The 144,179-nt window shown below is 36.2% G+C and overlaps 1 protein-coding gene across 1 annotated transcript; it reads right to left on the bottom strand.

The window, feature by feature from the left end:
• Nucleotides 1-49,867: 49,867 nt before the first annotated feature.
• Nucleotides 49,868-143,730, bottom strand: TINAG (tubulointerstitial nephritis antigen). The gene is made up of 11 exons (XM_060021349.1): nt 143,376-143,730; nt 135,135-135,198; nt 134,418-134,507; nt 128,539-128,653; nt 110,276-110,399; nt 106,532-106,682; nt 104,060-104,240; nt 102,514-102,559; nt 86,900-87,023; nt 65,192-65,237; nt 49,868-50,002 (listed from the first exon to the last, which is right to left on the bottom strand). Exons 1-11 carry the CDS (start codon nt 143,728-143,730, stop codon nt 49,868-49,870), a joined length of 1,431 nt encoding a protein of 476 aa, XP_059877332.1.
• Between the last annotated feature and the right edge of the window lie 449 nt (nt 143,731-144,179).

Below are 144,179 nucleotides of genomic sequence, written 5' to 3'. Positions count from 1 at the left end.
CAGTCCCTATTATTTTTTAGTAACAGTCGCCAAGAGAACTTTATAGCTTTTTCTCATTAATGCTCAGAAAACCCCAGTGGAAAAGGAGAATTCTTAAAATCAAAATGGAGAGAGTTTAGTGATTCCAAAATGTAATTTAGATAGAAAATACATCTTTCTTTGTTTTGATAAGTCATTGATATTTTAGCTTAATTTACTAAATGTTTTAAGAGAACTTCAAGGGTATTCTCACTTAAATATGCACATTAAAACAACTCATTATGTTCTTCTTCTGGCATCTAAGTAATTGTTGACCCCCTTTCACATTTCTCACAAGGCTCTCTTTCCTAAGATTTCTTGAAGAATAATTTGTTTGCATATGCTGCCAAAGCAATTGATTAATTTCGTATCTGGTCAAAAATATTATTAATGAGTTCACTTTTTAAATTGCAAAGCAGACATACATGTTGAAGTGACACAGAGAAACTGTTCTGTTGATTGTCATTTTCTCCTTTTTCACTGAATTTTGTGGTATTTCTTAAACCTTATCTCAGCTTTTTTAAATCATTTTATTTTTTATTACTTTATATCTACTAACAGTATGAGTTTTATTTCTTGACTGCATAATTTCTGTAATCATTTTCTTGATTTAATTATTTCTGCATGTAGGGAAATATTTTAAAAGAAAGAGTTAGTTTATGTATACATGTACACCCTTATATATACATAGCCACATAATATTTTGTTTATATTTGGGAAGGAGATTTATGTGTGTGTGTAACCACCCATGTGGTATGTTTTCAAGTCTTTTGAGACCACCTAATCCCATATTTACAACATCCAATCCATTCTCTTATGTGTAAAATTGCATATTCAGAGTCTCAGTTTTTTAGCTTAAAGTACTGATTTCATTGAAAAGCAAGTCCAGGTGTAAATTCCAATATGGTAATTGTTTGACAGGCAATTACTCTGCTAATGTCTCCCTCAATACTTAGGAAGTTACACACACACAACCTGAAAGCAGATCCCTTCTTTAAATGGGGCTGACCATCCACTCAATCACAGAATCATGGTGACATTTCCATTAGATTTAAAGTCCATGGAACTGGACTGAAAGCCCAATAAGTAGAAGAACCTGTGATATGCCAGTAAATTTATTGCTTTAAAATATTTTAAAAGATCCTGTCTACTTCCCTCTTCTTTGAACTCTTGTTTAGATAAAAAAACAAACAAAAGAAAAAGAAAGCAGCCATCTTTTCACCTCATGGCTATACATTTAAGGAACCAGTGGACTCTTCCCTTTTTTATAATCTCACCAATCTTCTCTTCTATACCATTGAGAGACATAAATGCTTAGGAAAAAAAGAAAAAACAAGACAAAACAACAACAAAACAAGGAGACTGAACTAGATGGGGAGTCACCTGGAATTGGCAGATTGCTTCATGAGAATCACAGTTCTTGTCTGTCATGCAAGGTAGACTTGTCAGAAAGAGGAAAAGTGCCTAAATACAGGGCATTCTGAGAATTAAAGTTATTATATACTTCTTTCATTTACCCTAATGTATCATGGTTCAGAAAATGAGTCTAAGTGAAGACCCCATTTAGTCCAACACAGATGCCAGAGAAGAAAGCCTTTTGGACACAGAGAATTGGCTGAGTTGGCATTTCCCCAAGTACATATATTCTAAAAAAAGACCACGTATATTGGATATTGCATAAAAGTACAGATAAAGGATCCTGTGCTCAAGTTACTGAAAAAAATATGTTAATTTTAACAAGTGGGGTTTTTTTTAACATTTATTTTATTGAAGTATGGTTGATTTACAATGTTGTGTTGATTTCTGCTGTATAGCAAAGTGACTCAGTTATGCATATATGTGTTCTTTTTAAAATATATTCTTTTCCATTATGGTTTATTACAGGATATTGAATGTAGTTCCTTGTGCTATATAGTAGGACCTTGCCGTTTATCCATTCTATATATAATAGTTTGCATCTGCTAATCCCAAATTCCCAATCCATCCCTCCCCCACCCTCCCTCACTCTTGGCAGCCATAAGTTTGTTTTCTGTGTCTGTACATCTGTTTCTATTTTGTAAATAAGTTCAGTTGTGTCATATTTTAGATTCCATATATAAATGGTATCATATGGTGTTTGTCTTTCTCTTTCTGCCTTACTTCACTTAGTATGATAATTTCTAGTCCATTCATGCTGTAAAAAGGGGTTTTCTTAACTTGAGTTCTCAGGATTTTTTATGCCAATATTCATTGTAAAGAGGATCATGGGGGCAGCCAGCTGCATGGTTTGCAGCATTTATAAAAAGTATACCATAAACTGCACCCCTTCCCACCCAGAACATCTTGTGGGATGAGGATTCTTAAAAGAAGATATAATTATTAAAACTACATATGTCAGCCTACACTTTAATCTGCAAATCTGAGAACCTGTACAAGTCAGACCCTTAAAAATAAGGATTTGTTGCAAGAATGAATGAAATGGGATAGGCAGGCCAGTGGTAAATGAGGCAGACTGGCAACAAACCACTTCTTTTCATGGCCTGTATGGTAACCCTCTCTTCTCTCACTTCTAACTGGTCAACCTTTTCCCACAGCCTTATCTGTCCCCCCTAGTTCCTGGTCTAAATTCAGGAGGAGACAGTGAGCATGGCTGGATTAATTAGTATACCCCCACATTAATTAGTATACCCCCACATTGGGCTGTGCTCTCAGCACCTTGCCAGTGCTCTATTCTCTGATGTCTGCGTGTGGTCACCTTTGTTCAAAGGACCTGCCCAATGTCCAGTTACAGTCTACCTTGGCCTGTCCTGTTTTCCTGACCTAGGGCCTATTGGAAAATAAAATTGAGCAAGACTGAAACCCTATGCACAATTCTATATTTATGAAATAAAATCACAGAATTAAGGTGGAAAAACAAGCATCATTCTAAAAATACAGAGGAGAAGCAAATCCCTGAAAATGACCTTCTGAAAGAAGCACATGTGTAGAAAAACACTGGGCAATCTCAAGATCCAGAAGATCTTATTTGTCTTGGTAAAAGCAGAAATCCCTAAGAAGTAAAAAAGTCTAAGTTGGGGAAGAAGCAGGATGAGATAAGGAGAGGCAGGGTGTCAAAGAGAAAAGACAATGGCATAATTCAAATATACAGAACAAGGAGTAAAAAGCAGAATCAATGCTATAGAAATTTAAATATTTGATGTGAAAGTCAAAAGTACAAAGTGATGAAGACAGGAAAAGATGGTATTTATGTAAGAAGACATTGGCTCAAACCGAAGCCCTCTCAAATCTTCCCACTATGCCCTCTGGGATTCATGGTCAGTTACCAGCATCTTCTCTATAATCATTCCTTACTGAATTTTTCCTGAGGGTGACACCTAACTTAACAACTCTCTCAGGTCAAGGCTGTATTTCATTTCATTCACCATGTATCCCAGTGCATAGAGATAAGCCAAGTGTCTCTTTGTTCTCCATTTCTGTTTCCAAACCATCTTCAGTTCTTTTTCTTTCACAAATCTCAACCTCTTTGAAAGACATGTTTTGGAACTCTGCCATTTGCTATCCTCTTTTATGTTTCATCTACATTTTTTTGTGCAAAACAGTGTCTTTCCCTCCACCAGTATTTCTGCAATTATTCTTGATGCTCTCAACACTCATTTGGATAATTCCTTTTGGCCTTCAAGTTCTTTGACCTTCCAAGCTCCAGTGATATTTTTTTTGTATCCCACCTTGGCTAAGCACATGGTCATTGCCTTGATTTGTTTATAGCAACTGCCCCGCCTTCAAAATCACAATAAGTATCCCTTTTTCTGATGACTGCCTCTAATTTTTCCGATTCACCCAACCTGGAATCTCCATGCCAAGAACACTGAGAGCGCCAATCCGCTAACCCAGCTACATTTTCAATATTAGTAATGCTTCTCATCTCATCTACCACTCCATTCCATACTCTGCCCAGATTCCAGAACCCCTGACTCTTCATCCACCCAAACTTTCCCCTCCTCTAGTCTCCACTATCCATCCCTTTGTACAAATAAACAACCATGCAGCAATTTTTAAAATTTCTTTTTCTCAAACCCCATAGTCAACGCATCAGCAAGTCTTGTCAACCCTACCTCCAAACTGTATCCCAAATCTATGCACTGCTCTCTGTTGCCTACCATCTCCCTGGTTCAAACAATCATTACTTCTCACCTGAACTGCAGTACCTTATGAGATACCCTAATTGCATCTCCTGCTTCTTTCTTATCTCTTTATAATCATTTGTGATATACTAACAAGGGTAAATGTTTAGAGAAAGTAGACTGAATCATATATTTCTACTTTGTAAAACCTTTCAATGGCTTTCCATTTCAAACTCTTTCTGCAGGTCCAATTAGATTCTTTGTGAGTTGGACCCATCCTATCTCTCAGACCTCAGCTCCTAGAAAATGATGTCACATTCACTGTGCCTGAGACCTTCTGGCTTTCTTAACACCTGGTGTTACATAACACCTGAGTTAAATGTTTAACATATATCAATTTACTGAGAATTTGTTATGTTCTGATAAAAGAAATTTTCACATATTGAGATGTAGGGGAGTTATTCTGACTTATACATGAGTTAACTCGAATTTTATGCTAACTAAAATAGTCTGTTTGTGGCCTATTATACATACATTGTAAATCTGCTTTAATTATTAAAAAAAAAGCAAAGAAAGCCCATGTTAAAAATAAAGATTAAATGCCCTCTTCCTGGGACGCCAATGCTGGTCCTCCTTGGATGATAAGACTCCCTTCCCAGGTTCCAAGGCCATGCTGGATATGCTGTATGTGCACATGCTGGTCTGTTTTTTTTTTAACTTTGAAGAAATGTTTCCCTGACTTGTTTAATGTTCTTTGTTCTGACAAGATATAAAACTGTGCTGAAAACCCTGCTGGAGCAGCTTCTCAGAGTAATCTGGGAAGTGGGCTTCTGGGCTAGTTCTTAGTTTGGTTCATATAAAACTCTTTCTAGTCTTATTATAGATTGTTTATTGATGATTTTCATTAACAGTTCAATATGCTGTGTTCAGTGAGATGAAGAATGAATGACAAGAAAAAGCTACTGCTTTTTGGAGACTCACAACCTAGTGCATTCACAGAACACCTAATTTTTAATGCAATTGTTCTCAAAATGTGGTCCTCAGACCAGTAGCATCAGAATCTCCAGTTACTTGTGAAAATCGTAATTCCTTAGGCTTCACTCTATACCTACTAAATCAGAAATTTGGGGGTTGGCCTACCTGTGGGTGTATTAACAGCCCTCCAGGTGATTCTGATGCATGCTAAAGTTTGGGAACCACCACCTTCTTCCCTGGTCAGCTGAATCTGCTAATTAGATCCAATTTTCTTAGCTAACTGGAAATTACTGACTGTTTAAATATGTTCCCTTTCTCCCTCCTTATCTAAGACTTCTCAGAAAGTCATAGATACTGCACAGTGGCTCAAATAGTCTAAAAAGTCTCAGTCTCTTCTCTGAAGAGCACAGATGTTCACAAATAACTCTGCAAAGTGACTGATTACCATGCAAGAGAGGCTGTGCAGGAGAGGCGAGTCATCTCACTTAGCCTCAGCACACTGGCTGCTAGAAGGAAAAAAGGAAGAATTTTTTTTTTAAGCCCAGAGCCCAGAGGAGAGCTAGATGCTTTCTGTTTCTAAGAAAAAGCATGGCTCTTTATACAATGTAGGTAAATTGATCTCATGAAAAATAGCTCATTCTTGTAGTTTGTTCACTCTTAGTGAATAGCTGTGGAAAGGAAAAAAGTAAGAGAAAATATAATTTTTATGGCCACAAGGAACTCTACTGGAAAATTTGCTAGAATGTTGACCCAGCAAACTCTAATAATCAATATTTATCATATTGAATATATATTGCACTTCCTCTAAAGAGACTTCCATGTGCTTTATGCTGTTATGACAGGAATAGGTGTCATGATGCAACTTCCTGTCTCTTTATAACACTTACATGTCAGTAATGCTACCATCAATTTTCCAGATCATAAAGTTAGGGTGGTGTTGGGCCCGCAAACCTGATAGTTGCCCAGCCTCCAGACTGAAGAAAGAGCCCAGAGACAACAACAGAGATATGGATGGTTTATTGGACAAGGGATCTTACAAAGGGTCCTGGAGCGATACCCCACCATGGGCTCATCAGTTCCCAGGGACTAATTAAGCCCTATAATTAAGAGGATTGGGTAGTAATGTGGGTTGAAGCAGGGACTGGCTGAGCACGGGATGTACAAGAGAATAGCCGTCTTGAATGGCCTGACTACACAGGTGGTATGCCACTCTCCTCAGTCTTATGATTTTAAGAGAAGAAAGAGGGGAAGAGGAGGGAAGAAAAGGGAGAAACTGAGGTCAAACTCTCAGCTACAGAGCCCAATAAAACTTACCTTCAAACAAAATAAAATTTAAATTAAAAATACTTCTCAATGAAGAAAATAGAACCAATCTAAGGATTTTCTTGTTCTATGTTTTTAGAGCCAGAACACATTTAAACTAAAAAGGCTACAAACAATACAACGCTAGGAAATTCAGATATAAGCGGTTTTGCTGAATTTGCAAACCAACCATTTTAAAGAATGTCTTTAAACTGTATTTATAAATTAAACTTAGCATTGAGCTAGTTTCTTATTCTATTACTTTCAATATCCATGTAATTCTGAGAAATGTGTTTCATTCCAGTTTTGAATATTTACCTGCTGTGTGTCCAAATGGTCCAGAAGAAGACACTTAGCCAGAATTACCAAACTCTGTCCCACATATGGGCTGTCACGGACATGTTATTGCTCTTGGTGAGTTCTGTTCTTTCATGTCTAAAACATGTTTGTGATGAAGCCAAACTAATTACACAATTTCAATCCCAAATTGTTCCAAGTTTCTGGTAAATTAGAGTGTTGAGAATGTACAAGTTTTATTCATTCACTCATGGATGTTGAATGTACTGTTAATACTACATAAAATCCAGTTTAACAAGATGCATAATTATTCAACCAAAAAATAATATAATGAAAGTCCTTTGATCTACATGTAATATATAAGATATTTCAATCCTTTGGGGTAACATTTTTAAAAGTATGCATTACTATACATAGCAATTTGTGGCAAATTAACAATTATTTATAATTTCATATTTTACATCTCATTGAAATACCTTGATTCTTTGATAAAGTTACCTAAAAATGAAACATAGTACAGAAAACCCAAAATTCTAAAAGATGGAATTTCTGTAGTAAATACAATAATCTATAAAAAATAATAATCCTCAGTGAAGTCTATAAGGATTACAAAAAGAAGGAAATATAATCAAATGTTGAATGAGGAGATAATGATTTAAATAGGTATCTTGTAAAGAAAGCAAATAGAAAACCACTGTCTTAAAACAAAGAAAGAAGGATATGGGAAGGCCACTATAAAATTGTTAGGTAGTTAGACATTAGCAGCAAGGAGATGACAGCAGCGAAAAGACAAGAGGGAGTAGTCGAGTCACACCCCAACCATCTGGGAACCCTACCCTGACCCACACCCCCAGAATGGGCGAAACTATGGTCGCGTGGGGGGCGAACTTATCCTGATAAAGAGGGGGGACAGTAACACAAGGGAACTTCCCCAGGCTGTGCATGCCTAGACCAGATAGGCATATAACCTGTAGTAAACCCAAACTCATTATACCATCATTATAATAAAATCTACATGTGGTTTTGCTCCCCCCCGCCCCGTGGGCGTTTCTTAGTGAATCAAGAGTGAGAGCATGTGCAATAGTGAACTTGTCACATAGCTTGGGACTGGCAATCAAATAATGACCTCTGTCACTCACCCCGCCGCCCTGCAAAATGCTCCTTAAAATTAACTTTAAGCCTGTACAGGAATGCTGCTTTCACTTCGCGGAAACAGCCAGCTCTGTCTCTCTCTAAGAGTGTACCTGTGCTTAAATAAACGTTGCTTTGTGCTTGCGCCTGAAGTGGTAGTCTGCAATTCTTTGCTTGCTACCTCAAGGACCAAGATTGCTGGTCCGGGTCTCCTTGGTTGAAGCTATTGTGACACAACGCACACCAACCCGGTTACAAAATCAGAAACACTGTGAATTTATTCTTTGAAAAAGAAATCTCTTCTGCAGCTCTCTCACTAAAGAACCCTGATCCAAGGTCATATTGGCTACCAACAGTATGACAGAGACAACTTTATGTGCACCCCTAACACCACTAAAAGGAAAAACAGGAGAGAAGCTGAGTTTATGTCTCACTGTAGGGAAAAGTCAAGGTAGGTCAGGACTAGCTTGAGAAGAAGCAAGGATCTTTTCACAGGTTTCAAAGGTATTGCTGAAATGGAAAAGGAGCCATATCAAACTTTCAGATGTTCGATTTCAATGAAAGAAAAAAAAAACTATAATTAAGTGTAACAAATTGAATCTGTGAAAAGGCATAAACCCCAAAGGATACTCAAAATGGAAAAATAAATGCAATGTGTTTAAGTAATTATTTATCATGCAAAAGGAATGGTACGTATAAAAATGTATAATTATATTGATTTTTAATAAGTCTGGGAGTATTTGAGTCTGTTTCTACTGTTAAGCATATTTTCACTCAAAGTAAAAACCCTTCTCTATCAATCGTTTAAAGGAATAAGAACAGGGAACTCTAAGCTGTCAACTCCTGGGAATGAACAGAGAGGACTGGTCAATATAGTAAACGCACGTACTAACCCATGGCCAGTCTGCACTAGAGGTGATACAATGACAGATGAAAAGTGGAGCTAGTGATGTGTTCCAAAATGATGGCCTACACAAATGTTCTCAAGAGGAGAGGTCATTTTGCCCCTCAGCCCTTTGTCTCCTGGAAGTAAAACCCCTAAATTATTGGTAATGAAATGTTCACTAGTCAAGCACAAGTTTTCAATTACACTAACAGTCCAGGTCAATAGGAAGGAGAAGACAGTGGGTATGTAATACAGGCTAAGTAAAATTCCTTAACACAATCATGGAAAGGGAACAGGATCTGCAAGCCTAAAGCTCAGTGGAAATGTCTAGGTTCAGAGTCCCACTGATGTAGCAGTGAAGCTGAGCTATAAGAAAGTGCCCAGTTTGAAGCACTCCTGGTGAGGTTTGGAAAATACAATTAGCTCTATATGCCAAACAAAAATCAATCAATCTTCCAGAACCTGCAACCTCAGCTTCCATGAGACAAGAATCTTTTACTTTTTCCTGGCTTGGAAGATGGTTGTATCCTAAGGAAAATGCAAAAGGTATCCGATGAAATTGCTGTAACCCAAGCAGGCATACGAAGCAGTTAGAAGATGTGTGTTCACCGAAAATGAGAAAAGAATAAAAAAGACAATTAGAAACAGATCTATATGTACTGTATTGATAATTTTGTACTAGATTAAGTGTAAGTTCATAGCTTTAAAAAAATTAAATTTAAAAAGTCTTTTGTCTGCTTATTTAAGTGACTAAAGCAATTAGATCTCATAGTATACTTAACAATTTTAATTACATGTTTGGGAAATCTGATTAAATAAATGTCATAATGGTTAAATAACTGGAAAATTTTCCTTTTTTCAACTTATAATACATTAGTTTTTTAAGTATTCAGAATAATATTATTTAATTGATATACAATATTAAAACATTGAGCATTAAATAAATCACAAATAGTTTTAAACGTGTCTCTGCATGTACAAGAGCTTATTGGGTATTAAAGTTAATAAGAACAAAACCTACTGAGTACTTGTATGTGCTGGTACTGTTTCCAATGCCGTACCACATTTTCTCTCGCAGTGTATCCTGACCTCTGCACTATGAGTTTTATTCTGTTGTGTTCTATAGATGAGGACCCTCCAGCACAAAGAGATGAGTAACTTGTTCTGGGTTACAAATTATGCAACCCCAGACATGGTAATTTCACCTGTTCCCAATCTTAACTGCTATGATGGGGCACCCCCAGTCACACCCACACGTACTGAGCAGCCCTGAGTATGATTTCTTCTCAGTAGTGCTGAATGTGTACATGCGAACCTTGGTCAGTCTACATCAAGACAGAGCATTTACACAAGTGGCAAATGGGCCTCATAGTAAGATGCTCTTAGTATCTCCTGCCTCTGCTCTGCTGACTGCAGCGAAGCAAGACTTCACTTGAAATTCAAATCTTTGGGAGGAAGGCTCTGAAGAAAATGTTTGCCTAGCCCCATAATTCATATTTTGAATGACAGTAATAATGTATGAAATAAACATTTTTGAGTTCAAAATCATTTCAACACATTGAAAAATGTTTCTACCTTCATTCAAAATACCAAGAAATACAGAGACATAGGTATTTCTAAATCGTTTAATGTTCTTTCCAGAGTTCCGCTCCCTTCATTTAATTGTACTTTTCTACTTGCAAACAAGGTGAAAAGGGATATGCAATGAGTCAAGACTACAATTCTGGAAAGGACCAGTTTTGCCCTGCTTTTCGGCATCATCCAAGAGCGCAAGTTTCCATATTATTGTTACAGTCCCTTTGTGTTTAATAATCAGCTGTGTCCAAACTCCCTTATGACAGCAATAACGATGTGTCTTCCCAGGCAAGAAATCATTCTTTCTGTTGGGCTCTGCTCTCATCAGAGGGCACTAGAGCTCCCCCTTCCCGTCTCCTGACTATTTTAAATGAGGTTTCTCTTCGTTAACTTTTACGCTTATCATCAACTCAAACCCAATTTAATTCTCTCATTTCTTTCAACTTTCCTTTTACCAGTAATCCTAACTCTTTCTATATCAGTCAACAGTCTTGCTTTCATCCTGCCTGTGACATACAGCACTTAAACTCTTTGAGCCTGATCTTATTGAATTGGAAAATCCTGCCACGTACAAGCTTCTTAGAAACTTGGGATAGTCAGCTCTTCTTGGATAAACTATTTGCCACTCCTCTCTTCATAACCTCCCATGGTTTATAAGTTTATACGAGAGAACATCCATGTTTCTGCATCTGCTACTCAAAGTAGGCTAACCACAACCTAAATTGACAGTGGGAAGACTGTGCAGGGTTCGGACTTGGGCTCTGAAGAATGACTACCTCATCTTAGATCTCAGCTAGTGTTGTGAACTTGAGAACATTGCTTCACTCCTCTCTGACAACACTTCATGCCTTTAAATAATCATATTCTAATCATTCTTCAAAATTTCCTCCCCCTTGAAGCCTTGTCTACATTACAGAGGATGAATTCTTCCTCCTCTGAAATCATTTAAGAGGTAAATGTATTTTCTGTGTCACTCAGGTGGATTTTAACAGATTATCCATTCTGTTGGTAATAGTTAAGAAAAGGCAGTCTGTCTCTCTAGACGGAATCGAAGCTTCTTGAGGACAGGAAGCAGTCTTTTCTGTGTTTTATACATAACTATTGGTTAGTTTATTGAAGTTCAGCAACAAGCTATAAATACAGAAAGGATGTTTACTTGTAAACAGGGGATGTATTTCTGACATCAGTTGTGTCAACTTCATCCTTTATATTTTTTTCCACATTTGTTAAATTTATTAAGCTATGCAGGGGTGAATAACAGCTACTTTTCTTTGTGAGATTATGTTTCTAAATTTTTTTTTTCATAAAATTAGCCACAGCTACAAGCATAACTATGACCTTTGCCTACATATAGTCTAGAAAGTATGCAGCTAACTCACTTCCTGATTTAAAGTCAACATTAGTGTCAATACCAGTAAAAATATGTGTGCTTGCATGCACACACACAATCAGAACTAGCTTGTAAACAGCAATTAGTTTTGAACAACCTTCTGTTTTATTCCAAGGGTATTCCTTTTGGCACTTCCTGCATCTGATCACTAATTGGCTTCAATTGAAAAAGTATCTTTTAAATGTGGAAAAAGGGCTTCCCTGGTGGCGCAATGGTTGAGAGTCCGCCTGCCCATGCAGGGGACACGGGTTCATGTCCCGGTCCGGGAAGATCCCACATGCTGTGGAGCGGCTAGGTCTGTGAGCCATGGCCACCGAGCCTGCGCGTCTGGAGCCTGTGCTCTGCAACGGGAGAGGCTACAACAGTGAGAGGCCTGCGTACCGCAAAAGAAAAAAAAGTGGGGAAAAATGTAACTATTGACCATATTATCATTTTTTGTCTCTCACAATATTATGCTCTCAAGTAAGAGTTAAATATTTATTATGCACTTCTTTTAGTGCCCTGCAGGTTTATCTTACCAGGTTATAAAAATGAAAATATTATTTGAAGCAGTGAGGAATGTGCTGACAATTGGATACACTTGAATGTCAAATATTAATATTCTGAATAATTATCTTAGGTTATTTTAGTATATTTTGCCAGGTTGCACTTCTTTGGAGATAGTTCTATGGGAATTAATTTCAAAGCTATACAGGCAGCTAGATCTATGAAGTCCTTAAATCTAGTAAATCACAAAAGGTAAATTATATTTCATGGAACTTAATGACTTTCAATCAGCTTTTGTTATTTCCTGAGAGTGTCTAAAGAATGTTGCAAAATAAGTTGTGTATTAATAATAGTAGTCAATACTTAGGTAGGGTCTGCTCTGCAGTAGGCATTGTTCTAAGAGTAGGCATCGTTCTAAATCTATGTATTAACATAGTTAATAGTCAATATTATGTTTCCTGTGTTACAAATAAACAAATTAAATAACATGGCCAAGATGATAGTGCTATTTGTAGTGCCCCAATTTTATTATTTCATATATTTAATGAATATTTAGGAACACTGACCATGTATGTGTCACTTGACATATTTTTACATATTTTTCCTTTTGACTTGATTCTCTTGATTATTTTTTTTTCTTTTCTGTTTACATTGTATTTATACTGTATATATTGTGGAAGCTGTAAAAATTTTGGAATGCAACACATGTATATGTAAACACACACATGCATATGCATTCACTAAACAAAACACTCCTAAGGCTGATTTTGAAATGCAGACAATTTATGTGGCTTACTACCCACTTTTCCCCCATGGCCAAAATGCTACAGCATTATCATCTCCTCAGCATCCCTGCCATCACACACTTATGTATTTGTTCATTGTGTGTCTGCAATGTCCTTCCTTCTCTATTTATTTGAATCCTATCCTTAAAGTCCCATCTTCTCCATGAAGTCTACTCAAATATTTCAACCCCTTTATTCTCTCTCCTCTGAAATCCTACACTTACCATTATTACATGGCCACTGCAGGGGTCATGATATGTACTTCTAAATTCCATAAAACACTTAACACTAAAAGACCTCACAATGAATACCACTTAAATGTTTGCTTGATCAATAAGCACAGTTATTCTTCTATTTTCTCATATTTCCTTTTCATGTAAATTATTATTAATTATTAATAAGTATTATAAATTATTATTATATAAGTTATTAGTAGTGAAGAGTAATCAGAGAGAAAAGACCATGTCCCAGGTCTATGGTCAATAAGATTAGCATACTCTTATTTTCTTCTTCCAAGGACACCAAATTAACATAATTATTTGTTAAAAGATATTCAGCCAAAATATATACTGAGTTGGTAAAATATTTTACTAATGTTATATATATTATTTCCTCTACATATACACAACAGGTTTTTTAAATATGGATTTTACTTTTTAAGAAAATGTTTTCCCAAATTGCACCTTTACAGAGGTGTAATTGCTTTTGTCCTAGGTGAGTCATCTTTATATAATGATTCATAATCTATTGTTACAGAGTCCCTTAAAATCAGAATCTCTTTTATAAGAACAATTTTGAGGGGTGAAAACACTTTTGTGCATTTCACATCAATTTTAAGTAACTTCAAAGTGGTTATTGAGATATGTAGGTTTGGCCTCATCCTTAGAGATGGAAAGATCAAAGGAAAACAAAACAAACTTTTGTGCTAATGGTCCTGCCAAGTATTTAACTGTTGCAACACCATAGGATCTTAACATAAATGGGTTCTGAAGATGTCCCTTTACAGGAAAATACTCTAGAACCTACCAGAAAGGGAAGAATCTTCCTAACATGAAGAATCCAGCAATAACCAAACATTTTCCTATGTAAAATAGTGTCCAGAGCTACTGCTCCTCTGTTTGAACTAGTGATAGAACCATGTCATTTATGTTTCCATTCCAATCTTGAGCTGCATGGTATATAAAGCAGGGGTTGGCAAACTTAGGTTTATGGGCCAAATTCCTTCCTCCCCCCACCTGTTTTTGTAAACACAGTTTCATTTTATTAGAACACAGACACATCCATTCATTTTCATATTGTCTACGCCTACTATCAGGATATAGCAGCAGAGCTGAATAGTTGCAACAAACACCATACGGACCACAACATCTAAATTTTTTTCTATCTGGTCCTTTATAGAAAAGGTTTGCACAACTTTAAAGGATATTATGTAAAATTCTAATCTTAGTTTGACCTGAAGAATATGTGCCATCTTTATCCTTATCAATAAATTTGAAGAATCAGTGAAAAGGATGATGTACTGAAAATACACATTTGTAATGTGTTAACCAGAAAGTCTTATCAAGTACATGTAGCCGCTGTTGTAATTTCCACTATTATTACTATTGGTGAACGTTATTGAACATTTATGATATGCCAAGCACCTTGTATGTAGTATCTTATTTACACCACACAAAGAACCTTGCGAAGTAGGTACTATTATAATCTCAATTTTTGAAATGATAAAATTGAAGAGTAATTTGCTCAAAGTTACATACTTAGGAATAGGTAGGGCAAGAGTTGGAAACATCTCTTCAACTCTACAACTCATATTTTAAACAACTGTGTTCACTGAACACCACCAGGGACTAGTGAGAAAAATAAAGGAAAATAGTAGACCCAGCCTCTGCCCACCCCTGCAGCAAGCTTCTAAGCATGTTACAGCAAAATATACACATCATAAACATCTATAAAGCGTTTGTGGTGGGTGCTGTCCTCAGCACTTTAAACGTATTATCTCATTTAATCTCCAAAACAGTCTTTTGATCTGAGTTCTGTTATACACCACTTTCTACAGATGAGGCAGGAAGTTTAGGTCATCAGTTAAGACCACACAGTTAGAGTAACTGCAGGGTGGTTGCTTAATCACACTACATAGGTCCACCCAACATTCAACAAGCAAAATGCACACAATTGAAGCTTTCAGACAATGCTTAAGTTCCTTACTCTTAAATCTGACCAGATATCCAGGAAATAGACATTTAAGGAAATATTGTAACAAGAAAATATAAAGGAAAAAATCAAAGAGACTGAAGAAAGCTTTAAAAATACCTACAAATGGGGACTTCCCTGGTGATCCAGTGGAAGAATCCACCTTCCAATGCAGGGGACACAGGTTCGATCCCTGGTTGTGGAACTAAGATCCCACATGCCAAGGGACAACCGAGCCCCCACGCCACAACTAGAGAGAAGCCCTTGTGCCACAAAGAAAGATCCCACGTGCTACAACTAAGACCCGACACAGCCAAAACTAAATAAATAAATATTTTTTTAAAAACCCTACAAATGCCATATTTGGGAAAATAAGAAAAGATGTTTTATCTATGAAACACAAATAAGATGCTAGTGTTTAGAAGGAGGGACAGTAAAAGCACAAGAGATAGGTTTTAGAAAATAAAAATATGAGAGCACAACATATACAATAGAAGGAGAGAAAATAAACAGCAATAACAAAAATGAAGTCATGACAATGATAGAAAATGGTAATAGTAAGAGACGATTTTAAAACTCAACATGGATTAGACATGCCAGAAATTATCAAGTAAATAATTTAAGACAATTTTTTAGAACTTAAGGATATGAGTTTCCAAAGTGAACAGGGCCCACTGGTGGCCAGCACATTGAATACAAAAATATAAATAAACATTATTACAATTAACAAAATCAGGCACACAGAGAACTCAAACACTTTCAGAGAGAGGAAAAAATGAGTTTATACTTAAGATACTTTATACCAGAACAGCTTATGACTCCAGAAGCTTGAAGAAAATGGAGCAAAGTGTTCTTTATTTTATGCAGGAATTGTAAATTCTGTGGGTGTGCTACAGCTTTCTGCTAGGATTTTCATATTGTCAGTTTCTCTTTGTGTATCTACCGATTCTGCCTTGGCTATTTTGATCCTATTTTCTTTGCTATATAACATCTTATCTGTAGTTTCTTAGTGGTTTATTGTACCCTTTTTCCAATATGTACTCTTTTGTCCCGTTTTAATCTTGTACATTGAATTCTTCTTTGATATTAGTAAGGTAACCTCTATTCTGCATATTTGTACATTTACCGTTTAGAGCTTTTGCCGTGTCATGATTTTCAACAGTCTGGTTATTTCATTTTAGAAATGTGTTTTATAAATACTGAAGATACTTAAATGTATTTGACCATATATTTTTCTATCAGTATCAATAATTAAAGTGCCCACAATCTTTCACACACTCTCTCCAAGTTTTTCGATGAAAATGATGAGAACTTTAATTTCATAATAAAGAGTTCCCGTTACCTTCTATTAAAGAAAATAAGCAACGTTTGAAAATTTTTCATCACGTGAGAAAAATATCCCATAATTGGTTTCAAATAATAATTCTGGAATTTATGAGGATACATTGTACGTTTGGGAACTGTGTGTTGGTGGTAATTCTTGCTAAGGAGCTATTATAATTGTTTAAGGGAGAGATGATAATTGCTCAGTCTAAGGCAGTTAAAGGTTGAGAGATGACTAATTAGATTCAATAGGCCCAAGGAAGTAGAGATGAGAGGTTGTCCAGGATCTTGGGGTCTTGATTTTGAGTAACTGGGGGGATGATAATGACACTAATTATCACAAGAAGTGAAAGAGAAAAAGAAAGAGAAGGTTTTTCTGTATATCGATTTGAAGTGTCTCAGGAACCAGAACTCTACCGTAGAGTTGCAAATAGAGGCTAGTAATGAGTTAGTCAATGATATGTCAATTACATTTCAATTTAAAAAGATGTAAGAATATGCCTATAGAACAATGTTATTATTTGTGTATCAGTAAATGTCATTATTTCTGATCTTTTATTTTGTTGGACTTCCCTTTTACACATTTTTGAAATGAGGGACACTAAAGCTTTTATGATACTCCATTGATACCAAAAATAAAATGTTTTTTTTTCCTGAACTGCCACTGATGTAATTATTTTCTACCCTCCCAAAATTCTTGTGTTCAAATTCTAGCTCTGATCTGATTTTAATTTAGCATGGCTGAAAAAAATAACCAAAAATTTCTGTGTGTGAAAACTATATCTCTAAATATTGTATATCTCAAAAATCTTGATGGCAACAAGGAAGAATTTTCTTCGCATTCAACTAAAAATTAGCATCAGAAATATTGGTGACTTGTGGTCTGACAGGGAAAGAAAAAAGGATCAGTAGGTAAAGAAGATATATTTTCTAAACCCTTCAGCCATCCTCTGACTAGTGTACCTGGGAGGGCACCTCTGTCTTTGGTGTGGGATCCTCTCTTCAACAATCAGTTTTTCAGGAATCTGTCTGGGACTTTTCCTGCTCAGCTCCCAGGATGGACTCTCTCGGGCTGGACTTGCCCTTGGCTTTCTGCTGCCCACAGTGGCCATGGCTATTGGTTCATAGTTGGGCACACAAACTAGTCAGGACAGCCCAAGCAGACCTCAGGGATTACAGGAAGCTGGGGGAAAGGATGCTCTTTTTCCATGAGACATGGAAGTGTGAGTTTATGACTAGACTTGCTGCAATAAGGCAGAGCCCCTTTGAGAAAAGAACCAATCCAGAAAGAGAAGAACTGAGAACTCAAAGACAGGAACCAGACCTTGGAGGCATTACTTGAATCTTTGCCTTAAGTTCCACCTAAAGCCAGTCTTCCTCAATTTCTCACTTTATCTAGGCCACACAAATCATCTTATTTAAGTTAGATTGAGTTGTGTTTTCTGTCACTTAAAACTAAAATTCAGTAATGGGTATATATTGATTTGACATAATCTTGAAATGTATTTAAAAATATCTTATGTATTTCAAAAATATATGACACAAGATATTACAATGCTGTTCTCCTAAATAGTAGGCAATACGTCTTCTCATCTAGTGAATGGAAAACTATGTATTAATAAATGTAAAATAAAATTAGCAAGTTCTATCCAAGCACACAGAGAAGTAGGAGCTTAGCAACCTGGACTAGGGTGGAGAACGGGCACCTGAGTGGGACACAGGGGGAAGGGGTTGGCATGGGCTTCAGGGCACAGAACCAAGGGGAAACCTGGACCAATTAGACAGTCCAACAGAAGCATCAAGTCACAGAGGCAAGTTATTAAGTCAGAAGAGAAGCAAGAGGCCAAAGACCATGAGGTCTCCCAGACCACTGAAGAAGGTTTAAAACTTGTGTTCAAAAGGCCAGACTTAAAGGGGGCGTCTGATGACTTGGGGATGAGCTGCATGCTTTTAATAGGTCACTTCTGGAGTCAACACAGGAGGAGAGGGTATTATGAAGGCACTGAAGAACAGGAATACACTTGACAAAATAAAATATTCAGTTATGTATCCAGAACAAGAACAAAACCCAGAATTCAGTAGACCTTCAAATCCCCAAGGCAACATTACTTTGAAAGTAGGAATATCTTCATGTAGGAAAACACTCCCTATTGATGAAGTGGTAATTCTCTGTGACCTGCCACTGAATCCCTGAAAGTAATCAAAGTACAAGAGGAAAATTGCATTTCTCTGCTTCTCTCCCACTCAACTCCTCCCACCTAACAGAGAGTGTGTTATGAATTGACCACTTCACAATAAAACATAAAGATGACCTCAACTTCCTGTAAACATACGTGAGATTAAGGAAAGAGGTGAATATGTTAAAAGTATCTCTAATCATTAGAGAAATACAAATCCAAACTGTAATGAGGTATCACCTCACAATGGTCAGAATGGTATGATCAAAAAGTCTACAAATAATAACTGCTGGAGAGGGTGTGGAGAAAAGGGAACCCTACACTTCTGGTGGGAATGTAAATTGGTGAAGCCAATATGGAGAACAGTATGGAGGTTCCTTAAAAAACTAAAAATAGAGCTACCATATGATCCCACTCATGGGCATATATCTGGAAAAGACAAAAACTCTAATTTGAAAAGATACATGTACCCCAATGTTCATAGCAGCACTAGTTACAATAGCCAAGACATGGAAGCAATCTAAATGTCCATTGACAGATGAATGGGTAAAGAAAATGTGGTACATATATACAATGGAATATTATCCAGCCATAAAAAAGAATGAAATAATGCCATTTGCAGCAACATGGATGGACCTAACAATTATCATACTAAGTGAAATAAGTCAGACAGAGAAAGACAAATACCATATGATATCACTTCTATGTGGAATTTAAAAAAATGATACAAATGAACTTATTTACAAAACAGAAACAGACACAGAGACAGAAAACTAATTTGTGGTTACCAAAGGGGAAAGTGGTGGGAGGGATAAATTAGGAAGTTGGGATTAACAAATACATGCTACTGTATATACAATAGATAAACAACAAGGTCCTACTGTATAGCACAGGGAACTATATTCCATATCGTGTGATAAGTCATAATGGAAAAGAATCCGAAAAAGAATATTTATATATATATATATGTATAACTGAATCACTTTGCTGTATACCTGAAAGTAACACAACATTGTAAATCAACTATACTTCAAAAAAAAAAATAGGCCAATAATTTTTTTAAAGTATTGGTTACATAGAGAGAACTTGGAGAGTCCACTTGTTCCACAGCTACACGTCAAAAGCTAGACTCAGACAGAATTATGAGATGTTGTTCTCAAAGGGCATCCTGGATAGCATCACCTTAGGAACTTGTTAGGTGGAACTACTGAATCCAAAACTCCAGGGATGGGGCTCAGCATGCTGTGGTTTAGCAAGCCCCCCAGGGGATTCAGATTTACAAGCAAGTTTATGACCTGCTGCCTTAGCCCAGCCACATCTCAGCTGGAGTCACTGAGCCTTTCCTCTGACGGCTCAACCATAACCATTTTCTGAACACATATCTCATAAGAGAAGACAGAGGAAAGCGTCTCGCTGTGATGGCAAATGTCCTCAAGCATTTACAAATGAAAAAAAAGAAACATTAACAAATTTAAAAAAAAAAAGAAGAAAAAGAAAAAGATGGATGGGGATCTTACTAAGGAAAGAAAAAGTTAAGTTTTTTCCCCCTGGAGAATATTTTTTCTTCATGGAAAACAAATGTTTCTGACAGCCAGCCACAAAAACATTTGGCAATGTGGTTGCTACATAAATGCCTATATTGGGTAAAGATTCAAACGTGCATTTGTTAACATTTTTGTTTTTAATTTTAGGCAGAAATATATTTGAAGCATGTATTGGTGATTTACACTAGAACATGAATACTAACTACACAATACTAATCATAGAATCTTCTTATTGGGAAGGATATTAATGATCATGGATTCTAATTTCTTAGCCACTACAGGAACCCCTTTTCCACAATCCAGAGTAAGCAATCCTCAAGGCTCTGGTTGAATATTTATAGTGAGAAGAGACACTGTTGAGTCAGAGTAACCATCAGGTCTTTTGAGTATAACTAATAATCAGAAATTTTTTAATGTTTGCTGATAAAACTACCTTGATTTATCATTTTGTCAGCAATAACTCTTTTTGAGGCACCTCTCAGAGCCTGGTCACAAGTGGAATTTCTTCAAGATGGTATTAAAACAAGGGTCCTGTTTGTATATCTCCCATTGCTATGATTCACTTTACTTTCACATAATTTAGCCACAAATGGTCACAACTTTTGGATGCATATGTGGCTGCTTGAGGGTTGCTGGTATTTTGGAAGCTCTAATAAGCGTCCTGACACTAGCATTCTTTCCTGAAACCTTATTTTAGTGTAGTTGTCATCATTAAATGCATCATATTAGTCATATGTGAAATTTCCAGAAAAATAAAGAAATTTCCCCATTAGTAACAACATTAAAAAGAAGTATAATGCAGACTAACACCCTGAAATGAGCAGGCCTCTTATAAAAAGACTTTAGTATACAGAGCTGATCTTGGGGCAAGAGGTGGACCAATTTGCTTAAGCATTTTGTAAGTAAAAGGTCCAAGACCTTGAGTCGGCTCCCTAAGATTCAATATCAGTGAGAGCTAAGTGAGTGAATTCATTCATTCATTCATTTATTCATTCATCCATCTATCAAGGACCAAGCACAGACCTAGATGCTAGGGGCACAGCAGTAAACAAGGTTCCTGCCCTTGGCTCCTGGCCAAGCCTACCGGCAGAGAAGGACTCCAAGAATATACTTGAATGGCAGCAAGTCTGATGCTTTAAGGACCAAAGTACACAAGAGACAAGATGATTTTAGTACACCAGCTTCCTTGGCATAGTGACAGTTTTGTGGAGCAATAATGAAGCATGGGAGTATGAATAAGAGTTTTAATTTTGGTACTCACTGTGGAACAGCACTCTGGTGCTTGCAGGGGCCGGGACCAGCAGGAATATCCCTGCTGCAATGGAGAAACATAACCTCACACAGAATGCCATTGACCAGCTTCCATGCTGTTTGAGAGGAAGGAATTGATGGCAACAATGGATCAATTATTTTACTGTTTGCTTAGTGTCTGGAATACTAGTAACCTCCTTTTGAACAGAATAAGCTTCTGGATTTTTTGTACAATGGGTGTATGTGGACAGATGTCTTAAGAGAGAGAATTAATGGATATACTGCTACTAAATAAGCCAAGGACTAATTGAAAATAATTTAAGTGGTTATATATTTATAAAAGTAGGTGAATTGGTAAGGTTGATCATGGAGGTTACTGCTACAACATCAATGCCTGCCCTGTACATTGCTGTGCTATGAGCTATGTATACGTTATATCTGACCCTCCCAGTAATTCTGCATGATAGATCACACTTCTCTTTATTTAATAACTGTACAACATCACACAGTTATCTAATAGAAACTTATTATAAACCACTGTTGGTATAGCTTAACAGTTCTGGGCTTCCTCTTATTAAACCAAGGGGTTTACATTGCACATAGTGCAGCCATAATAAATAGAAGCTACCCAAAAGAAATCAAGGACTTTTTTCAATGACTTGGGTCTTCATTGTGAAAACTATTAATATTATAGCAGCATAGAATTATCTTATGGAGTTCACATATTCATAGAGAGTTGAAATTGTTTATTTGATGGGCAGATTTAGCCCTGTCCTCTCAAAAATAATTTTTTCTCTTTCTGTGTTGGAACCAAGAATCCACAGGAAGCTGAATGGACCAGTTGACCCACCATTTGCATAATGACCTTCTTTGGTTATACCACATTCTGCATTTCTTCTTGTCAATGTTCACTGCTCTCTGGAGAAGGAATCCAGTTTTTCCTTAGTATATTTGATGCATAGATCCTGGACTTTTGGAGCACACATATGAAATTATGAAGTAGGGAAAGCTTGGAATGTTAGAAGTAAGTCTGCTCATGCCTTGGAATATGATTGTTTATAGTAATGGCAAATAACACAGAAAGGGGATCGTATATAAAATTATGTGAGAAAGATCATTTCCTTGAATTAATCTTGAAACAGAGTAGAATCTTTTCTTATGGAATAACTCTACATCATTAATATATTAAGGCCCAAAACTCTAGAATTTAGAGGCATCTCTGCATTCACTTCCTACACCAGGGGCCTAAATGGTCATGACTCTAGAGAGGATCCTGGTATAAGTTAAAAAACAAAACACAAACAAAAAACCCTCCAACTTTTGTGTTAGACTATTTTTGAATACGTGTAACTCAATTTTGCTTTGAGATCTCTCTTTTATCAATATCATAAGACATTTCTGCATCTGTCTGTGTGCTCTTCTTGCCTAAGTGTCTTGTCTCAATCCACCCTCACTTCCGCCAGATACACCAACAACTCTATTAAATGTAGGACTCTAATTCAAGACATTCTAGACAAAATTCTCAAGTAGCTCCATCTTTTCTCTGCAAAATAAACTTTATGGGCTTGGGCTGTATGACAGCTTTTTTTTTTTCCATCTACTTCTAAGAACACAAAATGACAGTGGCTGAGACTTTTCTGAATTCCGACCATCGTTTAGATGACAGGTTACCATACGGTGGACTATAACACTTCCCATCAAGACTATTCCAGTAAAAACACTGTAAAAACAAGATTAGTAGACTAGACCATGCAGAGATCAAACATGTATGTCCTTATATGCAAGCCATATTTCTATAAATTCTGAGAAGACTGAGACCAGTTGAAATCATTGAAATATATTACCTTAGGATATTAGGAGGCTTCAATCTGAATTTTACAAAAAAATTATTTAAGAAGTATAATTTAAATAATATATTTATATGCAATGACACTAATTCTTCTATAATGTATTGATGGAATATTTTTTTTTCCTTGTATATTTATGGAAAACCTAGTGTGTTTTAGGCATTGTTTGTGGTTCTGAGGAAATAGAACAAATAAGAAAGACCATGTTCTTTATCTCAAGAAATTTATATTCTTGTAGGAAGAAAATCTAATTAAAATAAATGAACTTAAAACTTTAGATGGTGATAAGGTCTACAAAGGAAATGAAAATGGGTAACCATATAGAGAGGGGCCAGACTGGGAGGAAGATCTTAGTATGAAATAGAGTTGTCAGGGTGGCTTCTCTGAGGAACTATAGCTCAGACCTGATTCCATTTTAAACTCTAAACATTTAACTAGAACTTGATGTGAACTTAAAAACATTTTGATAAAAGAAAGGCTTAGAAAAAACAAAGTAAACAAAAGACAGCTGCAAAACTTGAAGGGAATAAAGGGAATTTAAAAGACACATTTATGTTAAGTAACAGTGAAAGTTTGGGATGTGTTTTTTAAAGCAGACTTCATTGTATTGATAAACGTCCCCTGGACGTGATTGGGAGCTCTAGTGAGTACGTTATTACAGGAAGATACACTCTGTGCACTTACAATGATGGAAGGAAGAGAAACACCAGAAGTCATTAAAAATCACCTATCTATATTTTTGGCCAGGATGACCCATATTTTCTGTTCAAAACGCCTGCACATAGGAAAATAGGATTTTTCATGCTGGATTAGAGCACTGCTCTATTACATGTGAAAGGCTGATTCCAGCAAGAGTCAAGTAGTTCTTGCATCAGACGCAAGCAAAAATTTCCAAAACAGGTTGTCAGACTTGCTGTGCTTTCAACAGCAGCTGAAAGTCCATCTGGAGCTACACTTCACTGACTCCCATTTTAGATGGAAGATATTTTATTCGAGAACTTTAAAAGTTGCTAAGAAAGTGGATCTTAAAAGCTCTCATCACAAAAAAAGAATTTTGTAACTATGTATGGTGACAGACGTTAACTAGACTTATTGTGGTGATCATTTCACAATGTATACAATTATTGAATCATTATGCTGTACACATGAAGCTAATATAATGTTATATGTCAATTATACCTCAATAAAAATACATTTAAGCACCTTATTTTATGAGGATCTGTGTACAGGATGAGAGAGCGCGTGGACCTAAATGAGCCATGGGTCAAAGATGATAAAACAAAGGAAATTAAAAATGATTTCAAACCAAATGAAAATTAAAACTCCACAGAACGCAAGCGATAGGATGTATTGATAGGTGTTTAGAAAGAAATATATATAGCACTAAATGCTTTTATACGAAAACAACAGAGTTCTAAAATCACAGATTATGCTTCTACATTAAGAAGATAGAAAAGTGTAAAATTAAATCCAAAATATGTAGAAGGAAGGAAATAAAGATAAGAGTGAAAGTAAATTACATAGAAAATGACAACAACATAGAAAAATCAATAAAATATAAATGTTTTTTAAACATTTAAAATTTATAAACCTGCATAGATTTATCATAAAAAATATAGGCATAATATCAAGAATGAATGAAGCCACATGGCTATGGGAGCTGAAAAAATGAATAATGAGGAAATATTACAAGGATAATAAGGAAATATTATGAGCTACTTTATACCAATAAAATTGACAACTTAAAAGAAATGAACAAATCCTTAGAAAGACACAAATTTCTGAAACTGATCCCAAAAGAAACAGAACATCTGAATACCCCTATATAACTACCTAATACCAAAACCAGATGAAGACATTAGAAGACAAAATAATCACAAACCAGTATGCCTTATTAAACCTCTTTACTGTTATTATGCCCATTTTACTAAGGAAACTATGGCTTAGAGACCACAGAGCTAGTAAGTGGCAGAGTGGTGGCTAGAACCCAAGCATCCATACTTTTCATTACTAAACACATGCCTACAAGGAATTGCCCACATTTTCTACCAGAAGCTGTGATTTCTAGTCCCTGTCAGATTCCAGACCTGACCACCTGTAAAATTACTACTTGAACAAATATTGGCACCTTGATACACTTTGTAGGATAATTGTTTTGATTGGATATAAGCATGCTTACGGTTCCCTGAAAAACCCAGAAGTCTTACCATAAATACATATTTAATTGCAGTTACAGATTCTAGCATCCCTTATTTTGATTACCAGTTTTTAAAGGCATTGGAAGATTAAAAGCTTCACATTCAAAAAATGCAAGTATTTTAACAATCCTTGGCAAGAATAATAGAAACCAGACTTGGAGAAAAATTTAGAGAGCAACTAGCTTATCCACTCTATTTAATAATCCCCTGAGGCAATTCTGCTCTAACATTTAAAGCAGGTAGCTTTGTTTCATCACTGTCGATTCTGAAATTTTAATGAGTCACAGTTTTAATCAAAAAGTGAAGGTTATCTGAACTGTTAGCTTTATCCCATGTCTTGAATATACCGACATGTTTCTTACCACCTGGTCTGTACACATGAACAGTGAAGAAATGAAGATCACCTTAAAACTGTCAAGGAAATATAATTCATAACATTTTCCATGCCTGTTACATGATCTGATACTCAGCTCTGTGAATTTACCAGATTGGTTACAGTTTGCTCCATTTTACAGAAGAATAAACAGAGACCCAGAGATATTAAATGACTTGTTTGTCCAGGATCACATAACCAAGAAGAAGCAAAAAATATGGCAGAACTCAGTCTTTTTAACGTTAAAATTCTTATTCAGCAATGTATACTTTTTGTCTCAACTTGATGTAAAAATGTCTCATGTTTCTTTTCCAATAAATAAATTATTCTGGGTATGGTTGCAGAAGGCTCATAATTTACATCTCAAACACTGAACATGAAATAAGGCATCAACTGAGGAAGGTTATCATGTTAACTGACACTTCCTCAGAATCCATGACAGAGTCAGCATTAACTCTTATATCTAAGCAGTCAGTGAAAGCGTAAATTTCTGGTCACTGTTCTTATGTTTAGAAAATGTCTGGTGTAAGATAATGCTTGTTACATTGCTGCACTTCTGACTTTTAAGGTTAAGTATTATGAACCAACTTTTGAATTTGAGTTATGAGTAACAGGTTACATACTTTCTAACTGCCATGAACACTAAAGGTACAGATGTATAATTTTATTGTTTGTAAAGACATCAACATACACTAAGAGTATACATATAGGCAAAGAAGTAACCCTTTTTCTACAAAAGAAGAACTATGAAGTGGAAATATCTCTGCAATATCTAGATGCATGGAGAAAATAGTATTAGTATTTTCTACCTAAAATTAACAGCTTTTACAAAAGTCCTAAACAAAAATTAGGCTAAGTGAAATAAGCCAGACACAAAAGGACAAATATTGCATAATTACACTGACATGAAATATCTAGGTAGATTCATACAGACAGAAGTAGATTAGAGGTTGCCAAGGGTTGAGGGTGTGGGTAGGGAATGGGGAGTTATTGTTTATGGTCAACAGAGTTTCTGTTTGGGGTGATGAAGACATTTAAAAAATAGATAATGGTGAGAGTTTACAACATTGTGAATGTACTTAATGCCAATAAATTATGTACTGAAAAGTGAAAAAAAAAGATGTCCTGAGTAAATTACAAAACAATCGTCTAAAAGATAACATAACACAAGTTGGCTAGATGTACTCCATTTTTTGATACCCCACTCAGCATTTTTTTTGTTTTTTTAATATTCCTGGAAGCAAGCTGGGAGAACCTATCTGGTTGCAGCTGAATCTCAGAAATAACCAATCAGGCAAAAGGAGCCTTTCTATGCAAATCCAACCTATTCCAGACACATGAAACATTGATCACTGCTGTAGCGTTTAAATGAGTAGTTTAAAAACTATAAAAGTGTATTTATTAACTTGATTTAACAATTCATTATTTAATTATTAAAACAATAATAACCCATTCATTCAAGTAGTAAATATTTTTGAGGGTTATTATATGGAAGGCACCATAAGAGAATCAAAGAAGTATAGGACATTTATCTTAGCCTCAAAAGAGTTTACAAAAGGAGAAGAGATTTGTCAATTTACATCAGTTACCATAACATAAGATAGGATATGATTAGAGGTGATGTACAGCAGAGGGAGGGGCCCCTTGATCAATGGTGAGCAGGGCAGGCTTGCTGAGCGACTTTGACATTGCATCTTTTAGGATAAGCAGATTTCATTAGACAAAAATAGAAGGGAATCCAGAAAATGACATTTTTAAAAAAGGTTTTCCTGAAAAAGGTGGAATAGCAAAAAGGCATTTTTGAAGAATAGACAGCATAATAATTTCCTGGACCATTATTCATAATGTAATAAATATACTATATAATATATAATAATAAAATCATGCAATGATTTGTTAAATGTATGATTTACCTTAAAACATAATGATTTTTTGGCAGATTTTACTAATTTAAACTCATGTCGTGACCCAACTTTTTTACAAGCAGGGCATTAAATCTGTACCTGAAAAATGTAATTATAATTTTAATTACAAAGTCTTACTCAAATAGTATGTGGTTCACTACTGATGCTGTGTATATAAGCAGTCAGATGTGTCAAATCACTGTCTTTCTACTACTGCTGCATCCCTGACAGACCTACAAAGTGTCTTCAAACTGTGAAAGCTTCCAATTTCCTCATAAATGTGCTCAAATTAGAAGTATTTCAAAGAAAGCAGCAATTTTATCAAGGATAAATGAATATGAATCAAGATACATTCTGTCTTCAAATTCCACAAAACAAATATTTATTTTGATTAAAAAGAATCAAACTCTGCAGTCATTTTTCATGGTGAAGATAAATACTCATATTACATTTTGATATTAAAGGAAAATACAAAATTACTGGGGACCATTACTAGGCATATAAGTGAAGATAAGCTAGTTTAGGTCTGAAACCTCTGTGCAATCCCTTGGTACCTCCTGACTTTGATGGGCATTTTTCCCCACCAGTGGCAGAATGCAGCACTGGGTCCCATCCACGCCTGCCCTGGCCCCTCCTTTATCATGACATTTATGAATCTGAGCTTCTGACCTAAGACTCAACATTCTTTTTTTTTTTTAGATTTATGTATATGTATGGCTGAATCACTTTGCTGTACACCTGAAACTAACATAGCATTGTTAATCAACTATAATCCAATATAAAATAAAAAGTTAAAAAAAAAAGACTCAACGTTCCCTCATTCTACCCTCTCTCCCTTTCTCTACTAGGAGAAAATTATAATGAGGATTATTATATAGCCTTCTCTCTCCTGAGTTACTCATTCCAATTAAAAATGCCTTAGACCTCAAGTTCAACCTTTTGTGTCATAGACCCCTTTAGCATTCTGATGGAGTCCATGAACCCATTCCCAGAATAATATTTTTAAATGCAGAGTGTTACAAGGAAGCTAGTTATATTGAAATCCTATTATTAAAATAAAAATGTGATATAATAATACATGTTTCTTTATTAACCTATTAAATAGCAATATCTGGTGAAATGTCTAATAATGCCATATTTTTAAGGAAATGATGAGTGTAAATGACATTTTTGAAGTACTGCAATAACTTTAATATGCCAGAAAAATACTACACTGTTTCTGATGATAAAGTCACTGATATTGCTAATTCTACTGTGGTTTGCTGCCTATATTCAAAATTAATGAAACTGCTAACTTTGAGTGAGATGTTAGTGAAAGTGAAGATGTAGTTTTGTTCTTCCACCCCAGTTCCTGGATTCCTCTAATCCTCTCTCTGCATCCTACGTCAACCCTTGATTTAAAGATGTAAAATGAGGCACTTGTGCACTATGACAGTTGAGAAGCAGCAAAGTGTCTTCTGAAGACATGAGTTTTATAATCAGTGAGACTCAAATTTCAACCCAGGATATGCCATTTACCAATCAGTGAGACTCAAAGTTCAACCCAGGATATGCCATTTACCAAGTCCAATTACCCAGTGAGTAAAGAACTTGTCACCCTGTGGTTGTGCCCTGTCCCCTCCAGTTGAAGCCAACTCCTGGACATGGACAAGAGGTCTACCAGGATTCCTCCAATCTCGTGTAACCTGGCATAGACCACAGCTTCTAGAACTATCTCAGCTGAGTCTAAAGAACATGACCTTCTTTTGTGCTCCCGTCATGTGGTACCTTATTTATCTCTCTCCTTTGGCACTTCTCTCTGTGACTTGTGTATGTATTTAGAGGACAACTTGTCCTTTAAAATGTAAAAGCTGGTTTGTTTGTCACCCCACATTCAGTCTAATAACTGAATGTGTAAGAGCTCTGCGTAGTTACCCAGGGCATGTTCTCTCACAGTTTCTTCTGCCCAGTGTCTCTTGCTGGTGACCTCCTAGCCCCTTGTGTATCTCATCCTCTCTCCCTCTTTTCAGTGGAGAGACTGAAAGTGGAGAACTGGTCACTTTTTCACAATCCTCCTCTTTCACCCACCCTCCTAAAAGAGAATATCAACAATGCCCACAGGGCATTATGTGAGCTGACTCCACGATGCTTTAGGGAAATGGAGGGCTGACGTCAGCACTTTGCTCTCCCCTCCCACTTTCAGTCCTCTCCTGGCAGCTCTGCTTTCTCAGACCTTAGCAACCATGGGCTCTGCTACAAAACTCTTTCCCTTTCCTGGTATTGGGCTGAGTAATTTAGCTCTTTACCACCTAATGTGTGCAGAGTTTATGTTTGTAGATCCAAAGACTTTCATGTCTCCTCTAGCAAAGGGACCATCCGTCTCTTCCTTTAACAGCAAAGAAGAATCGGCAGAGACATTTCTGTTCCCCTTCCTTCACCAGCCTCTGGGTGGGAAAAAGAGCCCTAGGGAGATTTCTTCTTTCACTGATGCAAATTTTGCCACTCATCTTGGAACAAACGTAGTGAGAGGTAAAGTTTCGATTTTAAATAACGGATTGCTCCGTGGCGCTGGCGTGACCGCTATTCGGTGTAGCATTTATCTCTCTCACTGTAGTACCAGCTCCTGGAGGAGAGAGTTAGGGACTTTACAATACACAAGCTCCTCACTGCATAGCAAGATGCTTTGCACATAGGATTTCTTGTGAGGGGGTGGGAGAGGGATGAACGAATGGATGAATGGATGGTTGACGAGAGAGGATATTGCAGTATTGCAGATTCTCTGTATGCACTTAAATGTTTCGTTAGTGGTATATGTGAGCAATAGTTTGGATGAGCAGAGTCCAAGTGATTTATAAGCCAGTAATGTGGTCTGTACGAGCTCCTAAGTGAATCACCTCTTAATATTTATATTTAAGCGGTACGTATATATGGAGTGCTATTAGGAAAAATAATCAAGATGTAAAATCATACTGAACCCTTGTAGTACAAAGGATCTAAATAGAGCTCCCTGCCTTCTGATGAAGTATAACAAAGTGATCAATTTCATGGGATTTAGAGTAAAGCAAACCCAGGTACAAATCCTGACCTGTCACATACGAGGCATACAACTTTGCCAAATTACTTAGCCCCATTTTTTTCACCAGTAAAATAAGTATCGTTAAAGAAGAGGATTTGGGGAGAATTAAAAGAGAGATAGTGTATATAAAGCCCCTAGGTCATTTAACATAATGTTTGCTCTATTAATCAGGAAAACATAATAAGCTACTTATAATAATTGCCATGACTATTACTATTAAAAAGAAACAATAATAACTAGACCACATGATGCTGAGGAATGTCCTGGGTACCAATCTAAGATTTTCTTTAGCTTCAGCTCACAAAATTTGTTAATCCTTCTGGCATTCTTTGAAGTCAAATGGAATGTTTTAATTGTCCCTTGTTAAAATTATCTTCAGCTGTGTTCAGGAGGCACAAACCAAGCCAGAGGAGATCTCTGTAGTTCAATGAGATCAAAAGAAAAAAAAAATTCCATTATGTTATTAGCGAACAGAGTTGTCGGATCAGCCCTAATGTAATCCAATCCATGACACACTTACACATGCTTTATTCTAAATTGTGAAGGGGAGCTGATTGCACAGTTCATTAGAGCTTTTTGGCCTACCATTGGGAACATGTTTAGACAAATTATTTCAGTGATTCCTCTGTCTCAAAATGATATCAGAAAAATGTGGGAACTTTCTCATACTATTCTATGAAAAATGATTTAATTTGGTGAGTGGGCTGCGCTTTGATAATAGGCTGTTCAAATCATCACTGGCTTTCAACACTGCTGTGTGATTTTCACTGGGAATCAGCCATCTTTTCTCTTCCAGTGTTTGTGATTGTTAGAGCTGTGGTGATTAGTATTTATGGGCCTGATTGAGGTTTCCCTGGGCTTCAGGGTGCTAACTACCTTCACTTCATCCCTTTGTGCAAAGGTCTTACCAACAACTATGCGGACCCTTTTAGCTCCATATAAATCCTGAGTCCTGTGAGAAACAGAACTTCATCAAAGTGCAAATTGGACCCCATGCTGTTTTGTCTCCTCACATTTATGGGTAATCAATGTCCATGTAGTCGTGTTCTCTAATGCATGGTGTCTGCCCCATTACATAAAATGGAGAATATTTTGTATGAATGTTAATAGCATTTATTAAACTATTTCTGGTTTTACAAAGCTAGAAAGGCAATTTTTTAACACAGAAAAAGAAAAACTTATCATCGCCAATACATACAATTTCTTTCCTACCGGGAACATAAAAAGACTATATGCCTAAATAAATATAGTCTTAAGTGTATCCATCCCCAGGAAATCTCTGTATCAAACTGTAGAAGAGATGGAATAAAGGAAAGAAGCTGTATTTGGAAGGTAGATGAAAACTTCTGTAAGCGGCCAGCTGCTTCCTGTTCAGTTTTTCTACGAGACTTTCTGCTGTTTTTCTTTTCCTTTAGGAGCAACATTGAATTTGATTCTTTTCTAGCCCTAAATGTCCTTACATTTTATGAGGCCAGTATCAGCCTGATACTAAAGCCAGACAAAGCATACAGACCAATATCTTTGATGATCATACATGAAAAAATTCTCAACATCCAATAAGCACTTGGTGAAAGAAGTTCGAGAGTAGAGAGATCAGAACTGGATTTGAGGGATGGACCACAGAGAATGTGGGAAGAAATCTGCCCAATGGCTAAAAAAAGAAGAAAAGGGTCTTCCATCTTGGCACATGGACAGATGAGAAATAAGATGAGGCAGTGAGAAGCAGTGTGAGTTTATACATCCCTTTACATGCTTTTCCATTAAGTGTTCATGTTTCCATGGGAACAAACAAGAGATGGCAAATGGAAATAGGTGAAGCTATATGGCCTATGCATTAACATAGGTTATCTCAGTAAACAACAGAATTATATTTGATACTATACAACATATAATGCTGAAATGCATCACAGTATCATGGTTCGTCAATAGGTGTAAACTTTTTTAATAAGAACGGCCCAAATCAATTTCACCCAGACCATCAATATTTGCGAAAGTTAAATATCCATTGGTTGCTGATAGAGTTCCTAGCTACCCCCTTTCCCATACTGCCTCTCTAAAGAGGATGTATTTAAATATTCAGATGAAGTCCTTAAGGTTAGGGAATAAGGAGAATGAATACATTTGGGGGATAGATTCAGATTTGTTTGAAACAGACTCAATTTCAGATATTTAATCCTGTAGTCACACCATGAATTACAATTTGAGTTGGCAAAATATAATCAGCCAGATGAGTCAAAGACACAGAAGTGAGTGGAGGCGGGAGGGGGTGGAGGCAAGAATAGTCAAATAGTTAAGCTACTGGGGTTCTTGGGGGGGCTGAGCAGCAGACAATGTGAGACTACACATCTCCCTGTCCACTCACCATGTTTCTTTTCCTTCCTCACTTACTCCCTTTCCTTCACTTTGGGTCCTTTCTTTTCTTACTCTTTTCGAGTATCTTTTTATTTCTTCCTTATCTCCTGTCACTTCTTTTTATCTCTTTTTTCTACTTTTCATTAGAGTTTCCATTCTTTGTAAGACTTAAGAAACCCGAATTTTAAATTTAGAATTAATAAAATTTAACTTTCAATTTTTTTTATTTGTATAGTAGAATTTTCTCTTTGATCTTAAGTATTTTAAGAAACATAGAGGAATGAATGCTTTATAGTTCCTCTCCTTTTCTCTATTCCCATTTTCTCTGATCCACTCTTTACTCCCAAGACTGACTCACAATAAATTCTAACTAAAGTTATTTCAATTTCTTTTTAAGTGAAACCAAGTTTTTGGTATGTAGGCCCACAATTAATCTGGGGGATTCTCATTCTTTTAGATTAATTTTATCCCTAAACAGAAGTTACCTGGAATCAAGTATAATCCTGAGAACAATTTTATCTTCATGGCAGAATAATAAAGCAACAAATGGAAGATTGTTGATTGGCAGTTTTTATCTTTTAGCTCAAGACCTCAAAATTGAAATCAAATAGGAGTATTTGAAGAACTCCCAAAGGTTTTCTTCTCATAGGCTAATTAATTTTGCTCTAATCAGTTCTTACATTTAAATACATTTCAAAATAATTCCTTTTCTTCTGTTTGAAATAGATAATGTTCCCTTGCCTTCATAAAAATATTTACATTTCAAAACACAATATGGGGTATTTACCTGCAGTTTCCTATAGTAGCAATCCATTTTCTCTTTTTTTTTTTCCTTTGAGAAGTAGACTTTTGTTTTATGGAGGATGCATTGCTCAAACGAAAGGAAATTTACATTATTTTTTGATACTTTGAAAGCTACTTCTCATCACAATGTCCCAAAATAATAAGGAAAAATGAGTTATTGTCTTCATTTTATAGAAGAACACACTAAATTCCAAGGAGGTTAAGTGACTTGTTTGAAGGTAGATATCAGGGAGTACAGTATAGAGATTTATAATTCTTAAACAAGTATTTTATAAAATCTTATTTTCTCTTAACTCTTAAAAGCAATGTTAAACTTATAGTGCTAAAGTTCTGGGTTTTTTTTTTCCTTCTGGCATGGTTCTTTTTGATCCATACCTATAATAAACATATAAAGGATATCATATCACACTAGTCCAACAGAAGAGGCAAAAGAGATAAACATCTCGTTGGTAGAGGGGACTTAAATTTCCTGTAGTAGGATACACTGGAAAACATATGAATCACCTTGGCATCTCTTTTGATAGTCAGCTTATAAAATCAATACCATAATTAATTGGAACATTTACAGAGTATTGGAAAAACTGAAAATAAATAATCAGATTAAGATGCAGTTAAACATGCCATCGTTTTCCAGAATGCCTTGTTTCTTCATATTTTTCTGAATTCTTAGTTTCTGCCAAAAAAATCCATCTTAGCTAGTTTAAGCAAGAGAGAATTTATGGATCCACATTAGAAGCTCCAAGAATTATTAGGCTCTGAACTCCAATGTCAGAACATCTCCGACTCCAGAACTGGCCTGAGAAGTTGGCTTTAGACACTAATGATGTCAGAACAATAGCTCTGCCACAGTAGAGATTCTTAATTTGAGATGCTGTCACATTACCCACTGCCAGTCCCAGAAACACCATGCTGAGATGCTGTCATATTACCCACTGCCAGTCCCAGAAACACCATGCTGAACTGGCTTGGTTAGGAGGCTGTCCCTATTGTCAACCAGAAACAAGAGCCAACAAAGTACATTTTCCATGTTGAGCCGGTTTCTTCACTTGGCTCAACTCCAAACCAGAATTTTGGGAGGTTTTGTTTCACTGGAGGAAGGTAGATCATCTGTCTGACCCTAGTGGGAGGGAAGCTGGGGAAGACAACTGGATGCATTCTATCTTGGGGAGGCAGCATTCAATAGGGCTATGGAAATGTAGACACATGTTTAAAAGATTTTAGACATCTCTGATGACAGATGGTCACCACACCTCTGCAAAAATATCACTCTTATTTGTAGACATATCTAGAACAAAAAGAAAAAAAATTAAACACTAACCATCCACTAAGTTTTTTTTCATACAGATCACCCATAGTTCTTTGGTTCTCAGGTATTTCCTTGGGAAGAAGTTCTGAAGCAAGTTTAATTAAAAAAATGTAAAGTTAACGGTGTTCACATGTTTTAGTTGTAGTTGTTTGGAAATGAAATCAAAGTAAACTTCTAAAATTATGTTCTTCAAAGAGTCAAAGTATCTCTGGGATTAGTTGAAAAAAATCTGTTTGACAGTGATATGGTTAATGAAGCATGCTGCTTTCTACACTTTTAGAGCTGAACTTTCCATAGACTCAAGGCACAATGTTAAACTTTATTTGCTTTCCTTTAATATAGGCTTCCGAGGTTTCATATTTTATTTGTAAAACTTTATCAAATGCCATTATTTCCAGGTAGCTTGTTTTAGAAGCCATCCTTCAACAATAAAGAGATACTATTTTGTTTTGGCTAATTAATCTAATATGTATCTCATATTTTCTTTCTTTCCTACAGATGGGTTTGAGCTACAAAAAGGTAAATAACCAGAAAAAGGGGAAAATGTTATCATCCAGATATTGTGACCATGAGATTATATCAGCAAAATTTTATTTTGCTAGTATATCTGCAACATCTGACAAGCAGAGTATTTTTCCTTACTTGCCCATTTATACACTGTAGTCTAGTTTTGACTCCATCATTTGATGAATAACATTGAACAAATCATTTAAATTTTATGTTGTATTTTTCCAAAGTGGCAACAGGTAAAACTGATAATACATGACTCATTCTTCCCAAGAATATGGATAAGATGGAATTGATAGCATATGTTCTTGTTCTGTAGGATTTTTCTAGGAAATGTATGAGATAGATATTAAACTGTGGTCATCTTTGAATTGGAGAAGAAGATCCAGTCTTATATTTTAAAACCATCTTCCATATCTTGCTTTCTAAATTTTTTTATTGAAATATAGTTGATTTACAATGTTCTGGTGTCCAGCAAAGTGATTCAGATATAGATATATATATATATTCTTTTTCATTATAGGTTATTACAAGATACCAATCTTCTGTGTTTCCTTCACCTTTGCATCCTTTCCCTCTTTATTAGGTAACAGCACTCTCCTGTTTGGGGAGATATTCTCTTCCTCTGCTTCTCCTGTGTGATTATGGAAGGGCTTTCATACACAGAATCTCATTTCCCTGGCCAAGGGTGCAAACATATACTTCAGTCAAGCTCACTACAGTTTTCTACATCATTGACTCTAGTCATGCATCTAAGAGTTTGAGATATAATTGATACTAAGTCAATGAGTCCCTCCCTGAGACTCATGTACACTGAAAGAGACAGTCTTTCTTTTCTTCAGGGCAATGCTTCTCTCAAAATTTAGCATACTTCAATATTAACTGGACAGTATGTTAAGGCACAGATTGAGGATGGAAAGCCCAGGTCCAGAGTTTCTGAGTCAGTAGGTCTGGGATGTGACCATGGCATTTGCATTTCTAACAAGTTCCTAGGTGTTGCTGATGCTGCTGGTTCAGCATCAGCAACTATGAGAACCACTTCTCTGGAGTCACTTAGTTAGGATGATATCAGCCTAAAACCACCAGTGACTGCTTCCCTTGCTATGCAGATAAAGTTTGCTCATTTTTAAAATGGTATGTGATAAGGTCAAAGCCCAAGAGGTAGAGAAGAAGAAAACAATGAAGATATGAGATAAAGAATGGTGAGCTCACCATTTAGGCTCTGGATCCAGTTGACCCGTTGACTGGTTCCATCTCTATTTTTCCCCAGTTATATGAATCAATAAATGTTCTATCCATCTGATTCTAATTTGAGATGGCCTTCTATTTTTTGAAAACAAAAATTTCATGTGGTCTGTTTCCAACAATAAAGGAAAATTTATTTTGATGGCATTATTTAATGATCTAAGTTTCATTTAAGAACAGCCCACCCCCCCCACCCACAAATGTACAGTACTGTGGCCATGTTTAATTCTGCAGGAGGAAGATGTAAATAATTTGTACCAAAGTTTTTAAAACAGTTTTCCCATTTTCATGTGTCATACATTAGAATATATTAGTACAGAGGATCAGCGCATTGGTGATTGCTTCCTTAAGAAATAGCTACACATAATTATTTGAATTACCATTAAAAATGATATTTAATTTCTCTGCTCATCATTCTCAGTTGGGTTTTAAAATAGTTCATCAACAGAGTTCAAATTATAATAATATGGGGGCAGCATAATATTTCATATATTTGGAAAATACCCACAATTATTTTGTATGTTTGCACTATCTGCTTTACTAATTCCTGAGTGGCTCAAACCACAGACCCTATTCAGAGGTTTAAATACATTTTCAAAAATAAAAGTGGAAGAACAGAAGAGAGTGGTGCTGGGAATATCCTGGAGAAGAATTTTGATGATCCTGCTAGGTAATTAACACAATAAGTAATGCCTTCCTTGCATGATCTCTCAATTCCCCCACAGAGACAAAGTCAAAGTCTTTTCATCTTTTATTTCATCCCCATTTCTAAGGATCTTTTCTTTATACATCACTGAAAAGTCCTTCATTTCTCATTAATGCTTTAAGTACAAAACTAGTTCTGGTGATGATATAATTTTTCCCAAGTCTAAATTAGGTTTCATAAAGAGCATTACAAAGTCAAAAGGCAGAACTCACACTGTTCTACTATTTTACTTGTTTTTATATGAATGAAGAAACATTGAGTTTCAGAAGCTTGTTTTCTTTGTATTCTTTTCCTTTTCAAATCAAATTTTTATAGTTGACTTAGCATTTATTGGACCAAAAATAGCAGAAGAGGTCAGTTTTACACTTTTTATTCTTGCCCAGATTTCAAAAAGATACATAGAGTTTCATTCAATAGAGAACATTTGTATATGTAGCCAAGGAAAGAACCATCTAAATTTTAGTAAAAATTTTCTGTGTATTTGCATCATATGAAACTCAACTTATTAAAACCCAATTTTTATTGGTTTCTTGTTTTCTTGGGATTTTGATTAATCAGAATTATCTCATTCTATGGACATTGCAGATACTAAACGTGGCCACTGGGATATTCAACAAAATTTTGCATGTTCTTTTTTTAATTGTCTGCACTCTAAAATGTTGTCTATTCATCAGCAAGCATATACCAAACATCTGTTTGGAACAGCAATTACATTAAGCACAACTGAGGATACAAAACTTTCTCTCTCAAAAAAGTTCTAATTAACTATGAAGAGAGTATACATTATACACACCGACACACACACATTCTGTATGTATACACACACATATACATACACATGCATATATACATATGGAACTTTTTTAGTATTTTTGTAATATTGCTTAATTTCTATTTTAATTGCCCATCCAATATTATGGGCAAATAATGTCATATTAGTCAATTCTTGGTATACATAGTCATTTCTATTTCAAAATTAGTTAACTGAGGATTTATCTCTTCCCTGATTGCTTTCTGGGAGGTAGCTAATTCCCAGGACCTATTTAGCCTTCCTTGGAGCATTGTGTGGTGAGAGGAGGGAAGAAGGGTATTTGGACCTCATCATCGGTGTCTGTCTATACTGGCACGTGCTGATGTGATGCTCATTCTCCTGTCTGGTCTTGGGCAGGACCATCCCTCCAACCACTGAGATGTCTATCTCACTGTCAATCTCCAGTCCATTTCATTTTGTCCAATTCATCCAAACTTAGAGGCCACTCTTGCTATTTCTTTGTCCCTGTCTGGTACCTAGGAGACTTTTGCTCTCTCTACGTCACTTTAGGACTGTGGGAGACTTGGAGTCATATCAATTTACTATGTCCAAGCGTGAACTCTTGGTTTTATCTCAAAACTGCTTTTTCTGATTCTTCCACATCTCAGTGAATGACATGACCATCAACCCAGCTTCTCAGGGAAAGATCTAAAAGTCTTCCCTAAATGTAAGTTGGTGCAACCACTGTGGAAAACAGCATGGAAGTTCCTCAGAAAACTAAAAATAAAATTACCATATGATCCAGCAATCCCACTCCTGGGCATATATCCAGACAAAACTATAATACTAAAAGATACATGCACCCCTATGTTCATAGCAGCACTATTCACAATAGCCAAGACATGGAAACAACCTAAAGGTCCATTGACAGATGAATGGATAACGAAGACGTGGTACATATATACAATGGAATATATTGTATATATGTACAATACATATATATAATTCTCAGCCATAAAAAAGAATGAAATAATGCCATTTACAGCAACATGGAAGCAACTAGAGATTATCATACTAAGTAGGTCAGAAAGAGAAAGACAAATATCATATGATATCACTTATATTTGGAATCTAAAATACAACACAAATGAACATATCTATGAAACAGAATCAGAATCATGGACATAGAGAACAGACTGGTGGTTGCCAAGGGAGAGGAGGTTGGGGGAGGGATGGAGTGGGAGGTTGGGGTTTGCAGATGTAAGCTTTTATACATAGAACAGATAAACAATAAGGTCCTACTGTATAGCACAGAGAACTATATTCAACATCCTATGATAAACCATCATGGAAAAGAATATAAAAAAGAGAATATATGTGTGAGTGTGCGTGTGTGTGCACGTGTGTGTGTATAACTGAATCACTTTGCTGTACAGCAGTAATTAACACAACATTGTAAAACAACTATACTTCAATTTAAAAGAACGATAAAAGTCTTCTTTAATCACATGCGCAAGTCTTTTTCTTCCTACTTCTCGTTATCTCCCAGTCCTCAGTTACTGCCCTGATCTGAGCATCCACTACCTCTCATCTGTTCCACTGCAATAGCTTGCTTACTGGTTCTCTTTCTTCATCTTGATTTTTCTTCAACCCATTTTCCATACAGCAGTTAAAGTGAAAATGGTTGCTCAATGCCTTCCCACTGCACTGAGATTAAAAAACCTAAGTTCTGTACCATGGCCATCTTAGTCCACATGGATTTGTCCTCTGCTGCTTCTCCAAAATTACCTTGGTCTACCCCTCATCACATCACACCCCACCCCACTATACTCTGGCCAGTTTATTTTTCTTTCAGCTATTTTCTCACATCAAGAATACTCATGACTCCCTTTTGCACAGATTATTTTCTTATCCTAAAATTCTCTTCCCTCCTTTATTCACCTGGCTGATTTTTTAATATGCTTCCCATAACTTCCCATAAAAGGCTTTCATGCTCCGGCTATTCAGATGGATCCCCTTTCCCTTACCTCCTTTACTCTCCCTCATTCTAGCCTGTTTGAACTACAAAACTATGTCCATTTTTTATCCCTATATTTCTGTAACTGTTCTCAGTACTCAGCAATAGAGGAGGCACTCAAAAGGATCTGTTGAATTAGGTACCAAATGGGCTGGGACAGAAAAAAGTTACATCCAGCATGTTAATTTTCTCTTTCAAAGCAGTATTTCAAGGACAACTTAAAGGTATCTTGAAAATTCACCCTGAAAATCCCTGAGCTTTAACTTTGTTTAATAACCCAAACCTTTGGAGTACTTCTTGAATCCCCTCTCTCTAGCTCATCACCATGGGTCTTAAATCAAGTCCTGATAATTTTATAATCCAAACATTTTGCACAACTGGGCATTACCCTTCTCCACTTCCTGGTCTAAATCACCACCATCTCTGGTCCCAAGCTTCATAATCAACAGCTAAGCAGTAGCCTTGTCTCTGGTCTTGCCTTCCTCAAATCCAATCTCCAGCCAGCAGCCAGAGTGACTTTTCTAATCTTTTAATAGCCTCCCCCTCCCATTGTTTGGAGATAAAGGCAAAGATCCCTAACAACATTCCTACAGTCCTTTACAATCTGCTTGTCACCCACCTTCCTAACATCCTCCTTGCCAATCCCTCTCACTCATTTGCAAAAGAACCTCTCCTTGACTTCTCTGAGATTGCTCCTGCCTCTGGACCTCCCTAGAACATTATCATCTGCCATCCAGGCCAGACTTTCTCTAGTCTACTCCTACTTTTCCTTCAGTAACCAACCTAAACATTCCTCCTGAAAAGCCCTTCTGCTGCCAATACTCTGAACTAGACCAATTCCTCCTGTTACAGTTTCTAGTCACATGGAATTTTCTGTCAAAATATCCCTCATAATTTATTGTAATTATACATTGGATGTCTATTTTTTCACTTCAGACTAAAAATACACGTTTCTGAAAGGAGAGCCTAAGTCTGACTTCTTGTCCCAAATATCAGCAGTACCTGGCACAGTCTAATATAGAGCAGACCCTTGACAAATTTCTATTTAAATAACAAGCTTTGACATGAAAGTGACTCCTATCTCCAAAGTTCCAAAAAGACCACATGTGTCTGTGTCTGCATGTGTGCACACGTTTGCATGTGTCTGTGTTCTCACCATAGACAACATCAGATTATTAAAACCATAGGTAACAAATGAATGTTGAAACTCTCCCACTGCAAGAAGCCCAGAGAATCCTGGAAGATGCAGATTTCCATTTCCATCTCCTAAAATGAGACAATGTGTGTTTACCTCCAGATTCTATCTGGAAATTGGGAACCCCCTCCTTTCTCCCGCTGCCCCAGGCAGTCCTTGGAGGATAATTTGAAAACTAGAGGAGAGTCTATTCTGTCTTTCTAGAAGGCTTTATACACACACAGCATCCTTGGGTCATAGATTTTCCAGAGCAGTCATGATGTCAAATAGAAAATCTCATTATCTCCCTAAGCACACTTGTAAATATCTGACGTGGCATGCTAATGGTTGGGTCAGAAAATACGGACACTGGCCCTACACAGAACTACTCTGAGGGCAAGATGTCCACCCTTAGCAACCTGCAGCATTGGGTGTCAGGAGTGGGAAAAAAGCTTCAAAGAATTGTTTGGACCATCTGTATTCCCTCCACTCTGCCATCACTGCACCTGACACCACCTTAAGATGAGGAGAAAGATATTCTGTCATTAAAAGTCCCTGTGCCCTTTTTAAATTATATCTTCTGGAACTGCATGTACCGCCCACTAAATTAAGTGGAGCCTATATACAGCACTTGTCATTATCACTCAATACATAGCAAAGGCTCAATGAATGATGGTTTGATTAATGTGTTAACTTAGTTGAACGTGATCCCCAAAGAGTAATAGATATTTAGTAACTTCTCAGAGGTCTTAAAGCTGCTTTACCTGATAATTTAATATTCATAAGGAAGATTGAGTCTTAGTTTTACTGTACAGTTACCCCTTGAACAACATGGGTTTGAACTGCATGGGTCCACTTATACAGGGATTTTCTTCAATAATTACTACATGATCCATGGTTGGTTGCATCCGTGGATGTGGATGTGGAAAGCTGACTGTAAAGCTATACATGGATTTTTTACTTTGCAGAAGTTCAGAGCCCCGAACCACTACATTGTTCAAGAATCAACTGTAATTCACAGGTGTCTTTCAAAACTGTATTAAAATAGAAAAAAAATGTTATTTTTATTACTTCAACTATATCATCATCTTAATTATTCTATAATCCTTTTAAGCACTGTTCATATGCATATCATATGCATATGTAAAATATTCTGACAAATGATCAAAAGGAGGCTTTTTCTACAATGGAGTTACTTCCGTTTTAAATTAATATTTATTTCCAAGGAAAGATATCTCATGCCGTATTAATTCATGAATCAAAAGCATAAATTAGACAGAGTTGGTTAAATGCTAAAGAGATTGCAAATGGCAATTATCAATAGTAACTGCAACAGTAAGAATAAAACTTTCTTCCTTTGCACAAATATCTCTTTACTGGGAACACACCTGTGAATTTAACATGCCAAACACTAAATACTGTAAAGAGAAATACAACATACTACAAAATCAGAAACAGATTTTTAAATACCAAAGTCATTTACAGCTTGCTTGACTTTTCTGCTACTTTATTTTCTTTGTCTCTGTAGGAAACTGTTGGGCTAAGAAAGGAGAGATCTATGGCTAGCACTTTTTAAAAAGAGAATGTTATCACTTGAAATGAAAAAACTAACACTTAATGGCCTGGCCACAGAGAGTGGCTCTTCCTGGAAACATGGCTTTCATAAGTAAATACATCTGTGAACTAGCCTGTTGTGAATTTTCCAGTGTCAAACGTATATTAGAGACCTAAACACTAAAACATGTTTCTTACAATGCAAAGTACATCAGTGCAACGAGTTACCAAATCACATAGTTGATATATTATGCTATTAAATTATTTATACATTGTATTTATAAATATACTGAATAGAGATTATCTAAGAGAGTACATGAGAAGTAAAATATAACTGCTCATACAATTTATGCAACTTTTCTTCAGGTTTAACTAATTAGAAAGTGTGTGGGTTTTTTTTTTTTTTTTTTTTTTTTTAGCATTTAAGTAATTACAATTATAAAGAGCTAAAGGGAATTGTGATTATACTGAGAGGCATCATTTAGAGAGCACAGTACAGAAATACTTAAATTAGAACACCAGAAAAGCTCAAAATTAATGAGTTAAGGGTTTACTTTAAGAAGTTAGAAAAGAATTCCAGAATAAATACAAAGAAATTAAAAAAAAGATAACAAAGATGAGATCATTAACTCTACAGAAAATAAAGTCACAGAAGAGAGTATCAAAAAACCCAAATCTGTTTCTTTGAAAAGGAAAAGGAAATAGACAAATCTCTGATAATTTTTTTCAAGAAAGAAAAAGAGAGAATGCATATATTAAAGGATAAATAATAATAGGAAGGAAAAGTGAGAAATAAATGCAGATCCAGAAAAATTAAAAGAATGTTAGTAAAAATATGAATAATATAAACCAATATCTTCTAATAATATGAAAACATATGAAATGGGCAAATATATATATGTTTTTATTGCTTACGTACGCTGCATATATTTTCTCCTCATGTACCTCACCTGTTCATTTTCCTTATTGTGTCAATTGTGTCTTTTGGTGAGCAATGTTCTAAATTTCATGTAGCAAAATTTACCAAACCTATTTATTTCATGGTTAATGCTTCCTCTGTCTTACTATTTATTTCTTCTTGAGTCACTTTGTGTTTTATATATATATATATCTCATATAATTTATATAATTATATAATATTTAATATATGTATATATAAAAAACACAAAATGACTATACTTACTATTTCATAAAACAGTCATTTGTGAGATAATACATATAGTTGAATCTGCAGATGTGAAACCCGTGGGTAAGGAGTGCCAACTCTCATCATTGAACTATGCTATTTTATACATAAAAGGGACCTGAGTATCTGCAGATTTGGTTATCTGTGGGGGCCCCTGGAACCAATTCCCCATGGGATTGAGAGATGACTGTAATAAATATTGAATGGATAATGTGTTATTTAATGAGGATTTTTAGGAGAAAAGCGTCTGTGGACACACATGGAACCACTGTATACAACATGTACAGTTGTATACAATGTTGTGTATGTTGTATAAAATGAACCATTATATACAACTGTACATTGTATACAGCTGTACATTGTGTACAACTGTACATGCTTATCCCCACAATGAGTACGTGGCCAGGTGAGTGAGGACTGAGCCAGCCTGGGCTTTGCCAGGTGTTACTACTACTCTAGGACTTCCCAGTGGCCTAACTGTGACCTGGGAGTCTTTAAAATAGTGGATGTAACACAAGATATATCTTAAATTCTGTATAACTGACACTTTTTCTCCTTATAATCTCAGAAGAAACACAGAGTTAGCTCGTTTTATAGGGGGTGGATGTTACAGACAGGGGACCAGGGAACAGATGATGGAGGGAAAAGTTATTTCCAGCTGCTCTACTTCTAACTAATGAGGCTCTTTCTGCCAGTTCTCAGGAGAAATCCCACTTTATTGGGTTTACACATCAATGACTTTTTAAACATTTCCTTTGGATATCTTACAAAATAATGTACAATAGTGTTCACAGCTGAAGGTGGAGAAGGTTTTCCTCCCTTCATTCAACCACCCCATTCCTGACAGCGCTGGACTGATTCTCCCTCCTTCATTGGCCACTCTGGGGAGGGAATGTCTGTGTGTCCTTTAGGACTTTCCTTTCTGATACAATGGCACCTGATGGAGTGATGCTTCTCTATCTTGAAACAGTTCATAAAATTTAGTTTATGAGATGATACGCACTCTCTTTTTCCTTTTTTTCCTTTTGAATATGGAATCAACCTCCACCAAAAGAAAAATAAATGTCCTAGATCATAATCCTTTTGATACGCAATCATGGTGAAACAACATACAAAGTCCCTATAAATTACTGTGAAGAAGTGGGAAAAAAATCTTTCCCTACATAGATTATAATACATTCCCTATAAGTCAAAAGAGTTTAACCAATAAAAAGGACATATAATAGCAAGCATTATAGTACATAAGACATAATTAAACAAGGTATTGAGAGCATGAGCTAATTGATCATTGAGAAATTATTACTTTATTCAATCTTAATTTCCAATATCTATATGGAATGAACCAAAAATGTATTTTCTGTTCATCCTATTATTTATTCCTGGCCCTCATTCTATTCTCCTCTGTATCTGGTAAAGGGTGGAAGCTGACCTTGACAGCCTAATTTCATCATCTCCTGTATCAGTTATCTTTCTGCAGGATCAGCCAATGAGGGGCACTGATGAGAGTTCGGAAAGCTTGAGCAAGGGAGAAGCCTCAGTGTTTCTTTCCCTTCCTCTCTGCTTCAGGTGGCAAATTTGGCCACAACATGTCTTTTCATAACTCCAGCTTCCACCAGACAGTCCAGTCATGCTCCCAGCTACCACCAGGAAAATGGCAGTCCCCAGATCCCAGTGACCCACTTCTTCACTCTGTCCTGTCAGTCTAGGGCTTATGGCAGCTTCCTACTTTTGCTCATCCCTGGACTGACTCAGCATCCTTTATTGCTTTCTCTGCTCCTCCATCACCTATGTAACCAAGTCTTTTCACTATACTCCTCCTGTTGCAAATACTTAGAGACATTCCCATTTTTTCTGGTTGAATATCAACTAACAAACAATTCCATTTTATGAGTTTAAAGAGAATTTTTGAACATGCATTTTAAAAACCTGGAGAAGGCTTTTTATTGTTTACGATACAATGAGATGGGACTCAAACATGATGAAGCAAGAGAGGGCCTGAGCCCTGTCTTCAAGATCTTTCCTACTTCTTTCTTATGTATGTTTCCTAATGACACCTGAAGAAAGAAGCATTGTTCAATGTGCTACATTGGGACTATTTCCCCAGTTTTCCAGGAAAAACTAGACATAGTAATCAGTTTCAATTAGAATCCATGAAGAGCACATAAATGGCAAATACTTTGGATTGAACAGGAAGAAAACCAGGTCTGTGTGCTCACAGTATCACTCAATCTGAGACATATTGTCTTGGCTGAATTACGTGATCACAAAGACAGTGCTTCCCTCCTGTGCTCTAAACACAAAATAATAAGACTTCATATATGCAAGCAAAGACTGGAATGCTAAAGACATATGGACCAAATGTGTCATCCTTCCCATTGCTCAGTTCAGGCCGAGGTGAGTAGAGCACACCTGTAGGCCAAGAGAAGCCACAGTGTAGGCGGATACTGTCTAGTCATCTGTCAAATCCATTCTACAAATAGCCACTCAGTCCCCAGTGTGGGCAAAGGAAGACGCCAATCACTATTTTTTGAAGGTCAACTCAGGGCCTTTAGATAAGAAATAGAACCAAACATGCTCTTTAAAGTTGTAAAAATGAGAAAAATCTGATTATTATATCTTATTAGAAGATAATGAATACATATGCTCTATAGTAGGTCCTGTACTATACAGTAGTCCTTGTTGTTTATCTATTTTATATATGGTAGTGTGTATCAGTTAAGCCCAAACTCCCAATTTATCCCTCCTCTCCTTTGCCCTTTGATAACCATAAGTTTGTTTTCTATGTCTGTGAGTCTGTTTCTGTTTTTTAAATAAGTTTATTTGTATCATTTTTTAGATTCCACATATAAGTGATAACATATGATATTTGTCTTTCTCTGTCTGATTTACTTCACTTAGTATGATAATCTCTAGGTCTATCCGTGTTGCTGAAAATGGCATTATTTCTTTTATTCGGGCTGAGTAATATTCCAGTGTGTGTGTGTGTGTGTGTGTGTACACACACTGGATCTTCTTTATCCATTCATCTGTCAGTGGACATTTAGGTTGCTTCCATGTCTTGGCTAATGTGAATACTGCCGCTATGAATATTGGGATGCATTTATCTTTTCAAATTAAGAGTTTTCTCCAGATCTATGCCTAGGATATGATTGCTGGATCATATGATAGCTCTATTTTTAGTTTTTAAGTAACCTCCATACTGTTTTCCATAGTGGCTGCAAAAGTAGGAAATTTTAAAACAGCAGAATCTGGGCCTACAATCTAGACCCACAAGCCACAGTGTGAAAATTCATTCCAACAATTTTCGTCCATTTACATACTGAATCAACTTAATCCCATTAAGTATTTTTAAAAACAATGTTAGCCTTCTGGCATATTTATGCATTAGCATTTATTACTTCTTCAGTCTTCAGCATCTGAAGAATGTTTTAAAAGTGTAGGGCTTCCCTGGTGGCAGAGTGGTTGAGAGTCTGCCTGCCGATGCAGGGGACGCGGGTTCGTGCCCCGGTCCGGGAATATCCCACATGCCACGGAGCGGCTTGGCCCATAATCCATGGCTGCTGGGCCTGCGCGTCTGGAGCCTGTGCTCCGCAACAGGGGAGGCCACAGCGGTGAGAGGCCAGCATATCACAAAAAAAAAAAGAAAAGAAAAAAGTGTCTTAATACCTGTAGCAAAGACACTGCTGGTGCTCTCCCCACATCGCCTCACCTGTGCCATTTCAGTGGCCATCAAACTCACATCCAGCTACTGGAACCTGCTTTTCTTTGTCTATGGATTTTTTCTTGACACTGGAACCTGTTTCTTACACCCTTGTGCCAGGTAAGAACAGCCAGGAAATTCATGGCCCCAGGAGCAGCCCTCAACCAATAAGCTTCCTTCTTTGGTGGCATTTATCTGAGGGATGATATGGAGAGTCCCTAGTACATAAGAACTAGTTACCTAATGCTTTGCTTGGTAATGTGCCTTTCATTGTCTGCCTTTGCTGCCCTGAATCACTGCCCTACTCCTTTCTCAGGGTTCCCTTCACCGCCAAAACCAACTAGTATTTACACTCAAAACCTTGTCTCAGGGAATCCAAACAGACAAACCCAAATTATGTCTCAATCCTCTGGGGGCACATCAGCCAACCACAGCAAAGTGAATTAGACTCATGTATAGTTTCTAGGGGAGAAGTAAGTGAATAGATGCTTCTTCTGATAAAGCTGCAGTGATTACTGGAGAAAACAATCATTAAGGAAACACTTTACCTTTCTGTGCTCTATTTTCTCACAATTTCAGCACATCTGGCTTATCTAATCAGGGTACCTTTGGGCACAACCCCATTAAAAAAAGCCCTACTCTGGAAATCCAGATAATAGAGGGCCCAGAAACAAAGGCTATGGATATCTCACCATTGTCATTATAATCCACCATGCTCACTAACAGATCAGCTTTGCTTCTTCATTTATTAGTTTGCCATTTAAGATGCCAGTGAATTATTAAAAGATTGTATCCTTTCCCAACCAGGATGATGATAGTATTTTTGCTTCTCTGACTATAGAGAACTAAAATTAAAATTAGTTGCAAATTAGTGCCAATTTAGCTTACTTTTCAGCATCTCAAGCAGTGAACTGTGAAATGGTTGTGATAGAAGTGCATTTATTCTTTCTGAGTCATGGCATCAGGTTGCTGTTTGGGGGAGGTAAATGTGTGATCTTTCCGGATACAGTTTTGCAGCTCATTTTAATAGACTTTACACAAAGGGCACTGGCTTCCAAAAACAGGAGTATGTGTGTACATCAGGACGTACTTGCATCGTCAGCATCAGCCCCTAAGTCTTTTCATTACTTATCATCTTTCCCACCTCACAAGCCATTACACAGTAGGGTAAAGAGTAGCTCTTTCCTGTGAGAGTGAGTCACCTTTTGAGTTCAGATTGCGAGTTCAGCTTAGACAAACGAAAAGAACCAAAATGTGAGCTTATTGAGGGAAACAATCTATTTCCATCTCTTTCTGGCAAAACATAAGCAAGGTCTGAATTAAGAAGGCATTATTGGGTTGAAAAAAATCGTAACAATGGTAAATTGGTGTTTTCGGTGCTTTTTGTCAGTTCTCATTGGTCAAAGAGAGAGAAACCAGATCACATCTACAAACAAATGCTGTGAATGTTTAGAACAAGTGCCATCACACTGTTAAATGATAAAAGTCAAAAAGAACATTGTCAGGAGAGGGAAATAAAGACTGCCAGGGAACTCGAAAGGTATTTGAAGCCACTCTCCATGCTCTGTTAGTGTTTTTACATACTCAGTAATATAAAGGAAGCAGGAGCTTAGAGCCCAGGGTGAAACAAGAAAACAAGCACGTTATACTAACAAGACGAAGAGGCAGAGATTCCACTGTCACAGAGAACGTCACGTTGCTTAATTTCAACTTAAAGGGTGACTTGAATGCCTGGCCTTATGGAAATTTAGTGCTTTGTTATGGTTCATCTGAACTTGTCAGTTGGCCCCAAGCTGCGATAATCAACTTTTCAATGTCAGACTCATTTACTCCTCGAAGAATCCTGAAATAGCCATTCTCTCCCCAGGACTTTCCCCAGGAATTGGCAGCAATCTGCAGAAAAAAAAAAAAAAAAAAAAAACCTGAATAATACTTGGATATTTTTTAATCCAACCTGTAAAGTTACAGGGGACTCTTATGTAGCTTTATATGCTTTTGACTTATAGATTGTGAATATTAAGAACCTACACATTTTGAAAAGAAGAACAAAACAATTTATTATTCATTAATTACATTAATATGCATATATACTCATGTTCATGATAACCAGAATTGATGAATTCTCCCAGAGTACAATAATAACATATGAGACTTTCAAATGCCACATCAGAAAATGACACACGCTGCAGTTACAGAGTGTCTATTATGTGACTGGTCCTGTGCTAAACATGGGAGGAACCATGATAAAAAATATCCTGTGTTCAGGGAGCTTATGGTCTAATGAAGGATGGTCAATGTAAGGCAAGTACTAAGGTAAATATATGCACATGGAGAAGCATCTCACTCATCTAAATGGTTCAGGGAAGTTGTCATGATGTACCACATGTGATGCATATTAAAGCCTAGGAGTAAATTAACCAGATTAAAAACATGGAGGAAGGGAGATTCAGGTAAACAGTAAAAACATAAATATCAAAGCATGAAGCAGCATGAAGCAGAGAAATGAAGCAACAAAATTGTTATCATTAGATCATAAAACAGAAGAAGGTTGGTAGTTTATGAGGCTAGAAGGGGAGGAGAGGAAATCCATACTGAGAAAACAATGGTGAAAATGATGACAAGTTGTTGAGTTACTTCCAGCAGGAGTGCAGGTGGACAAATTTATATTTTGATTACATTATTCTGTATGAACTGAAATGGATGAATTTAAAAGGGTAGGAAAAAAAACCCACAGGGATGTAAACAGCTCTTTGCAGGAAACCGTCCTCAGCAGGAAACCCCTTTTCTTGTCACTTTAGCAAAGCTATATTTTAACTAAACTTAAACCGTCCACCCCCACGCTCTGCTCATCTCTGACCCAAGCACAGTTTTCAAATCTTTTGATCACACAGTACCTTGCCTAATCTGTTGGTTCTTCCCATAGATCAAAGAAGTAGAAATGAAGAATAAATAACTAATAGATGACCAGATCTCTTCCCTAGCTTCCCCTTCAGTGATCTCCAGAACAAACTGTGTGAACAAGATAGAAACTAAAGAAAGATCACAAAAGTGGACAAGCCTGCAGGCAGTAGGGGATGGCAAGGACTCTGACCCCCTATCCCAATGATTAACTGAGATTACTTCCCCTTTTCCCTTTAAAACTTTCATGGCCAAGAAGAATCTTTGGAGTTGGTCTTTGGGGGACACAAGTCTGCTTTCTCCCCAGATTTCTGACTTTCTGATTAAAAGCAATTTTCCCTTCCACCTTTCTGGACTCTCAGTTCTGTTGCATTAATCTATTTGTCTGTTTTTATGCCAGTATCATACTGTTTTGATCACTATAAATTTATAGTATAACTTGAAATCAGGAAATGTGATACTCCTTGCTTTGTTTTTCTTTCAAAGGACTGCTTTGGCTACTTGGGGTCTTTTTTGTTTCCATATAAATTTTAGGATTTTTTTTTTCAATTTCTGTAAAAAATGCCATTGGAATCTTGATAGGGATTGCATTGAAGATATAGATGTTTTCAGTAGTATTGAAATTTTAACAATATCAATTCTTCCCCTTCATGAACACAGGATACCTTTTCATTTATTTGTGACATTTTTGATATCTTTCATCAATGTCTTATAGTTTTCAGAGTAGAGACCTTTCACCTCCTTGGTTAAGTTTATTCCGAAGTTTTTTCTTTTTTTTTTTTGATGCTATTGTACATGGGATTGTTTGTTTTCTTTATATCTTTTTCAGATAATCTGTTGCTAGTGTCTAAAAAGGCTACTGATTTTTGTATGTTAGTTTTGTTATCCTGTAATTTTACTGAATTAATTGATTTGATCTAACAACTTTTGGGTGAAGTCTTTAGGATTTGCCAAACAGGTATACCTTGGAGATTTTGCAGGTTCAGTTCCAGAACACTGCAATAAAATGAATAGCACAATAAAGTGAGTCATATAAATTTTTTGGTTTCCTAGTGCATATAAAAGTTATGTTTACACTATACTGTAGTCTTTTAAGTGTACAATAGCATTACATCTAAAAACAAATGTGCATACTTTAATTAAGGATATTTTATTGTTAAAAAATGCTAACCATCATCTGATTATTTAGCAAGTTGAAATATTTTTGCTGGTAGAAGTTTTAAAATACTGCAAGAATTACCAAAATGTGACACAGAGACACAAAGTGAGCAAATGCTTTTGGAAAAATGGTGCCAATAGACTATTCAATATGGCCTATTGCCACAGATCTTCAATTTCTACAACAAAACAAAACAAAAAAAAACAATATTTGTAAAGTGCAATAAAGTGAAGTGCAATGAAACATGGTATGCCTATATAAACTGCAAATAGAGACAGTTTTACTTCTTCCTTTCCAATTCTGATGGTTTTTATTTCTTTTTCTTGCCAGATGGCTCTGGAAAGGACTTCCAATACTATGTTGAATAGGAGTGGTGAGAATGGGCACCATTGTCTTGTATCTCATCTTAGAGGAAAAGCTTTCAACTTTTCACCATTAAGTATAATGTTATCTGTGAGGTACATTCCTTCTATACTTGTTAAGAGTTTTTATCATTAACAAATGTAGAATTTTGTCAGATGTTTTTTTCTGAATCTATTAAAATTGCTATATAATTTTTTCTTTCATTCTATTAATGTGATGTTTCACATTGATTGGTTCATGTGCGTTGAACCATCCTTGCATACCAGGTATAAATCACATGTGATCATGGTGAATGATTCTTTTAATGTGCTGCTAAATCAAATTTGCTGGCAATAAAATGCTGTCTTTTTTTTTTTTTTTTTTTTTTGGTACACAGGCCTCTCACTGTTGGGGCCTCTCCCGTTGTGGAGCACAGGCTCTGGATGGGCAGGCTCAGTGGCCATGGCTCATGGGCCCAGCTGCTCCGTGGCATGTGGGATCTTCCCAGACCGGGGCACGAACCCACGTCCGCTGCATCGGCAGGCAGACTCTCAACCACTGCGCCACCAGGGAAGCCCTAAAATGCTGTCTTAATTGCTGTAGATTTATATAGTCTTGAAACCTGATAGTGTACATCCTCCAACTTTTTTCTTCTTTACTGTGACTATCTCGGGTACTCTAGGTCTTATGCATTTCCATTTAAAGTTTAGAATCATCTTTTCAGTATAATCCTCTCTCCCCCTCCAAAAAAAAAAAAATCTCTGCTGGGACATAGATTAGGATGTTACTAAATTAATAGATCAATTTGGGAAAGTTAATCTAGAGACTTCCAGGTCATCAATATGGTATAATTCTCCTTTTAGCTAGGTCTTCTTTAATTTCTCATAACACTAAAAATCTAGCACATTTTTCATTGACATATTCCCTAGGTTTTTTTTTATTTATTTTTGGCTGCATTGGGTCTTCATTGCTGCGCACAGGCTTTTCTCTAGTTGCATCATGTGGGGGGCTACTCTTCATTGTGGTGCACGGGCTTCTCATTGTGGTGGCTTCTCTTGTTGCGGAGCATGGGCTCTAGGCACACGGGCTTCAGTAGTTGTGGCATGCAGGCTCAGTAGTTGTGGCTCGTCAGCTCTAGAGTGCAGGCTCAGTAGTTGTGATGCATGGGCTTAGTTGCTCCACGGCATGTGGAATCTTCCCAGACCAGGGCTCGAACCCATGTCCCCTGCATTGGTAGGTGGATTCTCAAGCACCACCAGGGAAATATTTCCCTAGGTTTTTAACTAGTTACATCATTTTTTTTTTTTGTATTAGGACTTTAATTGGGCAAAAAGGTTATTTTCTTCACAATGGTTACATTAATAAAAGGCTTTAAGCTGAAATTAGTCATTAAACCTAAGTCACTTTTATTTTCAAAAAACCAAGAAACAAATATAGACCAAAAATAATTACTTTCTCTTCAAAATATTTATAAAACTGGAAAGACTATCATACATAGAAAATTCTAATACTTCAAAGTAAAGCTGTGTTTTCCCTGGAAACTTGCTAAATTTTTCCTCAAAGATGTAGCAGGAGTGCAGTATAGCAGAAGCTGGACAGAGGACAATCGCAGTTTATGCCCCTAACTAGATATTTCCTATACTTTGTCTAAGCCATCCAATTTTTGGTACTGTGCTACGGCAGCCCTAGCAAACTGATACACTTCTGTATTCCCTAGGGTTCATTTTTTATGTCGCCTACTAAATATCCCAGTAATATTCCTTAAAAAGAATAACTCAGTATAACTCTTTAAAAAGCCAGACCATGACCTAGAGACCCTGTTCAGCTTATCTCCTCCCAGCTTATCTCCTCCTCTCTATTAAATTAAACCTTCATTTAATAGAGACAGCACTTCACTTTCCTTTCAGAAATAGTTCTGTAATTTGTTCTCAGTTTTTCAAAAATAAAAAATATATTGTTGAGGGATTTCCCTGGCAGTCCAGTGGTTAAGACTCTGCACTTCCACTGCAGGGGGCACGGGTTCGATCCCTGGTCAGGCAACTAAGATCCTATGTGCTACACAGTGCAGCCAAAAAAAAAAAAAAATCTGGGAACTAAAAGAGCTAAGCAAAGTCCCAGAAGGCAAGAGGGAGAGGTAATATGAAAGAGAGGTTGAGAGACATAGAGGATAATACGAGAAGGACAATCACCTATTTAATAGAAAGGTCCAAAAGTAAAGGAAGGAAAGATGGTATATTCAGCTATCATAACTGAGACCTTTATAGTAGTCATCAATACCATGAATCCTCAGAATTGGAACACAAAAAGCCGCAATTCTTACACAAAATTTAACACTACAGATACTACAGCAATATAATCAGAATTATTTTGGTAATGTCAGGTCTACTCTCAGATCAGAAATTTCCTGGAGAGTAATCTCTCTCTCTCCTGGAATTTTAATTTCTGTAAGTAAAGACAGCAAGGTGTTTCTCTCACTGCTATAGATATAAGTAGAAATAATTATGAACTAGATGCAATACATGTAAGAAAAGGCAATAAGTTCATTATGAATTACAGTAATTATGACCCTTAGTAAAATGACATATCCCATTCAAAGAATTTCACACAAATATAAGAGTCTAAAATATATCCTACTTTTCAGGGACTGGCAATCAAATCTGCTATTTTATGATTCAATATGAAGTATAAAATACTTTCACCAGTAAGGGTTGGATTAAACAAATTTTCTTTTTAACACTTCACTCAGATTCTCCCTTGTCGCTTCTAAAACTATGATTTTTTTTGTTTATTTATTTATATATTTATTTATTATTAGTCATCCATTTTATACACATCAGTGTATACATGTCAGTCCCAATCTCCCAATCCATCACACCCCCACCCCACCCCACACCGCTTTCCCCCCTTGGTGTCCACACGTTTGTTCTCTACATCTGTGTCTCAATTTCTGCTCTGTAAACCACTTCATCTGTACCATTTTCTACGTTCCACATATATGTGTTAATATAAGATATTTATTTTTCTCTTTCTGACTTACTTCACTCTGTATGACAGTCTCTAGATGCATCCACATCTCTACAAATGACCCAATTTTGTTCCTTTTTAAGGCAGAGTAATATTCCATTGTATATATTTACCACACCTTCTTTATCCAATCATCTGTCGATGAGCATTTAGGTTGCTTCCATGACCTGGCTATTGTAAACAGTGCTACAATGAATATTGGGGTGCATGTCTCTTTCTGAACTATGGTTTTCTCTGGGTTCTGGGTCATATGGTAATTCTATTTTTAGTTTTTTAAGGAATCTCCATACTGTTCTCCATAGTGGCTGTATCAATTTACATTCCCACCAACAGTGCAAGAGGGTTCCCTTTTCTCCACACCCTCTCCAGAAACTGTTGTTTGTAGATTTTCTGATGATGCCCATTCTAACTGGTGTGAGGTGATACCTCATTGTAATTTTGATTTGCATTTCTCTAATAATTAGTGATGTTGAGAAGCTTTTCATGTGCTTCTTGGCCATCTGAATGTCTTCTTTGGAGAAATGTCTATTTAGCTCTTCTGCCCATTTTTGGATTGGTCTGTTTGTTTTTTTAATATTGAGCTGCATGTGCTGTTTATATATTTTGGGTATTAATCTGTTGTCCATTGATTCATTAGCAAATATTATCTCCCATTCTGAGGGTTGTCTTTTGGTCTTGTTTATGGTTTCCTTTACTGTGCAAAATCTTTGAAGTTTCATTAGGTCCCATTTGTTTATTTTTGGTTTTATTTCCATTATCCTAGGAGGTGGATCAAAAAATATCTTGCTGTGATTTATATCAAAGAGTATTCTTCTTATGTTTTCTGCTAAGAGTTTTACAGTGCCCGGTCTTACATCTAGGTCTCTAATCCATTTTCAGTTTATTTTTGTGTATTGTGTTAGGGAGTGTTCTAATTTCATTCTTTCACATGTAGCTGTCCAGTTTTCCCAGCACCACTTAGTGAAGAGACTGTCTTTTCTCCGTTGTATGTCCTTGCCTCCTTGGTAATAGATTAGTTGACCATAGGTGCGTGGATTTATCTCTGGATTTTCTATCCTGTTCCACTGATCTATATTTCTGTTTTTGTGCCAGTACCATATTGTCTTGATTACAGTTGCTTTGTAGTATAGTCTGAAGTTAGGGAGTCTGATTCCTCCAATTCCATTTTTATCCCTCAAGACTGCTTTGGCTATTTGGGGTCTTTTTTGTCTCCATACAAATTTTAAGATTTTTTGTTCTAGTTCTGTAAAAAATGCCACTGGTAATTTGATGGGGATTGCATTGAATCTGTAGATTGCTTTGGGTAGTATAGTCATTTTCACGATATTGATTCTTCCAATGCAAGAGCATGGTATATCTCTCCATCTGTTTGTATCACCTTTAATTTCTTTCATCAGTGTCTTATACTTTTCTGCATACAGGTCTTTTGTCTCCTTAGGTAGGTTTATTCCTAGGTATTTTATTCTTTCTGTTGCAATAGTAAATGGGAGTGTTTCCTTAATTTCTCTTTCAGAGTTTTCATCATTAGTGTATAGGATTGCAAGAGATTTCTGTGCATTAATTTTGTATCCTGCAACTTTACCAAATACATTGGTTAGCCCTAGTAGTTTTCTGGTGGTATCTTTAGGATCCTCTATGTATAGTATCATGTCATCTGCAAATAGTGACAGTTTTACTTCTTCTTTTCCAATTTGTATTCTTATTATTTCTTTTTCTTCTCTGATTGCCATGGCTAGGACTTCCAAAACTATATTGAATAACAATGGTGAGACTGGACATTCTTGCCTTGTTCCTGATCTTAGAGAAAATGCTTTCAGTTTTTCACCATTGAGAATGATGTTTGCTGTGGGTTTGTCATATATGGCCTTTATTATGTTGAAGTAGTTTCCCTCTATGCCCACTTTCTGGAGAGTTTTTAATCATAAATCGGTGTTGAATTTTGTCAAAAGCGTTTTCTGCATCTATTGAGATGATCATATGGTTTTTATTCTTCAATTTGTTCATATGGTGTATCACATTGATTGATTTGCATGTATTGAAGAATCCTTGCATCTCTGGGATAAATCTCACTTGATCATGATGTATGATCCTTTTAATGTGTTTTTGGAGTCTGTTTGCTAGTATTTTGTTGAGGATTTTTGCATCTATATTCATCATTGAATCATTGGTCTGTAATTTTGCATCATTGGTCTGTAATTATCTGTTTTTATAGTATCTTTGTCTGCTTTTGGTATCAGGGTGATGGTGGCCTCATAGGATGAGCTTGGGAGTGTTTCTTCCTCTGCAATTTTTTGGAAGAGTTTGAGAAGGATGGGTGTTAGCTCTTGTATGAATGTTTAATAGAATTCACCTGTGAAGCCATCTGGTCCTAGACTTTTATTTGTTGGAAGATTTTTAATCACAGTTTCAGTTTCATTACTCGTGGTGGGTCTGTTCATATTTTCTATTTCTTCCTGGTTCAGTCTTGGAAAGTTATACCTTTCTAAGAATTTGTCAGTTTCTTCCAGGTTGTCCATTTTATTGGCATAGAGTTGCTTGTAGTAGTCTCTTAGGATGCTTTGTATTTCTGCGGTGTCTGTTGTAACTTCTCTTTTTCGTTTCTAATTTTATTGATTTTGGTCCTCTCCCTCTTTTTCTTGATGAGTCTGCCTAATAATGGTTTATCAATTTTGTTTATCTTCTCAAAGAACCAGCTTTTAGTTTTATTGATCTTTGTTATTGTTTTCTTTGTTTCTATTTCATTTTTTTATGCTCTGATCTTTATGCTTTCTTTCCTTCTGCTAACTTTGGATTCTGTTTGTTCTTCTTTCTCTAGTTCATTTAGGTGTAACGTTAGATTGTTCATTTGAGATTTTTCTTGTTTCTTGAGACAGGCTTGTATAGCTATAAGCTTCCCTCTTAGAACTGTTTTGCTGCATCCCATAGGTTTTGGATTGCTGTGTTTTCATTGTCATTAGCCTCTAGGTATTTTTTGATTTCCTCTTTGATTTCTTCAGTGATCTCTTGGCTATTTAGTAATGTATTGTTTAGCCTCCATGTGTTTGAGTTTTTATGTTTTTTTCCCTGTAATTGATTCCTAATCTCATAGCATTGTTGTCAGAAAAGATGCTTGATATGATTTCAATATTCTTCAATTTATTGAGGCTTGACTTGTGATGCAAGATGTGATCTATCCTGGAAAATGTTCTGGGTGCACTTGAGAAGAAAGTGTAACCTGCTGTTTTTGGATGGAATGTCCTATAAATATCAATTAAATCCGTCTGGTCTACTGTGTCATTTAAAGCTTGTGTTTCCTTATTAATTGTCTGGATGATCTGTCCATTGGTGTAAGTTAGGTGTTAAAGTCCCCCACTATTATTGTGTTTTGTCGATTTCCTCTTTTAGAGCTGTTAGCAGTTGCCTTATGTATTGAGGTGCTCCTATGTTGGGTGCATATATATTTATAATTTTTATATCTTCTTCTTGGATTGATATCTAGATCATTACATAGTGTCCTTTCTTGTCTCTTGTACCATTCTTTATTTTATAGTCTATTTTATCTGATATGAGTATTGCTACTCCAGCTTTCTTTTGATTTCCATTTGCATGGAATATCTTTTTCCCTCCCCACACCTTCAGTCTGTATGTGTCCTTAGGTCTGAAGTGGGCCTCTTGTAGACAGCATATATATGGGTTTTGTTTTTGTATCCATTCAGCCAATCTGTGTCTTTTGGTTGGATAATTTAATCCATTTACATTTAAGGTAATTTTCCATATATATGTTCCTATTCCCATTTTCTTAATTGTTTTGGGTTTGTTTTTGCCGGTCCTTTTCTTCTCTTGTGTTTCCCACTTAGAGAAGTTCCTTTAGCATTTGTTATGTAGCTGGTTTGGTGGTGCTGAATTCTCTTAGCTTTTGCTTGTCTGTAAAGCTTTTGATTTCTCCATCGAATCTGAATGAGATCCTTGCCAGCTAGAGTAATCTTGGTTGTAGGTTCTTCCCTTTCATCACTTTAAATATGTCATGTCACTCCCTTCTGGCTTGTAGAGTTTCTGCTGAGAAATCAGCTGTTAACCTTATGGGAGTTCCCTTGTATGTTATTTGTCATTTTTCCCTTGCTGCTTTCAATAATTTTTCTTTGCCTTTAATTTTTGTCAATTTGATTACTATATGTCTCAGCATGTTTCTCCTTGGGTTTATCCTGTTTGGGACTCGCTGTGCTTCCTGGACTTGGGTGGCTATTTCCTTTCCCATGTTAGGGAAGTTTTCAACTATAATCTCTTCAAATATTTTCTCAGGTCCTTTCTCTCTCTCTTCTCCTTCTGGGACCCCTGTAATGCGAATGTTGTTATGTTTAATGTTGTCCCAGAGGTCCTTAGGCTGTCTTCATTTCTTTTCATTCTTTTTCTTTATTCTGTTCCACAGCAGTGAATCCCACCATTCTATCTTCCAGGTCACTTACCCGTTCTTCTGCCTCAGTTATTCTGCTATTGATTCCTTCTAGTGTATTTTTATTTCAGTTATTGTATTGTTCATCTCTCTTTGTTTGTTCTTTAATTCTTCTAGGTCCTTGTTAAACATTTCTTGCATCTTCTTGTACTTTGCCTCTATTCTTTTTCCGAGGTCCTGGATCATCTTCACTATCCTTATTCTGAATTCCTTTTCTGAAACATTTCCTATCTCCATTTCATTTAGTTGTTTTTATGGGGTTTTATCTTGTTCCTTCATCTGGCACATAGCCCTCTGCCTTTACATCTTTTCTATCTTTATGTGAATGTGGTTTTTGTTCCATAGGCTGCAGGATTGTAGTTCTTCTTGCTTCTGCTGTCTGCCCTCTGGTGGATGAGGCTATCTAAGAGGCTTGTGGAAGTTTCCTGATGGGAGGGACTGGTCTAGTTACATCACTTAAGGTCATGTTTATTTTTAATTTCCCATTGTTTCTTGTTACTATATAGAACTATAATTTGTTTCTTATATTTTTCTAATATCAAGAAAACTTGTTAAATATGCTTACTGTTTCTAATAGTTTATTTCTATATATATTTTTTGATTTTCCATATTCATAATCATGTCATCTACAAATAACATCAGTTATATTTCTTTCCACACCCCCCTTTATTTTTTGTTTGTTTGTTTGTTTTACTGCACTAGGTGGAACCTTCAGTAAAATTTTGATTAAAATGTTGAGAATGAATGTTTTATTTTTCAGTGATAAGGGAAAAGCATTCAGTATTTTACCATTAATTATGATGTTAGCTATAGGGTTCTTGTGGATAAAGTTTATAAGGTGAAGGAAGGTAGGTTCTACTCCTAATTTTCTGAGGTTTTAGATCATAAATGACTTCTTTGGTCAGCAGGATTCTAAAATGACCCCCAAATTCCTCCTCCCTTGTGTAGTTTCCCCATATAATCCTTTCCATTTGAGTGTGGGAAGGACCTGAGAATATAATGGGATATCACTTCTGTGATTAGGTTATGTTATCTCACAAAGTTGAACAGATTTTGAAGATGTGATTCAAATTCCCAATCAACTGACTGTGAGTTAATTAAAAGGGAGATTATTCTGCCTATGTGAGCCCTGTAGAAGAGAGTCTAGAAATCAGAAATTGCTTTTTCCTAATAATCTTGAAGTTACCGTGTTTGGAAAGGATTTATGAGAGTACATATGAGGGGGCAGGTGGCAAAAAAACTGTTATTATTGCATCTTCTGTACAAATTAAGATAATCATGTTTATTTTTCCATCTTTTGTCTGGCATGTGAGGAACTATATTCATTGCTTTTACATGTAAAACCAACTTTGCACTCCTGCAATAAACCTCACTTGATCATAGTATATTGTCCTTTTAATATATTTTACAGATGTGATATTTTGTGTAGAATTTTGTGTTCATAAAAGATATTGCCCAGTAGTTTTCCTTTCTTGTGTTGTCCCTGTCAAGTTTTGGTATTGGTGTTATGCTTGTTCATGAAGTGTGTTGGGAACAGTTTTTTCTCTATTTCCTAAAAGATATTGACATAAAATTGATTTCATTTGTTCTTTAAATGTTTGGAAGAATTTACCAGTGAAGCATTTAGAGACTGGTGTTTCCTGTAAGAGTTTCTTTTTAATACAGAATCAACTTTTCAAATAGTATTATAACTGACTTTTCTCTTTTCACCTTGTGTGAGTTTTGATGCTTTGCTTTCCAAGGAGTTTATTCATTTCATCTATATTTTCAAATATATTGACATAATGCTTGCATAGCATCTTATATTACTTACTTAATATCTATTGAAACTGAAGAAAGTCCTCGTTTTACATTTCTATGTTAATTTTTTTTCTCTCTTGGTTTCTTTGTGATCCTTCCTAGGAACTTAATCTTTTCAAAGAATCATATCTTTGCCCTCTTGATATTCTCTATTGTATGTCCACTTTTCTTCATTGATTTCTGCCCTTCTCCTTTTCATTCCCTTCATTCTATTTTTTGGAGGTCTGAGTTCTTTATCTAGCTTACTGGATTACTATTTTCAACTTTTCCTTTTTTAATATATGCATTGGTTTTAACCTTTCTTTTTTTCAAATACATGCATCTTCTATTACATTAAGTACTGCTTTAGCTAAGTAACACAAGTTTTGACATAACATACTCTGTAAAATTTCAATCCTTTCAGTTTGTTGAACTTACTTTATGACCCAGCATATAGTCAACTTTGACAACTATTCCATATGCACTAAAAGAATGTATATTCATTAATAGTTGTATCTAGTATTCTATGAATTTTAATTACATAAAGCTAGCTAATAGTTTTTTTAACCTTCTATATCTTTACCTATATTTTAGCTGCTTACTCTGTGAAATAATAAGTGGAATGTGTTGAAATATGCAACAAAATTGTGGATTTGTCTTTCTCTTTTCTTCTGTAACTTTTGCTTTATATTTTTGATTTTGTGTTATCTTAGCTTTTGTTTGAATGAAAATGTTTCTGATTTGCCTTCTCTGAAGAAAGTTGCCATTGGATATAAAATTCTAGTTTCTCTTACTTAGAGTTTATTGAGCTTCCGAATTTAGGTTGGTGTCTTTCTATTTTGGAAAACTTTTGGTCGTCAGTTCTTCACATATTGGTTCCACTTCATTCTCTCTCTCATCCTTCTGAGAATGCAGTTACATGTATGTTAAAACATTTGATTGTGTCCCACCCGTCTCTTCCCAGTGTTCTGGATTTTTCATTATATTTACCTCTGTGTACTGCAAGTTGGATATATTTTATTGCATTTATTTAAGATATCTAAGTCTGCCTGCTATTTAACCCATACGTTGAGTTCTTAATTTCAGACATTGCACTCACACCTACAATAATTCTTTTCTTTTTGTGTATTGAAATCATTTGTTGAAATTCTCTATCTTTTCATCCATATTTTAAAAAATTTTTTACAATGGTTATTACATCTATTATTTCTATTGATAGTTTTTTCCCTTGGTTATTGGTCACATTTTTCTGCTACACATCTCAAAATTTTTTAATGCATGCTGGATACTTTGCCATAATAATTACAGTTGTCCCTTGGTATCGGTGGGGGATTGGTTCCAGGGGACCCCTTTCTCACTGCACCAAAATCCACAGATGCTCAAGTCTGCCAACTAAAAACTGACACCTGACATCTGCCTCTACAAGGATAAAGTCATTAGCCACTTCAGTCTCTGAGCTTCAACACACCTGAAAGGAACTCAGGGTGTAGATCAGGAATGAGGCACACTGTGCTCTGGGGAAAAACTGGCAGAACAGGCCTTCAGATAATTAGATATTTTCAGAAGAAGATTTTATGAGTCCAAATTCTTGCATCTTCTCATATATAGAAAAGCACTAAAATCCTGAACGGAGACATCTGCTCCTTGTGACTAGCACTAACCTTCATGAAACTAGCAGCAAACTTCTGCAAAAATGTGTGCTTGATTACATGTATTCCCTCGTCACTAAAATCATATATATACAGAACTCTTCCCTATCTCTTCTGAGCAGTTCTTCAGAGCTATCTGAGATGCTGTCTCCTGAGCTATAGTCCCTATTTTGCCCCAAATAAAACTTAACTCACAACTCTCACATTGTGCAATTTTTTTAGTTGACAAGTCCCTTATTTAAAATGGCATAATATTTGTATGTAACCTACACACATCCTCTCGTATGCTTTAAACCATCTCCGGGTTACTTATAATACCTAATGCAATGTAAATGTTATGTAAGTAGTTGTAAATGCAATGTAAGCGATATGTAAATAGTTGCCTGTGTACAGCAAATACAAGTTTTGCCTTTTGGAACTTTCTGGAATTTTAAAAATATTTTTGATCCACAGTTGGTTGAATCTGTGGATGCAGAACCCTCAGATATGGAGGGCAGTCTACATAGAGATTGACACTGTGATTATTTTCCAAAGAAGATTAGCCTTTTCTTCTCCTAGAGAGATATGGTAAGGGACTATTCCCCTCAATTTAATAAAGAACTGAGTAGGATCAGGGCTAGAGAAAAGTTTTGGTTAAACTTAATTGCACCTGGTTTCAAATATTTCAGGGCTGTACCTACCATGTGTGTGTTTCAGGCTCTTTTCAGGCTTCTCCTGCCCCGGGTTTGGCAATGCTGTAGATGATTTCACTCTGCCGTCCCCCCACCCTTAACTACTCACATTATTCTGCATTCAGAAATATTCCAGGAGGCTCAAATAATATATTCTCTTTCACATATCATAAATGTTAACTATTGAACACTAATTTTATTGACTATCTCAAGCTATTTTAATAAGGAAAATGATATTTAAGAAAGCTCAGTTCACATACAAAGAAACATCATTCTACTCAAAAGCATAACACCTCCATATGTCAACAAGACAAATACGAGTGGTGACCACATACTTGGGTGATTGATTTTTGTGAGTGCCTTGTGGAGAAATCTAATTAACAAGAGTCACTTGAGTGAGCACATGCCCTAATATTTAGTGTTTTATAAGTTATAATATGCCCTGTAATGCATACATTCAAGTTCAAATTCTATGATGAATATCATTACCTAAACTTTATTTCTGGGGGAAAAAAGGTATATAATATAAGCACCTGGGATAATTTTCTTTATTGTAATCAACTGAATATTTGAGATAATATATTCCAATCTTCTTCAAACTTTCTTACATATAACTTCTATTATTTTTTTAGACTAGATATTAGTTTTTTCTCAGTAAAGAATCATGTGTATGTTATAGTTGGCAAAAACAAAAACAAAACTATATATATATATATATATGTGTGTGTGTGTGTGTGTGTGTGTGTATATATATTTGATACTAACATTACAAAAGTATCATCCATAGCAAAAATAATGTAAGAATACAAAGTTGATTGACACATATGTGAGAACTCTAATCATTTCTTTAATTTTAATATAGGTGATAATAGAACAAAAGTTATTCTGTTGATTCTCATTTTGAAAAAAAATACTGATTCATCTGTTACAATTTGAGATAAGAGGAGTTGTAAAATGTTATTATAATATAAATGATTATAATGGATTTTCTGTTGGAGAAAATACCAGTATTACAAATTATATTACAGTGACTTAGGATATGACTAAATAATACAAAGCTGGGAATACAGACACAGATGATTCTAAAATACTCACTTCACAGTAGAAATTTAATTGAAAAGTATTACATACCCAAAATTTTTCTTTCTGCCCCTTTGCTCCTCTCAGTGTGCCCCATCTAAAAATAACAATAAAAAAACATGGTTTAAAATGTTTGAGTTACATCTTGATAAAATTCAACTTATTATCAGAATTATATCTTTTCTTTTCTCTTTGCCTCACTGTGTTTTATTATGGAACTGTCATCATTGCCTACAGAAATGTGCATGTATCATTTTCGTTTTAACCAAAACTTCATTGACTTCTTCAGAATATACTCATCTATGTCCAAATGGCTTGAAATCAAACTCTTTGACAAAAGGATATAAGTCTTAGGGCAGCGGGGATGCAGGGGTTTTAAAGTACTTAAAGATGCCTCCCTTCTTCCTATTTCACCTTCTGAAACTCTGCCAAAAATCTCCAAGACTACTGATAAAAAACATAATGTAAATTAAGATAACTGTTGTAGAAAAGAGCATTTATGTAAAAATATTCATATGCATATATTATTCTAGAAAATGGCTGTATGCCTAATGTGGCATTTCTATATATACATGTACATATGGAAATCGAATACTATATTCTCAGCACTGAGCCATTCTCAATGTAGCAGGTAACAGTTCATAAAATATACAGGTCTACAATACCTCATTTCTTTTCTCTTGACTAAACCCAATGACATAGATGTTACTAACATGTTCTATTTACTAACGAAATATCAAGACCTGTCCAAGATCACAGAATGTTGTTGAGCCAGCATTCCAAATTTCATGTTCTTAACATGCCATATTGCCTCTCTTGTAAATATACAGTCCCCAACTGCAGTGTGTCCTGAGTGACATCAGTTTTATGTGGAGAAAGTATATTGACCACCACTTTCATGCACTTTGGTGGATTATGAGAAAATAATCCTGTCCACTTCAATTCATTCCTAATACCCCAAATCTCAATGTCAGAGTGGTATGCCATTGTATAAAAGAACATTCTGGAAGAGGTACAAATTTGTTGTTCAAATATTTTCAACATATTCATTTGCCAGAAAGCTGTTTTTCATAGGTTATAAAATAGAATGATGGCACCACAGCATAGAAGTATTGCTTAAAGATGACAGGTTTATTGTAAGGATCTTGGGGCATTCAAGGGAGTATGCAATAATGCATTTGGATCCTTTGGTATGAGAGTGAGGGAAGAAAAAAGTGATTTGGTAAATAGGAAAACACTAAAGAACAATTTTTCTTTAGTTTGTTCCTGATGGAGACTAGGACTGGTAATTGCACTGATTGCCATGTCTTTTTTAGTTATCTATGCACAGAGCAGTGGACTGAAACACTTTAGGGTTTCAAATATTCTAGCCGCTTTAACATGTAAGTTCAAACTGGTTCAGTTTTCAAAATCATTTTGCAGTTTTGTAATTGTACCTACCTCCTTGTAACTTTTCTAAAAAAGCTATCACCATTGAAAAAATTTACCAGTCATACTATGTGCCCCAAATCTTCTAAGGTCATTATGTACTTCAAGCAGTGACCATATCTGAAACCTTGAGTTGCTCATTTTTTACTCATGACTTTTATGACAATTTCAGGAAGACTGTACCACTCAAGCAAACTTCCTTTCAGGCAGTCTGAACACTAGTTACTTTAGCTATTTACATGAAATACAAAATATCAATACAAGACTAAATCAGAAAAATTTAAGGAATCGTATGACTCCAAAACAATACAGGCAGGAGAGGATCCCCATATCTGAGATCCCACCAGACATGGTGAGAAGTTGAGATCCGTCTTGCTTGAGGCACTAAGGAGCCTCATAAGAAAGAACTCCCAATCAAGAAAGAGGTATTCAGACATGACAAGCTCAATCCAGTAATTAAGCCCTCATCAAAAGCGAGGAAGAGCCATTGAGAGTATGATTTGTTCCCAGCCACTCAGATACATCCAAACTTAGCTCCACACTGAACTCAGCTAAGTTTGGAGTTGGGGGAGAAGCAAGTCAGACTTGTTATTAAAATCTGATAGAGCTATTTCACTAAAAACTGTATATTCCATAAAACACTTTAATGATAATCAAATAGAGGGTAATACCAAAAGTGGATAAAGGTTTCTTTCCCACTTTGTAAGGTATTTCTAACTTCCTGGGCTCCACTGCATTGAGAATGGTGCATGGGAAGACAAAGTAGTATAACAGAGGGAATTGGAAGACATACAGGCAAAATACACTATGAAGTAAGTATTGCATTTATTATTAAGTCCATTTTAGATACTACTAGGCACTCTCAGAAATATTGAGACATTATTTTGGGGCATGAAGATCCACAACTGCATATAGGGTTAAGATTTACCCAAATGATGACTACACATAATTCCATTAACAGCAGATCAAAGATTAACTACAGTGGACCCTTGAACAATATGGGTTTGAACTGTGCAGGTCCACTTATACAGGGGTTTCTTTAACTAAATACATATTACAGTACTATAGGGTCTGCAGTTGGTTGAATCCGTGGATGAGGACTATGGAGTTAAAAAAGTAAAAAAGTTACATGCAGGATTCCAAATGTGTGGGTCAGTGGCCCTGACCCCAGCATTGTTCAAGGGTCAATTGTAATTCTAAGGAAACATTTCCTCACAAAGGAGGAGAGGCACTTCAGAATGTAGTTGTATAATTTTTCTTATTGTAGTATTATCAAATCAGTTAAAAGTGGACTAAACTACTTTATTTTGGAGATATCTAGGAAATACAAACTATCACTTTTGTTCAAAGGGCCATATTTTTCATATGTTCCTATATATTTTGTTATGATTATCTAAATAATATTTTTAATGATATAATAGCATTATTATCTTGCAAATCTATCAACTCTTTGAAGTTGCTATAAATTTCTTTTCAGGAAGTACTGTTGTTTATTATAACCTTAAGATGCATTATTTTGAGCACCATTTTTAACCCAGGGAGAATGCCAGCATTAAAATTATTATAAACATTCTCAAAATGGACAGAAAAAGTTAATCAAGACTTCAAATAAAGGTGAGGGAGGAAAAGGAAAATAAGTCTGCTGAAGCTGATAGTTTCAGGGGCTTGGATGCTTGTGAAAAAAATTATAAACAAAGGATGTGGACCTTTATGCAAAATTCAGTTGGAAAGAAAATACCACAGCTCATCACAGAAGCTAATGTTCAGTTCCCCTATGTTACAACCTCTGTGTCAAATGACAAGCAAGTTTCATCCATCAGAGGGTCTAATGTTTGCACTGCGACCTTCAGCTATCTTTTGTTTCCTCTATCTTCAGTAGACTGTTCCTCAGATGGTAATCAAATATCCCATAAAGTCGCAAAGGGGTGTTGTAGAAAAATAGGTGAGTGGGTTATTTTCTAAATACCCCAGGTTCTGAACACCTGGGAAAAATCACTTGACCACAGGTAATTTTTCATTGGTTTAAGAGTGAATTCATGTAATTAAAAGCTTTATCCAAACAAAGATAAATGTTAACTAGTACAAAACAAGAAGACTACTATTATTCATTTACAGAGAGTCTCTCTATTTTTGACCTAAGAAGGGCATTTTTCCCATATATATACTTTCCTGAATTGTGGTACTGATTGTACCAATAGGTTGAAAATTTTAGAAATATGTATATATTTTCACAAATATCTTTTGTCAGGCAGTGGGTGTCTTTGAGGACATGAGGATTTTCATTACAGTCATACTTGCTCTAAGCCTATGTACACACTTCTTTCCTTCCATTACACCTCTTCATTTAGGACTATTCAAAAACATTTGTTTAGACGAATCAGAACCTTAGCCGTCTTCTGCCGAGATTGTTTCCTTAAACTTGTTCATCTAAGACTCCCTGGTGGCGCAGTGGTTAAGAATCCATCGGCCAATGCAGGGGACACGGGTTTGATCCCTGGTTCCAGGAAGATCCCACATGCTGCAGAGCAACTAAGCCCATGTGTCACAACTACTGAGCCTGTGCTCTAGAACCTGTGCTCTGCAAAAAAGAAGCCACCGCAACAAAGAGTAGACCCTGCTCACCACAACTAGAGAAAGCCCACGCACAGCAATGAAGACCCAACACAGCCAAAAATTAATTAATTAATTAATTTAAAAAAATAAAACTACTGTACTATGGGTTCACCAGCTGGAGAGACCTTAAGAGCAGCTGTTCTTGCCTTGAGAGATTCAATTGCCTATGAACTTATACTATTCTTTTCATTTTTTCTACCTCATTAAATTAAATCATTTCCACTATTTGTTAAGACACATTAATGCTCCTTTTCCTTACAATTTAGTGACTCCTGGGGAAATGCTGGTATTGGAAAACTCCAGGCAGCTAGCAGCTCATTGCCATATTACCTGATGATGCCTGAGGAGCAATGGTTCCTACACTGAGTCTATTGCTATATCTCTCACTTCAAGTACATGATCACCTAAGCTCTTCCTTCTGGATTATTCTTATATGCTCATTTTAAGGTAGTTCTGGAAACACTACTCTTTTGCATAATATTAAAAGTTTTTCTTGGAGATACCATAAATTCTGCAAAGTAAACTTTAAAGAATGATGTAAGATTTTGTATGGCTAAGGTCCTTTGAAAAGGATGTTGTTCTTTTCAGACAACAGTGCTAAACAATACTAGACCTCTTAAAACCCTATTTTAAGCTCTGCCTAGATAGTAAAACAATTGGAACTGAATAAGTACTTTGTATAAGACTTTAAATGATATTTTTTTTTCTCTTCCTTGGTTTTGTTTGATTTTGCCATTGAGGTCAATTTATACAATGTGGTCGTATTAGACATGGTAAATAAGAGAAAAGTGAATATACAATTTTCTTAAAGTAACATTGATATTCCTATAAGTATCCCTTTTAATTATGAAAGTACAGCATCTCTTGTGTACTTCACCCATTTGTTTCTGCCATTATTCAGCACACTACTCTTTAGTACAAAGAAAATGTATCTTCTACCTTCAAGAAGCTGATAATCTAATGGGAATGACGGGAAGTAAAAACACAAACAAGCATAAAAATAATTTGAATTCTATAATTGTTACCTTTATAAAAGCATGTTTCACAATTTTTCTATGAGTTACAGGTGAGGAAATTAACTGTGGAGGGCAAAGACAACTGCCTTCACAGAGTGGAGTAGAAATTCTTCAGGTGGAAATGGGAGTGTAGAATTGTAGGTACGGTAAGTGCAAAGTCACAAGAGAGCCATGAAAACCTCATCTCAGCCTATTCTTAGAGCAGCACTTGGTTCAGTGTGACTGGAGAACAGAGGTGGGAGTGGCTGGAAATAAAGTTAGAAAAGGAGATTTGGCTCAGCCTGTAAAGAGCACTCAAGTCTACCGAGCTTGGCATTTATAAAGTGATGGTAAAGAGTCATCCACATATGGGATGTGACATGATCCAGATAGTTTTTCACAGAGACAACTCTGGTGTTAGCATGGGGATAGGTTCCAAGGGGGAGGAGATTGAAAGCTTAAGATGAATATTTTCATTAAAGCAAGACATAATGAAATGTTGAATAAGGATGTAATTTCTCTCAAGCAAATGTTGATTCTTTTAACAGCTGTGTCTCCAACATCTGGGATAGTGACTATCACACAGGAAACCCTCCATAGATATTTTTTGAGCAAGTACACTGGCAGTGGGAATAAAAAGGAGGGCACAGTTTTGAGAGCTATTTTGGAGATAAAAGGGAGGAATTTATTGGCTAATTTCTTTTGACTGAAAGGAAGAAGAAGGAGTCAAGGTTAACTGCAGGATTTCAAGGTTGAATGAGTAGGGAGGTACATCACATGTGGCAAATCTTGGGGTACACTTCACACTGTAGAGAGATGTGTTCCTGATGACCAGGTTGATTGATCATCGCCAAGACTAATTACAGAGTTGCTTCATCTTCTTTAGGGTAGTTCTGCATATAAAACTTTAAATTCATGGATTTCCAGGGTTTCTGACAGGTAAACCACTGAAGGAACCAAGGAAAGCTGATAATTACAAATAATTGTGAAAGAGACTTTCTGCAGAGTGAGGAATTCTTCTGTGACAAGAGCAATTATTTCTAACTCACATGTCAGGATCATATTTGCTTAGGAATCAACTTCTTTAAAGCAGATCTCACCTCCAGCTAAGAATTCGGAGTTACAAGAAGAAAAAATATTACTTTATATTGATGGTAGGCATACTACACTGTAGCCCAATCATCTAGATCAAAATGTTGCAATGCTTATGGTGATCTGTTACTTCTGGGGTCACAGCATGTACCCAACAGACTGACAAGAGGAATTCAAACTCATGTTTTCTGGGCAGACCAATTCCGTATTAGTGAATATAGATCCAGACAGATAAAAAGCAAAGTTTCTAAACAGTGGACATGTAAAGAAACTTGATGCAGTACAGACAACTAGAACAGGAAATTTTGGAGGAAAACAGGGAACAGATACATAAGAGAGACTGATATGAAACTCCAACCCTTCTTATTAAGGAAATGAAAGTCAGATAGGATACAAGTATAAAGAAACCACCAGATGAGTTTCAAGTCAATAACAGTGATATGACTACTCTGGATATAGGACTTTACTTCTAAAGGTGAGACAGCTGATAGATGATTAGGTCCCTTTAACACAAAGATTTGAAAGATAACTGCAGTAATAATGAAGTAGCGATACACAGGCTTTTTTTGTCTTATGAATGTTCTAGCAGAGACACTTAGTAACTTTATTCAAAAAAATACTCAGGCTTGGTGAGCGTGGCAGTGTTGAATATGACGAGAGCCATCACAAAGTGCTAATTAATGCTAGATCAGAGATGAATGAAAATAGACAGCATGGGAAAGCAAAATAAAATGAGGGTCTTACCCATTCCCCTTCACTTTCTACTGAAACAAAATGTACATTAAGCCAGGGTGCACTGAATCTAAGACTGGGTACTTTTATTGATGTATTCTGCCAAGGAGCTACAAACTTTATCATTGATTGAAGAAGTAGATGGAGATTTCTGAAAGATAATTATTTTGTATGAAAATGTCAGAGAAGATTGTGTGTACTGTGCGCTCCTCACTTATTAATCATCCAAACAACACTGTTTATTGAACTGCTGACATATTGCTTACACTACCCTCTCTTAATATTTCAGGAAGCAAAAAGATTGCTGAGTATACTGTCACATTTAATTTGACCTATAAAAAGGATTATGGAGGAAATTGATGACAAGGTTGTACCCAGTTTATGCTCTGGTCAGAATGATCTGCTGTGAAACTGGGAGAAGTATCCCAGAATATGTGTTAAGATGTCCACACCATGTGAAATATACTGGGGAGAGATTGCAGAACCAAAACTGTCCATCATCGTCAATGACAAAGAAATAGGGTAATATCTAATGATGACACACCATGAGGGAAAACTTCAGCCCTTTGATGTTAGGAATAGAAATGGCTTTCTATTTTCTTATAAAATCTTAGCACTGAAAGGAGACTTCAGGGGTTGGAGTATATGACTCACAGGCTAAATCTCGCCCACAGCCTGTTTGTTTGTTTCTTAGTTATTTTTTTAAATTGAAGTATAGTTGATTTACAATTCTGTGTTAGTTTCAGATGTACAGCAAAGTGACTCAGTTATGGAAGAGCCAAGCTCATTCTTCTACATATTATCCATATCTACAAATGACAGAGTTGAATAGTCAAGACCATACAGTTCCCCAAATTAATCTGACTCTAATCCAATTTCTTTGCTTCATAGATAAGGCAACTAAAGCCCCAAGAGGTTAAGTAACAGTTCAAAATTATATGGTAAGTGACTAAATTGTCACTAGTATCTAAGGAGCAACCTATAACATTAGCGACAAAAAGTAGGACCAGGAGAAGATAGAAATGGATGGAGTCATTTCCAGCTGTGAAGAGGAAGGGCATGATCAGCCTTGAGTAATTTGCAGAAGATACCAAGAAGAAAGGGGCACACCTGAGAGAAGAGAAGGAGATAATGCCAGGGTTTACCTTTTGTGTCTTCATAGAGGAGTCATGAAAGGTTTGGAAGGGGAGGGATTGTAGGCAACCATAGAAAGATAAAGCTGGTGATGGTGAACAAGATGGACTAAAATGAAAAAGTGTGGGCTAGGCAGAACAGCTTGGTCATGATAACAATATTCCAATCAGGGTTGCATTCATCACATCCAACCAACTCATTTATATCCAAAAATGTAATGACCCTAATGATTAGAATCATGGGGACGGAAAAGAATAATATTTGTTACATTTATTTTGAGGATCAAAGTAAATCAAATTTGTCACTTAGTATCACAAATAGTACTCACTCATCATCTGTGAAATTCATTTTTTCTGCAACCTTTCCCCTTTTAGGGTAACATAGACTTGGCCCTACCTTCTCTTTGGTCATATTGAAGGAGTCTATCATATCCTACATGTTTTTGTTCAGAGGAGACATTATAAATCACCATAGCAACACACGCCTTTTAAGAAAATCTCCCAGTTCATTCACTCATCAGAATTGTCCTGTAGATTATGTTTTCTGGAGCGTAAGAGAAAATCCTGATCCTAGATTCCAACATGGTAAGCTACTTTCTAAAAATGTGCTGTGATTATCCTGAAAGTGCTCTCTCTTTCAAGGGACAACCAGTCCACACTTCTTCCTGACAAAAGAAGTCAGAAGCCACTCTACTTCCTATTCCCGATATCCCCCCAACACCACCACACGTCAGGAAATTCACAAGCATATGCTTTACCTAACCTCCATTGTGAATTCTATCATATTTGAAATTTTAAGGACAACACCTACTACAGAAGGTATTTATTTTTAAAACAGAATCACCACAAGTAATGTATTAAGCTGAATTTCGAAGATAACCCTGTACCAGGGACTAATAACGCTCCATCACACAGGCCCCCCAAATCTTAAGTATCCACAGACATTAAAACTCATCTTAGAAAGAAAGTAAAGTATACTTTCCCAATAACTGAAAGCCATAATTTTTGTATTATTATTAATAACAGTAAATATTTATTGAATGCTTCCATACATGAAGCATACAAGTACTGTGTATGCATGATCCCATTTATTCCGCACAAGCATCATTTTATCCCCAGGTTACAAAAAGCTAAACACATCTCAGTAAATGGCAGCAAGAGATTTTTGATATAGATTGTCTGACTTCAACACACATACTCGTAACACTGTGTTGTGTCCCAGGGGTCTACTAAACAAGGTTAGTATTGAAGCGGCTTGAGCTTAGCATGGATTCTGCAACTAGACAGCATGGGAATCTCTGGAAAATCTCTATCACTATACCCTCTTCTTTTACATTAGGTTATTGGGTAGATAAAATCCGGGTCCTTTACAGATCTTAGATGGATAAGATATTTTAAGTTTGAAAAGTAGTATATTCTTTAATCAATTTAATTAAATTATCCTTTTAATACTTCTTTTAGTTTTAATAGTATTTACTACTAAAATACCTCAACCGGGTAATGAAAGTGAAATAAAATAACAGTTTAGCAGTCAAATAGCTTCATATTTAAAAGTTGCATTTAATAAAGATATAGAAATCTTAGGATATAGGGAAGAGAAAAAAAGTTTTATAAAAATGAAATCCTTGAAAAATAGCATTTCTCTAAAGAAAAATAAGTGCAGGATACTTAATAATAGTCTTTAAAAAGTAAGAAAGTTTATGTTATCTTCTTTATAAATAAAACATTCAAGTTCCAATTAAGTTGCTCTGAGTTTGTTTGTTTTAATCTCATTAGGAAAATAACTAGATAAACATTGAAAAAATGAGAGCAATGCAACAATGTGAATACTATGTAATATTAAAATAAAGTGGTAGAAATTGAATGATAGACAGTGTGTATTTTGAACAGGGCACCTCAGAATCAAAACTTAATAAATTTATGTAAGAATTTAATAAGCTATAAAAAATGCATTTCAAAGAGTAAGGAAGGAATGGATTATTCATTATGTGGTCTTGGTGTTTTTAGCTCAGAGTCTGGAGGAAAACATTAGATCATCACCACACATCATCACCCAAATATCTTCCAGGTAGATCTTTGACTTAATTACTTTAGAAATAGAACTTTAAAAATTTAGAATAAAAGTTAAAATATTGCCCAGGTCAAAATCATTAAAAATAAATTTATGAAGCCAACAATAAACTTGGGTTTAGTCTTAAAAACGAAGACTCTGTTAGAAAAGCAAATAAAGAGCAAGAATAATAAGTTCACAGTAGAGGAAATGCAAAGGCTTAATTAACATCCTAGTAACCTTTACTCCAGGGTCATTTCTTACTCTAGTCCTGACTTGTACGTTCTCTAATGCACCTGCACGCTCTTAGGTGAGGTTCCCCTCCTCTATGCTCTCTAACATTTTGATTCCATCTGTGCAAAACCAATGCACTTACATTATATGGGTTTTTTGTTTGTTTGTTTGTTTTAATTCTTGTAGATTAGTCAGGATGGCAGAGGAGAGAGACCCTGAGCTCACTTCCTCTCACATTGTATGTTTATAGGGCTATTCTCACTACTAGATCAAAAACACTTCCAGGCCAGGCCAGTGTATGAACATGGTTTCCCAGAGCTCAGGTCTGCCACGATGTGTCAGGGGAAGAAAGATTACTTTTCCTTTTTGAATGTTATTCAGTTTGTGCTACTTGCTTTATAGCAGAAACTGTACAGTGGATCTAGTCTATTGAGATCCCATTTCTATTCTTTGGTGACAGTTTCTGCTCTCAAATTTACCCACATCTCAAAGTAGAATGACCCAGAACTAGGAGACTGAACTGAACCGAACATCACAGAATAGGAGGTAGAGAAATGTCACCTGGACACTTGGAACTTTCACTGTAAACCAAACAATGTCGTTGTGAAGGCATATAAATTCATACAGAGATGATGGAGGACAGGGGGCGAGGGCAAACCCAGAGATGCTGAAGCAGTCAGACCAGGTGAGGCCCCAGGACAGGTTAGTAAATTATCATTAATAGCAGAATACCCCGAGACTGGGCTACCTCTTAGTCTCAGTTTTCACTAGATTCCTCCTCACTCTACACTCAACCTATTTACCCTTTCCAATTTCTTAAGTAGGTAATATTCTCTCTCACTGTGAGATTGTCCATTTGCTGCTCACTTTTCCTGGGACATGCTCTTCTCTTGCCATGTACCTTTAATAATTCCTACCTGCTTTACTCACCTCCACAGCAGGTGCTACCTCTTCCCACAAGTCTTCTCTGGCCCCAGAATTGGAGTTATGTGCCTTTCTATATGACTCACACCCTCACTACTCAATTTAAATTCCTATCCTATTTCCATCTCCACGCTTAAGACATTGTGCATCAGCACTGCTTGTTCCTCTCTGTCCTGCTCTGTCTCCTTCTCTGCCTCCTCTCTCTCTCTCTCTCTCTCTCTCTCTCTCTCTCTCTCCCTTTCTATCTCTCTCTCCCACTTGCTTGAAAACAGGAGCAGGATATTTTTGCTGTTGGTATTCTTAATGTCTAGCACACTACATGATTGACACATATTACATACTGAAAAAAAAGTTTCTAATTGAAAAATTAGGCAAAGGTCTTTATGTGCAGATTAAAGATGTGTGGTCAAAGCAAGTGAGAATAGAATTTTTAAATAGGAAAAAAAGGATATATTTATTTTTACCCTAAGGACACTTTTACTAAAAGAAAAAATATAGCAGTTTCTTGAGAAAACCTAGATGATAAATAAACATTGAGTGAATCTTGACACTGGACCTTCCTTGTTCCTATATATAGGTGTGTGTCTGTGTGTGTGTGTGTGTGTGTGTGTGTATCTATATATATAATATTTATATAGAAATGTAGTATGGTTAAAAGAGCTATTTTGAAGTCAGAAGAACTTTAAAAGTTTTCTAAACACTCTGTCTCTTATTTCTAGTAAAATGGAATACTAATTCCCATCTTATAAGGTTTTTTGAACAGGAGGATTGTGTGACAGTACTACTTCAGTGATTATGGATATAGTTGGTACCAAATGCATTTATTAATTGATTCAGTCTTGTAAAGCAGTAATTCTTAGAATTTCCCAGTGAAGATTCTCTAAAAACTGAACACAATCACAGAGGGTCTGGGAAATGTAGATCAAGTCAGCTCTCCACAAACTCAAATTTGTGTCTCTGTTTGTTTTTATCTTTAAAATTTATGCAAATTTGGAATTCTGCTCCAAACTATAGCTCTATTTGTTCTCATGTTATAATTTCACTGCCAAATCTTTTATACTTCCCAGCCTCATTTGCAGCTGGGTAGAGGCATGTGAATGAGTTTTAGCCAAATGAATGTGAATGGACTTGTAAGTGCCATTTCTGAGTCAAGTCTTTAAAAGAAGTGAATTTAAGAAGCCCTCCTCATGCTCTTCTTCATTTTCCAGAGGCAGAATAAAATCAAAACATGTGACCCTAAGAGATGGCAGAGCAACAAGGTAGAAAGAGCTTGGAGTCCCTGAAACCATATGGAAGAAAGTGACTCCAAATCTAGGATCTCCCATCTTGAACTAGTATATGAATAAGAAATAAACTTTAAGATATTTGAATTATTAAATATTTTGAGTTTATTTATTGTAGCAGCTAGTGTTATTCAAGCCAGTGCACCCCAAGACCCAAATTAAATGTCTTTGCATTGTCTATACTAATTATCACATATTTATTTTCATTTTCTAAATAAGTGTAGTTGAAAGTTTCATTCTACTGTCTTGGACTTCACCATGCATTAAAAACCTCTAATTAAAACTTCTGCTTAGAACTTACCAATTTGCCAAGGGTTAAACATAACATAGCATGAAATTTCAGGCTTACCATTAGTGGTTATTCAGAAAAGAAGAAGGAAAAAAAGATGAATGGGGGAAAACAAGGGGTGGCCCCAATATAGCTATGTTAAATAATTTATAATCTCACTAAATAATGATTTATGCTCCTGGAGTCCTTGCTGTTTATATGTTTAGACAATATGGGGAAAATATATGAGAAATTTAACTCTGAAGCATTATTTTTAAAATTGTTATTGAAATATAGTTGATTTGCAATGTTGTGTTAGTACAGTAAAGTGATTCAGTTACACATACATATATATAAATATATCAATTCTTTTTTTACGTTATTCAGACCAAATTTAATAAGTAGAAAAACCATAATTGAAACTTATTCTTTTTTGTTTAGCATTCTTTCACTACAATACATGAAGAACAAAGGCAAACAAGAGAAATCAAAAACCTACAAGCAAACAAAATCAGAGAATATTTATGAAAAAAAGTACAATATTCACAGTTGTAAGTCATTTTCCTGATTTTATGCTACTTACTGGTAACTAAGAAGAGCTATGATTGATTTTGTATCAGTTTTTGACAGACTATGAGCCTTGAGTGGCCACTTATTTTTGTAAATAAAGTTTTACTGGGACTTGGCCACATCTAATTTATTTACTTATTATCTGTGGCTTCTCTGGAGTTCTAATGACAGAGTTTATTTGCAGCAGGAATTTATGCCTTGCCAAGCCTAAAATATTTAAAAAAAATTTTATTGGTGTATTGATTTACCTTGTTGTGTTAGTTTCAGGTGTACAGCGAAGTGAATCAGTTATACATATACATATATCCGCTCTTCTTTTTTTTTTTAGATTCTTTTCCCACATAGGCCATTACAGAGAATGCTGTACATATACAGCAGGTTCTTATTAGTTACCTATTTTATATATGGTAGTGTTTATATGTCAGTCCCAATCTCCCAATTTATCCCTCCCTCCCATCCCCTGGTAACCATAAGTTTGTTTTCTGCATTCGTAACTCTACTTCCATTTTGTAAATAAGTTCATTTGTACCCTTTTTTTAGATTTCACATATAAGCGATATCATATGATATTTGTCTGTGTCTGACTTACTTCACTCAGTATGGCAATCTCTAGGTTCATTTGTTGCTGCAGGTGGCATTATTTTGTTCTTTTTTATGGCTAATATTCCTTTGTATATATGTACCACATCATCTTTACCCATTCCTCTGTTGATGGCCACTTATATATATTCTTTTTTTAATTCTCTTCCCTCATACGTTATTACAAGACAAAGCATTATTTTTATAGTCTCTGGGAGCAACTATCTTTAAATGGATAGATAGATAGATGATAGATACATAGATACATAGATACATAGATGATAGATAGACCGGTATCAAACATTTAGGATCTAAAAGCAGACAATGAATACTACAAGATAATTAGGCACTAAGTCATATAAAATTATGACTTAGTCACTCTCTACCACTGTATTCATAATCTGTAAAATATTACCTCATTATTACATGATTACTTTTCTCTCATAAACAATAAAAAGATTAAAAATCTAAAAGGTAAGAAAAATAAGTTAGACAATCATAAAAATCACAGCGATTAGAATCACCATGGTCTCTAGTCCAATGATTTTTCTATTTTCTTTGAATCCATCAACCCTCTCTTTTCAGCAGGTTTATTAAGCTTTCACCATCTCAGCAACACTAAGGTCAATACTCATACCCTAAACCCCTTGTTTTTCTGACTCCTCATTGCACCCATCTGGAAAACTGTCCATCTTGTATGAATTCAACTACCCACTTCTCTTTGCATCCAGCCAAGTGGCTGACTACAACTGCAGAAAGCACATACAAGAGGGCAGAATGGTGCCATTAGCAACACGAGGCAATTCCTGTAGGTAGGTTCCTGGGGCAACTCCCTCACCTAAACATCCAGAGGACGATTGCAAACCACCTCTATTCTCAAATTTCTGATCATGTATCCTCCCACCACCTCTTCCCTCTACAGATAACCTTGCCTCCGGCTTCCTAGAGATTAAAAAAAAGAAGAAATATGATAGGAATTTTCCTCAACCTACCACTACGTTAAATGCTAAAAGTTTCATTTAACCTCCTGTCTTCCTTCTCTCCTGATAAAATAGACTTGTAACTCAGTCTTTCTCTAAGACCAATGTCTTCACAGACTCTGGATCCCAACCTTACAGTTTCCCAGTTTTCTCGAAATCTTACACTAGCCACTTTTGGGATGAATTGGGAGATTGGGATTGACATATATACACTAATATGTATAAAATAGATAACTAATAAGAACGTGCTGTATAAAAAAATAGATAAATAAAATTTAAAAATAAATAAATTAAAATTTAAAAAAACCTCACTGGCCTCTCCTTCTTTTTGTAGACTCATCATTTTCTAGCCAGTCATGAAATACTGGATTTTCCCATGGCTTAACCTCAATCAGTCTTTCTTTTTTTCTTATTCTGTTCAGTACCATCCATCTTCAACCCTTGTCTCTACTATGACCTTGAGATCAATATATCTACCTGTCTTCTCTGACATCTATCAGCATTCTTATGTCTCAAAGACATCTTGAAATTACCAGACCCAGTAGTGACTGCCTTCCCCACTTTGTTGTCCACCACGATTCCAAATCCATATCCCTTCTTCCAGCTTTTCTCTTTAAATATTTCTTGATCCACCCATATCTCCCCAACTCTTTCACTATCTTACCAGGTCCAGGCTGTTGTCTTCTACTAGAATTACCACCATTTGCCTTTTATATCACATTCTTTATAGTTAAAGCAATCTTTTAAAAAATAAAAAGAAAGATCATGCCACTTTCCTATTTAAATCTCTTCAGTGACTTCCCTTTGCTCTTAAGATCCTTAATGAAATACTTAACATCCTTGACTAAATTCTATAAACTGGTCTACAAGTCCTTGCCTTCCAAGATTCAACAAACACAGCATTCTTTGCATTCATATAGTGTTTTGTATCCTTCTGACCACAGGGCCTTTACACAAGCTGCTCCATTTGCCTGCTGCTAAACAACCTATAAATCTTAGCTCATACTTTTCTTCCTCAAGGACATTTGCTGGATCCTCAGGTCTAGATCGAGTACTTTTTTCTTTTATTTATTTATTTATATTTACATGGTTGCACCAGGTCTTAGTTGCATTAGGCAGGCTCCTTAGTTGCGGCATGTGGGCTCCTTGGTTGTGGCATGTGAACTCAGTTGCAGCATGCATGTGTGGTCTAGTTCCCTGACCAGGGATCAAACCTGGGCCTCCTGCATTGGGAGTGCATAGTCTTACCCACTGCGCCACCCGGGAAGTCCCTAGATCAAGTACTAAGCATCCTCTTACCACTTTCTTCCCTGCCTTTATGAAATGTGGCATAACTTTACATTTTTGTGTGTTTTGGGTTAATATCTAGTTGCACTGTGACAGCAAGGACTTTTTTTTTTTTCTCATCATGCCTACTACTCAGCACAGCACCAGGAACAACATGGATTTTCTTTGAATTTTTGTTGAATATATAGAAAAGAGAAATATATAATTCATTCTATCTGTGCCCAATTTTAAGTCACATTATGGGTTTGCATCACAGTTTACAGAAATCTCTGACTTGAATTCTTAATGATTTACTCAAACCAAATAAATGTCTTCACAGTCATTTATTGGAAACATGCCCAGTTTCTATCACTTTGCAACATTTTAAATTTATTTTAGGGTGTTCGGTTTAATTTTAAAAACTGCAATTCTCATTCACAATCTACTTGAAAACATTTTTGTTATTCTTTCCTCTGTTCTTCTCAGACTGTTTTCATGTTTACTTTCCTTTTGGCCTCCATTTCCCAGTTGTTTGTCTTCTCTCTCTCTGAGTCACTACTCAATATTTATGCATTAAAAATTTGATATTGTTGACACCAGACACACACACCCAAACTTTAGCACCAAAACTCTGGCCTTTTATAAAATACTATTGTATTTGCCTAACAGCTATATATCAATTTGTAGAATATAAATTTGATGAAGACCAGGATCTGTGTCTATTTTGTTTCCTGATGTATCCCTACTTCTAAAACCACATCCGGAAGATAGATGTACTCAATAAATGTTTGCTGAATAAATAAACTTTCACATAAAACATTATTGAATGATGCCAAAAATATGTCCTAAAATGATTTTATTGTTCTCTTCTGTAAAGATAGACTCGATCCTCAATAAAATTCTGTCATATAAGCAGGATTGACAGTGATTTATCCCCATTATTTCCCTTAATTTTCTAAAATGTCTGACTGCTAGTATTTTTTTTTCATTTGTCATAGTGGTAATTCCTGGAATCATATACAAAAGTAAATGGCTTTAATGCACTGCTTTATAAACTTCCGAGTGAGGGTTTCAAGAAAGCTCAGAACCTTTGGTGGACAGGGACACAAGATGAACTGCAATGTATAAAGAGATGTGGAATAGAACCATAACATAAAGAACATTGGCCACGATGAAAATCTTATATATCATATTTTTTTATTATATGACACTCTTTTTTCCCCACATTTTAGCATCTCAAAAATTGAAATCAATCTAACAATCTATGGAGTTGTTTAGTATAATTGGTAATATTTTATTCTTATTATTGGTATATAAAATAATGCCATGTTTCAAAACATCTGGAGTTTTTAATTCAATTAAATGCTTTTATGACTTCAGTATCCATAACAGGGTTAGACAGAGGTTATGGAAAGAGAAGAGAGAGGAGTGAACTAAAATTATGAGGAACAAAGAAAGGCATTACAAATGTATATCTACCTATCACTATTCTGTGTTTTATATATGTAAAACCCTATATGCATGGAAATATATGCCAGAAGCAGTTGTGAATGTCTCTACCTTATTCCCTAAACTCCTTAAGAGCAGGACTATGTATTAATCCTCCTTGTATTCCCCAGTGATGAGCATTCAATAGAAGTTTAAATTTATTTGTTCAAGTAAGTTAAATCTAATAACTTTGTCTTTAACAGAATGGACAGCAAATAGAATTTGTTGTGATAAATTTGTAAAGTACTTCTATGAAGTACATTAAGCTCTCTGATAAGGAACATTAACTTACTTGGGCTATTTGATTCCTCTCTAATTCACTGATGCATTCACTTTCTAAATACAGTAATTACCAAATCAGGAATTACTAATAGAGAAATGAATTAAAATCTACTGCTCCAGGGCATTTAACAATGCCTAGGGGACCTAAAATATTTCTGAAAAATAAACAAATTCTCCAGAAGTTGCTTGCCTACTAGCAGAATTAACCTTGTTAATTGTCACACATGTGAGGTAAATTTATAAATGTCTCAATCTTCTAGGAGTTTATAAAAGTGAACACATTACTGCAACTGACACACTGTACACGGAAAATATACAAACAGTGCAGAGTGATTAAATAGAAACACATTCATAATTTGTTCAACCTCAACATGAATAAATTTAGAAGTAGAATGAAGAAAACATGACCAGCATGTTTAAATACATGATAGAGATGATAAAGGATCAGTTCTGATAAATCAAGGAAGACACCACATCAATGTTGCCATTTCCAGATTTCTCTGAATGATAGGAAAAATTATTTCAATTACCAAGTGTGTGGGAAAATTTTTTTCCAAATCACGGATATTACTAGAGAAAACAAAAATTGATAATGAAACATACATAGGAAGGAGGGGTTTAGAAGAAATATGACTTTCAAACTGAAGGAAAACAGAACTCAGGTGGCACTGAATTCCCAGTTCCAGTGGCAGTATAAAGGCATTCTTATTCCATTTGCCTTCCTGAAAAGTCACTGAACAGCTAAGAAGGGGAAAACAAAATAAAACGAAACAAGTTTTAAAACCTCAGTAGTACCTTCCTTCTATCTTTAGTAAACCAGGCAAACAGCCACAATCCACCCCCCCAAAAACAATAAACAACTTTGAGGAATAATGGAAAAAAACACATTTTGTTCTGTATCAAAGCAAAAGTAGATTCTGAGAACAAGACTCACCGCAACACTCTCCCTCCCCCTCTAGACCTGAATAGGAATTTTTTCCCTTTAAAAGTATGTGGGACAATCCAGAACTACTCCCTCAAGCTGTTTATAGCAAGGGCCATGAGCAAGGCTAGGTGATCAGACCGTCAGTCCCTCCCCATCCTACCCTGGGGGGATCAGCTGAAGAAGAAGTCACACTGGCAGCCCACTGGGCTGCCCAAGTCCTGGCCAAGCCACCAGGGGCAATGGTTGAAAGATGAAGGTGAAGCAAAAAGGAAAGGCAAAGGGTAGCACATGGCAGCAAAGACCGCTGGAGGGCATTTATTGTGAGTCCCACAAAGCTCTCTGGGCTGAGAAATAGGGGCAGAGTTGATCAGATGAGTGTGGGTCCAAGAATTACAAACCAATCGAAGCTGAGCAGCTACCTCATTGAAAGATGAGTATCAGGCTAGAACTAGTATAGAGTATGCTAAAAAAAATTCATTATTTGAATAGAAAAAGCATGAGGTGTATGAAGGACCAGAATTGTATGCTTTGGCTACTTCAGCCAATAAGATAGACGCCTGCTCTCACGGAGCTTCGTTCTAGTAAGGGAGACAGACAATACACAATCATCAAAAGCTAATTAAATTAGTATGTTGGAAAGTGATCATTGTTATGGAAACAATTTTAAATAGATCAGGTGAGGGGGATCAGAGGTGCTGAAGCAGAGGGCAGGTGGCAGTATTAAATAGGACAGTCAGGGATGTCATGCTGAGAAGATGAGATCTGTGCAAAGACTAGATGGAGACACAGACACTAAGGAATCAGATGTCTGATAAAGGATCAGTGTAGGCACAGGGAAAGACTCTGGGTGTGGGTGTCTGAAATATAATGGAGCAGGAGATCAGGAAGAACAAGGTACAGGTGAACAGAAATTGAGATCAGATCACTTTCTTACTTTCTATTGTAGGGTTCTGATCAAAGGAGTGATGAAATCTGATTAATGCTCTAAAAGAACACACTGATTTCTCTGTTGAGAATAGACTGTCCAGGGCAAACTTAAATGCAAAAGGAGCTGTTAGAAGCTTCTCCAGTAACCCATGTACAAAATGATGGGTAATGGTGGTTCAGGCAACGGTGGAGATAATTTAGATGGTGAAAAGTGGTTGGATTCTGGGTATAAGTTAAAAGAACCAACGGAGTTTCCAACATCTTAAGAGTGAGTGGCAAGGAGAATAAAGGATGATTCTAAGGTTTCCAGTGAGAGCACATGGAAGGATTGTATGGTCATCAGCTAAGAAGGAGACGGTAGATGCTGTGTAGTAAGTGTAAAGGGGGAGATCAGGGGTTCCGTTTTGGAAGCACTGAATGTGAGCCATCCATTAGGTACCCAGGTGGAGGTGTCCAGGAGGCCTTGGAATGGATGAGTCTGGAGGTCAGGATCAGGTCTGGGCTGGAGATATAAATTCAACCAGTGTCAGGGTTCGATGGGACTCAAAGCCAGGATGAGCTCAGAGACCGATGACTTCACCAGGAAATAAGTGAGGGGAGAAGGGACTAAGACCTCAGTCTGGGGCTCTCCAACATGAAGTATGGAAGTATAGAAAAAGGAAAAAGAAGAGCAAAGAACCTTGAAAAGTCACGGCAGTAAGGAAAATCCAGAAGGAGGGGACAGGTAGGTGTGTATTCTGACAGATGAATATAACAATGGGGACGTCGCTGAGAACCTTGACCCAGGTACTGTTGTGAAGAGGAGGAAGGAAGTAAAAAAAAGTGATTGGAGAGGTTTAAGAAAAAAATGGGCAGAGAAGAAGTGAAGAAAGTGAGTACAGACGAGTCTCGCTAAGAATTTACTGTATGGAAAGAACATAAAAGGAATGTAGAGGAAGTGAAGATGAGAGAAAATTTTTTTGTTGTTTTGTTTGTCTTTCATAATATCTGAGAAATAATGGCACATTTGTATGGTGGGAAAAATAAAATTGATTACAGAGAAGAAAATGGGAAAATTGCCTCTGAATATTCTTGTATATGGAGAGAGGTTGAGGTCTACACTATAGCAAGAGGGGTTTAGATAGGATCAGAGAAGGTTCAACTCTGTGAAAAGTGGGAAGAAAGGGAGGAGTACTTATGGGAAGAGCGTGTGATGCTGGGAACTGTTTCCTGATTGCTTGAATTTCTTTGGTGAAATACAATGCATGGTAAGAGCACAAGGTCACATTATTGGTGATTCAAGATAAAAGGAAAAATTTTGAGATCATCACCTGAAGAGTGGGACAGTAAGCATTTCATCTGAAGTGGAATGAGACATGAGAAAGCTTGGAGACTGGGCAGAGTCAGAATGAAATTGAAAAAGTGGTCCCCAAGGACCACACTCTCTGAGTAAGGTCTATTTGTGAGATGACTTACTCTTGAAATGCAACCAAATTTTGAACCTCTTTCTTGCTCTTGCAGAGCTGAATGTATTTGACCTACAAATTTGATAAATTTCATTTCTACAATTCTCACATAAATATAAAAAGTAATCTTACATTGAATGAAAGGTGGTTCTATCCTCTCTTCTTGCTTAATCTCTACCATTTGTTATTCCATCCAAAACCTTCTCCCCAAACCCTGATACACCGTGGTTTTGTACCCTTTCCTCGATTATTCCATATGCAGAATCTATTCCAGTAATCAATGTCCCTTATCCATAGAACAGATTCTTAGGATGGATTCCCAAGTAAGTGAGAGACAGAATTACCTTTCCCAGAATATTGAGTTACTTTTCCACCAGACTTTAAAATACTGACTAAACTAATGTCAATCCTTTTATAATTTTCAATTTGTATGAGAATCTCTCATACCAAGAGGAATTCCAGAACGTAAATGCACACTACATACTCTTATTTTCAGTTTTATTTTCCAAAAGCATTCAATGAAGATTTTTAAGAAAGTAACTTACCCAGTGAGTTTGACTGCATGTGTATGAAGCTTTTGATATTTTTCTGATTCTTCATTTGTGCTGGTAACATGTCTATATATCCCTTTCTTATAATTGAAGAAATCCTCATGGACTTGCATTATGGCTAAAATACAACACAACAGGATAAATGACACAGTTTTAAACCATTATCTTTAAATGCTTCCAGAAATTCTCACAGAATAGTCAATGAGAAAATTGCCAGGGGTAGAATCTAAGAAGGAATTTTGCAATTCAGCCTAATTTTCTTTCCTACTTAATTGGCTGCAATATTTTCTTGTTCTCTTATAAAAATAACTTTTAGCTACTTAGAATATTACTTAAGGTCACATTATACTTTTAGAATGCCATCTATTTTTTTAATAGATCTTTATTGGAGTATAATTGCTTCACAATACCATGTTAGTTTCTGTTGCACAAAAAAGTGTATCAGCCATATACATACACATGTCTCCATATGCCCTCCCTTTTGACCCTCCCTCCCATCCTCCCTATCCCACCCCTCTAAGTCATGACAAAGCACTGAGCTGATCTCCCTGTGCTATGCTGCTACTTCCCACCAGCCAACTATTTTATATTCGGTAGTGTATATATGTCGATGCTACTCTCACTTCACCCCAGCTTTGCCCTCCCACCCCATGTCATCAAGTCCATTCTCTATGTCTACCTCTTTGTCCCTGTCCTACAACTAAGTTCGTCAGTACCATTTTTTTTTTTTTTAGATTCTATATATATGCATTACCATACAGTATTTGTTTTTCTTTTTCTGACTGACTTCACTCTGTATGACAGACTCTAGGTCCATCCACCTCACTACAAATAACTCAATTTCATTTCTTTTTATGGCCGAATAATATTCCTTTGTATATATGTGCCACATCTTCTTCATCCATTCATCTGTTGATGGACATCTATGTTGGCTCCATGTCTTAGCCATTGTAAATAGTGCTGCAATGAACATTGTGGTGCATGTCTCCTTTTGAATTATGGTTTACTCAGGGTATATACCCAGCAGTGAGATTGCTGGTCATATGGTAGTTCTATTTTTACTTTTTTAAGGAACCCCCATACTGTTTACCATAGTGGTTGTATCAATTTACATTCCCACCAACAGTGTAGGAGGGTTCCCTTTTCACCACACTCATTCCAACACTTATTCTTTCTAGCTTTTTTGATAATGGCCATTCTGACTGGTGTGAGATGATACCTCATTGTAGTTTTGATTTGCATTTCTCTAATAATTAGTGATTAGTATCTTTTCATGTGCCTCATGGATATCTGTATGTCTTCCTTGGTGAAATGTCTATGTAAGTCTTCTGCCCACTTTTTAACTGGATTGTTTGGTTTTTTGATATTGAGCTCCATGAGCTGTTTGTATATTTTGGAGATTAATCCTTTGTCAGTTGCTTCATTTGCAAATATATTCTCCCATTCTGAGGGTTGTCTTTTGGTCTTGTTTATGGTTTCCTTTGCTGTGCAAAAGCTTTTAAGTTTAATGAAGTTCCATTTGTTTATTTTTGTTTTTATTTCCGTTACTCTAGGAGGTGGGTCAAAAAAGATCTTGCTGTGGTTTATGTCAAAGAGTGTTTTTCCTGTTTTCCTCTAAAAGTTTTATAGTGTCCAGTCTTACATTTAAGTCTTACATCCATTTGGAGTTTATTTTTGTGTCTGGTGTTAGGTAGTGTTCTAATTTCATTCTTTTACATGTAGCTGTCCAGTTTTCCCAGCACCACTTATTGAAGAGGCTGTCTTTTCTCCATTGTATGTTCTTGCCTCCTTTGTCATAAATTAGGTGTCCGTATGTGCGTGGGCTTATCTCTGGGCAGTCTATCCTGTACCATTGATCTATATTTATGTTTTTGGGCCAGTACCATATTGTCTTGATTACTGTAGCTTTGTGGTATAGTTTGAAGTCAGAGAGCCTGATTCCTCCAGCTCCGTTTTTCTTTGTCAAGATGGCTTTGGCAATTTGAGGTCTTTTCTGTTTCCATATGAATTGTAAGATTTTTTGTTCTAATTCTGTGAAGAATGCCATCGGTAGTTTGATAGGGATTGCACTGAATCTGTAGATTGCTTTGGGTAGTATAGTCATTTTCACAATATTGATTCCTCCAATCCAAGAACATGGTATATTTCTCCATCTGTTTATGTCATCTTTGATTTCTTTCATCAATGTTTTATAGTTTTCTGAGTACAAGTCTTTTGCCTCCTTAGGCAGGTTTATTCCTAGGTATTTTATTCTTTCTGTTGCAATGGTAAATGGGAGTGTTTCCCTAATTTCTCTTTCTGATTTTTCATTGTTGGTGTGTAGGAATGGCAGAGATTTCTGTGCATTAATTTTGTATCCTGCAACCTTACCAAATTCATTGATTAGTTCTAGTAGTTTTCTGCGGGCATCTTTAGGATTTTCTCTGTATAGTATCATGTCGTCAGCAAATAGTGACAGTTTTACTTCCTCTTTTCCAATTTGTATTCCTTTTATTTCTTTTTCTTCTCTGATTGCCATGGCTAGGACTTCCAAAACTATGTTGAATAATAGTGGTGAGAGTAGACATCTTTGGCTTGTTCCTGATCCTAGTGGAAATACTTTCAATTTTTCACCATTGAGTATGATGCTTGCTGTGGGTTTGCCATATATGGCCTTTATTATGTTGAGGTAGGTTCCCTCTATGCTCATTTTCTAGAGAGTTTTTATCATAAATGGTATTGAATTTTGTCAAAAGATTTTCTGCATCTATTGAGATGATCATATGGTTTTTATTCCTTAATTTGTTAATGTGGTGTAGCACATTGATTGACTTGTGTCTATTGAAGAATCCTTGCATCCTTGGGATAAATTCCACTTGATCATGGTGTATGATCCTTTTAATGTGCTGTTGGATTCTGTTTGCTAGTATTTTGTTGAGGATTTTTGCATCTATGTTCATCAGTGATATTTTTCTATAATTTTCTTTTTTGTGATATCTTCTTCTGGTTTTGGTGTCAGGGTGATGGTGGCTTCATTGAATGGATTTGGGAGTGTTTCTCCCTCTGCAATTTTTTGGAAGAGTTTGAGAAGTGTCACTGTTAGCTCTTCTCTGAATGTTTGATAAAATTTGCCTGTGAAGCCATCTGGTCCTGGACTTTTGTTTGTTGGAAGATTTTTAATTATGGTTTCAATTTCATTACTTTTTATTGGTCTGTTTATATTTTCTAATTCTTCCTGGCTCAATCTTGGAAAATTGTACCTTTCCAAGAACTTGTCCATTTCTCCATGGTTGTCTATTTTATTGGCATATAGTTCTTTATAGTAGTCTCTTATAATCCTTTGATTTCTACAGTGTCAGTAGTGATTTCCTATTTTTCATTTCTAATTTTATTGATTTGAGTCCTCTCCCTTTTTTTCTTAATGAGTCTGGCTAAGGGTCTATCAATTTTGTTTTTCTTCTCAAAGAACGCACTTTTAGTTTTATTGATCTTTGCTATTGTTTTCTTTGTTTCTATTTCATTTATTTTTGCTCTGATCTCTATTCTTCCCTTCTGTTGACTTTGGATTTTCTTTGTTCTTCTCTCCCTAGTTGTTTTAAGTGTAGGGTTACATTTTTTATTTGTGATTTTTCTTGTTTCTTGAGGTGAGATTCTTCCCTCATAGAACTGCTTTTGCTGCATCCCATAAGTTTTGGGTCATCATGTTTTCACTGTCATTTGTTTCTATGTATTTTTTAAATTTCTTCTTTGATTTCTTCAGCGATCTCTTGGTTATTTAGTAGTGCACTATTTAGCCTCCAGGTATTTGCTTTTTTTACAGTTTTTTCCTGCAATTGATTTCCAATCTCATAAAGTTGTAGTCAGAAAAGATGCTTGATATGATTTCAATTTTCTTGAATTTTCTGAGGCTTGAGTTTTGACCCAAGATGTGATCCATCTTGGAGAATGTTCCACGTGCACTTGAGAAGAAAGTGTATTCTGACACTTTTGGGTGGAATGTTCTATAAATATCTATTAATTCTATCTGGTCTATTGTGTCATTTAAAGCTTGTGTTTCCTTATTTATTTTCTGTTTGGATGATCTGTCCATTGGTGTAAGTGGGGTGTTAATGTCCCCTACTATTATTGTGTTACTGTCGATTTCTTCTTTCATGGTTGTTAGCATTTGCCTTATGTATTGGGGTGCTCCTATGTTGGGTGCATAAATATTTATAGTTGTTATATCTTCTTGGATTGATCCTTTGATCATTATGTAGTGTCCCTCCTTATCTCTTGTAACAGTCTTTATTTTAAAGTCTATTTTATCTGATATGAGTGTTGCTATTCCAGGTTTCTTTTGATTTCCATTTGCATGGAATATCTTTTTCCATCCCTTCACTTTCAGTCTGTATGTGTCCCTAGGTCTGCAGTGGGTCTCTTGTAGACAGCATATATATGAGTTTTGTTTTTGTATCCCTTCAGCCAGTCTGTGTCTTTTGGTTGGGGCATTTAATCCATTTACATTTAAGGTTATTATCAGTATGTATGTTACTATTACAATTTTCTTAATTGTTTGGGGTTTGTTTTTGTGGGTATTTTCCTTCTCTTGTGTTTCCTGCTTAGAGAAGTTTCTTTATCATTTGTTGTAAAGCTGGTTTGATGGTGCTGAATTCTCTTAGTTTTTGTTTGTCTGAAAAACTTTTGACTTCTCTATTGAATCTGAAGGAGACCCTTGCTGGGTAGAGTAATCTTGGTTGTAGATTTTTCTCTTTCATCACTTTAAGTATATCTTGCCACTCCGTCTGGCCTGCAGAGTTTCCACTGAAAAATCAGCTGTTATCCTTATGGGGATTCCTTTGTACGTTAATTTTTGTTTTTCCCTTGCCACTTTTAATATTTTTTCTTGGAATTTAATTTTTGCTAGTTTGATTAATGTGTGTCTTGCTGTGTTTTTCCTAGGGTTTATCCTTTATGTAACTCTGTGTGCTTCCTGGACTTGGGTGACTATTTCCTTTCCCATGTTAAGGAAGTTTTCCAGTATAATCTCTTCAAATATTTTCTCAGACCCTTTCTTTTTCTCTTCTTCTGGGACCCCTACAATTCAAATGTCAGTGCATTTAGTGTTGTCCCAGAGGTCTCTGAGCTTGTCTTCATTCTTTTCACTTTATTCTGCTCCTTGGCAGTTATTTCCACCATTTTGTCTTCCAGCTCACTTATTTGTTCTTCTGCCTCCATTATTCTGTTATTGATTCCTTCTGTTGTAGTTTTCATTTCAGTTATTGTGTTGTTCACATCTGTTTGTTTGTTCTTTAGTTCTTCTAGATCTTTGTTAAGCATTTCTTGTATTTTCTCAATCCATGCTTCCATTCTATTTCTGAGATTCTGGATTGTCTGTATTATCATTACTTTGAATTATTTTTCAGGTAGACTGCCTATTTCTCTTCATTTACTTGGTCTTATAGGTTTTTACCTTGCTCCTTCATCTGTGACATATTTTTTCGCCATCTAATTTTTTTTTTTTTTTAATGAGTGTGATTGTGTTTCTGTCTTACTGGCTATTTGGTCTGAAGCTTCCAGCACTGGAGTTTCTAGGCTGTTGGGTAGAGCTGGGTCTTGGTGCTGAGATGAGGTACTCTGTGAGACCTCTCTCCAATGAATATTCCCTGGAGTTGGAGGTTCTCTGTTAGTCCAGTGGTTCAGACTCGGAGCTCCCACCACAGGAGCTTCTCCCCAACCACACAGTCATAAATCAAGATCCTGCAAGCTGTGTGGTGTGGCAAAAAAAAAAAAAAAAAAAAAAAAAAAAAAGAGCAAGAGAAATAACAAAGTAAAAAATAAAATTACAATTGGAAACAATAGATATGTTTGAAAAACTTTAAAATAAAAATATAGATGAATCAATAACTGAAAGTTACATCAGTACCACAATAAAAAAAAAGAGGAGGAGGGAATGGAAAAACAAAAACCGGTGGGGGGATAAAGGCCTTGGCTGTGGAGAGTGTGGCCTAAGCAAGGGTGAGGTTTGGGTATTGGGCGGGGCCAATGCTCAAGACCCACAGGGCTGGAAAAGGCCCTGGGAGATGTGGGGGGTGGGGCTTAGGTTCAAGGAACAAAAGGGGCCCAGGCATGCTACCCAGCCCAGTCTCAGGGAGAGGGAACCTGACCTGGGGGGCTAGCAGTCTTCCTGGGCTCGAGAGGGCAGGACAAATGCCCTCCTCTCCTCTCCTGCACCTCTGATCTGTGGTCTGGGAGGGCTCCTCCCGCCTGCCTGTCCTGATCTCCCCAGCCTCCCTCCTATGCCCCCAGGACCAATGCAGCTGGTGGGGGGAGGGTGAGGGAAGGGGGGTTTTGAGGGCAAGGGACTGGGCAGGGAGCTCAGCAGGCTCCCCATGCCTGAGTGGGCCAGGCAATTGCCCTCTTCTTCTCCTGCAGGGCCTCTCTCACCTGCCTCTCTGGATCTCCCCAGCCTCCCTCCTAAGCCCCCAGGACCCAAGAGGCCTGGATGGGGCTTTGGATGGGGGTGGGGGAAGCGGCTTCAGAACTCAGCAGGCTTCACTGCCCGAATGGACCAGGTGATCGCCCTCAGCTCCTCTCTCGCTCTTCCCAGAGAGTCCATCCTACCTGCTTCTCCTGATCTCCCTGGCCTCAGGGAGGCTGATCTTGTCTGGCCTCTATTTCTCCTCCACCTACGGTCCCCCCTATGTCCTACCGGTTCATTTTGGAATTCCTCCCATCTCCCTGGGGGTCAGAGTCCCTGACCGTGACCGGCAGACTAGTTGTGATGAGACACTAGTTGTGAGGAGACACTAACTCTGCATCTTCCCACACCACCACCTTGACTCCTCACCTCATCATCATTTTTTTTTCCTCTTGCACACATTTTATTTTATTTTTAATTTTTGAATTTTCTTTTATTTATTTTTTTATATAGCAGGTTCTTATTAGTCATCAATTTTATACACATCAGTGTATACATCTCAATCCCAATCACCCAATTCATCACACACACCCCACCCTCCACCACTTTCTGCCTTGGTGTCCATACATTTGTTCTCTACATCTGTGTCTCAATTTCTGCCCTGCAAACCAGTTCATCTGTACAATTTTTCTAAGTTCCACATATATGCGTTAATATACGATATTTGTTTTTCTCTTTCTAACTTACTTCACTCTGTATGACAGTCTCTAGATCCATCCACGTCTCAACAAATGACCAAATTTCGTTCCTTTTTATGGCTGAGTAATATTCCATTCTATATATTTACAACATCTTCTTTATCCATTCATCTGTCAATGGGCATTTAGGTTGCTTTCATGACCTGGCTATTGTAAATAGTGCTGCAATGAACATTGGGGTGTATGTGTCTTTTTGAACTATAGTTTTCTCTGGGTGCTGGGTCATATGGTAATTCTATTTTAGTTTTTTAAGGAACCTCCATACTGTTCTCCATAGTGGATGTATCAATTTACATTCCCACCAACAGTGCAAGAGGGTTCCCTTTGCTCCACACCCTCTCCAGCATTTGTTGTTTGTAGGTTTTCCGATGATGCCTTTTCTAACCGGTGTGAGGTGATACCTCATTGTAATTTTGATTTGCATTTCTCTAATAATTAGTGATGTTGAGCAGCTTTTCATGTGCTTCTTGGCCATCTGTATGTCTTCCTTGGAGAAAATGTCTATTTAGGTCTTCTGCCCATTTTTGGATTAGGTTGTTTGTTTTTTAATATTGAGCTGCATGTGCTGTTTATATATTTTGGATATTAATCCTTTGTCCATTGATTCGTTTGCAAATATTATCGCCCATTCTGAGGGTTGTCTTTTGGTCTTGTTTATGTTTTCCTTTGCTGTGCAAAAGCTTTTAAGTTTCATTAGGTCTCATTTGTTTATTTTTGGTTTTATTTCCATTACTCTGGGAGGTGGATCAAAAAATATCTTGCTGTGATTTATGTCAAAGAGTGTTCTTCCTATGCTTTCCTCTAAGAGTTTTATAGTGTCTGGCCTTACATTTAGGGCTTTAATCCATTTCAAGTTTATTTTTGTGTATGGTGTTAAGGAGTATTCTAACTTCATTCTTTTACATCTAGCTGTCCAGTTTTCCCAGCACCACTTATTGAAGAGACTGTCTTTTCTCCATTGTATATCCTTGCCTCCTTTGTAATAGATTAGTTGACTTTGGTGCATGGGTTTATCTCTGGGCTTTCAATCCTGTTCCATTGATCTATATTCTGTTTTTGTGCCAGTATCATATTGTCTTGATTAATGTAGCTTTGTAATATAGTCTGAAGTCAGGGAGTCTGATTCCTTTAGCTCTGCTTTTTTTCCCTCAAGACTGCATTGGCTATTTGGGGTCTTTTTTTCTCCATACAAATTTTAAATTTTCTGTTCAAGTTCTGTAAAAAATGCCTTTGGTAATTTGATAGGGATTGCATTGAATCTGTAGATTGCTTTGAGTAGTATAGTCATTTTCACAATATTCATTCTTCCAAACCACGAATATCATATATCTCTCCATCTGCTGGTATCAACTTTAAATTCTTTAGGCAGTGTCTTATAGTTTTCTGCATACAGGTATTTTGTCTCCCTAGGTGGTTTATTCCTATGTATTTTATTCTTTTGTTGCAATGGTAAATGGGAGTGTTTCCTTAATTTCTCTTTCACATTTTTCATCATTAGTATATAGGAATGCAAGAGATTTCTGTGCATTAATTTTGTATCCTGCAACTACCAAATTCATTGATTAGCTCTAGTAGTTTTCTGTGGCATCTTTAGGATTCTCTATGTATACTACCATGTCATCTGCAAACAGTGACACTTTACTTCTTCTTTTCCAATTTGTATTCCTTTCATTTCTTTTTCTTCTCTGATTGCCATGGCTAGGACTTCCAAAACTATGTTGAATAATAGTGGTGAGAGTAGACATCCTTGTCTTGTTCCTAATCTTAGAGGAAATGCTTTCAATTTTTCACCATCGAGTATGATGCTCGCTGTTGGTTTGCCATATATGGCTTTTATTATGTTGAGGTAGGTTTCTTCTATGCCCACTTTCTAGAGAGTTTTTATCATAAATGTTGCTGAACTTTGTCAAAAGCTTTTTATGCATCTACTGAGATGATTATATGGTTTTTATTCTTCAATTGGTTAATATGCATATCACATTGATTGATTTGCGTATATTGAACAATCCTTGCATCCCTGGGATAAATCCCACTTGACCATGGTGTATGATCCTTTTAATATGTGGTTGGATTCTGTTTGCAAGTATTTTGTTGAGGATTTATGCATCTATATTCATAAGTGACATTGGTCTGTAATTTTCTTTTTTTATAGTATCTTTGTCTGGTTTTGGTATCAGGGTGATAGCGGCCTCATAGAATAAATTTGAGAGTGTTCCTTCCTCTGGAATTTTTTGGAAGAGTTTGAGGAGGATGGGTGTTAGCTCTTCTCTAAGTGTTTGACAGAATTCACCTTTGCAGCCATCTGGTCCTGGACTTTTGTTGGTTGGAAGATTTTTAATCATAGTTTCAATTTCATTACTTGTGATTGATCTGTTCATACTTTCTATTTCTTCCTGGTTCAGTCTTGGAAGGTTATACCTTTCTAGAATTTGTCCATTTCTTCCTGGTTGTCCATTTTATTGGCGTAGAGTTGCTTGTAGTAGTCTCTTAGAATGCTCTGTATTTCTGCAGTGTCTGTTGTAACTTCTCCTTTTTCATTTCCAGTTTTATTGATTTGAATCCTCTCTCTCTTTTTCTTGGTGAGTCTGGCTAAAGGTTTATCAATTTTGTTTATCTTGTCAAAGAACAAGCTTTTAGTTTTATTGATTTTTGTTTTTGTTTTCTTTGTTTCTATTTCATTTATTTCTGCTCTGATCTTTATGATTTCTTTCCGTCTGCTAACTTTGCACTTTGTTTATTCTTCTTTCTCTAGTTCCTTTGGGTGTAACGTTAGATTGTTTATTTGAGATTTTTCTTGTTTCTTGAGACAGGCTTGTATAGCTATAACTTCCCTTTTAGAACTGCTTTTGCTGCATCTCTAACATTTTGGATCATCGTGTTTCCATTGTCATTTGTGTCTAGGTATTTTTCAATTTCCTCTTTGATTTCTTCAGTGATCTTTTGGTTATTTAGTAACGTATTGTTTAGCCTCCATGTGTTTGTGTTTTTTACATTTTTTTCCCTGTCATTGATTTCTAATCTCATAGCATTGTGGTCATAAAAGATGCTTGATATGATTTCAATTTTCTTAAATTTACTAAGGCTTGATTTATGACCCAAGATGTGGTCTATCCTGGAGAATGTTCCGTACGTACTTGAGAAGAAAGTGTAACCTGCTGTTTTTGGATTGAATGTCCTATAAATATGAATTAAATCCACCTGGTTTATTGTGTCATTTAAAACTTGTGTTTCCTTATGAATTTTCCATTTGGATGATCTGTCCATTGGTGTAAGTGAGGTGTTAAAGCCCCCAACTGTTATTGTGTTACTGTCAATTTCCTCTTTTATATCTGTTAACAGTTGCCTTATTTATTGAGGTGCTCCTATGTTGCGTGCATATATATTTATAATTTTTATATCTTCTTCTTGGATTGATCCCTTGATCATTATGTAGTGTCCTTCCTTGTCCCTTGTAATATTCTTTATTTTAAAGTCTATTTTATCTGAGTATTGTTACTACAGCTTTCTTTTGACTTCCATTTGCAGGGAATATATTTTTCCATCCCCTCACTTTCAGTCTGTATGTGTCCCTAAGTCTGAAGTGGGTCTCTTGTAGATAGCATATATATGGGTCTTGTTTTTGTATCCATTCAGCAAGCTTGTGTCTTTTGGATGGAGCATTTAACCCTTTCACGTTTAGGTAATTATCAATATGTATGTTCCTATTACCATTTTCTTAATTGTTTTCGGTTTGTTTTTGTAGGTCCTTTTCTTCTGTTGTGTTTCCCACTTAGAGAAGTTCCTTTAGCATTTGTTGTAGAGCTGGTTTGATGGTGCTGAATTGTCTTAGCTTTTCTTGTCTGTAAAGTTTTTGATTTCTCCACTGAATCTGAATGAGATCCTTGCCAGGTAGAGTAATCGTGTTTGTAAGTTCTTCCCTTTCATCACTTTACGTATGTCATGCCACTCCCTTCTGACTTGAAGAGTTTCTGCAGAGAAATCAGCTGCTAACCGTATGGGAATTCCCTTGTATGTTATTTGTCGTTTTTCCCTTCCTGCTTTCAGTAATTTTTCTTTGTCTTTAAGTTTTGCCAATTTGATTATTATGTGTCTTGGCGTGTTTCTCCTTGAGTTTATCCTGCATGGGACTCTCTGCACTTCCCAGACTTGGATGGCTCTTTTCTTTCCCATGTTAGGGAAATTTTAAACTATAATCTCTTCAAATATTTTCTTGGGAGCTTTCTCTCTCTATTCTCTTTCTGGGACCCTTATAATGCTAATGTTGTTGCGTTTAATGTTGTCCCAGAGGTCTCTTAGGCTGTCTTCATTTCTTTTCATTCTTTTTTCTTTATTTTGTTCCACAGCAGTGAATTCCACCATTCCGTCTTCCAGGTCACTTATCCATTCTTCTGCCTCAGTTATTCTTCTATTGATTCTTTCTAGTGTATTTTTCATTTCAGTTATTGTATTGTTCATTTCTGTTTGTTTGCTCTTTATTCTTCTAGATCTTTGTTTAACATTTCTTGCATCTTCTCCATCTTTGCCTCCATTCTTTTTCTGAGGTCCTGGATCATCTTCACTATCATTATTCAGAATTCTTTTTCTGGAAGATTGCTTATCTCCACTTCATTTAGTTGTTTTTCTGGGGTTTTATCTTGTTCCTTCATCTGGTACATAGCCCTCTGCCTTTACATCTTGTCTATCTTTCTTTGAATGTGGTTTTTGCTCCACAGGCTGCAGGATTGTAGTTCTTCTTGCTTCTGCTGTCTGCCCTCTGTTGGATGAGGCTATCTAAGAGTCTTGTGTATGTTTCCTGATAGGAAGGACTGGTGGTGGGTAGAGCTGGCTGTTTCTCTGTTGGGCAGAGTTTAGTAAAACCTTAATCCACTTGACTGCTCATGGGTGGGGCTGGTTTCCCTCCCTGTTGTTTGTTTGGCTCGAGGCAACCCAATACTGGAGCCTACCCAGGCTCTTTTGTGGGGTTAATGGCAGACTCTGTGAGGGCTTATGCCAAGGAGTACTTCCAAGACTTCTGCTGCTATTGTCCTTGCACTCACGGTGAGACAGAGCCACCCCCAACTCTGCAGGAGACCCTCCAACACTAGCAGGTAGTTCTGGTTCAGTCTCCCCTGGGGTCACTGCTCCTTTCCCTGGGTTCCAATGCACACACTACTTTATGTGTGTCCTCCAAGAGTAGAGTCTCTGTTTCCCCCAGGTCCTGTCGAAGACCTGCAGTCAAATCCCACTAGCCCTCAAAGTCTGATTCTCTAGGAATTCCTCCTCTCATTTCTGGAACCCCAGGTTGGGAAGCTTGACATGGGGCTCAGAACCTTCACTCCAGTGGGTGCACTTCTGTAGTATAAGTGTTCTCCACTTTGTGAGTCACCCACCCAGCAGTTATGGGATTTGCTTTTATTGTGATTGCGCCCCTCCTACCATCTCATTGTGTCTTTTTCTTTGTCTTTGGATGTGGGGTATCTTTTTCGGTGAGTTCCAGTGTCTTCCTGTTGATGATTGTTCAGCAGTTAGTTGTGATTCTGGTGTTCTCGCAAGAGGGAGTGAGAGCATGTCCTTCTACTCTGCCATCTTGAACCACCCGCCATCTATTTTTAATTGACAGAAGCACAATTACCAGGAACTGAGACCTTGCAAGAAGCCCACTACCCTTGACTGATGATCACTATTTCTTGGGCTTCTTGGGCTTCTCCACAAGTCTCTTTAAATTCCAATTAATTAGCAGCAAAGTGTGAACCTAGCAAACAGGGTGTAAAATAATTGTCCTTCATCCTTGGAAGTCAATACAAAACTTTCCTTGGTGAGTTTGAATAAAAAGCAAACCCTTGGCAAAAGAATACTCTGACAAGATTGCATCCCTGCAGCTCTGAAGAACTAAGCCAATAGTGTATTGTTTAGAAAGAAAGAGCTTATACTTCATAAAACTCTCCTTCCTTCCCTCACCTAGATTATTTCTTTTCTGTATTGTGTGCTGTTTTATTGAAGGGCTTGGGCAATTCAGGGTGAACACTTTAAACTTCTCCTTTTGAAGACTTGAATTGAAAATATTTTTAGTTGGGCTAGTTAAGTATACCTTGACAACTGTGCACAATGCTTGTCTTAGTTTGATGTACATTTTGAATAAAATAAGAAAAATTTTGATAGATACTAAAATGAAGCTTCTCTTCCAAAGTCAAATATTACTTTTGATTCCACTTTTTATTTCATTTATTAATGTTTCATGCCTTTTCTGTTGCTGTCTAAATATTCTCAAAAGAGGTTAAATCTTCTTTATTTACTTTAAAACACCTTTCCATAGGATTTCAAGAATTTATATAACTGTACGTTATGCAGATCTTTTCTTTTGTTCTCTTTCCAGTACATAAACTTATTTTTAATTCTATAGATTTCAGAAGAATGCACATGGTATTATTTATTCAGAATTCTATTGCCTTTTACATTCTTTTGTACCAAGCAGGAGAAAGTCCTGTACATTAGCCCAGGCAACAATATGTAGACAACCATGTTGCATTGACAGCAAGATGAGGCAACCAGCATTTATAAAAGTGTGAAATATTGCTATTGGTTTTCTCTTCCATAGAATCATTGACTCCATTAGCTTTTCTCAATTCTAAGCACTGTGAATAAAATATACTCTTCAATGTGGAAAAATACCACTGTAAACAAAAGAAACATGAGTGAGGCACCATGACAATTAACTTGAAGACGGATCCTTCCTTGAGTTTCTGACACCAAAATAGACTTGATGAACTTGATCAACATATAAGTACATAAACTACTGTAGTGCAATTATACTTCTGGAGAATAGCAGCAAACTTATTACACAGAATTATGACACACCTGAGGGTAGGACGGTGAGCGCTATCTCATGATCCTGGTTCAGGCTGGCAGGAGGAACGTTCTCAGCAAACATTTGTTACATAGATGTTGAATAATCTGAATTTCAACATTATTATTTACAAATTTTATTTCTTTATTTTTGATTCATTATGTAAAATTCATGACCACTTATATATTTGACCATACAATAAACCTAAGGTGTTCTCAATTTTAAATCATTATGATGCAAGTTTCTTTTGACTGATTAAAAGAAAGAGAGAGAGAGAAACTTGAAACAGTAATATAACTATTGTAGATTCAGAGAGGTTTAAATAACTTGACCAAAGTCATTTAAGTTGCAAATGTCAAAACTGGAATTTCAAATTCAGCCTTGACTTCAAATGCCTGTGTTCCTTCAAATTTGTCACATAAACTCCACTTAACAAAGCATATATTTAAATTACATATGAATTCCCCTGTTATTTTACCAGCCTTCAAAAATTACACAACTGTAAGGAGGAAAAAAATTTCTCTTTATTTGTTTCAGTTTTTGTGTATTGTTTCAGGATTTTAAAAGTTAAATTCAGGGCATGATTAGAGTAAGTTTTGATTTTCCAATAAATGTTAAGTGATGATAAAGATCAATAAAAATCCTTCCATCACAGTTTTAAAATCTGTGGTTCCTGCAAATGTTGAACCAGTACTAATTAGGCCAGCATTCAGAAAAACAAAAATACATTTTGGCCAATAGCTCCTTGGGTATATATCAGATGTTTTCAATTTAATTTTGTTATGTTTAACCAAGTTCTTTAATTTATTTATCAATTCCACTGCATTGATACTATATTATGGGCCTTTCAGTATTCACACCCTGAATTTCTATTTTAGGCCTCACTGGTTTTGTTTTTCCAAGAATTTCAATGCAGTGTTTAGCATAGAAAATATACACTGTGAACCTATTTTTATTCATGCCATTGGTGCAAAATCAAATCAAATAGGTAAGCAGAGGAACTATGTATCAGAAATAATATCTTCATATCAAAATCAATGGACAGAAAGTCAGTATATTATTTCCTTACTTACTGTTAGTTTACCATACATAACACATTTACAAAATTGATCAAAATGGAATGCATGTTATAAAACACAAAAATTATACTGGCCTATTCGATTTCTTTTGAGTTTATAAAAAAATTAAAGTGTCTACTTTGTTTCTACTGCTAAACCTTGATTTTTTTTTCAATCCATTACCTAATCCATTTAAACCGAAGTGAGAAAATTTCTAACATTATGTATGAGTCCTAAATATAAGTAAACAATTAAATGAACTCTATCAGTTAGTATTTCCTGTTCGAATGTCTTTTGGATCCACGATCACTTTGGATACACTTAGCAGACTTTCATCCAATGTGTCATTAACATTCGTTTAAGAATTCAATGTATGAATGAGTTTATCTTCTTCAAATAAAAGGTCAGCTAATTAGGTTATTAGGTGAGTGTATCTCCTATAATTACTTTGGTCTTACAACCACTGAATCCTTAAGAGTAATCTAAAAGTAAAAAATTTCTCTCATTTATTAAGCTCTTTATACAGGAGCTAAAATGTAATGTTGTTTATTAAAGGAATAAATAAGACACAACCATATTTCAACCAAGCTTACCTTGAACTGGTCCATTTTGCATGATTTCTTTCATTATCTCAGTTTCCTGGAAGGAAAAAAATCAGTGAGCATCATTTCTGTTATCAGAGCACACTAAACCTATTGTTTGGTGTGTAATGTTAGGTACTGTACAATTAGTTTAGGAATTATGCAACCCAATGTGCCTTGACCACTTGCAATTTACTCTTAATCATCTTTTGAAATACATGTGAACTGCCACATTGATGAAGTTGCTAAAGACAAGACACACACACGTTTCAATGACTCTTACCACTAACAATAATTTTGGAATGAAGAAAAATACAAAGATGTTTATGGTCACAAAGGAAAACTAATTCAGTTAAAGCTCTGTTTATCAGTAGAGATTAGTGCCATCTCCATTCTTAGGATCACAAAAGTGATCCCAGAAGATAGTGAGGTTCCTCAATTTTAGCATACAAATATTTCTCTGTTGTCCCCTGTGTAATGCAACCCTTAGGAAAGAGGCAGGTCATTCATTCATTTATTCATATAAATGTGAGCACATTGATCAGAGTAAAGACAAGAAACTAGGACAGAAAAAAATATTGACCTTGCCTCTGTCCTGAAGACATTTGCATTTTGGTGGAATAGACAGGCACTAACAAAACTAATTGCATTATGAGATACTAAGTTTTATTACAGAGACAAGCACAAAGTGCCATGGATGCAAACAAGAAAGGGACATTGGTTCTGCCTAGGAGTCAAGAAAAAACTTCTCAAAGAAGATGAAATTTTGACCTACTTCCTTGACATGGAAGTAGGTGGGATAACCATTTGGGTGAGAGGAATCATCACCTGGCTAAGTAGAGAAGCATGGTCATGGTGCACCTAGGGAGCAGACAGCAGGTCAACTTACCAGGAGCATTATGGGCAGGTGGGGGGTGGGTTAGAACCTGGTGGGAAATTAATCTGTGAAAGCAGTAGGTCAGAACCAAATCATGAAGCCCTGTATGTCATGGTAAGAATGTCAAACTGTATTCTATAGGTATCCGGAAGCGATTGAAGTTTCAACTATTCTGAAAATGAGAATGTCTTGCTGACACTGATACAGTGGAGTACAATTTTCCTAGGCTTTTAACATGACAAACTGGAATCCAAGAGAATCTTTTTTCCATTATGACTGTGTCCGTTTCAATTATTCTGTGGAGTAAGGCAAAGGATTGATAAAATGAGCTACTATCACAAAAAAGTCAGTGAAAAAGGTTTTGCTGTAGCTTTTATCTGTCAAGTATTTATATATATATATATGTATATATATATATATACATATATATACATAAAATTATAAAACTTTATTTCCATGGGCATTTTTGAATTTAAGGCAATCATTTGGACTGCTAATACTACAAAGATCAAAAATTATACCCAAATTGGAGGTCTTTAATAGACATCTTAAGAATATCAAAAATTATACCTGAAAGCATAGCATTATTTTAGAATATATTAGTTTTTAAATAGTTTTAATAACAGTAGTATATATTTTTGAGAAAGTTAACTCTTTCTAATTCTTGCGATTCAGACTTACATTGGAAGAGACCCTGTATGGAGGAGAACATTGGTAGATCCTATTGGATTTCTCGATGCTGTTGGGACAGGGCTTGGTGGCATGTCGCTTTCCCCGCCCATCAGACCTACTTGTCATGGCGCAGCCATTATTGGTAGCATTTTGATCCTTGAAAAGTGGATAGCATGCATGGGATACCAGTCTATGAGGAATAAGCAAAGATGTCAAAGTAATACTTAGGAAAATGCCATAGTTACCTATCTATATGCAATTTTACTGAATAAAACATTTGTAAATTATTCTGGCTATGTACATGCAAGTTTAATGACATTGAACATAGTCGTTCAATCATATTAACTGTTCCCCACCCCATTCCTATTTCTTCATTATAATTTTTTTTTCATGGAAAGGCATTTTATTTTAAATATAGCAGTGTGTACATGTCAATCCCAAACTCCCAATCTATCCCTCCCCTGTACCCCTTTCCCCCGGTAACCATAAATTCCTTCTCTAAATCTGTGAGTCTATTTCTGTTTTATAAATAAGTTCATTTATATCATTTTTTTAATATTTTAAAATCTTACTCAAATCCATTATAATAAATAAATTTATCTACTGAATAGAATTTTCCGAAGATGAAAACTGTTCATCAATTAAATCTGTGGTAATATTAATAGGGGAAGGACTCCTTAAGTCTGCATCTATAATGATAATGTAGAAAAGCCAAATTTAATGTGAAAGAGAATGAACTTTATCATACTCAGATGTAATATTCTGATAAATTATGTAAGTTTTAGAATGAAGGGTTTTTTTTTACATTTTTATTAAGTTATAGATACCTTCTCATAAGACTTCAATTATTATGTGTCTGTAGTTCATGATACTTTAGAAGGAATTGTATATACTAACATAGTATTAAAGTTAATAAGGTAGAAAGTTATCAGATATATACATTATACAAACAATAAAATAATTTTGATTTCTTATTTTGAAATTGAACATTGAAAAGTACAAATTATTTGGATCCAAATCTAACATAATTTATTGAATATAGAAGCAGGTAGTAAGGAAAATAAAACAATGGAATTGATTTTATGGATAGTCAATGTTGAGCTGGCCATGGAATTATCTGGTAGAATTGCCTCAAGAAAATTCAATAGTGTTCAAAAAAGTAAGAGAATCTGAGCAAAGGAGCATGATGAAAACAAAGCCATTTCCTAAAAAGGTCTCAACTTGGGGACAATGAGGACTATGGATTGAAGTGTGTCAGCCCAAATTCATATGTTGAAACCCTAACTGCCATGTGATGGTATCAGGAGATGGGGGTCTTTGGGAGAAAATTAGCTTTAAATGAAGTCATAAGGGTGGGGCCCTCATGCTGGGATCAGTGCCCTTATAACAGGAAAAGACACTAGCGCTCTCCCTCTGCCAGATGAGGACATGACGAGAAGACAAGCCAGGAAGAGTGTTCTCACCAGGAACTGAACTGACTAACACCCCAGTCTTGGGTTTCTCAGTCTCCAGAACTGTGGGAAACAAGTGCCTGTTGTTCAGGCCACACAGTCTATGACATTTTGTTATGTTAACCTGACCAGACTAATACAATAAGATTTCACTGACTCTCATGTTGTTATATTTTTAAACTCCTAAAAGGCTTTAATTTTTATTATAGTACAAAACAGAGGCCAACCAAGCACTACTACACCAGGAAGGTATTAGCCCAAGTTGTCCATTCTAAGCACCATCTTATTAGGCAAAACATAAGAAAAACATTTTAAAGGACTTTATATAAAATTCTTAACACCCACTCTCTCATAGCACCTAACTTCTCTGTAGCAGACCCAGATCACTCAGTGGAGGAGGAAAGAACACAGGGGCAGCACATACATCTACTACTAGTTATCAGCTGCAGTTTCCTTAGACAGATATCTCAGCTTTTAAGTAGATTAGTTCTTATAGGTGACAGAGGATGCTGTGTGAGTATCAGACTACATGAGCATAAAGAAATGCAACCTGCCTCTTCTCATCAGATGGGATGGATAGTGACAATGATGTTCATGAGTTGTGGCAACTATACAGGACGTTTTTATGTTATTCCTCTGATTCTTAACCTAATTTTTACCTGGGATTATTTATTCATCTACCTGGGGAACTAAAGTTCTCAAGAGAGGTATCAGCAATGTCAACTACTCTTCTCCTTCCGTGGCAACTCAGTAGAACCATTTGGGTCAGAGCCACAAGAAGACAATGCTTACTTGACTCTTCATTAATTTAGCTAGAAATATATACATTCTTCAAACAATTGTTTCCAATAGCTTATAATCTCAATAGATACCAAATATAGTATATACTTAAATATAATCCATGTGTTTATATAGATACAGCATATATATTTGTAAATTTTTTGGGAAACTCTTAATATATATGTTTTCTTATTCTAACCTAAGCCACACTCTTAAGAATCCTAGAGACGTGTGTTGGGCAGCTATTTACCCACGTCTTCTCAGGTACCACCAAGCCCTATCGATGCTTCCACTGTTGCATCCATGGTGGTTCTTGCCACAGCAAGAGATCAAATTCTGAGGGGATAGGTTGGCTGTGTATCGACCTTTGGACTGAATCGCTATGCGGTCAGCTGCTACACCTGTTTCAAAGAGAATATTGATTAATAGTCAAGTGACACATGGTATTGCCAAGAATTTACATAGCGCTTTTTGTTTGAATCTTAAGCTAGTCTTGGAAACTTAACGTAACTAAAAATCAAGGCTAAATGTGATGAATATATCTCTGTATTCCAACAAATTCAACTGTGTCATCATTTCAGTTACAGTTTTTGTCCAGTTTTGGCATTGCTTCATTGTCTTACCAACTTCACAGATTTCTCTAGTTCCTTGTTCCTTTCATGTTCTATATACTTCTGAATTTTTCATTAAGAAATTTACCAAGTGAAACTCCTTGAGGGCAAGAGCCATATCTTACATTTATATCTCCTGTACCTAAAACATATAATCATGGCTTAAAATATATTTTTGAAGTGAATGTAACTAAACTCAGGAAATCAGAAAAACTGATAATAGAAATATTAATTGGAAATTCATCCATGTTAATCTGATGTATTGGAATAAATTAAATCTTTGGTTTTTAAACTAATCGAGACTAACATGAATCTACATTATAAACTATCAAAAAGCTACATAGCACATTTTTATGCTTACAATTTTCTTGAACATTATGATCCTAATCTTATCTTAGTAGACATGGAATTCACCTTGTTATATATATATATATATATATATATATATATATATATATATATATATATATATATATATATATATATATATATATATACCTTTTGTAATTGAACCCTCTATTTGTTTAAATAATTCCCTAGCATGGTTGTTGTTAATCAGTTTGTTCCTTTCCCCAACACACAGTTGTTGACCACCTACTAGGTGACAGGCACAGGACTAAGCAGTAGAAATTGCAACAATGAACAAAAACCAAAAGAGTCATCATACTGTCCTCATAGAATAATAGACTAGGGAAATGAATCAACCAGTGGCAGAAAACTACTACGTGAGCATTTTGATCATGCTACCATGATAATATGTGTGTTGAGATCACAAGAAAATTGGAGTCAGTGATATTCTGGTACAGATTTTTTGTTGTTGTTGGAGACCTGATATAGTCTTGTTCTTAATCTCTTACTTTTGATGAAAGGCAACAAAGTCATAACCTTCCTTCTATCTATGCACTTTTCTCAGAAGTTATTGTTTTCATTCATCAAAATTATCTGTGTACTGAAACCCCTCAAGATGCTAGTTTAGAATTATTCTAAAATAATTCATTTTAAAATAATTCCTTTACATATGTATTTCTGCATATACATGTTTTTTATGTAACTACAGCATATGTACAATTCTGTAGTGTAATTGCTGGCACATTTTAGACACTCAGTGTGTGTTGAATCTATATCCTCCTACTTCCTTCTCAATTCCCATCTATTTTGTGCTAGGTACATTTCATAAGAGCAAATGCCATTATACCACCATCTCTTTTAGTCTCAAGAAAATAATTCCCTGTTTCATAAAAGAAAACAGAAATTCTTTGATGCTTCAACTTTCAGTACAAGCATTCAGAATCAAGTATATTTTTTAAATGTTAGTGTAACTATTCTTGGTTCAGAAAAGACTTTCACAAATAATACCGAAGGAGTCAGAAGCCTGGCTTCTGGGATCACTTCCGAGACTTCTCGCCTTTCACTTTGGTCAGGTCACTTCCCCTCTTTGTGCCTCTTTTACAAAACCAAAGGCTTGAAAAAGGGGACCTCTAACATCCCCTCCAGCCCCATGAATCTGTAGATTTCAACTAAAGGATGAGGGTTTAAATTGTGATGATCTTCAATACATTGCTTTTTTACAGACATTTCTGAATCTCAGTGAAGGTTTAATCCAAATTCACTTGAAATACTTGGAAAAGGTCAGAAGATTTAAGAATGACTCAGTTCAACAAATTGCTTTCCACTCTCTCTCTGAAAACTTTCATTGGGCTTTACCTCTGAGACCCACACTATTATTTTCCCTGCTTATTTTATTCTGTCTCCAAGTTTGCTCTGCAGTATGTATTGCCCTCACCATTTCAAACTCCTTCACCTATTAACTTCTGACATCTTGCTTGAATTTTATTTGGCTGCATAACAATATTTTTATATGTGTGTATATTTTAAAATTGTATTTATCCCATTTTATAGTTTTTAGCTTCTTTGAAAGACTTTTCTTATTTTAACTACAACCTCCTGACAATTTTCTAGGTCTTTAAGAGACCCTAGAATATTCTCTTCTTTACTTAACACATTAAAAAAAAATAGCGTCAGCCTGATTTGATGTATTGAATACACAGGATACAAAACTGTGTCATCTGTTAGGTAGAGGGACAAATCCAGACTTAGCCCTGTGCTGAGGCCATCTATGGGGCTGTGACCTGGGCATACCAGAGTACACAGGCCAAATCAGCCTAGTAAATTACTTTCAGTATTTTACCACCAATGTCTTTCCTAAGACATGTTCGGAAATACTGGTCTACCTTAAAGTAAAATCCTTATATAACCCCTAGGAGGTGTAATACATTAAGTACATGAACATAAAATGACAAATGATTTATATGATTAAATCTGTCCCCACCCAACTAGAATAGGGCTCAAAGAGGTCAAGAGAACGTTTATACTGGGGGAGTAGGCATTAGTGTAGAGGTAACAGATGGAGATGCTCCAGAGGTGAGTTCAGCCAAATGTATCTTTTCTAGAACGAACTAGTTCATACTATGAAGTGATGATGTTTAGACAAAGGATCAGCACTCCTCTGTGCCAAGGAGTGCAACACTTCAGAGCTTATGAACTTATTTCATGATGCTTTCAGTACTTAGTCTTTTGAGCACTCTTTTGGAATTATTTTTAAGCCTAGACCACAGTTTTATGAAACTGATCTTTGATAGTAGACAATCAATGTCATATTAGTCTTAATATGTGTTGGCTGTAATACAACCAACACGCTTTTGAGGATAATTTGGAGACCAAATCTTGGGATTAACCTGAATATCGATTTACTGGACTTGTGAAAATATATGAAAGTTGCTGCAACAGAGGTATGTATTCCTCACACAGTGGAAGCAAGAGCAACCCTAATTTGGAAACTACTCTTATTAGAAGATCAATTATATCACTTTAGAGTCAGAATCTACACATTTGCTTTTATCTAAAATGAGATAAAACCCATTTAATCCATTATTATTAGTTCTGAATTCTTACTTTACATCAAATCTACTAGTTTAATAATTAAGTATATTCTTGCAGATCTTACCAAGAAAAAAGAACATAAGAATTATATGTCTGTGTGATATACATATTAGGATTACAGATGGTACTATAGGTAAAGAGGAACTTTATACTCTTATTATTTGGCCTTAACTCTCAAACAACAAATAAATTTTGGTAACTTCTTTGCTGCTCTTTTGATCTACTCTCTATTTAAAATTAGATGCTAAAAATAAACACCAATTTTCAGAGTAAAAACATATTTTTATATCATTTTCAGGCTGCTTTCTCTGGCCAGAGTAAGATTTTAAATTGACCAAATGTTAATATTTAACTGTTCTAAATTAAAAACCCTTTTAATTACTATGCCAAGATCTAGAGTCAAAGGGAGATTTATAAGGAAGTAATTAAAATGATTTTATTACTTGCAGTAGAAAAAGCCCAGGATGCAGCACAATTTTTTTGATCCAATGGGCCATGGGTCCATCCAGGCCATTTGTAAGAAGCAATAAAGAATTCCGGAAGATCAGTTGTTTCAGGTAAAGAAGCCTAAAGAAGAAGTAGAAGCAGAGGTGTCAGTGTTTTTCAAATATATTCCAAAAACCATTATGAGAAAACACCATGCCCTTTTAAAATGTTTGTCACTGTTTTTTATTTTGTACATTCAATTTTCTGAATGGCATCCCTGAAAAGAGTTATTTGTGTAAGATATCTATTTCACTCTATGTTTAAAAATGACAATTCAGTGTGGGGAATCATAATATATATAGTAAAAAATCGTAAGAACAAACATAGAATGTGGTACCATATGGTGCAATAATTTCGGCCATTGTTTCTGTCATCTTGAATCAGAGTTTTGGTCATCCCTGTGGAAGACCACATGATGTTATTTAAATTTGGCCTCATAAACAATGTTTACTTTTATATCCCTCCTACATTGGAGAGTGTGTGCACTTCGGATGTGAAATTAATTTGGAAACAATGCATTTGTGACAAATATGCATTAACTCACTTGGAGCCCCAAGAAACACAAATTTTGTACCAGCTATTGGGAAACAAAACTGGGATAAATTGATGGATAGCTATAAAATCCTTGAAGAATAAAAAGAACTTCAGAAATCATGTAATGTCAAACATACAATGAATGCCAAGATGTCTTCAGAGTCTATGTTAGGTCCTGACGGTTTCAGCTTCTCTCTTTCCAAGAAGGCAAATTAAACCTATGGACCTTGCTCTGTTCATGTCACTCAAAGAAAGTCTAAAGCCCTATAACCTGGTTTTTTTCTTTCAAACTCCTAAAGAGTAATAAGTTTCACTTCCATAAATAATCAGTATTCCAACAAAATAAGGATGTGTTTATTAATTTTCTATCACTTATGCATACACATACATTCACACACACACATAATTTTTGAGAGCGCTTTAACGTTTTTAAAGTGTTTTATTTTCTCAATAGCTTTATGTGATATAATCAGGGAAAATATTATTTACTCTATTTTACAAATGAGGAAACAAACCTCTAAGAGTTAAATGACATACTAAGTCCTCTCACTTAAATAAGAAATACCCCTGAGATGAGACCCAGATATTAGATTTCTTAACACTGTGTTTCATTTATCATTTAGCCACCTTATCAGAAATAAATGGATACTTTGCAACAGAAGTAAAATGTCTACTGAAAATTTTTATGATTGTTCATTGAACAAGTCAGGCTACTGATCCAATATCTTGCCCTGCAAAATTACTTCTGACAAGTATAAAACAACTTAAGAGAATAAAGGAAAATTTTAAATGTACACTTCTGCTTGAAAAGATATCCATCCAAAATATTTATAAATTCGAATTTCAATGAAAGAGTTCAGTTTTGACTCAAAAAAACTATTATCATCTGATAAGAAAGTGATTAAATCCTGAGTTTCATTACTAAAAACACTGCTATTTAGGTGATAGAAGAAAAGTGCCAGATCTTTAAGCAGATCATGGTAGGGTATCTACATGATAACTTAAAGAACAGTATCATAGAAATCCTAGAAATTCAGGTGATTTTAGATTCCTGTGCCATCAGATTGGCCATAGAATTGGAGCAGAATAAATTTACTGCTCTGAGTAGATAGTTCCAGGAACATAGACTAATTCTCCAAAAGAGCCTTTCTACCTGGGACAGAGATACACGTACCCTATACATTACTGATATTTTCCAATTGTATTATTATTGGCTAATCAGTGTGCTTTTAGGAATTTATAGTATTAAGTTGCCTCATGTTCCAGAAAAATAGCTAGAGTGTCCCTGTTATTTTAATTTATCACTTTATAATTCTAATTTAATAGCAGAACTAGGATATTTCCGTTCTGCTCTGTGGAAACAGTAAAGATATAACTATGACTTCAGACAGATCTCATCAGGATTAGGCTATTCAGAATCTGATGTCTCCATTCCAAAGTTGACCAGAGAACTTTGCACATGGAGGTATTCCATAAATATCTGATAATAATGAGGAGATACATATCTAGCTGGTAGATTTCATCACTTTAAAATACCATTTTCCTCCCAAAGGCACATTAAATTAAATTATAATGACAGCATGCACTTATTTTCTTATGATTTATTGTTTAAAAATAAAAATCTATGAAAGGATAATCCTTCTCCATAAGATAAGGCAACAGAAAACAACAGGAAAAATGCCATATTCATTAAAAACATATTTACCAACCCACTAAACCAGGTCAATTCATGAAGCTCACCTGTTGGCTCTGTCATGATTTTTACCAATTAATTAATATTGTGTTTCCTAAAAATAAACCCATAGGATTTGAGGCCCAGTAAGCACATATTACCTTACAATTTTATTTACCTTATGATACCAGATGATCTGATATAATAAACTCATGGCAAATTTTACATCTCATTACTCCATAATTATTTCATTCCCCTATAAAGTAAGAGTGTTTTTAAGGGCTTATAAATAAAAGTAAACACCACAGAATAACAGCTTTTAGGAATTGGTAATAGAAGTCTGGCTTCAATAAATGATTTTTTTTTTTTTTTTTTTTTGGTCAAAGGATAGCTTCATAAAGCAAAAAAGTCAAGCGAGTCAGCTGACAGAGACAAAAATTCCAAAGTGATAGTGGTTTAAGATAGAAATTTAATTTTAAAAAGTTTTACACTATTACATATGGGCATTTTTAATTATTTCCATTATAATGTTGAAAATTTTGAGTCATAATCTAATTCTATTTCAAAATTAATATTAGTCAAACTTGAATAGTCTCCCTGCTTTAATATTTCAATTTAAATATTAAATATACTGTGAACAAATGTAAGAATTAAATTCAGTGGTGAACACTGGAGAATTTTTTACAATAATTCGTGCATTTTAATCGAATCAAAATCTCTAAAAGTAATGGAAACCTAGTCACAGAACAGCTTGAGAACAAACCAATCAAATTCTGGACATTCAGGACATTCTTATTAAAAGCCCATATAGGGGCTTCCCTGGTGGCGCAGTGGTTGAGAGTCCACCTGCCAATGCAGGGGACATGGGTTTGTGCCCGGGCCTGGGAAGATCCCACATGCCGCGGAGCCTCTAGGCCCGTGAGTCATGGCCACTGAGCCTGCGCGTCTGGAGCCTGTGCTCTGCAACGGGAGAGGCCACAATAGTGAGAGGCCCGCATACTACAAAAAAAAAAAAAAAAAAAAAAAAGAAAAGAAAGCCCATATCTACACAATATCCACTCAGTGAATCACTCCCTTCATCCCTAGTTGCATTTACTTCCACTTAAACTTGGATAATGAGTGACCTGAGAATCAGAAGAAGGCAACAGAGAACATCATTCTCTTCTGACCTTCACAATCCAAGGTCAGTGGCCATGCGTACTAAGAAATGTCTTCTAAGGTACTTGATATTGGCAGGGGAAAGGCTAACTTTTTCATTGTTGATGGCAAAATGAATTTTTCATCTTCAATATTTGCCTTGATGTCTTAACTCTGAAAGAGTTATGCTTTGATAATTTGCTAGTTACTGTTTTTTTTTAACAATCTAATTTCTTGTACGTATAAATAATCAGTGACCACGCTATGGCTGGTGGTGCCAGTTCTCCAGGGCTCCTTGTTTGAATAGGCTTTCCTTTTATTCGTAGTGATAATTTTAGCTCAGTACCTGCAAGCTCAGAAAAATGACTATATTTCCTGGTCCCCCTTGGATCCCAGGTGTGGCCACATTACTAAATTCTGGCCCATGGAGTGTAAGCACAAGTGTCACTGGCAGCTTCTGAGAACTCTTCCTTAAGAGACGTTTGGCACTTGATTTTACTCCTTTTTATTGATCTTTTTAAAAATTTTCCTGTTGGCAGGAATTTGGATATAGATGGACATGCAGCAGCTTCTTGAACCATTATATGACCTCGGATATAAAGGCTCTGGAAAATAGAACAAGGAGGAAGAAGCCTGGGTATCCAACACCAAGGAGTGCAATTCTACGATCCACCTCCAGTTTTGTTGGTAAGAAATCAATTTCTATTTAAGTCACTATCATTTTGGACTTTTGTCACTCTCTGATGAGCCCAATCAAAGCTAAAACAGCACGCAGAACTGACATTAAAGATGCTATGGCAGGAGAGAGGGGGAAGATGGTGGAAGAGTAAGACGTAGAGATCACCTTCCTCCCCACAAATACATCAGAAATACATCTACACGTGGAACAATTCCTACAGAACACCTACTGAACGCTGGCAGAAGACCTCAGACCTCCCAAAAGGTAAGAAACTCCCCACGTACCTGGGTAGGGCAAAAGAGAAAAGAATAAACAGAGACAAAAGAATAAGGATGGGACCTGCACCAGTGGGAGGGAGCCTTCAAGGAGGAAAGGTTTCCACACACTAGAAGCCCCTTCATGGGCGGGGACTGCGGATAGCGGAGGGGTGGAGCTTTGGAGCTGTGGAGGAGAGCACAGCCACAGGGGTACGGAGGGCAAAGCAGAGAGATTGCCAGGCCTTTGAAGCTGCACGCTCGCCCTGCCTTCTGTACCCCTCCCTCCCCCGGCCTGAGTGAGCGTCTCCTTTAACCCCATCCTGTCTGAGAAGAACAGACGCCCTCTGGCGACCTACACGCAGAGGCGGGGCTTGATGTACCCTGCATCTGTGGAATACATGAATAGACAATGAATCACCCCAAATTGAGAAGGTGGACTTTAAGAGCAAGATTTATTATCTTTTCCCCTTTTCCTCTTTTTGTGAGTGTGTATGTGTATGCTTCTGGGTGAGATTTTGTCTGTATAGCTTTTCTTTCACCATTTGTCCTAGGGTTCTATCTGTCCATTTTTTGTTTTGTTTTGTTTTGTCTTCTACTTTTTAAAAAAATTTCTTTCTGACTAATTATTTTTTCATTTTAATAACTTTATTTTATTTTACCTTACTTTATTTTCTTTTATCCTCTTTCTTTCTTTCTTTCTTTCTACTTTTTCTCCCTTTTATTCTGAGCCATGTGGATGAAAGGCTCTTGGTGCTGCAGCCAGGAGTCAGTGCTTTGCCTCTGAGGTGGGAGAGCCAACTTCAGGACACTGGTCCACAAGAGACCTCCCAGCTCCACATAATATCAAATGGCAAAAATCACCCAGAGATCTCCATCTCAACACCAACACCCAGCTTCACTCAACAACCAGCAAGCTACAGTGCTGGACACCCTATGCCAAACAACTAGCAAGACAGGAACACAACCCCACCCATTAGCAGAGAGGCTGCCTAAAATCATAATAAGTCCACAGACACCTCAAAGCACACCACCAGACATGGACCTGCCTACCAGAAAGACAAGATCCAGCCTCATCCACCAGAACACAGGCACTAGCCCCCTCCACAAGGAAGCCTACACAACCCACTGAACCAACTTTAGCCACTGGGGACAGACACCAAAAACAATGGGAACTACAAACCTGCAGCCTGCAAAAAGGAAACCCAAGACACAGTAAGATAAGCAAAATGAGAAGACAGAAAAACACACAGCAGATGAAGGAGCAAGATAAAAACCCACCAGACCTAACAAATGAAGAGGAAATAGGCAGTCTACCTGAAAAATAATTCAGAATAATGATAGTAAAGACGATCCAAAATCTTGGAAACAGAATAGAGAAAATGCGAGAAACCTTTAACAAGGACCTAGAAGAACTAAAGATGAAAAAAGCAATGATGAAAAACACAATAAATGAAATTAAAAATACTCTAGAAGAGATCAATAGCAGAATAACTGAGGCAGAAGAACGGATAAGTGACCTGGAAGATAGAATAGTGGAAATAACTACTGCAGAGAAGAATAAGGAAAAAAGAATGAAAAGAACTGAGGACAGTCTCAGAGACCTCTGGGACAATATTAAACGCACCAACATTCAAATTATAAGGGTTCCAGAAGAAGAAGAGAAAAAGAAAGGGACTGAGAAAATATTTGAAGAGATTATAGTTGAAAACTTCCCTAATATGGGAAACGAAATAGTTAATCAAGTCCAGGAAGCAGAGAGAGTCCCATACAGGATGAATCCAAGGAGAAACATGCCAAGACACAAATTAACCCAACTGTCAAAAATTAAATTCAAAGAAAACATATTAAAAGCAGCAAGGGGAAAACAACAAATAACAAACAAGGGAATCCCCATAAGGTTAACAGCTGACCTTTCAGCAGAAACTCTGCAAGCCAGAGGGACTGGCAGGACATATTTAAAGTGATTAAGGAGAAAAACCTACAAGCAAGTTTACTCTACCCAGCAAGGATCTCTTTCAGATTTGACGGAGAAATTAAAACCTTTACAGACAAGCAAAAGCTAAGAGAGTTCAGCACCACTAAACCACCTTTACAAAAAATGCTAAAGGATCTTCTCTAGGCAAGAAACACAAGAGAAGGAAAAGACCTACAATAACAAACACAAAACAATTAAGAAAATGGGAATAGGAACATACATATCAATAATTACCTTAAATGTAAATGGATTAAATGCTCCCACCAAAAGTCACAGATTGGCTGAATGGATACAAAAAAAAGACCCATATATACGCTGTCTACAAGAGACCCACTTCAGACCTAGAGACACATACAGACTGAAAGTGAAGGGATGGAAAAAGATATTCCATGCAAATGGAAACCAAAAGAAAGCTGGAGTAGCAATTCTCATATCAGACAAAATAGACTTTAAAATAAAGGCTATTAGAAGAGACAAAGAAGGACACCACATAATGATCAAGGGATCGATCCAAGAAGAATATATAACGATTGTAAATATTTATGCACCCAACATAGGAGCACCTCAATACATAAGACAAATACTAACAGCCATAAAAGAGGAAATCGACAGTAACACATTCATAGTAGGGGACTTTAACACCCCACTTTCACCCATGGACAGATCATCCAAAATGAAAATAAATAAGGAAACACAAGCTTTAAATGATACATTAAACAAGATGGACTTAATTGATATTTATAGGACATTCCATCCCAAAACAGCAGAATACACTTTATTCTCAAGTACTCATGGAGCATTCTCCAGGATAGATCATATCTTGGGTCACAAATCAAGCCTTGGTAAATTTAAGAAAATTGAAATCGTATCAAGTATCCTTTCCAACCACAATGTTATGAGACTAGATATCAATTACAGGAAAAGATCTGTAAAAAATACAAACACATGGAGGCTAAACCATACACTACTTAATAACAAAGTGATCACTGAAGAAATCAAAGAGTAAATCAAAAAATACTTAGAAACAAATGACAATGGAGACACGATGACCCAAACCCATGGGATGCAGCAAAAGCAGTTCTTAGAGGGAAGCTTATACCAATACAGTCCTACCTTATGAAACAGGAAACATCTCGAATAAACAACCTAACCTTACACCTAAAGCAATTAGAGAAAGAAGAACAAAAAAAACCCCAAAGTTAGCAGAAGGAAATAAATCATAAAAATCAGCTCAGAAACAAATGAAAAAGAAATGAAGGAAATGATAGCAAAGATCAATAAAACTAAAAGCTGCCTTTGAGAAGATAAACAAAATTGATAAACCATTAGCTAGACTCATCAAGAAAAAAAGGGAGAAGACTCAAATCAATAGAATTATAAATGAAAACGGAGAAGTAACAACTGACACTGCAGAAATACAAAGGATCATGAGAGATTAATACAAGCAACCCTATGCCAATAAAATGGACAACCTGGAAGAAATGGACAAATTCTTAGAAATTCACAACCTGCCAAGACTGAATCAGGAAGAAATAGAAAATATGAACAGACCAATCACAAGCACCAAAATTGAAACTGTGATTAAAAATCTTCCAACAAACAAAAGTCCAGGCCCAGATGGCTTCACAGGCGAATTCTACCAAACATTTAGAGAAGAGCTAACACCTATCTTTCTCAAACTCTTCCAAAATATAGCAGAAGGAGGAACACACCCAAACTCATTCTACAAGGCCACCATCACTCTGATATCAAAACCAGACAAAGATGTCACAAAGAAAGAAAACTACAGGCCAATATCACTGATGAACATAGTTGCAAAAATCCTCAACAAAATACTAGCAAACAGAATCCAACAGCACATTAAAAGAATCATACACTATGATCAAGTGGGGTTTATCCCAGGAATGGAAGGATTCTTCAATATATGCAAATCAATCAATATGATACACCGTATTAACTAATTGAAGGAGAAAAACCATATGGTCATCTCAATAGGTGCAAAGAAAGCTTTTGACAAAATTCAATGCCCATTTATGATAAAAAACCCTCCAGGAAGTAGGCATAGTGGGAACTTTCCTCAACATATTAAAGGCCATATATGACAAACCCACAGCCAACATCATCCTCAATGGTGAAAAACTGAAAGCATTTCCACTAAGATCAGGAAGAAGATAAGGTTGCCCACTCTCACCATTCTTATTCAACATAATTTTGGAAGTTTTAGCGACAGCAATCAGAGGAGAAAAGAAAATAAATGAATCCAAATCGGAAAATAAGAAGTAAAGCTGTCACTATTTGCAGATGACATGATCCTATACATAGAGAATCCTAAAGATGCTACCAGAAAAGTACTAGAGCTAATCAATGAATTTGGTAAAGTAGCAGGATACAAAATTAATGCACAGAAATCTCTGGCATTCCTATATACGAATGATGAAAAATCTGAAAGTGAAATCAAGAAAACACTCCCATTTACCATTGCAACAAAAAGAATAAAATATCTAGGAATAAACCTACCTAAGGAGACAAAAGACCTGTATGCAGAAAATTATAAGACACTGATGAAAGAAATTAAAGATGATACAAATAGATGGAGAGATATACCATGTTCTTGGATTGGAAGAATCAACATTGTGAAAATGACTCTACTACCCAAAGCAATCTACAGATTCAATGCAATCCCTATCAAACTATCACTGGCATTTTTCACAGAACTAGAACAAAAACTTTCACAATTTATATGGAAACACAAAAGACCCCGAATAGCCAAAGCAATCTTGAGAAGGAAAAAGTAGCTGGAAGAATCAGGCTTCCTGACTTCAGACTATACTGCAAAGCTACAGTAATCAAGACAGTATGGTACTGGTACAAAAACAGAAATATAGATCAATGGAACAGGATAGAAAGCCCAGAGATAAACCCACACACATATGGTCACCTTGTCTTTGATAAAGGAGGCAGGAATGTACAGTGGACAAAGGACAGCCTCTTCAATAAGTGGTGCTGGGAAAACTGGACAGGTACATGAAAAAATATGAGATTAGATCACTCCCTAACACCATACACAAAAATAAGCTCAAAATGGATTAAAGACCTAAATGTAAGGCCAGAAACTATCAAACTCTTAGAGAAAAACATAGGCAGAACACTCTATGACATAAATCACAGCAAGATCCTTTTTGACCCACCTCCTAGAGAAATGGAAATAAAAACAAAAATAAACAAATGGGACCTAATGAAACTACAAAGCTTTTGCACAGCAAAGGAAACCATAAACAAATCCAAAAGACAACCCTCAGAATGGGAAAAAATATTTTCAAATGAAGCAACTGACAAAGGATTAATCTCCAAAATTTACAAGCAGCTCATGCAGCTCAATAACAAAAAAACAAACAACCCAATCCAAAAATGGGCTGAAGACCTAAATAGACATTTCTCCAAAGAAGATATACAGACTGCCGACAAACACATGAATGAATGCTCAACATCATTAATCATTAGGGCAATGCATATCAAAACTGCAATGTGATATCATCTCACATCAGTCAGAATGGCATCATCATAAAATCTAGAAACCATAAATGCTGGAGAGGGTGTGGAGAAAAGGGACCACTCTTGCACTGCTGGTGGGATTGTGAATTGATACAGCCACTATGGAGAACAGTAGGGAGATTCCTTAAAAAACTGCAAATAGAACTACCATATGACCCAGCAATCCCACTACTGGGCATATACCCTGAGAAAACCATAATTCAAAAAGAGTCATGTACCAAAATGTTCATTGCAGCTCTATTTACAATAGCCAGGAGATGAAAACAACCTAAGTGTCCATCATCGGATGAATGGATAAAGAAGATGTGGCACATATATACGATGGAATATTACTCAGCCATAAAAAGAAATGAAATTGAGCTATTTGTAATGAGGTGAATGGACCTAGATTCTGTCATACAGAGTGACGTAAGTCAGAAGGAGAAAGACAAATACCATATGCTAACATATATATATATAGAATTTAAAAAAAATGTCATGAAGAGCCTAGGGGTAAGACAGGAATAAAGACACAGACCTACTAGAGAATGGACTTGAGGATATGGGGAGGTGGAAGGGTAAGCTGTGACAAAGTGAGAGAGTGTCATGGACATACATACACTACCAAACGTAAAATAGATAGCTAGTGGGAAGCAGCCACATAGCACAGGGAGATCAGCTCGGTGCTTTGTGACCACCTAGAGGGGTTGGATAGGGAGGGTGGGAGGGAGGGAGACACAAGAGGGAAGAGTATGGGAACATACATATATGTATAACTGATTCACTTTGTTATAAAGCAGAAACTAACACACCATTGTAAAGCAATTATATTCCAATAAAGATGTTAAAAAAGAAAAAAGAAATAATTCCCAAAAGAAAAAAAAAAAGATGCTATGGTAGGGCAATACCATATTTCATTGAACCCAGGACATCATCAAATGTAAGAAGCCTCCCAATTTTAGAGTTGTAAAAAAGTGAAGAAAATGTGCCTCTGGAGATTGATGAACTGATATTTCCTAAAACGACTTCATTAGAACACTAGTTCTGAGAAATTGTAATAGATAATTGCAAAAAGAGGAGCTGATTAATCAAACAGTTCTGAGAAACTGGTTTTAACAATTAAATAGATTTTTGTCCTCAATGCAGTAGTTTTTATAAACTACCTAAGTGCTGCTGAGAGTCTCTAAGAAATGAAAATAATGTTTGTGATTTTTAATGTGCATGACCCAATGCAAGGTATTTTACTTACTTTCCTTTGATTTCACATCAGTTTTATTGTGAAGAGGATCAGAGGACTAGTGTTTCATGGAATGCACTTTGGCAAGAACCACAGTATGGACTAGATAGACCCAAATTTGGGGAGTCCATGTAACCAAGCCAGACCATATGAGGCCTTCCAAAATAGACCCACACCCATGTTCTCTGCCTGCCTTTTGTCTGTAGAAAAACTTTAGTGAAAGAATAAATTTAATCAGAGAGGTGAGAAAATGCAGAAAGAAAGGGAAACAGTCAAGTAAGACAAAATAAGAATACTTTAACCATTAAACTAAGTCAAGGACCTTTAGTTCTTTCTCAAGGACTAGAGACAATATTCTGAGCCATGTCCTTTGAGCTGTTTTGCAGATACTGAAACCCTTACCAGGTGGAAGAAGTTAACTGTATGCTGCCCACAAGCACTTAGACTGCAGACCGGTTGGAGCTGGAAGGTTGATAATGCTGACTCCCAATTACCTCACCACCAACCAATGAGAAGAATGTCTACAAACTGACCACGCCCTGCTCCTTGAACACTGTAAGACTCCTCACTACCCCCTCCAGGGCGGGACACACGGTTTTGAGGGCATTAGCCCTCTGTGGCCCCCTTTGCCTGACAAAGCAATGAAGCTATTATTTTCTACTTCACCCAAAACTCTGTCTCTGCGTTTCTATTCGGCACTGGTGAACAGATATCAACACACAGGCTCCTTATATCAACACACCAAATCACCTCAGGAATCTACCTTTTAACAGCCCCAAATTTTTGTTCCCAGAGAAGGGAAAAAATGAATTTTCACATTTCTTTTTGAAGATATGTCCTGCAGTGATCAATTCAGCCCCATGGCATTGGTCAAGTCATGCTCAATTACATCACAGTGTTATGCATCAGACCTTAGTAAAGAAAATAAACTTGACAACTCGGAAACTGATTTGACAGATGAGACATTCATTCTGCCACAAGTTCGGCTGGATAAGGAGTGAGGCCAGTGCGTATTTCCTAAAGTTTGCTGAAGGGTTTGAGGTTCTATTTGGAGAAGGAGAGAAAGAAAGGAGAGAGCCTGGAGGAGACGTGAGGAAATGCTTCAATGCTATTTGAATTTTAAGACTCTTAATTCAGAGACAAATCATTCTGTCCCTGGTTCTTTACCCACTGAGCAGAGGAGATTCTGAAATGAGCTGAGCGAAGTATGTACTTAAACAGAATCCACCATAACATCTGGCTGTGATGCTCTTTTGCAGCATCAGTGGCGCCTACTCTATGCTATAAAATTATTATAAAAGCCTGACGCCATTTGCCTCATGTTCATATGGAGCTAAACATCAATTTTATTGAAAAGAATAGTCATTTTTGTTCAATAATATATTAAGAATATAACTATAGAACTGTGTTTTTCACTTTTCTAATTAGTGTTTTGGTTTCTACAAGATGCTTTACATGGGTGATACACATTATTGATATTAAGTAGATGTTTGTTCAGGTAGGTTAGTTAATTAAATTAAATTTTAATTAAATAATTAAATTAAAACTAATCAAATAAAAAATTTCAATAACCTATGAGAGGTAAAAACAAAAGCTGGTAGTAGTCACTCTGATTTTTTCCAAAGGTACCTTTCATCCCTCAGTACTTACTATCACTAAAATATATTTCAGAGAGGAAAAAACAAATTCTTCCTAGAGAAATAGATCCAGTCAATCAAATACCATGTCTTATCTAAATAATGATAAAGTATCCAGACGATGAAATAAATTTCCCTTTCTCGTCTCAATAATCAGTGGTTTTAAAAGTTATTACATAACACATAAAATACAATTTTACTTTAACTTCCAGAAAACAATAGAAAAAGATGTTATTTTTTCTTTGTTGGTAATGCCAACTTAGACACACTAAAATCTTCTGTATTGGGTGACTGGGAAAAGATGTACTAGTAAACTATGAGGCTGACAAAAAAAAATTTAGAACATTTTTACATACATCAATCGATACTGTATAATATAGTAAAGCTACAGGTTTTAAATTCTATACCAGCCTTCTTAATGTTTTAATAATTTCTAAATATTGGTAGCTCCACCTAAGATGCGATATTTATCTGTGATAGCTTTGTTAACTTTATTGTTCTCCCTGGGAAATGAACAACAAAACTATTAAAAACATATTTTTTAAGTAAGCCAAGTAGAAAAATGAACTCTGAATTTCCCTATCTCTGTTTGAAAATAGTATGTTTTATTCAAAATGTTTGCAGTATTTATAATATAATATAACACAGGGAAGCCTCTTGAAGTTATCTCCCAAATTTAAATTCCTGGAAAAATAATCACGTACAGAACGGTTGCTTTGATTAGATTTGATTTGACATGATTTGATTTGATTTGATTTAGGAGCATAGTAGAAGAACTTCCAGGTTATCAAAAATATATAATCTCTGTCAGGGCCAATAAACCCAGAGCTACACCTTTCTTTATGAAAGGAAATGCTCCAAATGATTAAGTTCTGGGTAATTTAGCTCTTACAAAATTTACCTGTTTCAGAAACTTGCTAGTTTCCCAAGCTTAATCCAAGGGAGAAAGAACCACTTTGTATATTATATAATAACATTTCATTAATGCTCTACTATACAGTCTGTGTGCTAAAACACTCCTTATTCATCATTTCATGGACTTCTTACAGCCCTGTGAACTGGGTACCACTGCTACCATCATTTCAGCCAGACTAAGAGCCAAGCACACAGGATGCAGAGCTCATGTCCATCTCGGTATGTGAAATGGGGCCACGTGACTAAACGCACTGCCTACATGTGCCTACTAACAGACTTCAACTGTGATGCTTCTGCTGGCTCCAAAGGACCTCAGCCCATGCCAATTTTGCATACAGTCATAATAATTGTTTTCTTTCTGAGACATTAAGTTCTGTTTTAGCCCTGAATATACTTCTGCTCTCTCCAGCACTTTTCTTTCAATATTTTAGCTTATGTTAGCAGCTCCTAAAGTGTGTTCTGTGGAATCTAAATCTTGGGAAGTATTAACGGTCATTATAAACAAAGAAGAAAAGGTTCTCTGATGTCATGAGTTTAGGAAACACTGGGTGGAAAAAAGGTCATTGGAGGAAGAGTTCTTAGTGTCCTCAATATACTAATGAATAGTGTGCCTCTTCGGAAGAAAGATACAATACACCATTTCACAAGTGTATTTGACCACAGATGGGACACCTTTATTCCAAATCTTGCAGGATTGGTGGTCCATGGCACAAATGTTGAGAAATATTGAAATAAGATTTTAACTGTGTAATCACCTGTTTTGTACCATAAGGAGAAAAAGGCTCAAGTGGCAGAATTTAAAGTTCCTGTAGGGAGCTACATCAGTCCCGTTGTGAATCTATGCAAGCAAATACACAGTCTCAATGGACTGACAGGGAATCGTCTAATCATTCTTAACATATTTAGTGTACAACAATTTGGAACAGAGCTGTCCAATCAAGGCATTGCTTTGAACAATCTCAAGAAAACGCTTTTAGGAAAAAGTTAGGCAAAGATTGATCAGCTGGCATTTTTGACCTGACACTAGACATAATTTTAAAGTGGGTGAAGCGAATCTTCATACAAAACAAGAAGCTGCATGGTCTAGGCAGGACCCTCTTGGCCTTCTTTCTTTCCCTTTTTCTCACTTCCTCTCATCCAGTCTGCTTGTACCCAGAGAAAACAGTAAGTTTTTGTTTCCTTTTGTCTGCCCTCACATAGGACTGCCATCCAGGAAAGGCTCCCCAAATCCTTAAGTTAGTTTTTTCTAACCTCCCATGATCAGCATATTTCTATTCCTCATTATTATGAATCACACTCCACAAAAAATCATTTGAATTGAACTATTCATCCAGATTAAACAGATTTTTTCATATTTATATAATCATGGAACTCTTTGTATAAGACCTGTTGATATTCTTCTAATGTACGTTCAGCAGACACATTATGTGACTAGTGACTGAAGTCAAGCAATGTAGCCAGGGAACCAGCTAGAGAAGAGCTTTCCCAGGAACTCGGAATGACTCATTGCTCATCTTTCCTACCCAAGATAAAGAATTTGGTGAATCTCTGTTCTCATCCAGGTAATGGGCTCAAGGAAAGGGAGATGTTTTAGGCTGGGGATGCAGTGAATTTTCTCAGAAAAATCATTCCCACTGTTGGCAACTGCCTACCCTAAGTGTATATATATATATACCATCCTATGTTGAAAATGGTATTTTAAAAAATTGGGGAAAAGTTGAGGGGGAGGGAGTTATCCAGAAGCATACCCACGCAAAAGAATTCATTTTCACTATTCAGAGGCAATTTGATGTATTGAGGGTATTTTCTACGTAGTCACCAGGCAAAGAATTAATCTATTTTTCAAGCTCTTCCTGTGGCTACCAGTTTAACTTAGTTCATATAGACCCCACATTCTTCATTGAAGTTCTTGTTGTATTTCTGATTTTCTGATATCTTCTGACCGGTATTAGGACAACTCCAACACTCAGAAACTTTTTTTTTTTTTTTTGCCGTACGTGGGCCTCTCACTGTTGTGGCCTCTCCCGCTGTGGAGCACAGGCTCCGGACGCACAGGCTCAGCGTCCATAGCTCACGGGCCCAGCCGCTCTGCGGCATGTGGGATCTTCCCGGACCGGGGCACGAACCCACGTCCCCTGCATCGGCAGGCGGACTCTCAACCACTGCGCCACCAGGGAAACACTCAGAAACTTTTTGAAAGGACCTCAACCCTCAAGCTACTGTGCCTTAGAAATGGGAAGCTATGTCCTTGTGTGTAACAGAAGTCTTACAGTTCAGCCAAATTTCCCTTATTGCTTTCCTGGAATTACTTAGCTACTTTATTACATTAGTTCATAGCATTAGGTAATTTAAATTCTCCCAGAGTACTAATCATTAAGATTTTTCATTTAAATATCACCATAGTCACTTTTATGCAAACAAATCCCTAGGAGCCAATAAATGATTTAGAATTAGATTGCCTTTTTCTATGCTACAGTGAGTGGCAACCTGGGAAAGAAACATACCTCATTTTCTCTATAATATAAAATACTCTAAATTGCAAAAAAAAAAAAAAGCTTCAAAAGGAAATGTTAGAAAGAATCAAGAAAAAATGTATATTGACGCCCAAATGAGTATTTGGCTAACTGGGACCCCTCACTAAAAGCAAGAGAAAGAGTAATCCTTATAAAGAGGGTGAATTTATTATTTTCCTAAACACTTCTGTCTCTTTTTTTCTAGATAGATAAGGACAAAATTGAAAAAGTAAACAGCCAGAAAAAATAACTCTTTTCCAATTGATCTTATAAGTAAGTCAATAAAAGCTATGAATATGAGCCACACCTCTAAAGATGTTATGTCTTACTGATTGTGGAAAATATCCAAAAATATATCTAAGCTGATCATTTCATAAAGTTAGTTCTGGCTCCAAGATGAAAAGACTTTTTGCTGTTTTGAACCTGAACTGGCCAAAGCTAACTGATTAAACCGGAAGTCTAGGAACCATTTGGGGGCAGATCTTTTAAAGTCCTGACTCTGCCATTTAAGTAATTCTATGGTGGCTTTTCTCTCCTCTCCATCTCCGTGTGACTTGGCCTCTCTCTGTGTCAATGTTCTTGTCTTTAAAATGTGGAGAATTACAGTACCCACTACATCAAGCTGGAAATTAGATGAGATAATGTATGAAAGTGCTGATAAGAGTGATTGGCACACAACTACTCAATACATGGCAGCTATTATGATCTTTTCTGATACTAGTTATAATTTAGCAGGTCCTGCTACTGGAATTTGAACTGGAATAATAAGTCAGGGGATTACATCTTTTGAAAGCAAAGCGCATTGAACATTTAATGAGGAACTTGTGGATTTACAACTCATCCAACAGCATAAATAACAGCCCTGCTTGCTCTGAGATGCTGAGAGCTTCCAGGCAGCCAGGACCTGACACCTTCATTGCAGAGGGAAGAGCCAGTTCTCCAGCAGCCAGGGAACCCCTCTCTGCCCTGGACATTTTTTTTTAATTTAATTTTTAGTTTATATTGGAGTATAGTTAATTTACAGTGCTGTGTTTGTTTCAGGTATACAGCAAAGTGATTCATTTATCCATATACACATATCCATTCTTTGTCAGATTCTTTCCCATATAGGTTATTACAGAATACTGAGTATAGTTCCCTGTGCTATAGAGTAGATCTTTGTTGATAATCTATTTTGTATATAGTAGTGTGCATATGTTAATCCCAAACTCCTAATTTATTCCTCCCTCCCACCCTTCCCCTTTGGTAACCAAAAGTTTGTTTTTGAAGTAAGTCAGACAGAGAAAGACAAATATCATATGATATCACTTATATGTAGAATCTAAAAAAAAAATGATACAAATGCCTTGGGCATTTGTAGCAGGCCTTGAATACAATCAAAATCTCAACTGAGAGACACCACAAATGGGAAGGTAAAACTGCAGCTCTAAGTTAGACATCTGTGATAACTAGACAGGTGGAAGATTCTTTATGCAAGGTACATATTATCAGAAGATAACACCACTTGAAAATGAAAGGGAAAACCAATACAATAGTATTAGAAACATGAGGGTGTTACGAAACATGGCAATTTCATGAAGGAGTTTGCCAGCTCATCAGGGAAATTTGAAGGTGTTCTTTAAATAGAAAATGTGAGGATTTTTGAGGATAAACTTCTGCTAGTCATCATAGCATACCTGTCTGCAGTTACTGGCATGTATTTTATCTTCATTTCATAATGGAGTACCCAAGAGCTGTCAAAACTCTGTTTTGATGAATTCACAAAATAACTAAGTTTACTTAGAAAAAGAAAAATCAGGACAACTAATGACTTGCTTAAGCATTGGGTCACCGACAAGCCAATCATCAGAAACATGAATTTCTCTGCAATGATTAGCAATGTAAATGAACACAATCATTCCTGAAGAGAGGAAACTATATCTAATTAATATTAGTGAAATTTCAAAGTCCACATGAAAATTTGGGGGGATGTAACAACCATTTTGGGGAAAGGTTTTTTTTAATTTATATGACAAAATTATCTCGGAAAGCACTAAACTCACTATTTTAGTTATTTAAAATTGCTTTATATGCACATATGAACACACTTATACAAACACACACATACATGAGTCAAACAGAGAGGATACCTACTACCACTTCATTCATACTCAGAAGCAAGGGGCTGGGTGGCAGGGTGCCAAGGCGATATGTGAAACCCTCCTCCAAAGTCATTCCCCAGAATTGGCTGTAGTTCTGGGCTGTCCATCTGCCTTACAAATGAAAGAGAAAAATAGGTACAGGTTACATGATGTCACTTTTATCATTACATGTTCACTTATATTTCTGAAATTATATAGAAGCAAATCTGACAAAATTGGAACTGTTACTGAAAGCTAGATATTCATTATATTAATGATGCATTATTGATTACTCTAATAGGGAAGCATATCACTCTTCTTAAAGTAGGTCTATATCAATTATTTTAGTGTCTCAAATGAGGAACCTAAGGCTGTATTAATATAGACTAAATTTAAGAATATTGAATCTCCACATACAGTAAAGCGATTTTAGTGATAATAAGGTCAATATATGCAGTTTCTTCTAAATGTCATTAAATGTATTTTAGAAAGAAGCTTGAATGTTCAGAAATGTACTTATAGGTTAAATTGGGAAATCTGTTTTATTTATAATTTAGATTTGAAAAGAAGCCGACCATGTAAAAACAAGTATCCATGAAAAATTGAGGATAAAATAGTTATACTTAAAAAGATTACAGCAACACTAATTAATTTTGTTGAAATATTTTATTGAAATATTGAAATATTCTATTATGTATTAAATGAGTTAATTTGTGGTAAATGCTCAATAATATTAGTCATTATTAATATAATATAAATTCAACTGATGTAAAATTAGATAACAAAAAAGTACCGTTTTTTAGAGACATATTTTGTGCCCTTACATAAAAAAGTAAGCTTTGTTTTCAAAACCTAATATTGAGATTTCAAGACAACAATTCCTTAAGAGATGATAGGAGATGAAAAATGAGAAAGATGAAAGTAATTTAATCATTGTTTGTTTGAATTAGCTACAACTCAAGGACAATATATTTTCAGTACTTAAGGCAAATCTAAACTCTATCATGTTGTGTTTATCACCAAAATTGTTTACAGTGTGAAAGGCTCTTATGAATGATTGAAGATATGACTCAATTTTCAATAATATGCCTGGTGGGCTTCCCTGGTGGCACAGTGGTTGAGAGTCCGCCTGCCGATGCAGGGGACACGGGTTCGTGCCCTGGTCCGCGAAGATCTCACATGCCGCGGAGCGGCTGGGCCCGTGAGCCATGTCTGCTGAGCCTGCGCGTCCGGAGCCTGTGCTCCGCAAGGGGAGAGGCCACAACAGTGAGAGGCCTGTGTACTGCAAAAAAAACAAAAACAAAAAACAAAATATATGCCTGGCAAGTTAATTCTTTTCTTTTACAAGATCTGTTAGTTCATAAAACATGAAGCAACTTTGAGCCACAATTTTTAAATGTAATCTCCATCATCCAGAGAATTTCAATAAAGAAACTTTTGAATATATTAGACATTGCAGGTTTATTTAAGAGACCACCAGGATCAGCCTTAGGCAAAATCACGCAATAGTAAAATATGTTTTTGGTGCCCTACACTAGTAGTTTTCAAACATTGAGACATTTGGGGGCCATTTAATTAATCATTCAATTTAGTGAATAGGGATCAGTATTTTAAAAGATAAAATAGACTATAAGACAAACAATAGGAAATATTAGAGTTTATAGGACAGAGTGAGGGTAAGTAATATTTATATACATTTAAGTATAAGTGCGTGTGTGTGTGTGTGTGTGTGTGTGTGTGTGTGTGTGTGTGTGTGTACTAGGTCATAAAGTTACATGTATGATTTACTATAATTTATGCTCAAAAAAGCATGAATAGCACCACTGCTCTGCATCATCCTTTTTGACCTAGGCTCATCACTTTGTTTTTTTAATTGAAGTATATTTGATTTACAATGTTGTGTTAATTTCTGCCATACAGCAAAGTGATTCAGTTATATATACATATATATATATTCTCTTTCATATTCTTTTCCATTATGATTTATCACAGGATATTGAATATAGTTCCTGTGCTATACAGTAGGACCTTGCTGTTTATCCATCCTATATATACTAGTTTGATTCTGCTAGTCCCAAACTCCCAATCCATCCTTCTCCTACCCCACCTCTCCCTTGGCAACAACGAGTCTGTCCTCTATGTCTGCCATCACTTTCCTTTTAACCCAAGTTAGCATTTACTGAACATTCTTAATTTATCTATCACATTCTTCAGTAAACACTGGGAACATAGAAATAAATTTCTCTACCTTCAGAAAGCTCATACTCTAAAAAAGCCTACAAAGAGGGTAATGACTTCAGTATGTATAATTTATTAGCGGTAGGTCAAAATCTGATCAGAGTAGAGGACTGAAACATAACTCTTCCTGAAGGAGTTAGAAGAATTTGTTATAGAAAGTGACTTTTTAGTGCTCAGCCTGGAAGGATGAGAATGAATTAGACAGTCAGATGTGAGAGAAGAGATAATTTATTCTAAATAAAGGCAACTCTGGAGCAAAGCAGGTTTGAAATTTGGAATAACATTTAGGGAATAGCAGATAAGTAGAACACTTAAACTCTGAGAGCGAGCAGAGAGACAGGGGTTGGAAAGAGTGTAAAAGATGAGGGAGTGAAGCATTTGGGACAGATTGTTATTTATGCTGAGGAGTAAAATTATATTCTAAAGCAATGGAGTGTCATTGAAGACTTTTTAAGAACGTGAGTGGCAGAATCAAAGCTTTGTTTTAGAAGGATAACCATGAAAGTATAAAGGATTGGTTGGAATTTGGTCAGACTGGAAACAGAGAGTAAAGTCAGGTCATTTCAAACTAGGCTTGATAAAGAAATGCACTAGAATATAGCATAAGAATAAAGGAAATACATTTCTAAAGTAAACTTTGTGAGGATTACAAGAGTGTAGTGACTGAGAGTGAAGAGGAAAGAAGCCTCAAACTAACTTCAGATTTTCTGGCTTAGTTGACATGGTAGTGGGGGATGCCAGTAACCAAGGACAAGTCAAAAGGTTAATCCTTTTGGTTTGGAGTATTTTTGACTTTGAGAAATCAGTAAGAAATCAAAGTCAACTTATTCAATAGATAGTCTATAGACTTTGAGTTCATAAGAAAAATCAGGGTTAGAGATAGGATGGATTAAAAATGGGTACAAATTCTTTGTAGCTCTTTCCATCAAGAGATGGAGTCCATTTTTCCAACCGTTGAATGTGAGCTGGCCTGGTAACTTGCTTTGCCTAGTAGAAAGCAGTGAAATTGACAATGTACAAATTTCAAGCTTTGGCCTCACCTGAGGCCATTTCCACCCTCCACTCATGTCCTGCTTGAACACTGTCATTATGTGAAGAAACCAAGGCTGTCCTGCTGGAGGCACATGGGCCCCCCAACAACCAGCACCAACTACCAGAAATGGGCAGGGGGCCATCTGGACAATGCAGCCCCAGCTGAGGCCCTAGATGTCTGTGGACACATGAGTAACCCCAGGAGAGACCAGGAAAAGAGCTTCAGCTAAGTCCATCCCAAATTGCCGGTATGAACAAATAAAAAGCTTGTGCTTTCAGGACGCTAAATTCTGAAGTAGTTTGTTTCACAGCATCTGATAAACTGAGACTGTTCTCTCTCTCCCTTTGTTCCACTAACTTGCTGATTATTATTTGTGCTACTAATTTGCCACTTATAACTGCCCTATCACTAGAAATCCTTTTACAAAGTTATGATATGTGGATTCCTCAGCTAGATTGTAAATTCCTCTAAGAACTTATTTATTTGTATCCTCAGCAGTGCCAAAAGGGAAACACATGTTTTGTTAATATTAATTGCATTACAACATAATACAGGGAATAAATAAGCACTGAAGTGGGCTATGCAGAATGAATAAAGATTTGGATCTAAATACTACCAAGATGCCAGAAAGCAAAGGCTGTATATATTTGTATGTAGGCTATTTTAAACAGCGCTTAAAATAGACATTGAATGCTATAATATGACTCTGTTTTCATACATGAAAACAACTTGAACATCAGGAACAGTAAATATCTGACAATTAGAACTTTCTTTTTTCTTTTTTTTTTTTTTTTTTTGCGTTACGCGGGCCTCTCACTGTTGTGGCCTCTCCCGCTGCGGAGCACAGGCTCCGGATGCGCAGGCTCAGTGGCCATGGCTCATGGGCCCAGCCACTCAGCAGCATGTTGGATCCTCCCAGACCGGGGCACAAACCCGTGTCCCCTGCATCGGCAGGCAGACTCTCAACCACTGTGCCACCAGGGAAGCCCTAGAACTTTCTTTTAAATTCAAGGACTTTCTACACTCCCTCTTGTTGTTCCCTGGTAAATAATTTTAGTTTTACTCCTTTTCTTCATACTTTGTCTCTTTTACTTAACTTTTTTCTTTGATCTGAGTATATTTTCTTTTGCTGCAATTTTACTTCACCTTTTTTTTTTCAAGTCATCTATGTTTGCTACTAAAAGGCAAATCCTGTGCCTCTTAAATTGACCTAGAGTACTCTCAGAATAAACAGATGATGGAAAGAAAATTCTTCCTTCCAAGGAAGGCAGCATTCCCAACAGATCTGTACTCTTATATGACTTTCTTTCCACATTGCTTTAGACTGTGGTTTCTCCTGGGTTCTGTTACAGTGGAAAGCTTGCCTGCTTATCTTGGCTTCTTGGAAGTGTGTGCTTGTTAGCTCAAGCATTTGAATCCTTTTAGGAACCTGATTCAGATAATCTCTCATGATGACACATACTCTCATGTCCTTTTAATGATTTAAATATCACTTAGCCATAGAAAATAATTGTTTTTCCCTAGAAATACTTAAAATGTCATCATATTATCACCTAAAATATTGTCAAAACACATACACACACACAGAGGAGTTGAGAATGGTTTAAGAATATTAATATCAATAAATGTGACTTCCAAGTGTCTTTTGTGTCTTCCAAGAAAATACTCTGGTTGCATCGAAAATTAGTGTCCCCACTGTCCTGGGAAACATATGTCTTAGGTGTAGCAAGAAGTGATTATTTCTATGTTTTAAAAATGCATTTCAGGATGACTTCACTTTTATAGTTGCTTGACAATAGGTCTTCTCATGTGAAATCTTTTCCTGAAGGTAGAAAATGTTTTCAAGAGTGTATAGAAATTTGATCAGTGACAGTGGAGAAATCCTGAAGCAGAAAACAGCTGGCCCATCCCTTCTCCCTTCAGTTCAGTAAAGAAAGCCAGTGTCAGCACTTACACCTAATTCCCTCTATGTAAGTGGAAAAGTGACTTAATTTATTAATCTATCAGAGCGCATCAAACAGTTACTTCCTTTAAGTGTCAATCAGTTCAAGCTTCTGTTTATTAGCAAAGTAAAATGGCTCAACCAGTCTTTTTACTAAACCGTGAGTGAAATTGGCTAGATATCAGTCATGTCGATGACGCTGTCTAGATGGACTGGTCGTTTGGGGGATCATCGAGATAAAATACTGCTTTCTGAAGGTCGGAGTCTACCCAGGTTAGATGAGCATATGATTGGCTGGGTCAGGGCAGCACCGGAAGGAAAGATGATGAACATGAATGAACCTGTTTGCCTACTTCCTGATTTTGCCTGAATACTTATTTAAACTAAAGCTCCCCCTACTAGCCTCACTCACACCTTGACACTGCTCCTTCCTAAACAATTTAAGACCATGCTCTATATTTCCTCTGTGCATTTTAATTTTAATCATTTAATGTTCCCCTCTGTTCATTCCAATTTCACATGCCTTTCTACCACCTCCCCATTTCTCACCCACTCTTTTTTTTGTTTTTGAAAGAATGATAATTTTTAGAAGGAAATGATAGGAAATACATTGTTTGAAACCTGAGGGGCAATGAGGGGGGGAGGTGCCAAAAAGCCTAGAAAGCAAGATTTCTCTCACCCATAGTCTCCTTTATTGACATGTTCAATTAATCCTGGTTGAACAAGGCATACGTGCTGGGAACATTTCCATTGCTGTCCTGAGCATGTGCTGTAAAGATACAAAAGTTATGAAAGTGGCCTGGTCTTTAGGGAGTATACTTATAAAACTAGTAACCAGAGTTGCACCTTGTTAAGGCATAAAAGATATTTTTGACTAATGTTAACCATATGACTATTTAATTCTTGGCAAAAATAAATCACAACATGTGCATTAGCTACCACTCAACATCTTCCACTTCAGGCAATTAATAAATGAAATGATCACTGAGTCATTGGAGTTTGAGAACATAAGACAATGGAGACAGTAGATTCGACACATTTGTAATTGTAAATTTTTTGCAGGATAATCAATTTCAAGGCAGCTTTGTTTTATATATAGTTACTGTGTTCAAGAACACGTGATTTTCCTGTAGTATATCAGAATGTTTAAAATTAAGAGGTTTGTGAAAGCAGGCCACTGTCACAAACACCAAACTCAAACGTTAAAAGAAATATTCATGATTAGCTTTTAAACACTTATTAAAATTAAATATACTTATAAAAACTATGGGTATGTGATATCTTATGACTTATGATTCTATCTGTATTTAAATATATGCTTTGTTTCACAGATGTTCCTTTGAAGAAAACATACACAGACAGTAGAATTCAGTTTTGTGCCACTTAAATTCATTACCAGGAATTGCAGTTTTCTTTAATTACTGATCCTTCTTCATAACGTTGACCATCTCTGTGGCAACCTGTCAACATACCATGTAAACAAATCAAAATTCTAAATTGAGTAATAAGTAAATTAAAATTGTATTTAGTTTTTTCAAATATGCAAAAAAATTTGGTGCACATCTGAAGGAAATCCACATAGGGTTTGTGTCAAAGTTTGTATATCGAATGCTTATGGGCTTGTTCCATAAGCTTCTATCTTTACATTGTGTATTTGTTCCAACTGAGAGGATTTGTAAAGCATAAAAACTAGATTACTGAGGTATTGATCACTAAACGCACTCAAAAAAATAATGTATTCAAGTAAGTAAGCAGTAAAACAGTGTTTGAATTAATTTATGGCATTTCTTATCTTAAAAATCTAATCAACTCTCATATGTAAATATGATTAATTACATATGCTTAGAGGAAGGAGCTCAAAGTGTTGGACCAAAATATAAAGCTATTTCAGTGAATTCACCTTACAAAGATAAACTCTATTTTTTTTTTTAACTCTATTTTTTCTTCAAAATTTAGATCAGGAGAAAAATTTATATGGTTCCAGTCCTTTGTGTTCCAAGTCCAAATGTTTCTCAACCATTAACCAAAACTCGTTGCTATTTTACCAGACTCTATAAACTACTCCAAAGAGATGAATGGTGAATTATCATTATATGAAAACCAATCAGTAAAATATGGTGAAAATAATACCCTGGCTACAAATTAAATCCCTTTTGAAAATATAACTTACACAAATTTAAATTCATGCTGAACTAGCAAAGGTAGCAAAATTCACTCCTTTGTCATGTGAAAACTTTTTTGACGGAGACATGTCACTGATAGATCACAACAATGGCCCCTAGTTAAATAAAATGAATTCTAACTTTTTATTCATACAATCATAGGAGGAAATCTACATGTTTAGAAAGCATTCCAAGGGACCTGGCTTAACCACCAGCCACAATGTCACAAAAGCCACTTACAAATTAGCTATCCTCCGATTTTTCCAAAAATTGTTTCACAGGAAATATTTTACAAGTGCCCCTCTTCAGCATGCACTGTGTTCTCACAGTTCAATCTTTTGCTTAATGAATCTAAAAATTTCCTTGTATTTGCACCTATCCACCTCTTTTCCATGGATTTTTGACATTCCACTCTCACGAGAAGAGAGAAGGAAACCACCTCTCTCCTGAACCACAGGGGAGGGGAAAGATTTAACTTTAAATCAAGTTCAGAGTTTTAATTACTACCCAGGATTAAACACTTTTTGTAAATGACTTTCTATGTTTGTAACTTACAAAGACCCCGGAATTTTTACTACCTAAGAAAGCAACAGAAAATTCATGCAACAATTCAAATTTTATTCAAAGTCAAGAGAAGTACTTCCTTGACTAGTTCTAAAGGAGATAAGGGGCAAAATCAAAGCTGATTTTTAAAAATTTATACTGAAGTATAGTTGATTTACAATGTTGGGTTAATTTCTGCTGTACAGCAAAGTGATTCAGTTATACATATATATGTTCTCAAACCTGGTTTTTAATCAAAACCGATGAATGTTGCTTGTCCAGCATACCAGTTACATAGATAAAGGGATGAGAAATCACAAAGGTCCTAAGGAAAAAAAGGCTGTCCCTTCTCTAACCTGTACCCCAGCTATTAATTTTGAAGTAAAGAGAATGTTATCACCGTGCCCACCCAAGATCATTAGTACTATGTCTAGTGTTAGCAAAAGTTCCATTTCTTGGTCTTCCCTCCTTAATATCAAGTCAGAGTTGACTATAAGAAACAACGTTTGCTGTAATCTCACTTGAGAGTTGGCCTCTTGAACAAACACCATAATCTGTTCACTTGAGTCTGGCCAAGGTGCTAACAAAGTGAAGCATCAACTTCTACACAATGCAGAAACGCAGTCCACTCCCTTCCTCCACTCTTCCCCACTCCAGTGTATCCCTCAACCCCTGAACAGCATTTAGTGAGATCTTTTAAAATCTACATTGTGTCACCCTTTGCTTAAAATCCTCAAGTTATTCCCCATCAAATTTAAAATAAAACCAAACTTCTTACAATGACCTATAAGACCTTATCCAAAATCTCTCTTCCATAATCTTTGTCCTCGTCACTCCTGTTGTGCTGGCTAAAGGGTTTCCATGATACTGATGAGGATGGAGAGAAGTGGATGAACATAATTTGGAGGCAAAGCAAATGGGACTAGCTCTTGGATTGAGTTTGGAGAATGAGGAAAAAGAGGAATTAAGGGTGTCTCACTAGGATTTTGGCCTGAACCATAGAGAGGCTGTGAAGCTAATATTGAAATAAGGAACAGGCTTATGGCAAGAAATCAAGAGTTCTGTTTTGCATATTTTAGATTTAGATTAAGTCTATGTTAGCCATCCTAGTGGAGAATATCAAGTAGAGTAGTAATGGAAATTCGGAGTTAAGTCATGATTGGAGCATGAATTTGAGAGCCAGCAACATACATATCTTTAAAGCCTCGAGACTACATAAGAGGCTGCTTGAGAGAGGGTTTGTAGGTAAGAGAAAGACGTCCAGGACTGAGCTCAAACTCTGTAGCTAACAGACATTCAGAAGAGGAAACAGGGAAGGAGTGACCTATGAGAAAGAAGGGAATTCAGGTGAGGGTAGAGTCTTGAAAAGTAAGAGAAGAAAGTATTCCAAACAAGCAAAAGTTTTCACCTACACAGAGTACCACTGAGGGATCAAGAAAAGAACAGACATCTTAATATTGCATTTGGAAACATGGAAGTTTTCAATAACCCTGCCAAGACAGAGCTCGGTAAAGTAGCAGGAAACAAGGTCTTGTAAGAATGAGCTGATGAGAGACTTGGAGTCAGGAAGTGAAATGTTTCCTTCAGATATTTTTGCCATTAAAGGAAAGAAGGAAATGGGATAATAGTTGGTTAGGGACATGGAGTTGAGGGAGGGCTTTTTCAAAGTTGGGAGTTACAACTACCTACTAACCTCCTGCAAGAGAATATCTTGTAAATGATGTTTGCTCACTTTCTTAATTATTTCCTCGGGGAAAGTCCCTAGAAGTGGAAATTCTGGGTCCAAATTGATGTTTGGACATCTTTAAGGCATTTAATTCATATCGTCATTTTTTTTTTTCTTTTCAGAATGATTTTACCAATTTATATTCACCAGCAGTTGAATGAATGAGTTATTCTGTGTCACCCTAATGCATAGACTGTAACTTTGGTTCCCATGTTAGGTACCACCTCATCATGGAAACAGAGTCAGGGTTAGAAATTAACCTTTGATGCTGTCTAGCACCATCTCCCAAGCAATGCCTGAATCCTCTTTTGGATTCTACTAGTTTTGAATGAAAAATATTTCTTTTAAAATGCTAATTTGAGAACATGATTGACGTTTAAAGGTAGCAGAAAAATTGGGGGAGTTAAAAAAAAACATTTTTGTAAATCAATAGTTTTGTAAAATGATTGATCCAGGAGAGAAAGGGAGAAACGATGCTTTAGGAGAGAAAGAGGGAGAGGAGAGAGGAGAGAAGAGCAGAGAGAGGGAGGGAGGGAGGGACAATTGTAAGGGTGGAGATTTTGAAAAGATAAGAGACAGTGGGAATAAAGACACAGACCTACTAGAGAATGGACTTGAGGATATGAGGAGGGGGAAGGGTAAGCTGTGACAAAGTGAGAGAGTGACATGGACATATATACACTACCAAACATAAAATAGATAGCTAGTGGGAAGCAGCCGCATAGCACAGGGAGATCAGCTCAATGCTTTGTGACCACCTGGAGGGGTGGGATAGGGAGGGTGGGAAGGAGGGAGATGCAAGAGGGAAGAGATATGAGAACATATGTATATGTATAACTGATTCACTTTGTTATAAAGCAGAAACTAATACACCATTGTAAAGCAATTATACTCCAATAAAGATGTTAAAAAAAAAAAGAAAGAGTGAGGAAGGAGACATGAGCCAAGAAATTCAGACAGCCTCTAGAAACTGGAAAAGGCAAGGAGAGGGATTCTCCCCTAGACCCTCCAGAAGGAATGCAGCCCTGCTGACAGCTTGACTTTCTTCCAGTGAGACCCATTTCAAACTCTGGCTTCCAGAACTGTAAAATAATTATTTTGTGTTGTGATAATTTGTCATAGAAATAAGAAACTAATACAGTGCCCATACATCATTTGAATAAACGATATGTTCACACACACACACACACACACACACACACACACAAAGAGACAGTGGGATTTAGAGCTCAAGAGGAGGAATCTACTCCATGGAAACAGTAACCAATATGGGGGTACTTTGAAAATTATGATGATGGAGAGATGAGAAAATTCCTGGTGGCTTTATTTCCTCAAGGAAAAATGTATAAAGCACTTCAGAGTGAGTTAATCAAACTGATTACACCTTGACATGATAGATAGATGATAGATAGATAGATAGATAGATAGATAGATAGATAGATGATAGTAATGGTTATTGAAATTAAAGGAGTTTTGAAACTTTAACAGCCATTAATACAAAAATGAGGCAAATCAGATATTTGGAAAGTGAAATCCATCTCTTGATTTGAGAGAAGGTGACAATATGATGTAACTTATTTTAAAATAACTTCATCATAAAGTGTTCTAATAAATGTGCTGGTCTCAATGTCACTTCAGGGAAGGCAGTTGCCTGCTCTAATCAGGAGTCCGCATTGCAGGGGCAGTCAGTAGCACTGATCCTGAAAGGTCAGACTCCAGGTAAGCTGCTACAAGGGGTTCCATTATCCATCTTTTAATGAACACTAGAGTAGCAGTATAATGAGTATCAGAAATGGGTTTTCACTGGCAAAATTAGTGGCTTGTTAATCAGCATAATGGATATAAGTAATCAGCTCTTATTGGTTAAATTAACAGCAATAAATTGATGTAGATTAGCTAAAACACTTAAAAATCACATCCCACTCTCATACTCCACAGTTTTTATGTATCTCTTAAGGTCAAAAGCCTTCACTCTTAGACCTGGTGCCCTAGGATTGATCTTTACAAGGTCCTGTGTCCAGCCACTGGGTAGGAGGATTTATCATAACCTGACACCCTCTGTAATATTATCACATGGGAAAATTCCAGTAAATTTTTCAAGCAAGGTAGATGTGGGAACATCTAACAGGATGGGGACCTGAGACTTCATGGAGCTTACAGAGGTTTATGGATTAGTGTACATCTCCTTACCAGTATATAGTTTTGTAACAGTATGCACGGCCGAATTTGGACTGTGATTTGTCTTCATTGTAATGTGGTTAAGAAGGTCATGAAGAGATAAATAATCCTCATTCAATTCAAATGTGTCAGTGGTTTACATCCATTTTTTACCAATGTGAACAGAAGAGTTGTGTGTAATCAAATTAGTTTAGGTCTGTTCACAGCACATGGTCCACTAGACTCTTTCCTTAAGATCTGCTACACTGAGAGATTTTGTCTGGAAAAACCACTCTGGTACTGTTTCAAATTCTATCACTTTTTTTCTGTATCTGACATTTGAAATCCTCCAATGACTGGAAGTAACCAGCAGAGATGGGACAAAACCCAGAAGGAAGATGTTTACTCATATGTCCAAACCAATTTACACAAAAGGTACATATCTATTTATTTATTTTTTGACACATTTATATTTTTAAACCTTAAGATAATATACATAGTTTTAAGTCCCAGGTTGAAAAAGAAATGCAGTATAAGAGACTAGACAATAACATGTAACTAGATACTTGAAAAATATTTAATAAATTAGTGAATGAACTAGACAATACCATGTAAGTAGATAACTGAAAAATATTTAATAAATCAGTGAATAACTGAAAAATATTTAACAAATCAGTGATGCTTTACTAGCATCTCAGAGGAAAGTCTCTTTATATGGCAAAAAAATAGTATAAATAGTATATCATTTTCTATTTATTTTGGTTAATTTTGTACAATTTTTAAATATTGTGTAGTGCTATTTTCTTTTAACCAGCTACTTTCATAAGGAAGATAAAACAAAAGAAAAAAATCACCTTCATGAGTGCAAATATAGTTTACTGTGAACATTTGCTACTAAATAAACTGATGAATTGCTTCCCTCCATCATGAATGGAATAAAAACTATGCTGGGAACATAAGTTCTACCTAAAACATGACCCTAAATTAAAGTCTTAGCAAAATCCTAGCTTTCAAGCAAAAATGGACATTGAAGAAGCAGCAATTTCTTTTCCAAATGGGTTACATGATTCAAATAAGAAAAGCTCAAATACGTTTTATCACATCAAAAGCACCACAGCTGATCCATAATACTTATCCTCAACTTCCAGGAAGCTGACCCTATTCGTACTTTACATCTCTCAATGAGTTCTCATAACAGGATAAAATCCTAAACTCTTGATGTGGCCTATAAATCCTGGAAAAATCTGACTTCTACTCACCTCTCAAACCTCATCTTATGTCACCCCCAACCCTCCACTGATCATGACTCTCTGGAAGTGGTGGCCTCCATCCAATTCCTAGGCAGCACCAAGCTCCTGGCTCCCAGATCCCTTTCTGTTGGCCCTTCCTCAGGTCACCTCACCCCTCACTCCTCAAGTCTCCCACCCAAGCTAATGTTATGCATTATTTTACATGTTAATGTTATATTCTGATATAATTTCTCACCGCACCCTAAGCGTTTCCTTCAAAGAATTTAACACAATTTGCAATTGTACAGTGAATTTGTTAAATATCTTATAACCCCCACATATAACTTGACTGTCACTTCCATGAGGATAATGTCTTGTCTTTTTTCTTCCCCATGGTTGCCCCCAGCAAAAGCACAATGACTGGCCTGGTGGAGGTAGTCAATGAATATTTTTTTGATGAATGGCTAGGTCTGCCATTTCTAAGAGACTATCTGCCACTTTTTAGGGTGAAATAAATGTTTGCTGAACTGTTTACTGGTAAAGACAAAGGCCTGGCATTATTTTTTTTATTCAAATTAGTTGATTTACAATGTTGTGTTAATTTCTGCTGTACAGCAAAGTGATTCAGTTATACATATATATATGTATTCCTTTTCATATTCTTTTCCATATGGTTTATCACAGAACATTGAATATAATTCCTGTACTATACAGTAGGACCTTGTTTATCCATCCTATACCTAAAAGCTTATAATACATGTGTGTTTTAAGGAGTACTTCCTCAATTTTACAAACAAGATGACATTACTGAGAATGAAGGCAACAGTCAGCATCTGGATCTTGCTAGAAGGATACAAAATCCTAGCTTATCCTACATTTTCTTCTAATTGTAATCTCCACTCACCATCACCCACTTAAAGTCATGTGACATAGCTCCGAGGAAACCTGCACTTCTGCCTGTATAAGTGGAGCAATAGAATTTTATTTTGTGTTTTTGGCAAATTTTGGATATATCGATTGCTCAGATTCTATAGCCATTTTACTATAATTAGACCAATACAGGAAATACCACCATTCTCCTTATGAATTATTTGTATTTATTTGCTCAGTCTTAGACTTTTAAAACTACCTTATATGGAGCACTCTTTTGTTTTTAATAGTTTAAAACCCCAGATTGGCAAAATGAAACAAAACAAAAACACACATCGTGACTCTATTTGGTATTACTTAGGCAGAGAGGGTGGCCAACTTTATTTTGCCTTTGCACTGGTTTAAATGACATTGCTATAACATAGGTTCTAATGCTACGAGGTCCAACAGTCTCATGAAATAGTAAGTAAACTGTTACATAAATCTGCAGAGGATCAGGCTTGTGAACTTGATGAGATTCTCTAAGAGGTTACACTCAAAAAAGTGTGAGCGATATTTTTCTTGTCAATACATATTACAAAAAAAAGAAATAAAGAATTTTAAGTAACTTTTATATAAGTTGAGTGAGTATTCAGGACAGAATCTAGACCAGCCTTCGTGGCTGTCACAGCAGAACTTTCCTGAAGGCTCTAGTCTGATGCGTGTAACCGGCATCTAAACCAAAGCACGTTAACAATCCTAAGAAATTTATTCTGGTGACCGAAATATTCATTTTTCATTTCAACTTAAAAAAAAGAAGGGAGGAAGGAAGGGAGGGAGGGAGGAAGGAAGGGAGGGAGGGAGGAAGGGAGGGAGGGAGGGAGGGAGGAAAGAGAAAGAGAAAGAAAAAGAAAGTTGGACAGATCTTGTTATGAACTAGAATGATGCTTGAACACATTCCCAAAACCTACCTTCTGGATACCAAGGCTTTGTGTGAGGAGGCCATCCCTTCTTTTCACGGCAAAATGACTTGTAATCAGGACAGCAATCAGAATTCTCCCTTTCACAGAATTTATCACAGTAACACAGTACATTTCTCTCATAGAACTGAGTCACACAGGCATCATCTCTGTCTTCACAACAACCAAAACTTCTACAGTATTGCCCTTTGAAAATGGCTCTTTTGAATCGAGTACCTTCCAAAATGGTGTGATTCCTAGTGAAATTAGCTCCTCGGTCCACTTCTCTTTGAGATAAATACTGTCTCTCCATCCAAATTTCTGTGGTGAGATAAGAAAGGATTAAAATCTTATATCCAGTCCACATTCTCCAGAGGTCAGGTGTGGCTCCCACTTGCTATTATATTCAATACCCTTGGCCTTGGGGCTTCTCCTTAGAGCCTGAATTCTAATCATCAAGACAACTCGCCTGAATCCTGAAACTGATCCTTTACTTGGACTGAGTGTATTTCTTGTAGTTAAACATTAATCAAGAATTTCAATGTTTGCTCAAGATAAGGTAAGTGTTAGAAATAGACCATTGTCATTCCTCCAACGTTTAGATTTTATATTTAATATAATGAGAAAAAATGTCCATCGCCATGAAAATAAATACCTAAAAATCTTAGGTATAGATGATATATTGAATATTGCTTGCTTCCAAAATAATCTAGATTCTTAAATCAAAAACCTCTCTGGAATACACATGGCCCAAATTATGGCTGTAATAACTACTGGCAAAGTGTAGGAAATTCAAAAGTCAAAAACAATTTTTCA

This window comes from Delphinus delphis, chromosome 10 (assembly GCF_949987515.2).
Source record: "Delphinus delphis chromosome 10, mDelDel1.2, whole genome shotgun sequence".
Taxonomy (NCBI): Eukaryota; Metazoa; Chordata; class Mammalia; order Artiodactyla; family Delphinidae; genus Delphinus; species Delphinus delphis.
Note: the sequence above shows the minus strand (reverse complement) of the source record. Positions and strands in the feature narration are given on the sequence as shown.

What these genes read in the sequence shown, in the direction of transcription:
- TINAG (XM_060021349.1), bottom strand. Translation starts at nt 143,730, where the DNA reads ATGTGGACTGGATATAAGATTTTAATCCTTTCTTATCTCACCACAGAA. An exon ending in GCAAAATGGACCAGTTCAAG is followed by an intron (nt 87,024 to 102,513) that starts GTAAGCTTGGTT and finishes GTTGTATTTTAG; the next exon opens with CCATAATGCAAGTCCATGAG. An exon ending in GGCAGAAAGAAAAATTTTGG is followed by an intron (nt 50,003 to 65,191) that starts GTATGTAATACT and finishes TTTTTTCTGCAG; the next exon opens with ATTGCTGCCAATTCCTGGGG.